The following is a 131848-nucleotide window of genomic DNA, read 5'->3' as shown; positions in this document are numbered from 1 at the left end:
CTTCTGTCTTGAGACCCTGCAACCACATGGGATCAATGTGGATTTCACCAGTTTCCTCATTTCACCTCCCTCCCCCCATCCCAGTCCCAAACCTCCAACTTGGCATCGCCCTCATGACCTGTCCATCTTCCTTCCCACCTATCCACTCCACCCTCCCCTCTGACCTATCACCTTTCCTCCCCTCCTTAACATTCCCTGGTACAATTCCCCCCAGCTCCAACCCCATCTTGTTTATCTCATAGCACCCTGGGCCCCCAATCCTCATTTCTGAAATGTCAATTCTCCTGCTCCTCAGATGCTGCTTGACCTGATGTGCTTTTCCACCACTACACTCCCCTATTCATGTCCACAAGTGATTCACATTGACATTTGCACGTCTCACGCAACTCCTATCTGACTGGGTCAGACTTATCATATTCAGGCATCCTGCCATTGATTCACAAGCATTAGACTCCCTGCAATGTGCAAACAGTCCATTTGGCCCAACAAGTTCACACCTACCCTCTGAAGACCAACCCACACAGACCTATTCCCCTACACGTATCCTGACTAATGCACCTAGCCTACACATCCCTGAACACAATAGGCAATTTAGATTAGATTCCCTACAGTGTGGGAACAGGCCCTTCAACTCTCTGAAGAGTAACCCACCCAGACCCATTTCTGGCTGATTAATGCACCTAACACTATGGGCAATTTAGCATGGCCAATTCATCTAACCCGCACATCTTTGGACTGTGGGAGGAAACCAGAGCACCTGGAGCAAACTCCACAGACAGTCACCCCCAGGCTGGGATTGAACTTGGGACCCTGGTGCTGTGAGGCAGCAGTGCTAACAACTGAGCCACTATGCCGCTCCTATTTAGCACAGCCAATCCACCTAACCTACACATCTTTGGATTGTGGGAGGAAAATAATGGATGCAGACATGGGGCGATATGCAAACTCCACATAGACATTGTCTTGGGCTGGAATTGAACCTGGGTTGCTGGCCCTGAGGCAGCAGTGCTAACCACTGAATCACCACACCACCCATTTAAGTAGAATCCCTTCAGTGCAGATTGAGGCCATTTCCCCACGGAGTCTGCACTGTCCCTCTGAAGAGCATCCCGTGCACACCCACACCAACCCTTTCCACATAACCCTTCATTTCCCAATTTAATCCACCTAGCCTGCACAATTTGGACAATTTAGCACAGCCAATCCACTTAACCTGCACATCTGCAGAAAACTGAAGCTTTGGAGGAAACCCACTCGGCACAGGGAGAACGTGCAAACTTCACACAGTCACCTAGGCTGAGACTGAACCTAGGGCTGTGAGGCAGCAATGTTAACTACTCATGTCACCAATGAGGAAGACCACCCTCGCATTCATGTACTGACGCAGCTTAACTCATTTGTGAGTTTCTTCTGAAACAGTTGAAAATCACACAACACCAGGTTTAATTGGAAGCACACTAGCTTTCGGAGCGTCGCTCCTTCATCAGCTGGTATTGGAGGGCTCAATCCTAACCTGTTGGAGTATAACCTGTGTTGTGTGATTTTTAACTTTGTACACCCCAGTCCAACACCGGCATCTCCAAACCACATCTTATACGTATCTGTTTCACTGACCTGTAGGTGAAATGTCTGTGATCCACCTTCGTGGGAATCACTGGGGAATCGATATTTTCGCTGAGATCTTCCCTCCTGTAACAACTTCACTTCTTCCAACACAACAAAAACTGGCTCAGACTCTCGTGTTTGTTGGGAGTTGAAATTATTCTCCGATTGTTTCCGTGACTAAAAGTCTTGTGTCAGTAGGTATTTGGATCTGGATGCAGAAAGCGGTTGTTATCTCTGTGCCCCGATGTTGTGCAAGAAATGCGATTGGTGTCTTGGAGATTCGCACTGTCTTCAGTTTTGATTTCCTCACAATGAAAGAGCTTACAAGAACTGCTGAAGTTTAGTATCACACCCATTACAATTCAACAGTGAAAGTCTCAAAAACTATCACTTTCGATTTATTTGTGAATCAGCTGCTGCATTTCCCCACAATGAGCTATTTACAAGAAATGCTAAAGTTCGAGTTTTGATTCGGATAGGCTTCGCAGCATAACATGAGACTCTTCAGCCCATCATATCCATGCCAGTCACCCAGCATCCATCTGGTCTAATCCCATTTTTCAGCAATACACTTAGGGCCTCCTTTGTTGGAGAGTTTCAACTACTCATCTGAGTACTTCTTTAATGTCTTCATTATTTCAGCCGTGCCACCCTTTCAGGCAGTGTGTTCACTGTACCCACAGCCCTCTGAGTGAAAGAAATCCTCTGAATCCCCCTCTAAACCTTCTGCAAAACTGTGTCCTTTGGTTATTGATCACTCTGTTGAGGGGAATAAATTAGATTAGCTTCTCTACATTATGGAAACAGACCCTTCAGCCCAATGAGTCCACACCGACCCTCTGAAGAGTAATCCACCAAGACCCATTCCCCTACCCTATATTTACCCCTGACTAATGCACCTAACACTTTTTTGCAATTTAGCATTGTGTATTCACCTAACCTGCAAATCTTTGGATTGTGGGAGGAAACCAGAGCACCGAGAGGAAATCCACACAGAATGTGCAAACTCCACACAGTCGCCTGAAGCGGGAATCAAACCCAGGTCCCTGGCGCTGTGAGGCAGCAGTGCTAACCACTGAGTCACCATGCCATCCGAGATTCTCCCTCTGTGCTTTGTCTGTGATTCTCAGAACTTTGTATACCTCAATCATTCCCATCCCCCTCCCCCCCCCCCCCCCCACCCAACCAACCTTCTGTACTCCAAGGAATATTTCCCCAGCCAATCTAATCAAGTTTTATAACCTAATTAATCACTTCAAACCATGAAGCATCCTGATGAATCTCATTGGCACCCACTCTCATACAATCATTTGCTTCTTACAGTGTGACGACCAGAACTGCACACAGGGTTCCAGCTGTGGAATTTCTAATGATCTCCTTACTTCTTGTATTCAATGCCTTGACTAATAAAGCCAAGTATCCCATATGCTGCCTTCACCAACTATATTGGCCTGTCCTGCTGCCTACAAAAATCTATAGAAATGCACAGCAATGCCCCTCATGAAAGGGAAAATTCTAAGAGTGGCAGGCTAACAAACTGCTGATGACTATAGAAATCCCCATGAGCGCAAGGGATGAAGAAAAGCTTTGATAACCATGAGGAGGCAACAAGTCACTGTTTAAGATAATGGTCAAAGATAATCATATAAATGGGCTTCAGTAGAAATTGAATATTGTCATGTTTGAACTTCATAAATTGACACTTAAAAAGGAAGTTAAAAATCACACAACACCAGGTTATAGTCCAATCGGTTTATTTGGAAGCACTAGATTTAGGAGCGCTGCTCCTTCATCAGGTGGTTGACAACCATCTGATGAAGGAGCAGCACTCTGAAAGCTAGTGCTTCCAATTAAACCTGTTGGAGTATAACCTGGTGTTGTGTGATTTTTAACTTTGCTCCCCCCCCCCGTCCAACACCGACACCCACAAATCTTAAAAAAAGAAAGTCAGCTTAAAAGGCTGGAGATAAAGGCTGTAGGCAGGGCTACTGGTGTATTTGCATCACTATCAGAGGAGGCATCTGGGAGAATGAGAAGGTGAAAAAAGCCATTTTACGTGCATATGAGCTTATACCAGAAGCCTACAGATAACATTTCAAGAATCTAAGGAGGGACCCTGGTCAAACAGAGTAATTTCGATGGATATAAGAGCTTTAAAAATTGAACGAACTTACGATGCCTTTAAATAGGTAATTATTTTGGAGGAATTCAAAAATTCACTGCCTGAAGCAGCACAGACTCATGTGGAAGAGCAATGAGTTAAAACAGCAAGGTGAGCAGCTGAAGTGGCTGATGGTTATGAGCTGGCCCATAAAACATGGTTTGGCTTCCAGAATTAATTTCAGTCCATGAGGGATAGAAACTGGGGCAAGAAGAAATCTTCACGTGGAAAGTGAGAGGTAGATCTCAGTGAAGATCATAGGGATAACTTATTACAGGGTAAAACAGAAAGCCTTGATGGGGACAAAGAAGTTAAAAGGCTGCAGTGTCTTCATTATCATAAAGTGGGTTACACAAAATCATTGTGTTGATAGGCTAGGAGAAAGACAGATATAGGAAAACCAGACAAGCTTGGGAGTTTTGTTGCACTAGTAACATAAAGCACAAGGGAAGTTAGACAACTGTCTCAGAGTGTACAAGATGATCAGAGGTTGGTTAAGAACGAAGCGCCAGATCTGCTTAAAACATATACATGCAAGGGTAAAGTTTATTCACATAGGCCGGGAGTAGCAGGTAAAGAGATTACAATATTAAGAGACACAGGATCCTCTCAGTCTGTGATGCTGAAGGATGAGGGAATATGTACTTCTGAAGGATTATTGCCAGAAAAGGTACTAGTAACAGGAATCCATCGTGAGACAAAAAGTGCCCAGTTATGTAAAGTGAGGCTAGGGTGTCCAGAGATGAGGGGAGAATTTGTGGTAGGAGTACTGGACAAACTCTGAGCTCCAGGAATACAATTTGTCCTTGCAAATGTAGGCGTGTTGCCTACTTTAGTTGAAAAATCAGTGGAGATTCAAGCAACTGAGGAAATGCAGGGTGTTTATCCAGGGATCTTCCCAGATTGTGTGGTCAGGAGCTAAAGCAGGAGAGATCAAAAGGCACAGATAAGGAAGTGAAATAGTTCTTTCAGAGACTATTTTGATCACATAAATGGGACAGAGCAGGAGCAAATAGGTAAACATGCAAGTATCTTTAGCTCTGCTCAGCTTATTGAGTTTCAGCAGAAAGATGAGAACTTAAAATAGTTGTAATCAAAAAGCAAATACAGAGAAAGAATGTGAATGCTTCCTTGTGTGTTATTACTTAATGAGTAAATGGAGACCATCACACAAGCAAATGAGAGATGGGCAGAGATTCATCAAATTGTTTTGCCAGTAGGGTATAGAAAGGATGTGCTGTGAATGGCGCATGAGCTATCACTTGGAGATCATTTCAAAGTGAGGGAAAACACAGGCTAAAACACAAAGACATTTTTATTGGCCTGGACTACACAAGGATGTTGTTGAATTTTGACAGATGTGTCATACATGTCAGCTAATCAGAAAACCACAGGCTGTAATAAAACCTGCACCTTTAATACCTATTCCAGTATTTGAGGAACCTTTCACAAGAGTCTTGATTGGTTGCACAGGTCCCCTACCTCAAACAAAAAGTGGGAATAAGTATTTATTAACAGTAATGGATGTAATATCTAGATTTCCAGAGGCATTCCTATTATGCAATATCATAGCTAAAAGGGTTGTAGAAAAATTACTCAACTTTTTTTTGTGAGATATGGACTCAGTCAGATCAAGGATCAAACTTCACATCCAAGCTATTCAAGAAGTTTATGGATAACTTGGGAATAAAGTAATTCAAATGCAGATCATCCAGAATTGGATGGAGCCCAAGAGTGATGACATGCCTGGAGGAAGAATGCCTCATCTTCTGCCTTGGGACCCTGCAACCACATGAGATAAATGTGGATTTCAACAGTTTCCTCATTTCCCCTTCCCCTACTTTATCCCAGTGCCAAGCCTCCAACTCAACACCGCCCTCCTAACCTGTCCATCATCTTTTCCATCCATCCGCTCTTCCTCCTACCTATCACCTTCTCCCTCACCTTCATCCACCTCTCGTTTTCTCAGCTAACGTCTCCCCAATCCCGCTCCCCTCCCATTTATCTCTCAGCCTAGTGGTCCAAAAGCCTCACTCCTAATGAAGGGCTTATGCCCGAAACGTCGATTCTCTTGCTCCTCAAATGCTGCCTGACTGGCTGTGCTTTTCTAGCATCACACTCTCAACTATATCAGTTCAAAGTCATGCCATTTGGTATGAGAAATGCTCCGGCCAGATTTCAGAGACTGACTAATAAGGTCATTGCTAGATTACCCACTGTGTGGTGTATATTGATGACCTCGTGATTTTGAGTCACTCATGGAAGGAAGATTTACAGCATTTCTTGGACTTGATCAATCGACTTTGGAAGGCAGGCTTGGTGGTAAACCTATCTAAAAGTGAATTTGCCAAAGCCCAAGTCATCTTCCTGGGCCATGTTATTGGATGTGGACAAATGGCCCCAAGGGAGGCAAAAACGAAAGTAATTGGAGAATTTCCCATACCGTTCACAAAAAGAGCAGTACTACGGTTCCGGGGATTGAGTGGATTTTACCGAACATTTGTGTCAAACTTTAGCAGTGTGGCTGCACCACTCACCGAATTGCTAAAAAAGGGCAAGAAGTTTCAGTGGACAGCAGACTGTCAAAAAGTGTTTGACAGCCTGAACACCGTGTTAACCACTACCCCAATATTAGCCACATCGGATCACTCAAGGCCTTTCAAGGTGGCTATCGATGCCAGTGATGTGGATGTCAGTGTGGTGTTCCTGCAGGAGGATGATAAGGGAATAGAAAGACCCATCAGGTATTTTTCCAGTAAGTTGAACATTCATCAACAGAAATATTCAATGGTGGAGAAAAAGACTTTGAGCTTGGTGTTGGCGTTACAATGTTTCAGTGTCTATGTTACCAGCAAAACATCTAAAACGCTTATTTACACTGATCATAACCCATTGACCTTTATGGAAAAATCTAAGGCCAAAAATGGCAGACTGTTTAGATGGAGCTTGTTGTTGCAGCCATTCAATTTGACAACTGTGCATATGGCAGGCTGCGGAAATATGAAAGCCAATGCGTTATCGAGACTTGAGTGAGATACAGGGGGTGTTCGGTGACTGGTGTGCCATGGCCTGAATTTGCATGTGGTTGTGCATGTTTGCATGTTTATAGTTGGTATAGTGTATATGTATGTTTAGACTGTGTGTGTTTTTGAAGGATTTAAAAAATGAAGCCATCTTTTCATATTGATAGTTCTTTTTTTTATGTGGGGGGCGAGGGTGTCACCAAGCTTGTCCTTTTTTCTAAAAGCTGTTCCTTTTCACAAGAATACTGTGTCTTTGGTTTTTCTTCGAGGGATTGTAATCAGTCCGGGCTCCAAAATGGCTGGGCTTGGTACAGAGATGAAAAGCCATTTTGCTTATACATAAACAGATCAGTCTTTCGGCCAAAGCTTTTATGTTTTTAAAAGTAACTGGTATAAGTCAAGGAGATATGGCCAGCTCTCCATTTGAGCAGTTCAGTCCAAAACTAGTCAGGGCGTTCAGCAGTGGGCTGTGTGAGGAAAGGCCACTAAACTCACTCTTCTTCTGCCCTTCTAACTTCCACCTGTAAACCTTTGTTTCATTTTTACTGTGTTTAAGGGGGTTTGTTTATTGGACTGCTGTGCATATTCGTAACAGCATAATTAAGTCTAGTTTGGAGAGACTGAGTTCTGTATGTTTTGAGTGGTCTGGCCTAGTCCAAAACACTGAGCAATGAAGGCAAGTGTGTTAAACACCTTCTTAACCATCCTGTCTACCTGTGATACAAATTTCAAAGAATTATATACCAGAACCCCTCAGTCCCTTATTCTACAACACAAATGAAGGCCCTACCACAGGAAAACTTGACAAACACAGGATGGTGAGAGAGAGAGAAAAGGTGTTAGATAGATCTTCTGATTAGGTAGGGATTGGCATGAAGTATTAGCTTGGACCAGAGGGACCACATGGTCTGCTCCTCTGCTGTAAATTCGATCTAAATTCGATCTTACTGGGTCAATTATAAAGTGTTATATTTAGGGAGTGCGAGAGAAGTTAAGATATTTTCATTGCATAAGATATGTGCCTGGCTTTAAAATAGTTCAGTACCCACCAAATTTACAGATGCATGGAAGTTGCTGAGAGCTTCTGTCAATAACAGAGGTGTTCAGCCACCTGCCCCTTCCCCCTTCCCATCAGGTATAGGAAGCTGGCAACATCCACCTGAGTGTCACAACGTGGCAATTCATATCATTAGGCTGAACAGTAAAACAATCTAGATGTTTACTTGATGTTTGAAGTGCACCTTTGATCAGAAATGTTGAAATCTTACATAAGGAAATAAAATGTTCTTGATGTTCCCAGGTTTCTTTTTCATAATCTGGTGTCAACTTGTTTACATTTCACATCAAGGGGTAATCTGACTGAGATGTATATAATAATGAGAGTTAGATAGAGTTGATCCTGAGAGTCTTTTCCCCATTGGTAGACATGTCTAAGACTAGAGGGCATAAATTTAAGGTGAGGAGGAAGTGGTTTAAAGGAGCTTTGACAAATTTATTTCACCGAGAGAGAGGTAGAAATATGGGACGTGCTGCTCAAGAGGGTGATGGAGGCAGGCACTTTCACAAAATGTAAGAAGCATCTGAATGAGCACTTAAAATGCTGGGGATTAGTAGGCTACAGACTAACCAGACAAATGGGATTAGTGTAGCCTGATGTTTGTTGGTTGGCAAAGATACGGTGGGCCAAAGAGCCTGATCTTATGCTTTGTTATTCAATATCTGTATCACAGATAATGGGATAAGAGCCCCTAAAATGTGATATTTACGGACAGATTCTATACAAGTTTAGTGTTGCCATTTCATAAAAACATTGACAGATTTTGGTCAGTCACTGTGAGTTATTCCAGAACTACAAACCTGCGTATACAAAAAACCGACAAACACTGTCCAAATACTTAACTACAGCAGCAGCCATCCCAACACATACAAACGAAGCTCTATCAGAACACTATTCTAACGAGACACCACACACTGCAGCACAGACGAACTTCGGAAAACGGAGCAGAACCACCTATACAACATATTCAAGAAGAATGGATACTCAAAAAATACAGTCCGCAGATTCCTCAGGAACAAACCACGACAAGCAGACCTAACACAGCCAGAAACCCTAACCACCTTACCATACATCAAAGAAGTCTCAGAAATGACAGCCAGACTACTAAGACCCCTCGGAATCCTAGTAGCACACAAACCCACCAACACTCTCAAACAAAAACTAACAAACTTAAAAGACCCAGTACAACCCATGGACAAAACCAACGTCATCTACAAAATTCCATGCAAGGCCTGTCACAAACACTACGTAGGACAAACAGGAAGAAAATTAGCCACCAGAATACACGAACACCAGTTAGCCACAAAAAGACACAACCCTTTCTCCCTCGTAGCCCTACACACGGATGAAAAACACATCTATCCTGGGACAGGCTAAGCAAAGACATGCCAGAGAATTCCTAGAAGCCTGGAACTCCAACCACAATATCATAAACAAACACATAGATCTAGATGCCATCTATCAACCCCTCAGAAAACGAACAGGAAATGACATCACCACAAAACCCCCAGGAACCCCATCCAGGACAAACATATAAATAGAAAGCAGGAGACAACAGCTTCGCTTCACTTGGAGGTTGCCACTGATGATGTTACCTAGCCAGGTAATGAAACGTCTGGATATCAAACCTACAGCTCAGCGAGCAAACCTACACCCTGAGTTATTCCTGTGAATTTATATTTCCTGCAAATAAATCTGGATGTTAGTTTTAGCCTGAAAGATATGCCTGGGATGGCAGCTTCTGGGAAACATGATGTACAGCACTGCAATTTCAGGCAGCTCAAAATACCAAACCAGTAACTGCTCATCATCTGGCACGCAGCACACTGCAGAATGGTTAAAGATGGAATGCAACTGTGGATACAATTACACTTTGGAGTCAACTTTCTGAATTCACAAAACTTGCAGGTTAATCTTGCGGCAGATCACGATCTAATTTCCAACAGGTCCTGTTCAAAAGCCACACATGATATGGATCAGAGCCTGAAACCTAAGTGTAATCCAAGGAAATTCTTGGCCAGGTCAATAAGGTGCAGTACCACCAAAATGTACAAAAGGATGTCGCATGTTCACGTGTTTACTACAAAGTAATACATCTGTGCCGATAGTTACAGGTACTTGCTCATCTCCATGACATTTGCGCGTCAGTATACGTTGGTAACAGACAAATTCTATATTAGTCACACCAATAGGGTAGCAATATGAAACTGGGAGTAACACTAACAATTGGGAATTTTATATGTCACATGGACTGTATCTTAAATCTTGGTATAATTCTGAAGGGAACCTGGACATCGGAAGGGTGTATGTCCCCAGCACAGACTTGGGTATTGGGTATGTGAAGTCAATGTAAAGTACACAACTAAAACTAATAACGTCATGGCATTGGTACAACTTGTAGCAGAGTGGAACTTGGTTACCTGTTTTTGAGTAGTAGTCCAGCCTTATGGTCAGTATTGTCAAGAAATCTGGAAATATGTTATCAACAGACTTCATTATAGAGATGTTAGATGCTATAACCTGAACATCTGTGAATATCAAAGACATACTCTGTCCAAAAACAGTGGACCCTTGCCACCTCAGGATGGGTTCATTAGAATAGGAAAAGACCCAATGCCACTCGACCTGAGCTCCATCAGATAGGCCAGCATTTTATTGAAGAGAATTGATTATATTCATTGGCTTAGCCCAAAGTCTTAGATACAAAAGAAAAGAGTATTCTGGGAGACATGGGGTGTGAAGGCAAGGAGGGAGGCTATTATTTGAGAGTGCTCCCTCAGTGTTTAACTTGGCACAGGCCTATGAGTTGAATAATTATGTATCCAGGTTAGGCCAGGAAATTGGGAAAAGAGCATGTGTGACTGAATATACCCTGACCACTATAGATTTACAGGAAGAAAGGCTACTATCGATCCTTTAACTGCTAAAAGTATTCTGATAACAGACAAGTCAAGGAAAGCATTTTGACATTCTTGTTATCAGTGTGAATTTGCTGGTGCTTTCAGAGATTGAGGGGAGGTTTTATTACCAACCTCCCACTTATACGTTCTCTTCCCATTATGGTTTCTCTGAAGTACCAGGTCTTTTGATGATCTACTGTCAATGTGCAGAAGACCAATAATCTCGCAAATGATTTTATACACATTTTACATGTGAATAGTTTCTCCTCTGTATGAAGGTGTACGAGAAGTCATTGGGAATTACTTGTCACATACATCTCAGGTGCATGGTTTCTTCTCTGCTTCAATCCCCTGATAGAACAGGAATCTTGATGAGCTGGAGAATGATTTGATACACAACTTGCGCGTGAATGATTGGTGCAAAAGGAATTGTGATGATTGTGAGAATGATTTCTCACACATCATTCACATATATAGTTTCACCCCTGTGTGAATGGGCTAGTGATATACCAGGTCTGATAACTATGCAAAGGCCCTTTTATATGTTTCACATTTGAATGGCTTCACCTTCACATTATTGTATAATTGATTCATGAGTGACAATAACATTGTAAAACATTGTTCACCCACCTCAAGCGAATGGTTTCTCTTCCATGAAGCTGCTCTCGTGTTAATAGTTGTACAACAGATGCTACTTGTGTGTTAGACATTAGCAACCTGGGAACTGTCCTCACACAAGTCTCTCCTGTAGGAATGAGTCAGTGGTTCATGAGGCTCAATGACTGATTGAAGCTTTCAACACACACTTGGAGCTCATCATTTCTTCACAGCCTCATGGTACCTGGGAAGATGGGGGTCTGGGCAGAAGAAAGAAAGTTGCCATACCGCCTGCTCCTGGTCACTATCTAATGTCCTTGTTGGAAACAAGAATGAATAACAGTCAAATGAGAGAAAATAAAGGACTTGTGTGTGATGCCCTCACAGAGGGGAAAAACAGACTGGCACTCAGTGTGGAACAGTCTGTCACTGAAGAGTCAGCCCCTTTGGTAAAGGAGCAGGGAGAGTTGGAGAAAGTCCTGTTTCACAGACAGGTTGCACCACACTGCTCACGAGAGTACAAAGTGGATAGACAATGCAGATAGATCCTGACCATTATCCAAAGAACAACTGCACAACTGTGGGAGGACATCCAGTCCCTTTACGGTATTGCTCAACACAGAGAGGGTTGGGCAGCGAAACTATAATCTGGAAATCAATCGGGTCAGGGATGTTTTGACAGATCATGAGATCTGAAACTTGACCAGTGGTGTTTAAACTTTCTGGAAGTTGGGCTGTGGGTGAGGCTGGGAAGAAGTGTGAGTGGCTCCAAGCATGGTGAGAGCTTCAATCATTCATCAAGCCTCATGAACCACTGACTTATTCCTACAATAAATTATGTATCTTATGGTCCTGCTCCACAGCTACCTGAAGAAGGAGCAGCACTTTTAAAGCTAGTGCTTCCAAATAAACCTGTTAGACTATAATCTGGTGTTGTCTGATTATTAAGTCATTCCTACAGGTGACAGACTGCTCAAGTTTGTGGTGTGTGAGGAGTGCTCCACAGGCTGTTATGATTTCCGAACACACACACACACACACACACACACACACACACACACACATTGTATGTATAGAACAGGAGACTTGATGAGCTGGAGAATGATTTGATACACAACTTACACATTAACGGTTTCTCTCCAGTGTGACTGTGTTGGTGCCAAAAGAATTGTGATGATTGTGAGAATGATTTTGTGGAAGAGAAATTATTTAAAAATGTAAGGTGTGTGATCAAGATTTCATGCAGTCATTGAAGCTTGTGAAACATTAAGGTATTCACAGCAGGAAGAGCCATTCATGTGCGAGGTGTGCAACAAGTCATTCTTGCAGTCATCACATCTCCCTACACCCTGATACCTTCATACAGGAGAGAAATCGTTCAACTATGAACATTGTGAAAAACTTTAACCTAAATCCCCGAAGCACCAGAGGAATCCAGCCCAATTGAGTGAGGTATGTACAGGCTTTCACAGTCAGTGTCCCTCCTAATTGATTACTTGATGCCATGATTTGTGTTTGGCTTCATTGAGATTGATACGAAGCAATTTGTCAGAACTTAAGATCCAAGGAATTAGGGAGAATGAGGAATTGAAGAAATACTGTATTTATATAAGTTTGGTCAGCAAAACTGAAGGAAAGGTGATATATTTCCAAGTCAAGGTTCACCAACTTTCAAAGCGCTGCTCCTTTTTCAGGTAGCTGTGGAGCAGGACCATAAGACACAGAATTTATTGTATAAATGAGTCAGTGGTTTATGAGACTCGATGAATGATTGAAGCTCTCACCACACTTGGAGCCACTCACACTTCTTCCTAGCCTCACCCTGACCGATCACCCACAGCCCAACCTCCAGAAAGTCTAAACATCACTGGCCAAGTTTCAGATCTGATGGTCTGTCAAAATATCCCTGATCCGACTGATTTCCAGATTATAGGTGGAATTTGCAGAGGATAGTGCTCCCATATATCTGCTACTCTCGTCCTTCTAGATGGAAGTGGTTGTGGACTTGCAAGGTGCACGTGGACTGCAGCAGTTCAAGAAGGCAGCTCATCACGACAGTCTCACGGGTAATTCGTGAAGGAAAATAAATGCTGGTCCAGTCAGTGAGTCTCACATCCCATGACCAAATAAAAGAAAATCATTTTCCACATCTGGACGTTGTACCACAGACAACTGATGGCTCAGTGGTTAGCACTGCTGCTTTACAGCACTGGGACCCGGGTTTGATTCCTACCTCAGGCGACTGTCTGTGTGGAGTTTGCAAGTTCTTCCCGTGTCTGAGTGGGCTTCCTCCAGGTACTCTGGTTTTCTCCCACAATCCAAAGATGTGTAGGTCAGCTGAATTGGCCATCCTAAATTGCTCATAGTGATAGCTGCGTTAGTCAGGGGTAAATATAGGGTAGGGGAATGGGTCTGAATGGGTTACTCTTTGGAGGGTCAGTGTGGACTTGTTGGGCCAAAGGACCTGTTTCCAAAATGTAGGGGATCTAATCTAAATCACTGATGGTACATTTTTCCATCTATTAACCACCGCCAGTAAGTCCCCATGAATAATTTTTAAGCTCATTCAGAGCAATACAAACCATAAAATGTGAGGGAGAAATAGGGAGAGGGGGAAGAGGGCTATATCAAAATGTACTTGCAGGCAGAGATAAAGCACTGTATCCCCTGTGGTACCTATCTCTCTCAAAAGCATTGAATGCATTGGTGTTCACTGCCTATACCCTCTCCAAGGACCATTGAACCTGAATGTAACCATGGAAGAGGGCAGTCAGCAGAGTTGACCCTCTCCAAGCCAGTTTGGCCAGACCCAGGAGCAGACTAATGAGGAGCTCCTCCAGTCTGCCCACATTCCCGCTGCACCAGGTGCCCAAAGATCAGGAGCAGGGGGCTAAAATGCAACCAAAAACATAATGAAAGGTTTTTAAATAGCTTAAAAGAGTATCCAAATGCCCATAACCAACATCAACATGGTCCACAGATTCCACAGCACTGCAGATTAAACAGCTGGGCTAAGAGTCTATGAGCCGCAGCAATCTGTGGTTATTACACCAGAGTGCTCATGCAACATCCCCACTCCAGATTCCTGAGGGAAAATGGGAGGACTCACATGTAGAGAACCCTCCACTGGGGATTCCTGCTGCCCGGTGGCAAATAACTGCTCTGAGGCATGTCTGGGCTGCAGATGTAGGGATCAAGGTGGACAGTGAGCATCAGGAGGACAAGCCAGTACCATAGCATGGAGACCACCAGCTGCCACAGACTGACCATTTGACCCAGTTGATCCAGGGCAGCCAGGTTGGTGAATGTGAGGAGCACATCATAAGGCTAGACCGAAAAGACCAGCTCCACATTCCTGAATTTAAATAGCACCAGCTGCTCTGGTGGGATTTGGACCCATGTCCCAGAGAATTAGCCTGCACCTCAGTGCTACTAATCTCCTGATGTAACCACAATAACAGTCTCATTTTCTTTAAAGTTAAAACTTTATTTATTATTATAATAATAGAAAATACAAGATAACTGTACAACTGCCTTTCCAAAAAGCACAACCAAAGTCTCCTCCCTGACCCTACCCCTTCCCCCACCACCTCACAGAAAGAAAGAAAATTAAGTTGAACTTCGTCCTCCATCCCTGAACAATACACCCACCCCATGCCCCAGGACCATCCATCAGACTATTTATAAACCCCACTATCACTGATAGTCTCAGCAATCAGGAATTTGGGTGCCACAGTGCCTCAGTGGTTAGCACTGCTGCCTCACAGCACCAGGGACTGGGTTCAATTCCAGCCAGGGGCAACTGTGTGGAGTTTGCACATTCTCCCTGGGTTTGCTCCGGTTTCCTCCCACAATCTAAAGAGGTACAGGCCAGATGGATTGGCCATGCTAAATTGCCCTGTTTTCAGGGATGTGTAGGAAAACCATGGTAAATTTTGGGTTACAGGGATAGGGTTGGGGTCTAGGTGGGATCCTCTTCGGAGAGCCGGTGTAAACTTGATGGACCAAAAGGCCTCTTTCTACACTGTGGGGATCCTGTGAGTTTATGAAACAGGCCTCAGCATCTCCCAACCTGGAGAGAGGGGAGAAAGCCCAGTGGGGAGTCTGTTGGGCTGGCTGGAGGTGAACTTCTGCACTCAGAGAATGCATTTGGTGAAGCTCAGGGTTATTCTCCCACTGAGTGCCTTCCTTTCCCTGTGACAATAAGGAAGTGTTTTACCTGTTGAAATGCAACAATGAAAATAAGCCCTAAATAAAGTGAGTGTATGGAGCTGCATCCCAGAGTCAGTATAGCGATCAGTGCAATCAAAGCTTTAAATCAGCAGGTTTGCTAATAACAAAGTATACAACCCCCACCTTGCTTCAGGTAGATCGAGAAACATCGATATCGAACTATCACCTCAATAGAAACCCACACTCCCCTTCCCAATTCTTCATTAATTCCTCTGGCTGACTTGTTCATTCAACTTCCAGGAATATCCACTGGACATGAGAAGCCACTGCAGAGGAGAAATAGAGGAGGTGGTTACAGAGTGAGTCCACCGGTGACAAAGAGAGAGAGAGAGAAAGAGACCAAGAGAAAACCCAGCAGAGATTCCCAGAGATAATGGACTCCATCAAACATCATTCCCTGACCAAAAATCTAACCGAGCCCTTCAAATATCAGGCACACTCAAGCAGACCCCACCCTCAAACACCAGGCGAACTCTGGGTGTTCAACCCCCATACCCAACTCCGGGTAAACCCCAGCAATTCTACCCAACTCGCACTCCAGGCACCCTAGCACCCCCCAACCCCACCCCCACATTGCCTGCTATTTTGTTCGAAGGTGAGACAGACACTGCAGTAAACATAGTCTTCGCTGGGTTGTAGCCAGTCTCCTAGGTTGCTGTAAAATAAGGAAAGTTCAGTTAGTGACCACATCCCCATAATCAGGGGGAGATGGGGTAGATAGTGGCTATTTGCTTCCAGTGAGTCACCTCTTGCATCCCCCAGGAGCCGGCCTCACAGGAAGTGAAGTAGTCCAGTTAGGAGAGACCAGTTAGACCCCAAGAGTCTGTTAAGCATTCGATAAAGTTATGGCTGATTAATGTTCCATTGACACAGAGCAGAGCCTCCCAACTGGGATCTTGAAGTGTGAGGCAACAATGCAGCTCTGATCGAATCATATCAGCTGCCAAAGGCCTGTGTTCCCAGCCTGCTCTCACCCATCCATCATTGCACTTGGTGAAATGCAGCTCCCCCAACTTCCACACACCTTGCTCCCTCCAACATCCTCAAGCACCTCCCACCCTCCCCCACACAGCACCCCAATCCCCCATCCACCACTCCTCCCCCTCCCCAAACACATTGCGCCCTCCCCTACATATGACCCCTACACCCTCCCCACACACTACTCCTCCCCCAAACACCACCCCCATCCCACACACACCACACCCTCACTCCCCCTACACATCGTCCCCTTTCTCCCCCCTCTTAACGCCTCCCTCCACACACCCCACAACACACCCTCCCAACACACCACACTCTCACTCCCCCAAGACATCACCCTCTCCCTCTGCCTCTCACACCGACACCCTTCACCGCCCCAACACACCCATCCGACAAACCACATCCTCACTCCCCCTACACAACGCACCTGCCCTCCCCCTCACACACCTCCTACACCCCTCCACAACACACCCACACCCCTCCCTCACACACTGCTCCTTCACTTCCCCGACAGACCAACCCTGCACCCTGCTCCCTCCCTCAGACCATCCCTCCCCTCCCCTTTCCTCTCCCCCACTCACTGTTCCCCCTCCCTCACACTGATCCACTCCCACTCTCCCAATAACCACTCCTCACCCCCCCACAGTCACCACACCCTCCCCCTTCCCCGACACCCCCATATATCCCTCCCCCATACACACCTCATCCCTCTTCCGAAACACTCATCCCCTCTCCCCAGCATACCCACCACCCCCTTCCCCCACACACCCCTCCCCTATCCCCCCACACATCCCATTCCCCTCCGCCTCGCCTCCCACACACCCATTCCCCTCCCCTCGGGTTGAGGGGATGTGGGGGAGCGGTGTAGAACAGAGTTGGGGAGTGGGTAGGAGTTCAGTGTCGGATGGGGTTGGGACGGGTGGGGGCGGTGTTTGATTGGGTTGTGGGGCTGCCAGGGCTTTGTGTTGGACGGGGTTGGAGTGGACTAGTGGGGGCAGTATTGGATGGGGTTGGGGGCGCGGGCGGGGCAGAGTTGGACAGGGTTTGGAACTGGGCGGAGGCGGTGTCTGACAGGGTGAGGGGGGATGGAGTTGGATAGGGTTGGCAGGCGGGCAGTGTTGGATGGGGTTGGGGCGGGCGGGAGCGGTGTTGGATGGGGTTGGGGGTGGGAGGGGGGTAGTGTCAGATGGGGTGGGAGGTTGGCAGGGTTGCGGTGTTGGATTTGGTTGGTGGGCGTGCAACGAGTTGGTGTTGGATGGGTTTGGGGCGAGTGGGGGCTCGCGTGCAGCGTGCTGCTGCTTAGTCTCCTGAACGGGGAGTAGGCTTAACACAAAAGTCTGAGCCCGAGAAGAAAGGCATTGAATCGATTAACCAAATAATTGATTATCCGAACGAAATAGTGCCTGACATCTCATTCGGATAATCAAGGATCCTCTGTTTCTGCAGAGGCTGAACAGGCTGGGGCTGTTTTCTTTGGAGCGTCAGAGGCTGAGGCGTGACCTTAGCCTCAGTTTATGAAATCATGAGGGGCATGGATAGGATAAACAGACAAAGTCTTTTCCCTGGCATAGGGGAGTCCAGAACTAAAGGGCATAGGTTCAGGGTGAGAGGGGAAAGATATAAAAGTGACCTCAGGGGCAACCTTTTCACGCAGAGGGTGGTGCGTGTATGGAATGAGCTGCAAGAGGAAGTGGTGGAGGCTGGTACAATTGCAGCATTTAAAAGGCGTCTGGATGGGTATATGAATAGAAAGGATTTCGAGGGATATGGACCAAGCGCAAGCAGATTGAACTAGATTAGGTTAGGATTTCTGGGCAGTATGCTCGAGTTGGACTGAAGGGTCTGTTTCCATGCTGTACATGTCTATGACTCTATGACAGATATGAGGGGAGTTATCCTCACTCATAGGGTGTGCAATGTTTGAACTCTGACTTGAGGGGGGTGCCATGAAATATTTTTAAGTCGAGATAGATTCTTGGTAGGCAGGGATACTGAGGTTAGTAGGAATCGGTGGGGAGGTTGAATTCGAAACACTTATGGATTTATTTAATGGTTTAGCAGGCTCATAGAGCCAATGCCTCACCTTTGCTCTTAATTCATTCTTGGCATGAGGCAATGCCTACTACTGTTATTTTTGGATTGCTTTGAAAAGAAAATAACCCACCTTCCTGGATTGCAGTGTGCAATGTGGACCCTCTCCATATGATGGTGCTGCTCCCTCACCTCTCAGGCTGACTGTTCACTCATTGACAAAGCAAAGAATGGTGCAAAATGGCAACCTGGTTTAAGATTGTTTTTCGTGTAGAGACAAAAACTCAGTCCAAAAGACCATAAGTCATATGAGCAGAAATTAGGTCATTCGGTCCATCGAGTCTGCTCCGCCATTCAATCATGGCTGATGAGTTTTTCATCCCCATTCTCCTGCTTTCTCCCTGTAACCCTTAATCCCCTTGATATGCAAGAACCTATCTGTCTCAGTCCTAAATATACTCAATGACTTGGCCTCCACAGCCTTCTGTCGCAATGAATTCCATAGACTCACAACTCTCTGGCTGAAAATGTTTCTCCTTATCTCTGTTCAGACAGCAACTCTGCTTCAACTACAGAGGGAGCAGGCAGAACTGGTTTGAACCATATGCTTGTAAAAATCGCAACCCTTAATCACATTGTCAGGGGTAACACTGGGGAAGGCTGAAACTTTTGAAAATAGAGCAAATTTTCAGTGAGGCTGTGAAATAACTCCATGAAGGCTGGTCTCTTATCACCAAGTCACCTTTTGTTTACTTGTGCACAGTATGTGGCACTGAGCCAGCTGCTTGAGTGAGTAGAACCCCTGACATTCCTGTTTTTTTTATTTTTCTTTTTTTTCTTTTCCCCAGTTTGTATTTTTTTCTTTTTTTTTAAATTAACCCCCACACTCCCGCCTAACTGCGGTAGTGCTTATTTTTTCCCCAGCACCCATGGTGTGTGTGTGTGCAGGTGTGAGACATAGTGAGAGACACAAGGTGCATGAATCTTTATTCAATTTCCACCACCAGGAAGATAGGAAAACACCGAGTGGCCAGTGATAAGCAGTGCCCTTCACAAAAGGGCAATGCTGTGTGATCAAACAGTGAAGGGGAGGGCAGGGACTAAATCAAAATAGAGTTGGAGGGGGAAATGATGCACTCCACTCCCTGCGGTGCCCACCTCTCCCTGAACAACTCCAGGGTGTTGGTGGACACCGCGTGCTCCTTCTCCAAGGACACCCAGGCTCTAACGTAACCCCGGAAGGGGGGCAGGCAGTCGGCCCTAACGACCCCCTCCACGGCCCGCTGCCTGGACCTGTTGATGGCCAGTTTGGCCAGGCCCAGGAGCAGACCCACGAGGAGGTCTTCAGACCTGCCCTCCCTCCTCCGTACCACATTCCTGTTTATCCTTTTTTTTTAGGAAAACACCCGAGTGGCCAGTGACAAGCAGTGCCCTTAATCTCCCGTTTATTTTTCACTTTCCTGTTTATAACTGTCAGAAGGCGCTCCTTGATTGGACTAGACCCATCTGGCTAACCTAATTCCAATTTCTCTGTCCCTCTCCCTCTAAATCCTGGGACGTGGGCATATACCTTTCCCTGTAGCTTCACTTGGAGAGTTGTCACATTAGATCTGGTTCCTCCAACTTTGCCTCGTTAGTGATGGTGTATAATGCACCATAGTCAGCCTCTGGTGCCCAGAGTGTCTCAGGCTGAAATTCATCTTCAGGCGGCAATGGCATCAAGGCTGTGACGTCTGCCGTGCCCATCTCATTCTCAGATGTTTTTTTTAATGCTAGATAGAGGGGGAGAAACCCATGGGTTCTGACAGCCTTGCTGGATGGAGTGAGAGGCTGGGTATGTTTCACTCCTACCCAAACTTTATACTTCACAGGACCATACCTCGCATCGACCATGAGTTGTACCCATGCAGAGCCATTCCCATAATTTCAACACCAAAGTAAATGGTCTCTCTCTCGCTTACAGTAGTTTTGTATTCGAGATTCGTGTTCCTGATAACATTTTACACTTTCTGCTGGTCTAGGAGATCAGATTGAACCCAGTGTGGAATACGTTCCCCATTTGCAACCCTGTTGGAGCTGTCCCTGTAATTGTGTGAGGATGGTCCTATAATCAAACAGGAGCTGGGACAGTTTGGTATTGAGTGAGGCTGTAGGCTGTTTCTTTAAGTCTACCTTCAAAGTTTGGACTGCTTTTTTCACCAGACCATTGGACAAAGAATGGTATGAAGCTGTCCTTACATAGCAAATGCCATTCGATTTTAAGACATACTTGAATTCTCTATTGGTAAACGATGGCCCATTGTCTGTGACCAAAACCTCCAGGAGTTTGTGCATTTCAAAAGATCATTCCCGTGTTTGACGAATGAACTCTGTTCATCTCTAACCTTGAATGGGCAACCACGAAAGAAATGGCATAAACAACATGTAACCGAATCCAAGGTTTATTTCATTAATCCCACGAACGTGGAGGAGCTGCAAACGGTAATCTTTGTCCTTGTCAGCACTCTGGGCACTGCCACACCACTGTCGGCATGCAATCCTGTCCATCAGGTATAACTTCTTGCCAACATCTTCATTTTGGAAACCCTTGGATGACCCTGGTGGCATTCAGCCAGTATCTGGTGGTTACCTTCGCTTGGGAAATGACTCTTGCTCCCCATAATAATATGCTGTCCTTGACAGTGATCTGGTTCCACCAGGTCTGGAAATGTTTCAATTCTGGTTCTGATGGCCCTTTTGTATCCTGCATCACCATGAGCTGCTTTGGTTTTGCTAGGACGAGATCTTTTTTGTGTCTACAGCCCAATATTGTTGGTGGTAAGTGGAAGGGTGTCCAGAAAGTTTAAATTCAGAATGGATTCTTCCAGGTGGTGGCACTGATGGTTAAGTTTCTGTCGGTAGGAGGTGACTCAAGGCATTCAACTTGGTCTCCCAGATGTTGTTCGAGCTTGTAATTTTATGCACAAGAATAAGAGCCCACCACTGAATTTGACCTGAAACAATGGGCAGAACTGTCTCAAACTCTTTAATAGTTCTAGGAGGGTTTGTGGTCTGTTACTATTCCACATTTATGTCTGTAACAGCATTAGTGGAACATTCCCACACCAAAGATGACTGCCAAACCTTCCTTTGGTATCTGGGCATATCCTCATTCAGTAGCAGTCAAAGTCTGGGAAGCATATGCTATCGGGTGTTCCTCCCCACTGGGCCAGCGGTGAGCCAACACTACCTTAATACCACTGCAGGAGGCATTGCAAGTCTGCACCACATTTCAGATAGGATTGTAGTGTGCCAACACTTCAGGCAACAACAGCTACTCCTTCACTTCCCGAAAGGCTATATTTTGGCTATGAGAGCATTTCCAAGGCTGTATAGCAACTGTAAGGCTGCCAGGATCGTGGCCAGGTTAGGTGTGATTTTTTCAAAATAATTCATTAACCAAAGAATGAGTTAAGCTCCAATATAGAAGTGAGAACCAGGGCAACTTTGACTGCCCTCACTTTAACTTCCAACGGGTGTAATCTGGTCTTGTTGACTCTGTATGGTAGGCTGATGGAGAAAGTGAAGTCACATAGGATCCAGGGTGTTCTAGCTGGATGGATAGAGAACTGGCTGGGCAGCAGAAGACAGAGAGTAGTAGTGGAAGGGCATTTCTCAAAATGGAGACCTGTGACCAGTGGTGCCCCACAGGGTTCCATGTGGGACCACTGTTGTTTGTGATAGACATAAATGATTTGGAGGAAGGTGCAGGTTGCCTCATTCGCAAGATTGCAGATGACACTAAGATTGGTGGAGTAGCAGATAGTGAAGGGGACTGTCAGAGAATACAGGGTAGATTGGAGAATTGGATGGAGAAATGGAAGATGGAGTTCAATCCGGGCAAATGCAAGGTGATGCATTTTGGAAGATCTAATTCAAGAGCGAACTATACAGTGAACAGAAAAGCTCTGGGGAAAACTGATGTCAGAGAGATCTGGTTCAGGCCTACTGTACCCTGAAGGTGGCATCGTATGTGGAAAGCATAATCAAGAAAGCACATGGCATGCTTTCCTTCATTGGATGGGGTTTTTAGTAAGAGAGTTGGCAGGTCACGTTACAGCTGTATCGGACTTTGGTTCAGCCACATTTGGAATACTGTATACAGTTCTTGTCACCACATTACCAAAAGAATGTAGGTGCTTTGGAGAGGGTGCAGAAGAGGTTCACCAGGATGTTGCCCGGTATGGAGGGTGCTAGCTATGAAGAGAAGTTGAATAGATTAGCATTACTTTAATTCGAAAGATGGAGGTTGAGGGGGCATCTGATTGAGGTCTACAAAATCATGAGAGGTATAGACAGGGTGGATAGCAAGAAACGTTTTCCCAGAGTGGGGTCTCAATTACTGGAGGTCACGAGTTCAAAGTGAGAGGGGAAAAGCTTAAGGGAGATATGCGTGGAATGTTCTTTACACAGAGGATGGTGGGTGGCTGGAACGCATTATCAGTGGAGGTGATACAGGCAGACACAACAGACAGATGCATGAATCATATCAAAGAATGGAGTAAGTGAGGACTGCAGATGCTGGAGATCAGAACTGAAAGATGTGTTGCTGAAAAAGCGCAGCAGGTCAGGCAGCATCCAAGGAACAGGAGAATCGATGTTTCGGACATAAGCCCTTCTTCAGAAATGAGGAAGGTGTGCCAAGCAGGCTAAGATAAAAGATAGGGAGGAGGGACTTGGGGGAGGGGTGTTGGGAATGCGATAGGTGGAAGGAGGTTAAGGTGAGGGTGATAGGCCAGACAGGGGGGTAGGGGCGGAGAGGTCGGGAAGAAGATTGCAGGTCAAGAAAATGGTGCTGTGTCCAAGGGTTGGGACTGAGATAAGGTGGGGGGAGGGGAAATGAGGAAGCTGGAGAAATCTGAATTCATCCCTTGTGGTTGGAGGGTTCCCAGGCGGAAGATGAGGCGCTTTTCCTCCAGGCGTTGTGCAGCCAGGGTCTGGCGATGGAGGAGGCCAAGGACCTGCATGTCCTTGGCGGAGCGGGAGGGGGATTTGAAGTGTTCAGCCACAGGGCGGTTGGGTTGGTTGGTCCGGGTGTCCCAGAGGTGTTCTCTGAAACATTCCGCAAGTGGGCGGCCTGTCTCCCCAATGTAGAGGAGGCCACATCAGGTGCAGCAGATGCAGTAAATGATATGTGTGGAGGTGCAGGTAAATTTGTGATGGATATGGAAGGATCCCTTGGGGCCTTGGAGGTAAGTGAGGGGGGAGGTGTGGGCACCAGTTTTGCATTTCTTGCGGTTGCAGGGGAAGGTGCCAGGAGTGGAGGTTGGATTGGTGGGGGGTGTGGACCTGACGAGGGAGTTGCGGAGGGAGTGGTCTTTCTGGAATGCTGATAGGGGAGGGGAGGGAAATATATCCCTGGTGGTGGGGTCCGTTTGGAGGTGGCGGAAATGACGAAGGATGATACGATATATCTGGAGGTTGGTGGGGTGGTAGGTGAGGACCAGTGGGGTTCTGTCCTGGTGGCGATTGGAGGGGCGGGGTTTCAAGGGTGGAGGTGCAGGAAGTGGAGGAGATGCGGTGGAGAGTATTGTCAACCACGTCTGAGGGGAAATTGCGGTCTTTGAAGAAGTGGTCATCTGGGTTGTTCGATAGTGGAATTGGTCCTCCTCGGAGCAGATGCGGCAGAGGCGAAGGAATTGGGAATATGGGAATATGGCATTTTTACAGGGGGCAGGGTGGGAGGAGGTGTAGTCTAGGTAGCTGTGGGAGTCGGTCGGTTTATAGGAAATGTCCGTGTTGAGTCAGTCGCCCGAGATAGAAACGGAGAGGTCTAGGAAGGGGAGGGAGGAGTCTGAGATGGTCCAGGTAAATTTGAGGTCAGGGTGAAAGGTGTTAGTAAAGTGGATGAACTGTTCAACCTTCTCGTGGGAGCACGAGGTAGCGCCGATACAGTCATCGACGTAGCGGAGGAAAAGGTAGCGGGTGATGCCAGTGTAGCTGCGGAAGATGGACTGTTCCACATATCCGACGAAGAGGCAGGCATGGCTGGGGCCCATGCGGGTGCCCTTGGCTACTCCTTTGGCTTGGAGGAAGTGGGAGGGTTGGAAGGAGAAGTTGTTCAGGGTGAGGACCAGTTCAGTCAGTCGAAGGAGGGTGTCAGTGGAAGGATACTGGTTGGGTTGGCGGGAAAGCAAGAGGCGGAGGGCTTTGAGGCTTTCATGATGGGGGATGGAGATGTATAGGGACTGGGTGTCCATGGTGAAGATAAGGCACTGGGGGCCAGGGCCGGGGCCGGAGGAGGTGGAGGGTGTGGATGGTGTCCCGAACGTAGGTGGGGAGTTCTTGGACTAAGGGGGACAGGACCGTGTCGAGGTATGCAGAGATGAGTTCGGTGGGGCAGGAGCAGGCTGAGACAATGGGGCAGTCAGGTTTATGGATTTTGGGCAGGAGGTAGAAACGGGCAGTGTGGGGTTGTGGGACTATAAGGTTGGCGGCGGTGGATGGGAGATCATATCAAAGAATCCCTACAATGTGGAAACAGACCCTTCAGCCCAACAAGTCCACACCGACCCTTTGAGATATTGTCAGCCTGTGTCATTTCTAGCAGACAATGGAAAATACTTTGCAATGCCTATCCCAGGTTGCCATTTGTCTGGATGCGTGCTGATAACTGGGAAGATCAAAAAAGTGCATTTAGAGAACTTGGGCTCAATGCTAAAGAATATAAGAACAAAAGAATGAGGAGCAGAAGTAGGCCATCTGGCCCTTTGAGCTCACACACCATTCAATATGATCATGACTGATCTTTTGGTGGCCTCAGCTCCACTTACCCTCCATCTCACCATAACCCTTAATTCCCTTACTGTTCAAACAAGTATCTATTTTAGCTTTAAAAAGATTTACAAGGATGTCTCGACTACTTCACTGGGCAGGGAATTCCATAGATTCACAACCCTTTGGGTGAAGGCGTTCCTTCTCAATTCAGTCCTAAATCTACTCACCTTAATTTTGAGGCTATGCTCTCTTATCTTAGTCAGGGGTAAATGTAGTGAAACTAATGCACCTAACCTACATATCCCTGAATATTATGAGCGATTTCCCATGGCCAATTCACCTAACCTGCACATCTTTGGATTGTGGGAAGAAAGCAGAGCACCCAGAAGAAATTATCCAGCTGTGAAAAGCTTTCGCAGTTTGTTTGAAATCCCCACAAAGTCAAATCGACCTGCTGGGCTTCACAATCGGAGCTGGGCATTCCTCTAACTGTTCCGTGGTTTGGTGATTCATTCTCTTTCCTGTCTCCTGATTTCTGCCTCTACTTTCCCACATAAGGCAAAGGCACTGGCTGGGCCTTGCAGATTCATGGAATACTTCCTGGTTAACACGTAAAGTGGCCTTGGCTCCTTTGACAATCCCTCGACCTTCCAGAAAAAAACTTCCAGATATTTTAGTTAGGATTTCACTCAGACAGCCATTTTCTAATTGAAAAGTGTTTAGCCAATCAAGGAGAACCTTTCTCAACCAATTTTGCCCCATCAGGGCCTGAGCCTTTCACTACAATCAGTGGGAACTGAACCAGCTGCTTCTCATAAGAGATGGGAATCAATGTTATATCCTTAATCTGTAAAGGTTCTCTGGTATAGATTCTCAGTCTAGCACAGGTCTTGTTCAAACTTAAAGGTTGAAGTTCAGAGTGAATTTTGGGAAAGAATGATTCTTCAATCACAGATGCCATTGCGCTGGTATTGACCTTCATTAGAGCTGTGTAACGATTTAACCAGATATTTATTTTGATGGGTTCTAATTTGGACGTTGCTAAGTAATTTAACAGTCCCAAACGAGCTGTAGGTGGGATTTCCAGGGTGTGCACACTTCTGGATATTAGCCTATGAGTTCTCTTTCTTAATTCAGGCCTCTTGAGACTCTTTTGAAATCGAGAGTGTGCATATCAGCAGCAACTACAATGGCCTACTGCCCTGGATCCTCATGACAATTTTAACTGTTTGGCTGAGGCTTGGCTTTGTTTTGGAGTTTTCCTGTGGGCTGACCGAGATTCCCGAGTTCAGGATGTGTCCTGACTGAGGCTATGCAATTGCCTTCATTTAATGAGTGTTGCCTAAGCTCAGTCAGCCTGGTGAATGTATCTACTCACATTGGAATACCTCGTAACTTATATGCTCCACTTGCTGCAGTTTCTAATGACAAAGCTAGTTGTCGTGTCCATTGGAAGTCCAGTTGGGCTTCAGCTACTGGGTGCTTTGCATGGTCACATCATTAATCCAACATACCAAACTGTTTTTCAGCATTTCATACAGGGTTGAACCAAAATCACATACCTCTGCCAGCAGTCCTAACCTTGTTAAAAATCCTGGTATGGGTTCCTTTGGTTCTTGAACTGTTGAGGAAAACAAATAGCATTTCAAAATTAGAGAAGGCTTGGGGTCATAATATTCCTTAGCTAAGTCTGTAACTTTTGAAAGGTTTTAGTATCTGGTGCCTGAGAGTCCACACACTGCCAGGAGAATTATTCATTATTTTTGGTCTGCCTCAATATCATTTGCATGGGAAAAAAATCTTATTCTTCCAACATATGGACCCACTCTTCCATGGCATGATCGAATGAGTCAAGCTGTCCAAATAGAAGATAATGCCAGAAATGCTTACCTCCAACTCAAAGGTGACTGTTGCGAGTGAATCTCTTCAGGGGTGTGTTATTCTCTCGGCACTATTTAAATAACACCACGATGACCAGTATCCCATGACTATGTCAGCCTTTATTTACACGTGTACAGTACACAACAGGCTGTATTCTCTGGGGTTTAGAAGGGTGACTGGGGATTTGATCGAAGTTTTCATGCTATCAGCCGCAACAGCTCGCCTTTTCTCTCTATCTGAAAGAGTAGGTGGACAGAACGTTGGAGCTAAGACCTGACTCCAGTGTTTGGTCATTCAACACTGGGGGCCTATTTGATATTGACAGAGACACTGATAAATACAGGAGGGGCTGACCTGTCACAGAGTTGTCATGCTCTGGAAGAAACATTTGCAATGTTTTGTGAGAATGAGGTCGCTCCAGGCTCTTCATTGAAAATCTGACGTTTTATTGAGAGAATATTGCTGGTTCCTACTGTGAGTATGGTCAGAGGCAGACATGGAGCTTTGTACAGGTCTTTGTAACCAGAAGCTTTTACTGAACAGTATTGCAATATACACAGAACAAGGAAGTTTCCTGCACCACTATCAGATGGTGAAACCTACCTTATGCTGGTGTCTCAGTTGACCTTACATCACTGCTGATGTATATCAGTAATCCATAGACACAGGCAATGGACGGCAGACATCTCAAATCACTCAAGAAATATCACCAGCAGTGTTCCTGTCAAATCCTGTGAATTTCAAAAAAGAATAGGTGCTCCAATATCAGTGTCCTCTCCCAGACCAATACCCTCGGCAACAAGACACTGGTTACTGTCAAGCAACTCCATTAGATAGGCCACTTCATTCACGTACCTGACAAGCTTCCTAAACACAGTTTACTCCTGCCCAAAATTCAGTCAAAACCAGTTCACTCTTTGTTTTCTCAATTCAACATTCTCTGCAATAGGCTAGTTAGCACCAGTCCCCCTTTGATTATGCGCTATCATTCTGTCCTGCTACCTTCAGTGATTTAACACAGATACACTGAGGTCGTTCTGCTCCTGCACTCTTTTAGAATTGTATCTTTATTTTAGATTGTGTGTCTTTCGCTAAGTTCTTCCAACAAGGTAAATCACTTCAAACTCACTGCATGAAATTCCACCCTCTGGGTGAAATAATTTCTCCTTAACTGCCCTTCAATCAATATTTGTAAATCTCTGCTCCGTGGCTATTGATGTCTCTATCCAGGGAAATAAGACTGAAACAATCCCATCAGCTGCCTCTTCCCTCCTTTCCACTATCCCCGCCTGAATAAACGTCCATGAATGTTGCCTTGCCCTAGCCCGGAACTCTTATCTTTCTCTCTCTTCTATTTCCCCTCATGCCCACTCGGAGCTCATCTTGTGCAGAAGACCCATCTGTTCCCTTGACACTATTCTCACAAAACAGCTGTCACCCATTTCCCTTCCTTGCCCCCTTGTTAGTCAAGATTGTTTGCAGTTCCCTCCTCTAAGATATTGTCCAATTTTTTAACATTCTGGAGGTATATTTGGGACATGAGTCAGGTGAGGCATGAGGGGCAAAGCATGGAAGTTGTACAAAGTGTGTGGCATGAGGCGAGGTAAGAGACCTGGCAGAGAGATCTGCTGAGCACAAAGTTTTCATTCCCCAAACCATTCACTCGGTAACAGACACAATCTTACTGTTGCAGAGGGTCCTCAAGAATAAGTTCACCTTGAGCACAGAATTGCTCCTTCTCCCTTGTCCTTATCTCTGTCTCCCTTTCCTGACCCTCTGTGCTGATCTCAACACAGCATATAATTCCTGCCATGAATACGGTGGATGTTCCTCTTCTGATCTGCTGTCAAACATCCGAGGATACAGAATTTAAACTAATGTTGTCAGTTTGAAAGTCTCCCAGCATGAAGAATACTATTCCCACACTAGAAATCTCTGTCAAACATTTACCAGGGGAACTGAGATAGCAGCTGCAATAAGTGAGGTTTTATTCAGATGCTACAATGACAAGTTTTAATCCCCACCTGATCTGCTGCTCAAAGTCACCTCCATTTCCCCGGTCAGTTTCCCAAGTTTCAGGAAACTCATGTTGCTCCAGAAATATTTGGATTGACTGTGAGAGACGTCAATCAGAGAGTCCACCCACTCTGCCCATTGTCTCCTCTTCCTCTTCCAGAGCTGGTTCACTTCCTATAGGGACTGAAAACCAAGTGAGGAGATGGTGAGTGAAGGAGGAGCTTGTGTTTTTCTTTTAAATTTAACCTATATTTTTCTAATTATCCTGTTCAGAGATATTATTTACACACCACTGGAGTAAGTGGGACTCCAGAGGTTGAGACATTATCATGACATCACAAGAGGGTCTCTGTCAGGCCTAGCTTTGTTCCAAAATTCATTTTTTTCAGTCGTGGGGAAAATTCCACATTTTATATTTTACAGTGAGACGAAAAGTGAACACTTTATGAATACAATTTATTTTTTCCCACTACCAGGACACACCCTAGTTTTGGCTAATTGGATTTTTGCAAGCGAAGCGAAGCGAAGCAAGCGAAGGTCAATGCTAACATTAAAAAGTGGGTTGGGGGTGGGAATAAATCAGAATAGAGTTCGGGAAGAGGGGGGCGGGGGAATAAACATTTTATACCCTGCGGAAGGAACAGTTTTTATACAAAGTGCCAGGGATCCGGGCTCGATTTAAATTTAACCTCGGGCGACTGTATGGAGTTTGCACATTCTCCCTGTCTGTGCGTGGGTTTCCTTCCACAGTCCTAAATTGTGCAGATGAGGTGGTTTGGCCATGTCAAATTGCCCAGAGTGTTCAGGGATCTGAAGGCTTGGTGGATTAGCCATACGAAATGCAGGGTTACAGGGATAGGTTATGGTGGACGGTCGGTGGGATTGGATGGGTCGAATGGCCTGCTTCCACACTGAAGGGATTATATGATTCTTTTCATTTCTGTCGTCAAAATTTTATCTGAAGGCCTGGGCCTTTCCCACATTCGTGGGCTTGGATTTGATAGTATCCGCAATTCTTTGGGGTTTTTGTTTTGGATGTGACCGTTTTGCTCAGTGCTGTAGCTGATGGCTGAATTTGGGAAATACGACCTGAGCGGCATATCGAATTTCCCAGGATTAAACGGAATCCTTCAGTCACCTTCACTGGAGCCAAGGTGACTCAGTGGGTAGCACTGCTGCCTCACAGTGCTCGGGTCCCGGGTTTCATTATATCCTTGGGCGATTATCTGAGTGGAGTTTGCACATTTTCCCTGTGTCTGCATGGGTTTGCACCCCCAGTCCAGAGATGTGCATGTAAGGTGGATTGGCCACGCTAAATTGCCCATAGTGTTAAGGGTGTGTTAGTGTGGGGAATGCAGGGTTACACAGTAGAGGGGCGGTGGGTGGGAGGGATGTTCTTGGAAGGGCAGTGTAAACTCGATGGGCCGAATAGCCTGCTTCTGCACCACCGGGATTCTATGATTTTCCTCTGCTTCAAGCAGGATCTGGGAGAGGGCGGTGCATACATTGTTGAGACCAGGTCTGATGGGTAGAGGCACCTGTCCCTTTGGATAGTTATCGTCGCATGTGGCCAATCCAACACGTCCTGATTGACAGAAAACCCAGCCAGTGGTGGTCCCATGTTTTATCACTGTGCTGTTCCTCCTATCCGGTGAGAGGCTGCAGGATCGTGGGATCAAGACAGAGCTCTGTTTGTTTTAACCCTCAGCTTCCTGATCTCTCCTCCAGCTCTAACTTGGTGGTGTTTCTGGGCCTAAACCTTTTCCTTCATAACCTCTCTTTCATTCATTAGGATGGCACAGTCCTGCATTCCACTGTGAGTGGGAGAAAGAGAGGACTGCAGATGCTGGAGATTACAGTTGAAGACTGCGGTGCTGGAAAAGCAACAGCAGGTCAGGCAACATCGAGAAGCAGGATATAAGCATAAGTTTCGAGCATAAGCCCTTCATCCAGAATGAGGCTGGTGGCCCAAAGGGACTGAGAGATAAATGGAAAGGGGTGGGGCTGGGGGGTGAAGGTAGCTCGGAATGCGATAGGTAGATGAAGGTGGGGGTGAAGGTGATAGGTCAGAGAGGAGAGTGGAGTAGATAGGTGGGAAGGAAGATAGACCGTTCAAGAGGGTGGTGCCAGGTTGGAAGGTTCAATTTGAAAGGTTCAATCTGGGATAAGGTGAGGGGAGGGGAAATGAGAAAACTGGTGAGATCCACATTGATCCCGTGTGGTTGGAGGGTTCCGAAACGGAAGATGAGGTTTTCATCTTTCAGCTGCCTCTGCCTCCAGGCTTACTTTTCCCATTAGGACTCCCGCCCACCCTCTGTTCACACCCCTCACCCTTGCAACGCTCACCCTCCACTCCAACCCCAACATCACCCTCAAACCAGCAGATATGCGGGGGGGGGGGGGGGGGGGTGGTGGCGCTGTGGTAATTTGGCGCACCAACCTCTACACTGCTGAAGCCAGGTGCCAACTCATGGACACCTCCTCCTACTGCCCCCTTGATTACGACCTCACCTTCCATCACCAAACCATCATCTCCTAGACCATCCACAACCTCATCACTTCAGGCGATCTCCCATCCACAACCTCCAACCTCATAGTCCAGGATTCCCACACTGCTTGATCCTACCTCTTAGCCACAATTCACAAACCTGACTGCCCCGGTTGACCCATTATCTGCCCCACTGAACTTATCTCTGCATACCTTCACACCATCCCGTTCCCCCTTAGTCCAGTAACTCTCCACCTACATTCAGGACACCACCTACACCCTCCACCTCCTACATGACTTCCATTTACCTGGCCCCTGGTGCTCATCTTCAGCATGGACATCCAGTCCTTGTACACATCTATCTGCCATGATGAGAGTCTCCAACTCCTCCATTTATTCCTGTCACGGCTGACCCAGTACCCTTTCACTGACACTTTCATTCGACTGGCTGAACTGGTCCTCGCCCTCAACAATTTCTCCTTCCAATTGTCCCACATCCTCCAGACCAAAGGGTTAGTCATGGACACCCACATAGGCTGCAGCTATGTCTGCCTTTTCGTCAGGTACATGGAATAGTCTGTCTTCCGCAACTACACTGGCACCATTCCCCACCTTTGCCTTCGCTACATTGATGACTGTATCGACGCAACCATAAGGAGGTTGAACAGTTCATCAACTTTACAAGCACCTTCCACTCCGATCTCAAGTTCTCTATCTTAATTTCTGGCAAATGACTCAACACGGACAACTACTACAAACCCACCGACTCCCACAGCTATCTGGACTATACCTCCTCCCACACTGCCTCCTGTATAAGTGCCATCCCTTATTCCCAATTCCTCCACCCCATCTGCTCCCAGGAGGACCACTTCCACCACAGAACACACCAGATGGCCTCCTCCTTCAAAGACCGCAATTTTCCCCCCACATAGTTGACGATGCCCTCCAGAGTATCTCCTCCACTTTCCACATCTCTGCCCTTGAATCCTACACCTCCCGACACAACAAGGACAGAACCCCCACCTCACTCTGGTCCTCACCTTCCACCCCACCAACCTCTGAATACATTGCATCATCTTCCACCATTTCTGCCATCTACAAACAAACCCCACCAGCAGAGAGAGATTTCCCTCCCACCCCTATCTGCATTCCAGAGAGACCATTCCCTCTGCGACTCCCTTGTTAGGTCCACTCCCCCCATCAATCCACCCTCCATTCCCGGCACCTTCCCTGCTACTGCAAGAAGTGCAGAACCTGCACCCACATCTCCCCTCTCACCTCCATCCAAGGCCCCAAAGGTTCCTTCCACATCCGATAGAGATTTACCTACACTTCTACACAAGTCATCTACTGTGTCCATTGCTCCCGATGTGGTCTCCACTACATTGGAGAGACAGGATGCCAATTTGCAGTTCATTTCAGACAACATCTCTGGGACACCCACACTAAATAACCCCACTGCCCTGTGGCTGAACACTTTAACTCACCCCCCCATTCCGCCAAGGACATGCAGGTCGTGGGCCTCCTCCATCGCCAAAACCCTAACCATCTGATGCCTGGAGGAAGAATGTCTCATCTTCCACCTTGGGACCCTTGAACCGCATGGGATCAATGTGGATTTCAGCCGTTTTCCCAATTTCCCCTGCTTCCACCTAATCCCGGATGCAACCTTCCAAATTGGCACTGCTCTCTTGAACTGTCCCACCTGTCCATTTTCTTTCCCACCTATCTGCTCCACCCTCCACTCAGACCTTTATCTGCCGATCGCATTCTCTAGCCCCCAGCCCAACCCGCTTCCATTTATTGTTGAGCACCCTTGGGCCACCAACTTTATCCCTGATGAAGGGCTTATGTTCGAAACGTTGATTCGCCTGTCCTCGGATGCTACCTGACTGGCTGTGCTTTTCCAGTACCACACTCTTCGACTTCCACTATGAGTGAATAAGCACATGTGAGTGACGGAAGTGTTTGTGTACAAGTTTACGGGCGAGTAGGACGGTGAGTGACTGTGCAAGTGAATGTGTGAGAGAGCGAACGAGGGTGAGCAAGTGTGTGTGTGCAAGTGAGAGAGAAAGGAGAGAGAGAAAGATAATGGCTGAGAGATCATGTGTTTGTGAGTGAAAGTGTAAAATTGTGTGCTTGTGTAAAATCCTGTGTGCATGCAAGGCAGAAACCTGAGACTGGATGTGAACTGGACCTGTGCACGAGGCTCCTCTACGCACAAAGCCAAAAGGTTTTGCATTACCTGGATATAACAAATTGATAGCCCTGCGACTATGGCTCCCAGTTCTGGATACCTCAATGGGACTGGTTTAAAAAAAACCAAGAACTACGGATATTATAAATTAGAAACAGAAACAGAAGTTGCTGGTAAAGCTCAGCAGGTCTGGCAGCACCTGTGAAGAGAAAACAGAGTGAACATTTGAGGTCGTGAGATCTTTCCCAAGGAAGGATCCTCGGACCTGAAACGTTAAGTCTGACTTCCCTTCACAGGTACTCCAGACCTGCTGAGCTTTTCCAGAAACTTCAATTTTTATGTCAACTGGACTGTTAATGGGGTCATAGCATCATAGAGATGTACAGCACGGAAACAGACCCTTTGGTTCAACTTGTCCATGCTGACCAGATATCCCAACCCAATCTAGTCCCACCTGCCAGCACCCGGCCCATATCCCTCCAAACTCTTCCTATTCATATACCCATCCAAATGCCTTTTAAATGATGCAATTGTACCAGCCTCCACCATTTTCTCTGGCCGCCCATTCCACACACGCACCACCCTCTGCATGAAAAAGTTACCCCTTGGGTCGCTTTTATATCTTTTCCATCTCACCCTAAACCTATGCCATCTAGTTCTGGACTCCCCCACCCCCAGGGAAAAGCCTTTGTATATTTACCCTATTCATGCCCCTCATGATTTTATTAACCTCGATGAGGTCACCCCTCAGCCTCCAACGCTCCAGGGAAAATAGCGCTAGCCTATTCAACCTCTCCTTGTAGCTCAAATCCTCCAACTCTGGTAACATCCTTGCAAATCTTTTCTGAACCCTTCAAGTTTCCCAACATCATTGCGATAGGAAGGAGAACAGAAATGCATGCAATATTCCAAAAGTGGCCGAAACAATGTCCTGTACAGTTGCAACATGATCTCCTAACTCCTGTACTCAATACCAAGGGAAGCATACCAAATGACTTTTTCACTATCCTATCTACCTGCAACTTTACTTTCAAGGAGCTATGAACCTGCATTCCAAGGTTTCTTTGTTCAATATCACTCCTTCAAATCTTACCATTAAGTGTATAAGTCCTGCTAAGATTTGCTTTCCCAAAATGCAACGCCTCGCATTTATCTAAACCAAATTCCATCTGCCACTCCTCAGCCCATTTGCCCATCTGATCAAGGTCCTGTTGTAATCTGAGGTAACCTTCTTTGCTGTACACTACACCTAAAATTTTGGTGTCATCTGCAAACTTACTAAGTATATCTCTTACGCTCAAATCCAAATCATTTATCTAAATGCTGACTATTCCTAATTCGTCCTTGCTTTTTCAAATATGTGTAAATCCTGTCCCTCAGGATTTCCTCAAACAACTTGCCCACCACTGATGTCAGGCTCACCGGTCTATAGTTCCCTGGCTTGTCCTTACCACCTCTCTTAAATAGTGGCAGCACGTTAACCAACCTCCAGTCTTCCGGCACCTCACCTGTGACTATCGATGATACAAATATCTCAGTAATGGCCCAGAAATCACCCCCCTAACTTCCCTCAAAGTACTAGGGTGCACCTTATCAGGTCCTGTATATTTATCCATTTTAATGCATTTCAAGAAATCGAGCACTACCTCCTCTGTATTATGGACATTTTTCAAGATGTCACCATCTATTTCCGTGGTGAGTGTCAGGGATATAATTGACCTGGGAATAGGAGTAATACCAGACTCCCTTATTCTGCTTTTTGCAGCTCTTCTTCTTCCTCAAATACTGTGGGAAATAAGGAGAGAAATTTCAAAATCTCCATTGAAATTACATTTCCTCTGAGTGCCTTTTTATAAACACAATATACAGGTAAAACTGATCTTCATCAACTTGACCTGAGCTCACAGGAGTTGATTTCCCGTATGATTCTCCACCCGACTGTATTTTCCATTGTTTTCATGGTGCATAGGAAGGTAGGGTCTGGGCAAACGAAAGAAAGTAGCCACATTGTCTCCTCCTGTTCACTGGCCAGTATTCATTCTGGAAACAGTGTGTATGTGAGACAGTCAAGTAAGGAAAAAGAAAGGATGTGTATCTGATCTCCTCACACAGGGCATGAGTAAACTGGCACTCACTGTGGGACAGTCTCTAACTGAGGAGCCAGTCTCTTCAGCAAAGGAGGAGAAAGAGTTGAAGGAACTCATGTTTCCTTTTCCCGTTTTGCAGAAGGATGATGCTGTATGACACGAGAATACACCACCAACAGATCCCGACCATCACTCAAGGAACAACTGCGGGAAGACATCCAGTCCCTTCCCAGCGTTGCTCAACACGGAAAGGTTCGGCCATGAAGCCATCATCTGGAAGTTGGTCAGGTCAGGGAAGCTTTGACGTATCATCTGATTGAAACTGGTCAGTGGTGTGGAGCGTTCCATCAGAACCAACCTTTCTGAAGTTTCGGCTGTGGGTGATCGGTCAGGGTGAGGCTGGGAAGAAGTGTGAGTGGCTCCAACTGTGGTGAGAGCTTCAATCATTCATCGAGCTTCATGAACGACTGACTTATTCCTACAAGCGTTTGAGTGTGAGAAGGGTTCCACAAGCATTTATGATCCTCAAACGCACAAGGTACATCTGTTATCCATCTTGTAACACAAGGGCAGCTTCATGGAAAAGGAGCCATTCAAATGTGAGGTGTGTGACCGAGGCTTCACAAACTCATCAATGCTTGTGAAACACCGACGCATTCACTCTGGGGAGAAGCCATTCAAGTGTGATGTTTGCAAGAAATCCTTCACACAGTCATCTAATCTCCACACACATCAACGTGTTCACACTCGGGAGAAACCATTCACGTGCGAAGTGTGTGACAAATCATTCCCACATTCGTCAACCCTCCGCCTACACCAACGTAGCCATACAGGAGAAAAACCGTTCACTTGCAAAGTGTGCAACAAATCATTCCTTAAATCTTCGACCCTTCGTGTACACCAACGCATTCATACCGGAGAGAAACCATTCACGTGTGAGGTGTGTAACAAATCATTCTCCCAGTCATCGGCCCTCAGCATACACAGACGCATTCACACTGGGGAGAAACCATTCATGTGTGATGTGTGTGACAAATCTTTTTCAGATTCTTCAACTCTGACCGTACACCAACGTGTTCACACTGGGGAGAAACCATTCACATGTGAAGTATGCGACACATCGTTTTCGCAGTCATCGACCCTCCGCTCACACCGACGCACTCACACTGGGGAGAAACCATTCACATGCGAGGTGTGCAAGAAATCATTCCCCCTGCTGGTGTCACTCCGTGCACATAAACGTGTGCACACTGGGGAGAAACCATTCAAATGCACTGAGTGTGACAAAGCATTCACACGTTCCTCAGGCCTCCTGGTCCATCAGAGGACCCACACGGGAAACAAACCCTTTAAGTGTGAGGTGTGTGATAAAGCTTTTGCAATATCTACAAGTTTGCTGATCCACGGAAGGATCCACACAGGGGAAAAACCCTTCAGGTGTGAGGTTTGTCAAGTGGTTTTCAGCCAACCCACTGATCTCCTAAGGCACCAGAGGATTCACACAGGGGAGAAACCCTTCAAGTGCGAGGTCTGTGACCAAACCTTTAGGCAGTCTTCAGCACTTGTACAACACCGACGCATTCACACAGGGGAGAAGCCTTTCACATGTGAAGTGTGTGACAAATCTTTCTCAAGGTCATCAGATCTCCTTCGACACAAGAAGATCCACACAGTGAAGTAATCCTTGTGGTATAAAGTTTCTGCTAAAGCTATCGTGATGTCTGTGACCCATCTGGGACACTGGTGGATTCTCATAGTGGAGAGGTTTCATGTTTGTGTCAAGGATCTCGTCTGTTTGTTACAATTCTAGCTCATCTTAATTCTGGACAGGTCTTATCCTAGAGTAAATCAGATCCTGCTTTTGTTGGTGATGTGAATTGTTGTCCGATTCTCTTCAGGTAATGGGTGTGTGATGAATACCATGGGAAACGTTTGTACTCTGCTGTCTAGGAGAACAACTATCCTGAATATGGGGAGGGAGTGGAGGTGAGTCTCTACAGACCTGAGCTCCCTCAGCCTATCATTCCTCAAATTAATACTTGTGATATGTTTACTTTACAGTCTTCCAAGATTCATTTCATGTTGTGAGAAGGATCTTAGATCATTTTCAAGTGCTTTTTCAGTTTGTTTGATTTGAAGTTTGATGTTAGCTGAATATTCTGTTGTGTCTGTTTTAACAATCTTCTGTACAGATGCATAACTCTCAATAAATTCACTGTTTAGTTTAAACCAAGCTTCCTGTCTTGTCAGCATGGTGTGTTCCCATTCACTGGTATCTCAGGATACCACAGGAAGAGTCCTTTAAATTATAAATTGGCCAAAATCACAATGGGATGGTCTACTTTTTCCATCTGCTTCAGTTCCTTTCCCACATTTAGTGATATATGAGGCAGGCAGAGCATGTACTAGTGTCTGTTTCCATGGCTGTGATTCATGGAACAGGTTCCCAGCTTGGATACAGCTTGAGGACCCTACATGCATCAAGCACTGCTGACAAGGAAATTCTCCCACTCTTACCACGTACAATCGGAATATGAGAAAGATTTAGAAGTTGATAACTTGTTTGACCACTGTAACAGACATTGCCATCAATTCTTGGAGTGAGGCTCAAACCCGGAGATTCTGCCTTTTGAGGCTGTTTTGCCACTTCAGCTCCTTTCTCCACTGATGAATTTATAATTTCTAGTTCACAGGAAGAATGTTTCCCTAACAAAAAAAAAATGCAGTTACATATCAACTTCAACAAGGCTTTTTCAAGTGTGGTCACTATTGTAGGAACAGGCCTACCAAAGCAAGATCCTACAAGCTGCAATCATGACCAGATGACACTCTTTTCTGAAGTGAGTAATGGGATCTATACTCACTCCTGGATCCACATGGTGGACAGCAAATCAGAAGCAGTTTTTGTTTCCTTGATTTCTAAACTCCAACAGAGAGCTTTGTCCATTTTAGAAAAAGGTCTAAAGTTTCTTGATTTAATTTCTGGAGAGATCAGGTATCGTTCCGCAAACTCATCTTAACCCTACTGCTCATGTCTGAGCACACAGCAAATCCCATTTCCTAATGCCCCCATATTCACTAATACCAGTCAAGGCTGGTGTGGATTTGAACTACTGCTCTTTGCTTTCCCACCCTTCTCCCTGCCCTCCACCATTCCCCTCTCGATCTCTTTCCCTCCTCATCTGGGGCCCTCCTCCAACCCCAAGAATCCTCTTGTAATAGATACAATAAATGTTGGTCTATTCAGTGACATCCACAACCCTTGAAATAACATTTTAAAAATTCAGGATTTGGTGAGGAAACTGGTTGTGCCTGCAGTTAGAATCCAGATGATATGTTACCCTTCTGTTGTCAGTAGCAAGAATACTTCTAAAATATAAAAAAGAACTGCAAGTGCTGGAGATCTGAAACAAAACAGAAATTACTGGAAAAACTCAGCAAGTCTAACAACATCTGTGGAGAGTAGGCAGAGTTAATGTTTTGGATTCACTGACTTTTTTAGAACTAGGGAAATGGGTGAGGTGGGCAAAAAGATTGAGGCAATGTCACATCAATAGTCCACCATGAACCGGGTAAAAACAATGACTGCAGATGCTGGAAATCAGATTCTGGATTAGTGGTGCTGGAAGAGCACAGCAGTTCAAGCAGCATCCAAGTAGCTTCGGTCGAGAGCAGACAAGAGGCCAGAGGGAGGGATAAAGGCGGAGAATGAGTGTTGGACGCAGGCAAATCTCAGAATGCAGCGACAGCGGTTTTCACATGAGTGTTGTACATGGAGATTCTTGGGTGGATTCAAACAATGAAGGATGAAACTTCACTTGCAATCCGCAGGAGGGGAGTCTGAACCGAAAGCAGTCAGTGAGGAATGCGATGCGTCTGTGGAAACGGGTCTTAGCAAAGACCTTGTCCAACACCAGGAGCGGCAACGAAAGAAATGACAGTCAACAAGGAAAAATATAACAAAACTCCTGTCGCAAAGAGGAGCAGAACTTCTTTAAGATGGGCATATCTGGAAGTGCGTTAAACACAAAAAAAATCTGTGCATGCTGGAAATCAGAAACAACATCAGAAAATGCCGGGGAAACTCAGCAATTCTGACAGCAGATTAATGAAATGTTTCAGAACCAGGAAGAGAAAACCCGCCCCCCTGATTCTGACGTCACAGCCGGGATCTTTCTTGTGGGCAGGACTGGAATCTCCTGGTCTGGAAGCGTGATTGTGACGCAGGCCCTCCACCTCCAACACTCCAATCGGGAAGGGGTGTGACGAAGGTGCAATCCTGGTTGCCGCCGTGAGTGGCTACCAGTTGCAGGGGCGTTCCTCCAATTCTCGCCGTTCGAGCTGGAGCGCTTTCAGATTTGAATGCTCGAATATTGGGCGGCAACCGACGCTGCATTGATCAGAACTACACTGTTCGTCAGGCACCACGGCTCGCTGCATTCATGTAGAACTCTGAGCTCAAAAACTGCATGAATTTATGTAAAACTCTGTTATCTCACTTTTTAGATTAGAATCAAACTAAACATCAGCTCATAGACAGAGAACACAGGGGCTAACACCTTCAACATATGGTCTAGCTATCACCATTGTTTACAGCTAACCCGAGAATGCAACTTTTAAAAAAAAGGTTTTGTGATTTACACATGAAAGAAGTGAAACTATCACTGTATTCTAACAGATGAAAGGCTTAACAGTCAATTTTTCAATGTATAATTTCAGTTACATCACACTGTAAATTTTTGCTATAAATTCTGTTAAGACTGAGCCCTCCACTATCACCTGATGAAGGAGCGTTGCTCCAAAGGCAAGTGTGCTTCCAGTTAAACCTGTTGGACTATAACCTGGTGTTGTGTGATTTTTAACTTTGTAATCCTGTCCATGACCTTGTCTTGAAGAAAGGTCATTGATGAAGCAGCTGAGGATATTTGGGTCTCAGACAGGATCCTGAGGAAATCCTGCTGGTACGTCCTGGAGCTGATACGATTGACTTCCAACAGCTTCAACCATTTTCTTCCATGCCAAATATGAGTCAAGCAAGCAGAGAATTGTCCGTTTGATTCCCACTGACTAGTTTTGCACTGGTCCCCTTGATATCATGCTCTGTTAAATGCAGCCTTGATGTCAAGGGCAGTTACTCTCAATTCACATTTGGAATTCAGTTCTTTTGTTGACGTTTGAACCAAAAAACAAGACTGTATCCTGGATTAGGATACAAACAGATTGTTAGTTAGGGTGCACATCAAACAGAGAAGATACTATGTTTATTGCTCACCACAATTCATGCTGTAAGAAATGGGGAAGTGTGTTGTTTTCGCAAAAAGGTAGTGATAATAAGCTTAAGTATAGTGCTGATAAATCGAGTGTAAAGAGCAGCTGCAGACAATGATTAAATCAGCAAGCACTAGGGAAATGTATAATTGGGTACTATAGTGCATAATTATTCTAGTAAATAATTTCTTTCATCATAGTTTAAATAATTTAGTCTCAGCAAAACAGCTGAGATAGCTGAAACACATAAACTAGGCAAGAAAAGACACATTGTTAAAACGTATGTTCAAGAATGGAATGTACCTATGAACAATGGAAGATGCTACAAGTAAAACAGATAAAGTGAAAGGAACATCAAGATCCAAGTTTAGCAAAATCTTCCTTATGTCAGCACTTACAGAGGGAAGGGTTGCCAACTTGGAGAAGGTGGGGGGACATAATAAGAGTGGATCGCAAGTTAGTCAGAGAATAAAGTTGATTGGGTAATGTAGGAGTCAGAAGAGGTGACCTCACGCAACTCAAAAGTATAACTGTGTACTAGTTTGAATGTTCATTGTTCAATTGCTTCTGCATTTGATGCCCTTTCTTGCAAGATCGTAGAATAAATTGTCTTGTTTCCAGTTTTGGTGGACTCGTCTAATTTTATTAAACTTGTTTCTAACAGCTTTGGGGGCTCATCCCAGGATCCCAAGCTCTGGTCACTTCGCTCGGCATTTTTGGGAAAACTGAGAAGGTGCACCTCGCTGATTTTGGCGGTCTCTAGTTTCCCTCCTTGCCGCGGCGGCTTGGGCGAGCGTGATCCGGGCTGAGAGACCCTGGAAACAAGATGGGCAGACGCGGCGGGTTTGGTTGGTTAACTCTTGTGTGCACAAGACCCGGGTAAGGAAGGTCTTAAAAGATTTATCTGGGTGACCGGGGTAGGCAGTGGTATTTGCTGCCAGTTGGATATATCCGGGGTTCCGGGCGACCGGGTTAGGCAGCGGTAGTTGCTGCCAGGTGGATACATCCGGGAGACTGGCAGCGGTATTTGCTGCCAGGTGGATATATCCGGGTATTGCCGTGGGACGGGGCGCACCGAAACAGCCAGGTAACTCTGTGCACAGGTAAAGAAAATGGACCTTTAAGTATTGCCTTGGGGACGTACGAGAAGTACGAGGAATTGCAACATATAAAATAAAGTATTTAATTGGCTAGATTAATCTGACGAGTAAGATTTCTACCTGATTCGACCACCCAGCTTTAGACCGGTTGTTAAGAGGGGAAATCCCCCACGCGAAGGTCAGGACCCTGAAGTGGGTGTGGAAGAAGGTGACACCAGACCTCAGTAAGGTTAATTAAATTACATAAAGAAACGGCTGAGTATTAAAATGGGAAATTAGAATAGTTGTTTAAGTGTCGAAGGAGACATGACAGGGATGTCCGAGGACCACATCCCAACGGACAGTCCTTTAGGAAAAATGTTAAGGGATTGGAAGTACAATCCTCGGACGTGAGGAAAGGATAAAAAAAATGATAAAATGTCAATGAAAAACAGCCTTACAGTCAGGAGGAATCAGATTATGTTTCGTGTCAGAAGGGCTAGTAGCTGAAGGGCTACTAAGGGTACACTTCGTAACTAACTTATAGCCAGACATCCAGAAAAATATTCAAAAGCTAGAGGAGTCATTGCAGGAAGCTCAAAGTGTCTATGAGATATGGTGTCTGTGTGTGTGTGTGTGTGTGTGTGTGTGTGTGTGAGAGAGAGAGAGAGAGAGAGAGAGAAAAGCTGTACAGCTAACAGAAAGTTTAACCCTTTGTGATTCGGTTTGAATGCACATTTGTTTGTCGGTGATTGAATGTTTGTACTTTGCTCCCTGGAGCTTGAGATCCGGGACTATTTTGAATCTGATTTCTATTATGGAAATTTTAACATGATTTCTTTTAAAGTTAAGGATTTTACAGATTATGAAATAAAATGTTAACTCCTGCTCTTTTTACAGGTCATGACTGCCTTACCATCAGTTTCTAACTAATCTCTTTTATCCTTACGTAAAAGCGATTTGTGGAGGACAGTTGAAGTCTCAGTTATTAGAAGTTTTTTTTTTAACTTGAATAGACAAATCCTTTTTAAGGCAGCTCTGGTTATTTTACGACCTATAGCATTGTAATTGAGCAATGACTGGTCAGAACTAGTTTTGGATTTGAATCGGGGGATTGGAACCGGGTGATTGTGGTGGAATTCAGCGTTGGGAACTGTATGCATTTTGAATATTAAACACTGAATGAATGAATTTGTAATATATAAGTGTGTATTTGCAGGTGGGATTCCAAAGTGTATAGTTGGGAACGGGCTTTAGGGTTGGACAGGCGAGTGGCCATGGGGTGGCCCTGGGGCTGTTCAGTTGGCTAAATTGGCTCAGCAATTGATCTGGCAACGCAACATGAGAAGCAGAAACAGAAGGCAAGAATAATGATAGCCATGGTTGATGAGGTAATAAAGAAAAGGACCAAACTAAAAGGAGAAGGAAACCGGAATGGTGGCGGGCAGCATATTGAAAATAAAGGGAGGAGAAGGGATCGGGGAGGAGATGTTCAGGGGTCTGGTAGACAGGAACGAGGATCAAACTGGAAATCCCCACAGGCGGGATGTTATTACTGTGGAAAGACAGGTCACTTTAAGAGAGTGTCCTGATCCAAAAAAGGAAGGAAAGGCAGTGCCGTTTATGAACCTTGATGGAAAATAGGGGTGTCAGGAATTCCTGCCCCCAGGGACCCACCAGGAACCCTTGATAAATTTAAAGGTGGGACCTTACAAAGAGGATGTAGTTTTCCTAGTCGATACAAGGGCAGCAAGGTCATCCTTAAATTTTAAGCCCAAGGGAGTGGGAACGAAAAGGTTAATTGGATTATGGCAACAGTTTTGTGATGAGAGGCACGAAGAATCAGTTTTATGCTCATGACGAGATATTGCCATATAATTGGGGATTGAATTAGCTGCAAATGGTGCTATGGAATCTGTTGAGGTTCTTAAAAATGAATGTGCTCGAGCAAAGCAATTACAGAAACAGAATGAGAAGTCACAAGTGACTGGTAAACAAACAGAACTGCGCAATTACAGTTGTTAAAATGTTTTAGTCACTTGTTGCGTTTTCACCCTGAATTATATTATAATTAATAATTAATATTTATAATAAATCAATTGTGTTAGCCTGAATCAATATTAATTGGCAGGTTTCCTTCACACGTTCTCAGTGACCTATCTTATTGATTCATGGTTAATTTAAAACATGACTGCATTAATTCATTGTTAATTTAAGAATGGAAAGCTACATTACTGGCCAGCGTGTGTGCAGGCAGTGGCAGCAACAGCCTTATTGGTAGAGGAGAGTCAGAAACTTACTTTTGGGGGAGCCTTAATAGTCAGCACCCCACATCAGGTACGGACCATACTAAATCAGAAAGCAGGACGATGGCTCACAGATTCTAGGATCTTGAAATATGGGACAATCTTAAGAGAACAGGATGACCTTGTGTTAGTTACAGTTGCTTGAATCCAGCTGCATTTCTGTGGCGGAGAGAGGGGGGTGGCCCTTGGCAATCCAGAACATGACTGCCTTGATATTACTGAATATCAGACTAAAGTGCGAATGGACTTAAGAGATATACTGTTGCATGCGGGAGCTCGGTTGTTTATCGACGGGTCCTCCCGGATGATTGAGGGTAAAAGGCATAATGGATAAGCTGTAGTAGATGGCACAGAGGGAAGCGTTATCGAGGCTGAAAGACTGCCTATTGGCTGGTTAGCCCGAACTTGCGAACTCTATGCCCTAGAAAGAGCTCTCAGAAAACAAAAATAAAGGAACGGTATGTACAGACTCCAAATATGCGTTTGGAGTGGTACATACCTTCAGAAAAATTTGGCAAGAAAGAGGACTGATAAATAGCAGAGGAAAAGAACTAGCTCATGAGGAATTGATAAACAAGTGCTGGAATCCCTGTTACTCCCGAGAGAAAGGGCGATAGTTCATATAAACGGACATCAGAAGGGGAATGAACTGGAAGCAAGAGGAAATAGACTGGCCGATGAGGTAGCTAAAGAAGCAACTCTGAATCCACAAGGAGCAGTGATATACTCCCTAATACCTACAATTCCAGATCTTCAGGGTGCCCCGTTGTTTACTGCAAAGGAGGAAAAGGGACTAAAAGATTTAGGAGCCACAGAAATGCAGCTGGATTCAAGCAACTGTGACTAACACAAGGTCATCCTGTTCTATTAAGATTGTCTCATATTTCAAGATCCTAGAGTCTGTGAGCCATCGTCCTGCTTTCTAAAAGATTCCTAACCCTCCTGACTACTGAGACAGCTATCCGGACTGCTGAGAAAGGGTGGAGTCATCACACTCACGTTAAAGGTCCTGTGAATGCCCCATCGGCAGAGTGGCACGCTCATCCTACAGACAACCCTCTGAAAGTTAAGCTGAGAAAGAAGGAATGAACTGAGACAAAAGATACTTTTAACGTTTGATGATATATATTGCTAGTAACTGTAAGGGCTGCATTGACTCACCTCTCCCTGACGCCTAAAAGATTAAGACAGATAGACAGGACGGTAGGCAGGTGTCAGAGATGGGCAGGTACTGGTATAGCATTGTAATGTTAGTAGTACTAACTGTTCAAGGAGGTGGGAAAAATCACTTCACTTCACTATGCCAAAATTATGCTGAACAAAAGGGACTTGCCAACTGTTGGGTCTGTGCAGAGGTCCCACACCATGGCGAATCTTGGATCCCCACCTCGGTAATACCGCTCACCAAAAGAGAAGTGTACGATGTACAACAATTTGACTCGGGCTCAAATAATACAAAGTGGAGTTCTGACAGGGGTGAATATAACTTTGCTGGATGGTTCCCTAGACCAGCCCCGAAAACCCAGGGTGCTATCGATGGCCTTAGGAGTTTCCCCACCGAAAGGAGCAGTGGATGCCACCTATTTCTGTGGTTGGAGTGGTGCCGCACCCCAATTGGAAGGGTGCGGCGCCACTCCAATCTTGTGTCTGCGCCAGCCAGGCCGCTGCCGCGACCATTCCCCAAATGTTGAGCGGAACGTGTTGGGTGTGCAGCCTGAGGGCCTGTCCATTTGTTCCCGGGGAAGAATGCATTCGCGTGACCGAATGTATAGGAATGCATGCATGTTATGATGTTGATGAAACACTGCCTCAAAGTCAGAAAGGCTGGAGTGGCTGCTGTTACCTCGTTTATATAGATCCTCACCTCCGATTAGAAAAACATCAGCACAACCTGAGAAAGGAGGGGAGAATAAGACGCAAGGCCCGAGAGGTCTCTGAAGGAGACTCTCTGTTGTGGACACTATTCCCTAACTACAGTGCTGCAAGGGCAGGGGCAGAAATACAGAAACTGGCGGCTGCCCTTGAGAAGTTAATTAATGATCCCGTCAACGCAATGGGAGAAACTTAGTCCCAAATATCGACCATAACCACCGAAATGATTGCTACAAGACTAACAGCTTTACAGAATCGAATGGCTTTAGACTATTTCTTGGCCAAAAAAGAGGGAACCTGTGCTCTGATTGGTAAGGAATGCTGCACCTTCATCCCAGACACCTTTTCCACAGTGGAAGATAAGGAAGAAATAGTAAAGAAAAAGATAAAGAATATAAGAGAAATTGGGGATGAACTTCAAAAAAATGTGGGATGGGGATGGGGCGACAGGGGACTGACCTGTTGGGGAAAGTGGCTAGTTCATTTAGGCATTTACGTATTACTGATAATAGTAGGTCTCATGATAGGATTTAACGTGTTAAAGTGGATAATGAGTAAGTTCGTAATGTCTTTAGGAGGACAACAATCAATGTTGGTTATGACAACAGCACACGCACAAGAAAGAGAGAGTAGCAGATTACTCCTAGATTTTGGAAAAAGGCAGACTTACGAGGGCAGAAATGGAAAGATTGTGAACCTCTGCACCTTAGGGTGAAAAGAGGGCAGAAAATAAAATAGCAAAAACAACAAATGATAAAAGAAAAGAAATGGGGGAGTTGTATGAAATGGGGGAAGTGTGTTGTTTTCGCAAAAAGGTAGTTTTAATGAGCTTAAGTATAGTGCCGATAAATTGAGTGTAAAGAGCAGCTGCAGACAATGATTAAATCAGTAAGTACTAGGGAAATGTATAATTGGGTACTAACTTTAGTGCATAGTTATTCTAGAAAATAATTTTTTTCATCATGATAGTTTAAATAATTTAGTCTCAGCAAAATAGCTGAGAGAGCTGAAACACAAACTAGGCAAGAAAAGACACATTGTTAAAATGTATATTCAGGAATGGAATGTACCTATGAACAATGGAAGATGCTACAAGCAAACAGATAAGGTGAAAGGAACATCAAGATCCAAGTTTAGCAAAATCTTCCTTATGTCAGCACTTACAGAGGGAAGGGTCGCCAACTTGGAGAAGTGGGGAGGAATAATAAGAGCGGATCGCAAGTTAGTAAGAGAATAAAGTTGATTGGATAATGTAGGAGTCAGAAGAGGTGACCTCATGCAGCTCAAAATTATAACTGTGTACTAGTTTGAATGTTCATTGCTCAATTGCTTCTGCATTTGATGCCCTTTCTTGCAAGATCGTAGAATAAATTGTCTTGTTTCCAGTTTTGGTGGACTCGTCTAATTTTATTAAACTTGTTTCTAACAATGCTCAGTTGGGATAATGTAAGGGAATTGTATTGTTTGAAGCCTCGTTTGAAGCTAGAGGAAGAAATCCATAGTGGTCTTCAGAGAACCTTGTGGCAGAATACCATCAGCAGAGTTAGCGTGGAAGTTGTGAGAAGGCAATCTGAAGAAATGAATGAACTCTGAAGATTCTTGTGATGTGTAGGTAACTGTTGGGGGGGGGGCGTGGGGAGTAAGAAATTATAGTGCAATAGTACTTGTTCTTTTTTTAATGAACAACAATGTTTGTCCTTGTTCAACAATGTGAAATGATATGTTGTGAAGCTGTCAATTAAACATGTTACATTATAATAGTTATTATACTTTGAAAAGCTTGTCATTCACTGTAGACAGCTGTAAGATTGCCTGTATTTGTGAAAGTTCACATACACATAAAGTTTTTTTAAAAGGGACACATCATACTTCATAAATTAGAAATCATAAAGACCAATAAAGAAAGAGCATTAGCGTACAGTGACATTGACCAACATAGTCTGTTTCAGTCACCTAAGTGGTTCAATGAATAGCAACAGATAATGGTGTCAAATCAAATTGTTTATATCAAACAATAATCAAATTTAAAACAATAATCAAATTTATTGTGAATCATGAATCTACACAGGAGATTGATACATTAGCAGACAGAGAAATAAAATTCGCTTCCCAAGATTTGAATGAACCAAAACAACAAAAAGATTTTTAAATGTCTGAAGGTCTTTCCCAGATCATAAAATGAATCTTGGCAGAGTGCAAGATGAACGTATCGCACTGTTATTACATCGAGGTATGATAGCTAAAGGAACTCAGATCTGTAGAGATGCACACCCACTCCCTCACTATACTCAAGTTAGTAGTCCTCCCAGACAGAACAACACAAACATTTCCCATGATATTTATCAAACACTGATCATCTGATGAGGATTAATCTAGAATTTACATCAACTTGAATCTGATTCTATCCCACACTTATTACAGAGAGCTTGCTCACTTTACAAATACAGAGGCCACAGCCTCAAAATTGAAGCCGGGCTAGTCAGCGGTTGGTTTTGGATGTGTATCAAGAAATCAAGTACAGTAGTGCCTCGACATACGAATGATCCCGTTCGCGAACAAATTGGTTTACGAACAGGATTGTACGTAAAAGTTTGCTTCAACGTATGTACGAAGTTCAAGGTACGAACGCAAAAACCCCGTGTGCGACCACGTAGTTTCATTGTTCTGCTTTGCTACGCACTTGTTGAACGCAAAAGTTCTTGGGCCCCGCGTGATCTCATTCAGTTCGTCTTTGGCATGTGCGCTGTGAACAGTGTTCGTTGCTACGTTCAAGCATTTTTACGCTATCCGAACAATGGGAAAAATTGATTCAGTTCATGAACTTTTCGGTTCGCGAACCGGGTCCCGGAATGGATTAAGTTCGTAAGTCGAGGCGCTACTGTACTGCAGAAACCTGAATGTATCTCACTCCCCAACCAGTATTGGGCTCTGAGTCCTAATGGAAGTGATGGTTTGTCTGGCTTGGCCTCAGCTAGAGTGCTGCTTCTTGTTCTAGGCACCACTCCTCAGGCAAGATGAAGATATTAAAGAAGGTGCAGTAAAGATTCACCAAAATGGTTCCAGGAACTTCAATTACAAGGCTAAATTGGTGATGAGAGTTCTGTTCTCATTGGAGATTTGATCGAGGTTTTCGAAACCATGAGGGGTCTGAACAGAGCAGACATTGAGGAAATGGTCCGACTCATGAAAGGCTGCAATTGAGACAATGCTGACATGAGTAAAAATATTTCATACGGTGAGTGGTTAGGATCATGACTGTTCTGCCCAATAGGCAGTTTCAAAACAGACATTGCTCTATAAATGTAGGCTGTTGTCTTTCATAAGGTACTGACCTGAAGGACAGAATGTGAACATTGATAGGCCTCTAGTGTTCTGTTCAAGTGACCATTCAGCATGTGGAGGGCCAGACAGTGAATGGCATGAGATTGTGGAGATTGCCACAGCCGGGACACATCCTGCCCTCCCTGATTTCACAGCAGAGCTCACTGATGAGATATGAGATTCCTGGCTGATTCTCCCCCTCCATCGACAGAGATATTGAAGCTAATTGAAATACCTTTATTATTACCCCAGGAGTGGCTACCCCTTCCCCCAGGTGCTTGTACTGGTCGATCAGAGGCTGAAGCCTTTCTAACCACTGAGGATCTGATTATCTTCTTGCTCAGAGTGGGGTATGACTTGTACCTGATGCTGTACTGAAAGGAAGTTGAGTTGCCTCATGCAACTGTCTCTGTGGAGTTTGCACATTCTCCTCACGTCTGCGTGGGTTTCCTCTGGGTGCTCTGGTTTCCTCCCACAGTCCAAAAATATGCAGGTTAGGTGAATTGGCCATGTGAAATTGCCCGTAGTGTTAGGTGAAGGGATAAATGTAGGGGAATGGGTCTGGGTGGGTTGCTGTTTGGAGGATCAGTGTGGACTTGTTGGGCCAAAGGGCCTGTTTCCACACTGTAAGTAATCTAATCTAATCTCATCATACAGGAGATTCAATATAATAGATGTCATCTTCTGGCGATGTTTGGTAATCTGGTCAAAGATTAAATTGACCTTCTTAAAATAATTAAACTGATGGTGGGAGATGTTTAAGACAATCCCTGCTGAGACTGACAGTGCTTTGGAATAATAGCTCCCCCTGCTTGAGCACTACTGGGTGAACAACACAAACAGACAGCATCCGAGGAGTAGGAGAATCGACATTTTAGGCATAAGCCCTTCATCAGGAACCTGAAATGTCCCAAAACATCAATTTTCCTGCTCCTTGGATGCGGCCTGACCTGTGCTTTTCCAGCACCACACTCTCGACTCTGATCTCCAGCATCTGCAGTCCTCACCTTTTCCTAAACACACAGCTCAGGGTTCTGAAGAAGGGTTACATCCAAAACGATGACTTCGCCCCCTGATATTGCCTGGCTTGCTGTGTTCTTCCAATCTTGTGTCTGTCTATTCAGTGCAACAGAAGCAGGTAACCTGACCTTAAGACCACGTGAAGAATGGACGAGGAGCTGAAATGATTGTGTTTGTGTTCAGGGACGTATTAATACACACTTTCTACATGAATGCTTTCTTCTCAGAGTGGATCCTTTTCAGCAGATTGGAAAAGTGGGTTAAGCTAAAGTTTTGTGACAGACGTGACACCTGAATGGTCATTCTCCTTTGTGAATCTTCTGATGCAGAAGGAGAGTTGATGACCTTGAGAACGATTTGTGACACACTTTACATGAAAATGGTTTCTCTCCCGTATGGATACGTAGGTGTTCAACAAGAGTTGACGACTGTGTGAAGGCTCGGTTACACACCTCACATTTGAAAGGTTTCTCCCCTGTGTGAATCCTCTGGTGCAGAAGGAGGGATGATGACCTTGAGAAGGATTTGTCACACACTTTACATGGAAATGGTTTTTCACCTGTGTGAATGCGTCGGTGTTCCACAAGCGTTGATGACTGTGTGAAGGCTCGGCCACATACCTCACACTTGAAGGGTTTCTCTCCCGTATGAATGCGTTGGTGGGCACGTAGGATTGATAACTGTGTGAAGGCACGATCACACATGTCACATTTGAACGGTTTTTCTCCTGTATGAATCCTCTGGTGCCTCAGGAGATCAGAGAATTGGATGAAAGCCATTTGACAAACTTCACATCGAAAGGGTTTCTCTCCAGTGTGAATCATCTGGTGTATTAGGAGGCTCGAAGATGTCACAAAAGCTTTATCACAAACCTCACACTTGAAGGGTTTCTCCCCTGTGTGGATCTTCTGATGGACCAGGAGGCCTCCTAATTGTGAAAAGGATTTATTGCACACCTCACACTTGATTGGTTTCTCTCCTGTGTGAGTGCGTTGGTGTGCATGGAGGGTTGATGACTGTGCGAATGATTTGTCACACACTTTACAAGTGAACGGTTTCTCCCCAGTGTGAACACGTTGGTGAACACGGATGGAAGATGACCTCGAGAATGACTTGTTGCACACCTTGCACTTGAATGGTTTCTCCCCTGTGTGAGTGCGTTGGTGATCACGGAGGGTCCATGAATGGGAGAATGATTTGTTGCACACCACACACGTGAACGGCTTTAGCCCTGTGTGAATGCTATGATGTAGGCGGAGAGTTGATAACTCAGAGAATGATTTATCACACACCTCGCATGTAAATGGTTTCTCTCCGGTGTGAACACGTTGGTGTGCATGAAGGATTGATGAGTGTGTAAATGATTTGTCACACATCTTGCATGTGAATGGTTTCTCCCTTGTGTCAACACATTGATATCTGGTAAGGGATGATGACTTTGAGAACGACTCGTTGCACACCTTGCAGTTAAATGGTTTGTCTCCTGTGTGAGGGCATTGGTGTGTGTGGAGGTACCGTGATGTTGAGAATGACTTTTCACATCTGAACAAATGTCGGTGAATGTGTTGGTCATTCAAGAGCATCAATGACTCTGTGCAAACCTGGTTTGACACCTCGCAAGTAAGGCCTTCCATGTCACCATTTAGTTGTTCCTTGGGTGAAGATCAAGATCCATGTTTGGTGTCTATCCTCTCTGTATTGTAGTCCAGTGCAATCCTTCTGTAAAACAGGAAAAAGAAACATGATTTCCTCCACCTCCTTTTCTATCCCTGTTAAAGGACCAACACCTGAGTTAGATATTGTTCCATCTTGTGTGCCACACTGCTGTTCCTTTTTTGTGGGGAAATCAGATGCAAGTCCTATCTTTTTCCTCACTCTCTGTTTCTAGCAGGAACACTAGAAAATGACCAGCAGCAGACAATGTGGCTACTCTCTTCCCTTTGCCCAGACTGCATCATCTCAGGCACATGACGACAATGGAAAACACTGTTTGGCTAAGTATAAAACAGACTGTCAGTTAGCTGTGAGCTCATGGCAAGCTAGTGAAGATCAGATTTATCTTTCGAGTATTTGTTTAATACAAAGAGGATCAGAAGAAATATTAATTCATCTGAGATTTTGCAATTTCTCCCTTTATTTTCCAAAATGATTTGAAGAAAACATCCTGGACAGGAATTTATGAAGCTACAGAAAATATTGCTCAGTACAGCTGAAGTATTCGGGTTTATCCTGGGAAATTAAACACACTGCATTCACTCAGATATACCAAATTCAGCACTCAACTTCGGCATTCAGCAAAGCTACCAAATCCAGGTGAAAGCATTTTGGGAAAGACTGACACTTTCAGGTAAAATCCTAAAGAATGCTTTAGAAAGACATTTCAATTAGTGTATCTCCAGGTATGGCAAATAGGTTGCTATGAAAATTACAACAATGGAGAGGTGCAAAGTCATTGTTTGGGCTGCCTATGACTGAGCAGCATAAAATGGCCGACGGCTGCCCCTGGCTAATGCAGCAGAACATGGCTGACAGTAGTTACGAAAATATTTGCTTAATGTTGTCTTCACAAGTAGAAGAGCAACTCTGTAGACTCAAGGTCAGCTGCAATTATTCACACACGAGACACAGCTAAAAACATTTCACACAAATCACTCCCTGAATTATTTAATCAATCCATTCACAACTTGTTAGCTACAGAATTCTAACATTAGGTGTGGCCACATAACTTTGTTGGAACTTATAACAATTAGCAAAAATCAATTTTTTGTGTATTTCCCGTAATGAGGTTAATAAGGAATTTAAAAGGTCCTTAAGTGATCGGCAAGTATCCAATTAATTGGCAGTTAACATGATGTATCTGGCAAATGCTTGGGAAGGAATTTACTTGAATACAGTACAGTCACTTCCCCATACCTGTGGGGGTTACGTTTCAGGACCTACTGTGGAAGCCCAAAACCGCGGATAGGAGCAAACCCATTCGTTTAAATGGGAAATTTACCTTCCCGGCAGCCTGGTGCTGGAACATTCCCTATAATATGTTCTGGCTGTGGAAAAATATGGGTAAGTGAAAACATGGAAAATGATTCCTGGTTATGGGGGTTGTCCTGTATGTATATATTGAAATTGCTGAGTGTGGCAGTACTTCGGCTTAAGGCTAGTTACAAAGCGCTGCTGACCAATATAAACAAAGGTGTGGGAGGACATGCACTCTTTAAGCTTAAACCGTATAAAATAAGCTACTTAGGAACTTTTTGCACAACTTTTTGATATGCTGTAACTTATATGTAGATCATAATAAAGGTTGCCTGAACCGAACCCCAGCTTCATATTGTCATTAAAAACTATGAGATATAACTGTCACGGAGGGGTTCAGACAAAGAGGAGCCTTGGGAAAAGTTGATGGGCAGAGAGATCTGGGAGTGCAGTTCCATTGTACCCTGAAGGTTGCTGCACAGGTGGATAGTTTGGTCAAGAAGGCATATAGTATGCCTGCCTTCATTGGACGAGGTATTGATTATAAGAGCTGGCAAGTCATGTTAAAATTGTACAAGACATTGGTTTGACCACATTTACAATACTGTGTACAGTTCTGGTCACCACATTACCAAAAGGATGTGGACGCTTTGGAGAGGGTGCAGAAAAGGTTAATGAGGATGTTGCCTGTTATGGAAGGTGCTAGCTATGAAGAGAGGTTGAGGAGGTTAGGTTTATTTTCATTAGAAAAAAGGAGATTGAGGGGGGACCTGATTGACGTTTACAAAATCATGAAGGGTATAGACAGGGTGGATAGAGACAAGCTTTTTCCCAAGGTGAAGGATTCAATAACGAGAGGTCACGCTTTCAATGTGAGAGGTGGCAAGTTTAAGGGGGATACACACGGCAAGCACTTCATGCAGAGGGTGGTGGGCGTTTGGAATGCATTACCAGCAGAGATGGTAGAGGCAGGTACGGTAGATTCATTTAAGGTGCACGTGGACAGATGAATGAATAGGTGGGGAGCAGAAGGATACAGATGCTTAGGAATTCGGTGATAGGTTTAGACAGTAGATTTGGATCAGCTCAGGCTTGAGGGCCGAAGGGCCTGTTCCTGGGCTGAACATTTTATTTGTTCTTTGTAATTCTAAAGTTAAGGTGCTGCTTGACCTGGAGCCAATGCAGATCAGCAAACACAGGGGTGGTTGGGAATGGGTCTTGGTGGGGCTTTGAGCCTGTGGAGCAGAGTTTTGGAGGAGCTCAGGTGCATGGAGCAAGATATAATTGCTGCTAGGAGAGGATTGGAATAGTTGAGTCCAGAGCCTACAAAGGTAGGGATGAGAGCAGTAGATGTACTAAGATAGGGTGTCAGCCTTTTCTTCTGTGAATGGACCTTGCACCTCTTCCTGTGCGGAGTGTCTCTGTTCATGAACAACATCAGGAAATGACAGAAAAGAGTCAGAGATAGTGACAGAGAATCAGAGACAATCATAGATTAGTCTGGCACAAAAGGGATTAAACACAGCCACAACTTCACAGGAACCATCTTTCAGAAGAGGTCTCAAATAAGGCCACTTCTGCACTCTCTGTGGAGTGGTGATGGGGATTGGAGGAAGTGTGAGGTGAAATCCCACTTTTGAATATGCCTGGTGTCCCGACCAAAGGCAATCTCTCAATCAACACCAAAATTCAACAGATTATCTGGTTATTATCACATTACCACTATTTCCAAGAGATTGCTGTGCACGCATTGCCATCTTTCCTGCACACAACAGTGAACACATATCAAAAGTACTTCACTGGCGTATGAACTTTGAGACAACTGGTTGTTGTAAAAACCACTTGTGTAAATGCATGTCTTTGTTCGGAAAGAGAGAAAATATCTATCTCTCAACACTAAGAAAACTGATCATTCCCAGTCCACAAGATAATAACCAGCACCCTATATATACTATGCACAGACACACACCACATTCCCCCCGTTCCCCACCCCCAACCCAATTCAACAATAGAAAATCAGTAAGAATCCTCATATATTCTGCACCTCCCAGATAATTATACATCACCTTCTCACATTCAGGAATGAGCCACTCGGGTTGGACGTCAGAACGGAAATGCTTCTAACAAACACACTCAGTATCTAACACACAACTTCAAACAGTTCAGTAAAAAAACAGCTCTCTCAGCTGGATCTTCTCACACAGCATAAGGGACATTTCCACCCCTGATTACCCACAGGATAGTCAGACTGCCTGAAGATTGGTGTGGATATTATGGGATACAATTTGTATAAAAGCTGCTCCTTCACTCACCATCTCCTCACTTGGTTTTCAGTCCCTATAGGAAGTGAACCAGCTCTGGAAGAGGAAGAGGAGACAATGTGCAGAGTGGGTGGACTCTCTGATTGACGTCTCTCACAGTCGATCCAAATATTTCTGGAGCAACATGAGTTTCCTGAAACTTGGGAAACTGACCGGGGAAATGGAGGTGATTTTGAGCAGCAGATCAGGTGGGGATTTAAACTTGTCATTGTCCCATCTGAATAAAACCTCACTTATTGCAGCTACTGTCTCAGTCCCCGTGGTTAAGTGTTTGGCAGATTTCTCGTGCGGAAAACAGTCTTCTTCATCCCGACAGGATTTCAAACTGACCACATCAGCGTGGGATGTGCAGTCTCGGATGAAGGAGTTCCGAAGGAGATCCATACTGGGGCCCCATGAAATGAATGGAACTGCAGGACGAACATTTTATAATCCAGTCGCAGGTTGATACAGCATGGTAACAGACCTTTCGGTCCAACCGTGGGAGTCAGGACCTTTAAGAAATTGCTCATCTTGCCTCCAATTTTCACCCTCTGTAACTTTCACTTTGTCCATTTCTGACACGTTCATTCCTTTCCTTGACCTGTCTGTCTCCATTTCGGGAATAAACTGTCCACTGCCATCCACTGCAAAGCCACTGACTATCGCTACAATTCTTCACAGCCCACATCCTGCAAAGATTCCATCACATTCTCCCAGTCCCTTTGCCTATGTCGCATCTGTTTTGACGATGACACCTTCCAGAATAGCACTGCTGACTGGCTTGCTTCCTCCATAACCTTGGTTTTCCCACCCACTGTGGTTGACAGAGCCCTCAACTTCATTGGACCTGTCGCCCATTCTTCCAGCCTTGCCTATTCCCATCACTCACAACAGCCTGATTGGGCTCCCCTTTGTCCTCACTTTTCATCCCACCAGCCTCCACATTCAAAGGATCATTCTCCGCCATTTCAGACAACTCCAGCAGAACACCACCACCACCAAACACATCTTCCCCTCACTTGCCCTGTCTGCGTTTTGCAGGGATCATTTGCTCTGGGACACCATAATCCATTCATTCACCACGAACACCCTACCCTCTGCCCATGGCAACTTGCATGTAATCGCAGAGGGTGCAACACTTGCCCTTTCACATTCTCCCTGCTCACTATCCAAGGGCCTAAACAGCCTTTCCAGGTGAAGCAGCATTTCACCTGTACCTCTTCCAATATTGTGTATCGCTGCACCCAGTGTGGCCAACTCTATATTGGAGAAACCAAATGCAGACTGGGTGACCAGTTTGCAGAACACCTCTGGTCTGTGTGTAAGCTTGACTCTGACATTCATTTTAACACAGCACCCTGCTCACATTCCCACTTGTCCGTCCTCAGCTTGCTTCAATGCACCAGCAAATCACAGCGCAAACTGGAGGAACAACATCTCATCTTGCCAGACTAGGCACTTTACAATCTTCTGGACTTAATGATTGAGTTGGAAAGAATGTTGGCCTGTTCAGTCTTTCCTTATAATTACAATCTCTCAGTTCTCAATTGCATCCTTATTAGTGATGTTGGAATCGTCTCCATTTCCTGGAAGTACTTATTTAAATTGAGAACTATGTCCAGTGCTTTGTGTTTTATCTAACCAAGTTTAACATTGTGTTTTAAATGTTATTTCTCAAAGAATAGATCTCAGTGCTGACGTTTGATTTGCTTTATTGCTTCCTCTGATTGATGAATCTGTATTTCTGCCTGTGTATAACATATTCTTTGGCCCTTTCTAACCTATGCAAGTGAAAAAAGTTGCAGAATGAGACACTGACTTTGGAAGTCATGTCTCACTTAACTGAATTGAGTTTTTTTGAGAAGGCATTCCTTCACAATAATGTTCCTATTTTGTCCAATGGTGTCAGGCATTTCTTTATAATTAAGCTAGAAATGAGAGAGGTTGGAAGAGAACCTCTCTAAATCAGATATCCTGTCAGCTGCATCATTTTTTATCTTGATGTAATTTTCTCAGAGCTTTATGAAGGAGAGAAATAATTGAGGACTGTGCCACGGAGTGGTAAGTCTTAGATCACCAATTAAATGAACGATAGGAGCTTCATCACCAGTGAGGTAGATTGTTAGATCTCATAGTTTTCAATGAGAGTTCGAGTCTGGTGGTAGATTCGGGCAACCTTTATTGCGATACACAAATCAGTTGCAGCACAGCAAACATGCACACATTCCTAAGTAGCTTCTTTTATACAACTTAAGTTTAAAGTGTAGGCCCTGGCCCCGTCCTCCCCACCCACCCCACCTTGTCCACCACCCCCAACCCCACTCCACGCATTTACTATTGGTAAGCAGTGCTGAGTTGTTTCTTTGCAACTGGACTCATTTGTCCTTAACCCAAAGAAAATACTGCCACATACAGCAATTTTAATGTATGCACTGTATTCAAGTAAATTCCCTCCCAAGCATTTGCCAGTTACAGCATGTTAACTGCCAATTAATTGCATGCTTGCCTATCACTTAAGGACCTTTTAAATTCCTTATTAACCTCATTGCAGGAAATACAAATGAACATTGATTTTAGCTAACTGTTACAATATCAGTTCCAACAAAGTTATGTGGTTACACCCAATATTCGAATTCGTTAGCTAACAAGTTGTGAACAGGTTGATTAAATTATTCAAGAGAGATTAGTGTGAAATGCTCTTATCTATATCTTATGCATCAACAACTGCAGCTGACCTTAAGTCTCCAGAGCTACTACTGTTCTATTTGTGCTAACTACTGTCAGCCATATTCTATTGCATTAGCCATGGGCAACCACCAGCCATTTTGTGGCGCTAAGTCATAGGTAGTCCGAATAGAGATGTATTTGAAACTTCTCCAAAATCTTGAGAAAATAGGCTGTATGGCAGTCTGACCGACTGAATCACAGAACACAAATGTAGAAAGTAATCACAGGTCTTCATTGAGCCAATTTGATGGGGGCTGAGTTCAGGCAATAGACATTTTGGTGGCAGTTAGTATAAACCCCTAAATACAATGACAGTGCACTGCTGAAGCTCAAAGACACTGGTCAAACCGCCGCCAGCAGATTGTCACTCACTGCGGAACAGTCTCTAGATGAGCAGTCAGCACCTTCAGTAAAAGAGGAGAGGGAGTTGGAGGAAAATATATTTCCTTTTTCTGTTTTACAGAAGGATTGCACCGTACTGCACCACAGAATACAGAGAGGATAGACACTGCAGATAGATCCTGACCATCACCCAAGGAAAAACTATACAACTGTTGGAAACCATCCAGTCCCTTCACAGCGTTGCTCAACACAGAGGAGTTTGGGCACTGAAACCATCAGCTGGAAATCAGTCAGGTCAGTGGAACTCTGACATGTCAACAGATCTGAATCTGGTCAGTGGTGTGGAACCTTCCCTAAATACCAACTTTCCAAAGATTTTGCTGTGCGTCATCTGTCAGGTAATCTGAAGGATGAGTGGGCTCCAGGTCTAGTTTCAAGAAACCGATGAGAAATTGGTTAATTATGAGGTGTGTTTGAGAGAGACCCCTAAGGCTTCTAACACACAAGCTGCACATTTTTAACAGACTGTTGATGCAAGGGCACCTTCGCAGAAGACAAAACTTCTAATTGTGAAGTGCCACCAGCCCTTCACAGATTTGAAACGGCCCAGGGAATCCCTTGTGGACTCAGACCTGTAAGCCTCTCTCGATTCGTCCAGGAGATCATACTCTTTGGAAGTCTGGAATATAAGCCTCTTACAGACAGTTTAGTTTAATTTTAGTCATCCCCTTTATTCACTCATAGCATCACCATTACAACATAACACAGATACCTATAAGCTAAACTAATTAGGTTCTCATCACCTGGGAGAGTAGGTTACCAGCTCTTCAAGTGCCCCAGCAGGCTACTCTGATGTACTGATACAAAGTGGCTTCCTTCATGCAAAAGTTTACAAAAACATTGCATGTTGTTAATTAGACAGATAACAATGAAAGACAATAATTTGTAAGAAAAGTTAATTGACAGATTTGTGTGCACTTGACTGATAAATCCTACAGGCCTTAAGCTATCCACCAGGTGGGAAAAACAAATCCAGGTGTCTGCTGGCAAGATAAGTTTCTATCAAGAAGTACCAGTCTAAATTAAGTGGGAGATGTCATAAAGTAACCTTTCACCGCTCGCATGTCTGATATAATTTTTTAATTTCAAAAATATACTTTATTCGTAAAATATTTTGATGATCTGTACAATTGGTCATGCCATACGTATGTGAACATTCCATTTATTTGCATACAGAGATACAGTAATCATTCGTATATACAAGTCTGTACGTTTACTATCCATATATTTAGCTGAGGCGTCAGCGGAGCTCAAATGACTGCGTGGGCCCCCTGTTCTTCTTAGGCGTTACACGGTGGTCTTTCCCCACCGCGCCTTGGCGGCAGCTGCCCCAAGCTTCAGCATGTCCCTCAACACGGAGTCCTGGACCTTGGAATGTGCCAGTCTGCAACACTCAGTCGGGGTCAACTCCTTCAGCTGGAAGATCAGCAGGTTTCGGACAGACCAAAGAGCGTCTTTGACTGAGTTGATGATCCTCCTGGCGCAGTTGATGGTCGTCTCGGTGTGAGTCCCGGGGAACAGACCGTAGAGCACGGAGTCCTGTGTCACGGAGCTGCTCGGGACAAACCTCAACAAGCACCACTGCTTTCCTCTCCAGACTTCCTTTGCATAGGCACATTCCAGAAGGAGGTGTGTGATAGTTTCATCCCCTTCACAGCCGCTTCGAGGGCAGCGTGCGGTGCAGCAGAGAGTCTGGACGTGCATAAAGGATCTCACAGGCAGAGCCCTTCTCACCACCAGCCAAGCCATGTCTTGGTGCTTGTTGGAAAGTTCTGGTGATGAGGCATTCTGCCAAATGGTTTTGACAGTCTGCTCAGGGAACTGCTCAATAGGATCCGCCCTCTCCTTTTCCCGAAGGGTCTCAAGGATACCTTTGACCACTTCCTGATGGACTTGTGGTCAAAGGTGTTTTTCCTCATAAATCTCTCTACGAAGGACAGGTGATACAGAACGGTCCAACTACTCGGAGCATTCCGTGGCAGCGAGGCCAGGCCCATCCTTCGCAACACCGGGGACAGGTAGAACCTCAGTACGTAGTAACACTTTGTGTTTGCGTACCGGGGATCCACGCACAGCTTGATACAGCCATACACAAAGGTGGCCATCAGGGTGAGGGTGGCATTTGGTATGTTTTCTCCTCCGTTGCGTAGAGCTTTGTACATCGAGTCCCTTTGGACCCTGGCCATCTTTTATCTCCATACAAAATGGAAGATGGCCTGGGTGGCTGCGACGGTACAGGTTCTGGGAATAGGCCAGACCTCTGCCACGTATAACAACACTGACAATGCCTCACACCTGATGACCAGACATTTCCCCGCGATGGAGAGCGTCTGCAGCTTCCATCTGCCCAGTTTCTGCCTCACTTTGCTGATACGCTCCTCCCAAGATTTGGCGCACGCTCCAGCCCCCCCGAACCAAATACCCAGCACGTTCAGGTGGTCAGTCCTGACGGTGAACGGGATGGAGGATTTTCGGCCCAGTTCTCGAAGAGCATGGCCTCACTCTTGCGTCAGTTTACCTTGGCCCCCGAGGCCCGTTTGAACTGGTGCACAAGAGTCTGTACACGGACAGCGGATCCAAGCAGAAAACGGCGATATCAGGGGTCTTAACCTGTAGGCCCCCGCTGCCAGCAATAGTCACCCCCCTCAGACTCGCATCCTTCCTGATGGACTCAGCAAATGGCTCTATGCAGCACACAAACAAGCAGAAGAGAGAGTGCAGCCCTGCCTGAGTCCAGATTTGACTGGGAAGCTATCTGATTCCCACCCATTGATTGAGGCTGCACTGACAATGTTGGTGTAGAGCAGTCTGATCCAATTGCAGATTCCCTCCCCAAAGCCCATTTTGGAGAGAACATCTCTCATATACCTGTGTGATATCCTGTCAAAGGCTTTCTCCTGGTCCAGGCTGATGACTCAGGTGTCCAGCCCCCTGTCCTGCGCAAAGGCGATCGTACCCTGAGGAGTGCGAGACTCTCAGCGATTTTTCTGCCCTGTACAGCACAGGTTTGGTCAGGGTGGATCACCGATCCCAGAGCAGACCTGACCTGTTTGGCGATGACCTTTGCCAAGGTTTTGTAATCTGAATTTAATAGTGAGATTGATCTCCAATTTCTGATTTCCTCCCTCTCCGCCTTCCACTTGTAGATGAGGGTGATGATGCCTTTCCTCATGGATTCACTCATAGTACCTGCCAGAAGCATACTGACATACACCTCCAGCAGGTCCTGGCCAATCAAGTCCCACAGAGCGGAATAGAGCTCGACTGGTAAGCCATCACTTCCGGGCGTTTCATTCTTTTCGAAGGACTCAAGGGCTTTGGTCACCTCGTTCAGAGATAGCGGCTGGTTCAGTCTCTCTCATGTTCTGTATTCTAAGACCTCCATGATTGAGGACAAGAATGACTGGGATGCCGCGCTGTTGGTTGGCTTCGAGTCATACAGACTGGCATAGAAGGATTTGCTGATCCTCGTGATGTCAGCCTGAGATGACGTTACCAAGCCATCTTCTTCCTTCAGGCTGCTGAGCACGGAGCTCTCTTTGTGCACCTTCTGGAAGAAGAAACGTGAGCACGTCTCGTCCTGCTCCACTGAACGGACCCTGGACTAGAAGATTATTTTGGAAACCTCTAAGGCAAAGAGCGAGGCTTGCTGGCCCTTCACCTCCTTGAGGTCCTCCGTGACATCGACCGCCATCATCTGCAGCAGCAGCAGGTTCTGCATACTTTGCTGGAGTTGGGACAGTTTTCCCCGCCTCTCTCTCTCGCCTCCTGAACACCTTTGAGAATGGAGAACCTCTTGATGTTCCCTTTTACTGTTTCCCACCAGTCCTCTGGAGACTCAAACAGGGCTTCACGGTTCTCCAACCTGCGTAGTCCCTCTTGAGCTCCTCAATGTTTCCCTGGGTCAACAGCTTTGTGTTCAGCTTCCACGTTCCCTTACCAGCCCGCTGCTCGTCCTGTAGGTGACAGTCAGCCAGCAGGAGGCAGTGGTCAGAAAAGAACACTGGCTTGATGTCAGTGGATCTGACCGAGAATGTTCGGGACACAAACAGGTCATCTATCCTTGAGCATATAGACCCGTCTACCCGTGCAGGGGTGCTGAAGACATCATGCAGCTTGGCATCTTTGACTGTTTCCATCAGGACTCTGGACGTGGCGTCCAGTTTACTACCCCTCCCGCCGGATTGTCCATCTGCATCAATGATACAGTTGAAGTCTCCGGCCAGAATGACCGGCCTGGACATAGCCAGCAACAGTGGAAGCTGCTGCAGGATGGCCAAATGTTCACTCTTACCCACTGGGGCGTACACATTAATCAGTCTCGGGGAGCATTCTTGTACATGACGTCGGTGACGAGGAGGCGCCCGCCCACCACCTCCTTAACCTCGGAGATGGTGAAGTTGCCTCCTCGCAACAGGATACTCAGGCCGGAGGCGCAGCTATCATTGCCCCCCGACCAAACTGACAGCCCATGGGCCCACGTGCTTGACCATCTCTTCTAGCTGCTGAGGTGCGGTATCCCACACTCCTGCAGAAACAGGACATCGGCATTAACGTAGCAGATTTAATGCCACGCACATTAATACTAGCAATTTTTGTCCCCATTTTAACAGTTTATGAGCTTACCAGTGTCCATTTGCTGCTGGTCCTGCCTCTCTGGGGTAGCTATCTGCATTCCTGTGGTGAACACAAATTACTGGACACTCGCAGGATTGAGGTAGCTGTCTGGTTCCATGTTGCAGACATTTCCCTGGTCTGGTGTCTTTGGGTCAGGACCAGGGTTCGCACAGACCTGTTCTCTGTCTGACAGAAGGGCTGTCAGAGGATTGCTGCTCCCAGTTACCTGTCAAGGTGGTGCGTTGGGTACCTTCTGGTTCTCACCAGGTTGGGGGGGGGTGGTCTTTACCAGCCCCCTCAGAAGGTTTGTCATTTCCTGTTTGGGGGGTGCTGCCCTCCTTTCTCCCCACAGCGCTCTGTCTCTTACTTTGGTGATGACCCTCCTTATGCCCGTCCTCACCATCTGAAGAGCTGGCTGTATCCAACTCGTGCAGGTGTCGTTTCCCCCTTTGCTGGGTGGCTTTGGGGCCTGACGAGGTTTCCTCTTCCTGGTTTTTACAGGAATCCACTCCTCTGCCTCTTTGGTTTGCTCCTCCTCCGTTTCCTCTGTCTTTCCTGTGGGAGCTTGGATTGGCTGCTGCACCTCCCCTCTGGCTGCCATCTGCTCTGCTCCATCCTTCTGGGTGCCCCCAGACACCGTTCAGCTGCTGCTTTGTGGAACCATGCTGGCCTTTTGCGCTCCACGGCTCCAGCCAGTAAAAGATAATATTGACGAGCCTTAACTTACTTGCTGTCCTTACAGACCACTCTACAGACCTTATAGACTGTCCCACTGTCAGTTCTAATTAGTCAGGTCTTATGTCTTATTTTGTTACGAAATGGCTTCTTCGCAAGGAGGGCAAACTTTTGACCATAAAATGGCTTCCCAACAGATTGTGTCAGAATCTCTTCAATGTTAGGTTTAAAATAATTTTAAGCTGGGAGCATATTCCTGCTTTTTATCTTAAGCACAGAATCATTCTATACCTGAGGCTGAAATGTTACTGCAAAGTTGTATTTAAAACGATTAATTAGTATTGAATTAAACATGCCTTCTTTTCATGTTTACGATTCAAATTTAAATAAGACATAAGATCTGACTAATTAGAACTGAGAATGGGACAGTCTGTAAGGTCTGTAAAGTGGTCGGTAAGAACAGCAAGTAAGTTAAGGCTCATCAGCATTACCTTTTACAGAGTTTGTATTTAATAACTGGCAATGGCTACTCAACATCATCATAATGTCCCAAAATGCAATTAAATTCAATCCATAGCAGATAAGCATGAAGAGTTAATTTTCTACTGGCTCTAACAGCTTCAGCACTAAAATGATTTCTCTCTCTCTCTCTCGTGTCCTTTTGAACTCTCAAGTCAGGGTTTTGTAACAGCAAAGATTTTTTTTTTCTTTCTGTGTCTGCCCTGCTTGCAAGGGGTAATAAGAATCCATTATAATAAACAACATCTGACCTTTAATTACAAAGCTTTTGATAAAACTCAAAACTCGGTACTATTTCAAGGTGAGAATCAAACACTACCATTAATTTCACAAGGGAATAGCTGTGAGTGTTATCACTTGGTGTCCTGTTTACACAGATTCACTGATGCTAAGGCAAATGTTCTTAATTTCCTTGCAGCATTCTGTTATCATTTGGTGAGCCTAGGTGTCCCTATCTTCTGCATTCCTTAAGTTCCCCCCTTTTTATGAGCCTTGCTACCTGTCTATTTTCTAACGCAGTAAATGTGTTCTATAATTCAGCATTGCATTTTAGGAGGTGTGCAATAAGCATTTAAACATTCATTGGGCCTGATGAATGAGTCAATTCTTCACAGAGGGAAGAATCCATTTATATGCAAGATGTGTGACAAATCACTCTCTCAGTCATCGACACTTGTAGTACACCAAAATGTTCACAGTGGGGAGAAACCAATGCATTTAAATGTGAGGCATGTAACAAGGGATTTGCGCATATGTCAGGACTGCTGAATCACCAATGCATTCACACCGGGGAAAAACCATTCATGTGTGAGATGTGCAGTAAGTCCAAATCACAGTCATCAACTCTGTTTATACACCAACAAGTCCATAGTGGGGAGAAACCATTCCAATGTGACAATATGCAATAAACTATGTTCACAGCCAGAAAACCAACTGACACCAACGTATCCACACGGGGAGGAACTGTTCAAATGTGAGGTCTATGTAAAATCATTCGAATGGTCAAAAAACCTCTGCATACACCAACGGATCCTCATAGTGGAGAAGCCCTTCAGTTATGACAGAAAGTGTGAAGCAAATGTACATCACTGAGGCCTCATACTGACTTCAACACTCAAGCCACGCTGACACATCCACGTGTGAGATGTGCTAGAAATCCTTCTCAAAGCCTTTGTATCTCTGGAGGGTTCTTAGAGAGGAGTAACCTTTCAGGTGCAATGTTTGTGAAAGGTTTACACATACTTCCCAGTCTCCTAAAATGCGATCCATACAGGTGAGAAACTATTCATGTGTGACAAGGCCTTCACAAAGCACTGATGTAGGAGCAGAATGTTCTGAGTCTGAATTCCATAATTAAGCCTTCACACAGCTGTTGGACCTTCTGGAACCCAATGTGTGTCACATGCTTGACAGGACCCTCAGCCATGTCTATTTACCATACTTCTGCCCCCACCCCTTCCTGTTGCTCCCAGGATAACAATAAGGGACTCCCTTTGTACTTACTTTCCACCTCACTGGTCTCTAAATTCACAAGATCATCCTCTATCATTTCCAACTCGTGCAGCATGCCACCATCAAATATATTTTACCCTCCTGTCCACTGTCAACATTCTGCAGGGGACCACTCTCTCCATAAACAAACAGAAAGGACCTTTGCAGTTTAAAAAACAGTCAGACTTGGTAGAGGTCTGAGTGCAACGAGCAATTGTTATTATCTTTGACCAACTGCAAAAATATTTGGACTGTGAATACACAGGAGCACTAGAGAAATTCCATCAACAATATTTCAAACACAGCTTCCAGATTCAATGTGAGAATCATCAAATAATCATCGGCATCCTCCTTGAAACCAGGTCAAGAAGCATTTAGGTAACATTTCTTAAAAATTGCCCTCAATGGCCACTCTGATTCCATCAAGTCCTGTTCTCTTAAATAGCTGAAGATCCTTGAAGGACAAAGAAAGCACTTCAAGTACACTCGGAAGCTAAGGGAGTCAGTGAACACGGATGTAGAGGGAATCGAGAGGGATCCAAGAATGTAAGAACTGAAGTAATGATCCATATCTTAACTCTATCTGCCTGTCTTGACCAACCATTAACCTTTTGCCAAACAATAAATCTATGGATCGCAGATCTTAAATTTGCAATAGACTCCTAGCCTCCAGGGATATTGTGGGGAAAGAACTCCACGTTTCCAGGGCCCTCTTTGTGAGGAAGTGTTTGCTGACGTAATCCCTGACCAGCCTTGCTCTAATTCTCATGGCCTCCCTGTTGTTCAGGACTCTCCTACCAGAGGGATACTTTTTCTCCAACAACACCATGAATTTGCTTTATCATCATCAACACCTTCATTAGATTATTCCTTAAATTTCAACCTTCAAAGGAATACAGGTTTGGTCTGTGCAACCTGGACTTGTCATTTAACCTTTATAGCCACAGGAATTTGCATGCTATTCCCACAAGGCCAGTATATTCTTCCTGAGCTGAGGAGTCTGGATCTAAACTTACTCCTCTGGCTAGGGTCTAAATCGAGGTCTGAATAGCTGGAACTAAATTTCCACAAGGACACAGTTGATTCTGGGGTGGAGGAGATGTGGTTTACCTTTTCTCTTCACGGTGGGCTTGGTGTAATGAGCAATTTTGACAGATAAAAGCAGGACCATTGGCGCTTGATTTCAGATCAGGAGTGGTTGGATAAACCAGTTTTGTAAGGTTCGATTCCCAGCCAATGCATGGCACTCCTTTCTTCCTCTGTTCCTCAGATCCTGTACCTTGGTACCTTTGCATCTAAGACGGTTCTGTAAATGATGACTTAGAGTCATAGAGTCCTATGGCACAGAAACTGGCCCTTTGGCCCAAACTGGTCCATACCGACCAAAATGACCATCCACGCTAACTTCATTTCCATGTACTTCGCCAATATCCCTCGAAACCTTTCCTATTCATGTATTCGTCCAAATGGCTTTTAAATGTTGTTAATGTACCCATTTCAACCACTTCCGTTGGCAGGTTAATCCATATGTGTACCTCCCTCTGTGTAAAAAAAGGTTGCCCCTCAAATTCCCTTTTATTCTTTCCCCTGTAACCTCAAACTGATGCCCTCTAGTCCTCAATTCCCCCACCCTGGTTAAAAAAAACTAAGTACATTCATGCTATCCATGCCTCTCATGATCTTATACACTTCTATAACAACACCCCCCCTCCAGTCTCCAAAGAAAACGTTCCAGCTTGGACAATCTCTCCCTATCACTAAGACCATTGACTCCTGGCAACATCCTGTGGTCACAATAGCAAGGTGACCAAAACTGAACACAATACTCCACGTATGGCCTCACCAACATCCTGTACAACTGCAACATAATGTCGCAATTTCTAGACATAATGACTGATGAAGACCAGCGTGCCAAAAGCCTTTTTCACTGCTCTGTCTACCTGTGATTCCACTTTCAGAGAACTGTGCACATGAACCTCAAAGTCCCTCTGTTCCAAGACACTTGTTAAGGCCATACCATTCACCATGAAACTCCCACCTTGATTTCACTTTCCAAAATGCAAGGCCTCACATTTATCTGCAGTAAATTCCATTTGCCATTTCTTGGCCCACTTCCCTAGCTGATCAAGGTCCTGATGCAAATTCCTATCACCTTCCTCACTGTCCACGATACTGCCTATTTTCGTGTCATCGGCAAACTTACTAATCATGCCATGTGCATTCTCATCCAATTAATTAATTAGATAACAAACAGTAATGGGCTCAGTGCTGACCCCTGAGGTACTCCACTAGTCACAGGCCTCCAGTCTGACAAGCATCCTTCCATTATTACCCTCGGCTTCCTACCATACAAGCCAATTTGTATCTAATTTGCCAGCTTACCCTGGATACCATGCGATCTAACCTTCCAGAGCAGCCTGCCATGTGGAACCTTATCAAAGGCCTTACTGAAATCCATATAGGCTATGTTTACCATCCTGCCCTTTTCAACCTTCCTGGTCAATTCATCAAAGAACTTTAACAAACTTGTGAGGCATGATCTCCCACTCATAAAGCCATACTGACTAATTCTAATCAAACCCTGACTTTCGAAATGCGTTTATATCTTCTCAAGTCCCCCATCACAGATGTCTTACTGTCTGTAGTTCCCAGGTGTTGCTTTGCAGCCCTTCTTGAATAATGACACAACATTCGCTACCCTCCAACTTTCCGGGACCACACCCGTGGCTAATGATGACGCAAAACTATCAGCCAAGGCCTCCACAATTTCCTCTCTCACCTCTTGCAGTGTTCTCGGATATATCTGGTCAGGACTAGGAGATTTGTCCACCTTCATCCATTCTAATAAATCCAACACCTCCTCCACTGTGATATTAACTATCCCTAAGATATCACCACTAACTTCCTCAAGTTTCCAAGTCTTCATGTTTTTCTTCACAGTAAACACAGAGGAGAAATATTCATTAAGAACCTCATCCATCTCCTGCAGTTCATGTCCACTTTGGTCCTTGACAGGTCCTATTCCCTTGCTATTTATTTATTTTTCTTTATTATACTTAAGGAACCCCTTTGCATTCACCCTAATCTTCTTAGCCAAGGATATCTCATGTCCCCTTTTTGCCCTCCTGATTTCCTTCTTCAGTAAAGTCCTGTATCCCCAAAATACCTCCAGGATTCCCCTGGTCCCAGCTGCCTCTACCTGAGCCATACCTCCTCCCTTTTTCTGGTCAAAGCCTCAATATCTCTTGTCATCTAGGGTTCCCTATTCCTGCGAACCTTGCCTTACACCCTCACAGGAACATGTAGACCTTGAATTCCAGCTAACTCACCCACTTGCTGGAGGTCCCTTTGTCTGCAAACAAACTACTGCAATCAACCCCTGCAAGCTGCTGTCTAATTCCATCAAAGTTCACCTTGTCCCAGTTTAGAACTTGAACCTGTGGACCAGTTTTGTCCCACTTTGTAACTATTTTAAAATTAATACAGCTATGGTCACTGGTCCTAAAGTGCTCCCCCACTGTCACCCCTGTCACTTGTCCTGCTCTATTTCCCAAGAGTAGGTTGTGTTTTGCTCCGTCCTGAGTAGGACCCTCTATATACTGCTTGAGGAAACTTCCCTGAATGCACTTAAGAAATTCCACCCCATTTAAACTCTTGATGCTCTGCAGTCCCAGTATATGTTAGGAAAATTAAAATCCCCTGCTATGATAATCCTATTGATCCTAAAGCCTCCTCAATCTCCCTGCATATTCCTTTACCTAACTCCTGTTGACTATTTGAGGGCCTATAGTACAACCCCGATGATGTCACCATCCCCTTCTTATTTTTTCGCTCCACCCACAAAGCCTCACTGAATGATTCTTCAGTTATTTCATCTCTGATAACTGCTGTGACACTCATCTTCATCAAAAATGCAACTCCCTCTCCCTTCTTTACACCACCTCTGTCCGCTGAAATCATCTGTACCCTGGTACATTAAGCTGCCAGTTCTGTCCCTTCCTTAGCTACGTTTCTGTAGTGTCTGCAATATCCCAGTCCCATGAACGTATCCACACCCTGAGTTCATCAGACTTACATGTCAGCCCTCTTGCATTGAAATAGATGTTGTAATTTAATCCAACAGGCATTGCTTGCTTCCTGTCGTGTTCCAGCTTGATCTGTCTCTTCACTTTACTATTTCTGATTACTGTATTTCCATCCAGCCTCACACTTGCCTCCCTGCTTTTGAAGATCACACCTCCCTGCCAATCTAGTTTAAACCCTCCCTTGTAGCAATAGCAAACTTGGCCGTCAAGATATTGGTTCCCCCTCCAGTTCAGATGCAACTCATCCTTTATAAGCTTTATAAACCTTTCACTGCAATCATGTGAGTACGCTCATGTACATTCCTTTGCCTCACAAATTACTGCGAGAAACTGCTCCACCAACTTCCTTGATGGGTTCCCCTTCCAATCAACTAGGAGAAAATGGACACTGTAGATGCTAGAATTCATAGTCAAGAGTGTGGTGCCAGAAATGCACAGCAGGTGAGGCAGCATCCAAAGAGCAGGAGAATCGACATTTCATCAGGAAGGGCTTATGCTCCTCAGATGCTGCCTGACCTGCTGTGCTTTTCTGGCACCACACTCTCAACTTGCCTTCCAATCAATTCTGGCAGCTCCTCCCTCATGTCTTTGTAGTTAACTTTACTCAACTGCAATGCCATTACATCTGATTTCAGCTTCTTCCGCTCAAACAGCAGAATGAGTTCTATTATATTATGGTCATTACCCCCAAGAGGTTCCTTTACCTTCAGCTCTGTAATCAAGTTTGTCTCATTATGCATCACCAAATCCAGAACTGTGTTGTTGCCTCGTGGATTCTACTACAAACTGCTCCAAAAATGCATCATATCAACATTCCATGAATTTGTTTTCATGAGATCCACTATCGTTCTGACTTTCCCAGTGCACCTGCATATTGAATTCCCCATGACATTGTCTCTGTGCCTTTTTTACATGCCTTTTCTATTTTCTGCTCCACATCCTGACTACACAATGACAACCTGCACAAAACTCCCATCAGGTTTTTTTTTTTGCTTTAGTCATTCCTCAACTCTACCCATGTTATTTCTACACGTTGTGATTCTATATCACTTCCCCTTTCTACCTACATTGTTGGTACCTATGAGGACCACGACAAATGGATCTTTCCCCTCCCACTCCAAGTTCCTCTGCGGCCCAAATGAGTTATCCTGAACTCCCAGCATTGGGCAGGCAACATTGCCTTCAGAGCTCTTAATCCTGAACGCAGAGAACAGCGCCTATTCTCCTGTCCATCATCTCCACGATTACATTTCCATTTTTCTTTCCCCTTGAGTAGCTTCCTGTGTTATGGTGTTATGGTCAGTTTGCTCATTCTCTCTACAGCCCCTGCTGTCATCTACACAAGGACCAAGAATCTCACATTTGTTAGACACGCTCAAGGGCTGAAGTTCCTTTAGCACTCTCTCCAGGATCCCTTTACCTGTCTCATTTGTAGTCATACCTTTCTCCTCTGACCATTGACTGAATTTGAGGTAGTTAATGTACGAGGTGTGATGTCCTCTTGAAACATAGCATTTAGTAACTCTCTCCCTCCCTGATATGTTCGAAGCTCAGCCTCCAGGTCATCGGTTCTGAACGGAGTTCCTCAAGCAAAGAATGCCTAAAACAGAGATAGTCATTATGAGCTACAATGTGGACCACCAGTTCCTACATCATATTGATTCAATTCAGTGCTGGCCCCTACATCTCCATTTTATTTACTTAGTTCTTAATTTGCTTTTCAAAACTTTCCTACTGGTCTTGTAGTTTGTAAACTATAACCTCAAATATGACCCCCATAGTGACTTAATGATTAGCACTACTGCCTCACAGCGACAGGGACCTGGGTTCAATTCCAGCCTCAGGCACCTGTCTGTATGGAGTTTGTACATTCTCCCCGTGTCTGCATGGGTTTCTTCTGGGTGCTCCAGTTTCCTCCCACAGTCCAAAAATGTGCAGGTTAGATAGATTGGTTATACTAAATTGCACATACTGTTCAGGGATATGTGGGTTAGCCATGGGAATAGGTTAGGAGTGGTTTGAGTCTGGGTTTGATGCTCTTAAGGGAGTCAGTGTAGACTTGTTGGCCTGTTTCCACACTGCAGGGATTCTCAGCATTTGCCTTTAATCTGAAAGTAACCTATTGCACATAGTCAAATTAGTAACTATTACCATCTAATGAACTTACAGTTTTCCTGTGATGTAACTCTTTCTTTTTGTGCTGGGCCACTGAACCTGGGCTTCAATTTATCCTGTAAAAAGACCTTACAAACTCTGAGAAAAAAAAAAGCATCTCTTTCCCCTCTGCATTAATTTCCCAAGCTGCCTCCAAATTCTCTGAACCAGGGGATGTGATGGCCTAATGGTATTATCACTGAACTGATAATGCAGACACCCAGATAATGTTCTCGGGACCTGGGTTTGAACCTGCCATGGCAGTTAGTGGAATCTGAATTCAATAAAAAAAAACTCTGGAATTAGGGATGACCACGAATCCATTGTCGATTGTCGGAAAAACCCAACTGGTTCTCTCATCTCCATTAGGGAAGGAAGCTGCCATCCTTACTTGGTCTGGGCTGCATGTGAATCCAGACCCACAACAATATGGTTGACTCTTAAAGCCCTCTGGGCAATTAGGGATGGACAACAAATGCTGCCTAGCCAGTGACCATCCTCATCCTGTGAATGAATTTTAAAAAATACTCACTCAGGTTGTGTCTCTCTGAATGTGATCCCTCCTTCCTGACAGTGTGAAGCTATTGGCCCTCACCGTATCTACTCAGTCCATTTTATGTCAGTGTAATAATGATGTGATATGTACTTCTTACACTGTTTCAAATTTCATTTCATACTCTGGGATGGTTCTTGAATTATTTTCAAATGTTTTGTTAGTTTGGGTTTAGTTTGTTGTGTGCTCAACATTGATGTTTGTCTCATGGTTCTATCAAACTTCTGATAAGTTTTTTCACTCACAATAAATATATTTTTTAAGCTTGATTAAACTTCCTGATCTGTCAAACATTGTGTGTTTCTATTCACTGAAATTCAGGATCTAACCATAAGAGTCCTGGACACAAAATATGGGTCAATGTCACTATATTCTGGGATACTTTCTCCATCACTGTTCATTGGGTAATAGTTCCATGAGAGAGAATTGCAGTTACATATCACTGACACAAAGTGAGTCATCAAACAGTGATCCACAACCACACTGACGTGTTTCTGAAGTGTTGTAATGTGCAAAACAGGGCAACCAGTTCATGCATGTCAAGCTCCCATATATCTGGCCATTGTCATAATGTCGTAACATTGATTGTAGCATCCATTTTCACCAGGACATCAAGGATATCTCTTTTGGTTTTCCACAAAATATGCAGGTTATGCTCTCTTTTACATTCACCATGAAAGGCTGTGGCTCAACTCATCTGAGTGACAGTTACACTCCTTGTAACTCCCTGAGGAAGTTAGCCCCAGCTCTCTAGCCTTTGGGGTGGGACGAACCCATAACCTGATTCAGAGACAAGAGTGAGATCTAAAAGAGGGCTGACCCCCATAAGACAAATTAGCAGAATTAGACCATTCAGCCCAAGGAGTCTGCTCCATCAACCAATATGTTAGAATATTTATCTTGTATTAGAATTAGTTTCCAAGTGGTTCAGTGCAAAGTCTGTGTACTGAATGCTTTCTCCCCATAAACTAGCAGCCTGAAAGTTTGATTTGATTTAAAGTGTTAATTAGTCGGAGCTGCAGATGTCAGTGTGATCTTTGAGTTTGGGTTTCTAAGGCCGGGAAAGGGAGTAAAATCTCTGCTGTCAGCTGGAGTGGACATTTTAAAGGATTGCTGATGGACCATTCTGCTTTCATTCAGGAGCATTCTATAATTTCGACAAAGTTCTTTCTGTGTGTCATGATTAAAACTCTTGGGATAATCCACTATTCTGAGGAAAGCTGAGTTAGTTTCACTGAAGTTTTTGAGTATGTTTTAAAAACTATTTATGCCTTTCCCTTCCAGTAATCTCTTCTACCTTAAATCCTGCACTGGAATGTCAGCCTGAAGTTTTTGTGCATCAGTCCTGGAGTGGGACTTGTACCCACAACTTCTGAGTCAGAGAACAATGTGTGGGTTCAAGTCCAAGTCCAACTCCAACTCCCAATGGATTATTCCATGGATACAGATTAAAGTTATTGTGAAGCCCATATGAATAACTACCCAGGCTTGGTGCTCCCTGTGGACAAATCACCCCTTGCCCATGACCTCTGTTTGCTGAAACACAGCTAAGTTGTACATTGAGTGAAGAATTGTGGGCACCTCCTCTTTTATGTGGACTGTCCACTTCTAGGTTATGGTCTTCCTTTGGATATAAAATGGCCCAGATTGTAGCATAATCAAGCTTCTTTACTGACTATATATACATACATGGTACAAGTAAACTCACAAAACTGACAACTGGCCTTCCCATGTGATAAGTGTCCGTTTTCAGGTGGTCAAATGGTTGTACAAGGCCTTTATGCAACTTCAGTGATTAACCAGACCACTTCCTGCTGATGGTCATGCTTTCCCTCGAACTCCTCTTAGTTAACGTATGAAATATGTGAAATTTGATGCTCACACCCCCTTCAGGGTGTCAGAAAACAGTGGTATAGATATTTATCCAACCTTGGGATTGTTGCCAAACACTTGTATTCACCATTTTTCCTGTCAATCTTGTGACTTTCTCTCAACTTAAGTCAGATTTTTAAGGTTCACTAGAGTTTGACCTTGGAATAGGGAAAAAAAAACAACTTCAGCATTATTGGCCAAGGCCTTCTTAAAGTTAAATATTCTCCGCTCTCATCTTGTCAGGCCCAGTTGGCAAGTAACAAGTTCTTGTAGATGATTGAAGCAGAGGAACATAACTTTTTTGACCCTTGACCATTAAGGAGTGACCACAAAACATTGTTGCCTTCCTCTCTTCAATAACCCTTTTGTCATTTCCCACATACACAATTGTGAATAGCCATGTACAATTGAGTAACTACAAAATTGGCTACACAACACACGTAAACATTAACACACAAATTACTTGATATGGTCATTCGAAACACAATATCTACAAAGACGAAGTGGTTTAAAATATATCTAAAGTCTTCCAAAATTATCCTGCAAATGTTTACAAACTGAAATGATCCTGACGCCTCTCAGGTCACAACATACTACCTGCTAAATACAGTTTATGTTGCTTACACACACATTTTTTCAGTATTTGCTTTTGGAAACCTGTCAAATATGCAACTGCAAGGGCACAGCTTCTGCCTGAGAGTTTGCACTAGTTTGTGTTTGTTGAATCATTGCAAGCTGATTAAAATTGACTGTAATTGGAATTTAAAATATTAGTTACATTAAGTGTAAATTGAACATTTGTGATCTTTGACACTGACATATTAAACATCAGCCAGGAAGTTTGTACCAACTGCAGAAATGACCATGTTGGAAATGATGAGAGTTGTAAGTTTCTGCTGATAGTACGCATTTGAGGCAGCTTTTCACAATACAGTCAGGATGTTTACACACCAATGGTTAGTGATATTCATGATTCCAGTCTACATGCTGGGCAAGCAATTATTTTAGCAAACTTCAGGCCAGGACAGGATGGAGGGTAAAGCAGAATCATTGACTCATACGGTTGGAAACAGATCCTTTGGTTCAACCAGTCCATGTCAACCAAATTGCTGGTGGCATGGTGGCACAGTGGTTAGTACTGCTGCCTCACAGCACCAGAGACCCGGGTTCAATTCCTGCCTCAGGTGACTGTGTGGCATTTTCACATTCTCCCTGTGTCTGTGTGGATTTCTTCCGGGTGCTCCGGTTTCCTCCCACAGTCCAAAGATGTGCAGGTTTGGTGAATTGGCTATGCTAAGTTGCCTGTAGTGTTAGGTAAATGTAGGGGAGCAGGTCTGGGTGAGTTGCTCTTCAGAGGGTTGGTGTGGACTTGCTGGGCCTGTAAGTAATCTAAAAAAAAATCTAATCTAAACTTGCCTGTGTTTGGCCTATATCCTCTAATCCTTTCCTGTTCATATAACTGTACAAATGTCTTTTACATTTTATAACTGTACCTGCATCTACAACTTCCTCTGGCAGCTCATTCCACATATGAATCACGCTCTGTCTGAAAGGTGCCCCTCAGGTCCCCTTCAAATCGTTCTCCTCTCACCCAAAATGTATGCCCCCAAGTTTTTTACACCCTAGGGAAAAGATTCACCTTATCTATGCAACTAATGGCTTTATAAAAATCTATAAAGTCACCCCTCAACCTTCTAGGCCAGTGGAAAAACAGCCTATCCAGCCTCTCCTTATAACTCAAACCCTCTAGTCCCAGAAGCATGCTGGTAAATCTTTTCTGAATCCTCTCCAATTTAACAATATCCTTCCTAGAGCAGGGCAACCAGAATTGTATACAGTACAGCAAAAGTGGCCTCACCAATGTCCTGTACAATCTCAACATGATGTCCCAACTCTCACATTCAATTGTCTGGGCAATAAAAGTTAGTGTGCTAATCACCTTCTTGACCACACTATGTACCTGTGACTCAAACTTCAAAAATTGCCAACCCCAACTAATCAATTTCCTTTTATAATCTTAGACAATTCACTGTTGACAATTTTTCACTCATCCTCAAACTTCGTAACCATTACTTCTAAATTCTCATCCAAATCATTTGTATAAATGACAAATTACAGTGGACCCTGCACCGGTCTCTGCAGAACACTGCTGGTAACAGGTGCCCAGTCTGAAAAGCAACTCACCATCACCACTCTCTGTCTCCTACTGTAAAGCCAACTTTGTATCCAATTGACAAGCAGTTTCTGGATCCCTTGTAATCAATCTTTATTAATCAGTCTACCATGTAAAACCTTGTCAAAGACTTCACTAAAGTCATGTAGACAAGGTATACAGTCTGCTATCATCAATCTTTCTGGTTATGTCCTCAAAAAACTCGATCAAGTATGTGAGACACGATTCAGGTGAAGTGGAAAGAAGAGTAGCAGAGATAGGTTGGAGAGGAAAGAGAGATGGAATATGGGGAATCAGTGGAACACAGAAGAATAAATTGCTCCCATCTTTATCATACATCGACCATCAGAACTTCAAGTTGGTCCAGAAATATCTGGAGAAATTTGAACAATGTTCCATGAAGTGTGTGAATTGGATACTGCCATCTACTTACATTTAAGACATTAGAGGTCACAACAATGTGGCAAGCCATCATGTATTAAAATATTTACCCAATATCTTCATGTTATTTTTCAAATTTTTATAGAAAATAAAAGTTGTGCTGCAAGTTACTTCATCTACAAAGTATGTAAAGAAAATTGCCCCAGATAAACAATGAAACTGCATGTGCTTCAGACTTCGATCCAATTCTGTCTTTCCCAAATACCAATTGCACACATGATCTTTAACACATTCAGGACTTCTTGTACGTGCAAGAGAATGGTTGGGTGGTTGAATGGTCTTGATAGGTTGGGAAATGGATGACCTGGGTGAGCAGTTGTCAGGTTTGATGAAGTAAGCCGAGTGTTTCGGGTGGGAGATGGGTGTGTGGTTGAATAGATCCGAGAGTTAGGTCAGCTTGGGGAGCTAGTCCAATTAAATTGTGCACTGTTAGAGTGCTGGGGGGGGGCAAGGGGGGAAGTCCACACAGGTTGAGTCGTGCAGTCGTGCTGGGCTTCAGGAGATTCAGAGATGGTCAGGATCATTGAGGCTTCAGTGTGAATGGTGGAAGAATCAGCTGCTTTTTGGAGCTGGACTCAGTTTTAAAATAACATCTCCTGAGTAACTAACCAGGTAAGCACATCAGAAGTTATAATGAATCTAACTGCTGCTACTGTGTGCCAATTGTGAAGGGAGAGAGTACTGAAACACTGAAGACGATCAGTGCAGAAATCCACACAGAGTCATGAAGGGAATCAGTGCAATTACCAATAAATTAATAAGTTGCTTTGTTCTAGCTGGTGTTGAGTTTCTTGAGTTTTGTTAGCATCTGTACTCATCCAGGTAAGTGGAGAGTACGCCATCACACTCCTGACTTGTGGATGGTAGATAAGCCTTAGGAGATGGATGATAAGTTACTCACTACAGAAGTGGAAACAGAAAATAAGGGAAGCAACAGGTGACTTAGGGGAGGTGATGGCCGAGTGGTGTCATCAATAGACTGTTAATCCAGAGACCCAGGTAATGTTCTGTTCTGAGCATCCAGGTTTGATTTCCATTCCAATTTGAATTCAGTGTGAATCTGGAGCTAAGAGTCTGATGACCATCGTTGATTGTCAAGAAAAGGCCACTTGGTTCACTAGCGTCTTTCAGTCAGGAAATTGCCATCCTTATCTGGTCCAGCCTAGTCCAGACCTACAGCAATGTGGTTGCCTCTTAACTGTTCCTTTGGACAATTAGGGATGGATATTAATTTTGGCCTAGCCAGTGACACCCACATCATGTGAGTGAATAAAAAAAACCTTAGAATTGAATACTTTATGAGATGATTCCAGGGAATATTCCCTCAGAATTTCAAATTTATTGTGAAATACTATTGACTGACTGTGCTGGACTTGCAAGGAATCCAAACACACATTTTCGGGTTATGACTAGTTTCTGGAAGATTTGGCCCAATATCTTTGCTGGGTTGAAGAATTCCAGAGCATGTTGTTCTGTTGTTTCTTGTGTTTTTGTTAAAAATTGGAATGCAGCCCAGGTGTGTTCATATTTCAGTGAAATACTGCCTTATTACAGATAGTCATTCTCATCAAGATGTATAGCACAGAAACAGACTCTTCAGCCCAACCTATCCATACTGAACTGATGTTCAAAATTAATCTAGTTCTATTTGCCAGCATTTGGCTCATATCTCTCTAAACCCTTCCTGTTCACGTACCCATCCAGATAGATTAGATTAGATTACTTACAGCGTGGTAACAGGCCTTTCAGCCCAACAAGTCCACACCGACCCTCTGAAGAGCAACCCACCCAGACCCAGTTACCCCTTCACCTAACACTACGGGCAGTTTAGCATGGCCAATTCACCTAATCTGCACATTGTTGGACAGTGGGAGGAAACTGGAGCACCCGGAGGAAACAGACGCAGACACAGGGAGAATGTGCAATCTCCACACAGACAGTTGCCTGATAGCTTTTAAATGTTATAATTGTATCAGCCTGCACCACTCCTCTGGCAACTCATTTCATGCATACATCACCTTTTGTATGAAAAAGTTACCTTTTAGATCCCTTTTGAATCTTTCCCTTCTCATCTTAAACCTATGCTGAGTAGTTTTGGACTCTCTTATCTTGGGGAAAAGACCTTGGTTATTCACCCTATCTGTGCCCCTCATGATTTTATGAACTTCTACAAGGTCACCCCTCAGCCTCATCAAGAAAAATGACAAAAATGAAAAAGTATTATCTCCACAGCCAGATTTCATTCTAGGATATGACTTATCCAGTAATAACATCATTTGGAATAATAATACATTGATCAGTAAGTGTTAATACTCTGTGTACAAACAAAATGGGTTGTCTTCACTGCATGGGGGTTACTCCAAGTCCTGTTTCACTGACATCACACTGCAGGGTGACTCCATTGTTGACATCATAATCCCTCAGCGCTGGTGATGTCATCACTAATTGCTTGATGGGAGTGAAAGCTGCTTTTTTCTATATCTCATTCCCACTGAACATCCTGCAGTGAGCTTGATTCACGCATTCATCTGCAGATTCACACAGTAAAGACAGGTTGTCAAGAACATGGCTGGGTTCCTGATTATCTGGAAGGTACAACAACTATGTGGATGATTTATTACAGAACTCACACACTGTTAGCATTTCTTCTGTGTGTCAATGGACCAGGAGCTGTGCTTACTGCGTGGAAGCCTCATCATAAACAGGAGTAGGGACAGAATCACAGAACCTGGTGCAGAATCTGGCCCAATCTCTCTCTGTCTCCCAGATCTGCTCCTTGCTGCTGACCTGAACACAGCTGTTCCTCTCCAGCTGCTGGCCAGGACATAGTGGAGGCCCAGATGTGTCCCCCTGATCCAGGATAAGTGTCAAATGTTGCATCTTGAACAGCTTCTATCCTGTATGCATCCTGTGGTGTGCTGGACGTTAAAGTCATCATGCAAGCTTCATCATAACCCTCAGATGTGAAAAGTTACTCCATGACATGGATCCTCTGATGGAGCAGGAGGTTCCAAGATCTTGAGAATGATTTTTCACACACATTGCCAGTGAATGGTCCTTCCCCTGTGTGAATACATTGGTGTGTGTAGATGTTCCATGACCGGGAGAATGATCTGTCACAAACCTTGCATGAAAATGGTTTCCCCCCTGTGTGAACACACTTGTGAACAAGGAGGATCGATAATTGTGAGAAGGATTGTCACACACCATGCAAGGGAATGGTCTCTCCCTTGTGTGAATACGTTGGTGTGTGTGGAGGTTCCCTGACCGTGAGAATGATTTGTCACACCTATATGGTTTCTCTCCTGTGTCTGTCACACACCTTACACCTATATGTTTTTTCCCCTGTTGATGAACAAGGATTTATGACATTGAGAATGATTTGTCACACAGCTCGCCTGCGAAGGGCCTTTCCCCTGTGTGAATGGGCTGGTGATTCACCAGACCTGATAACTGCATGAAACTCTGGTGATACATGTCGCATGTGAATGGTCTCTCCCTTGTGTGAATGTATTGGTGGTTGCGGAAATTTTCTGACCACAAGAATGATTTATGACGCACTTCACAGGTGAATGGTCTCTCCCCTGTGTGAATGCATCAGTGTGTGCGGAGGTTCTCTGACTATGAGAAAGATTTGTCACAGATCACGCATGTGAATGGCTTTTCTCCTGTGTGACTACATAGATGTTTACAAAGTTCTGCTAATGTCAAGAATGATTTCTCACATACCTCGCACCTGGATATTTTAACCCTTGTGTGAATGTGTTGGTGATGAGGAGAGTCCATAATTGTGAGAAAGACACACCTTGCATCTGAATGGTTCTTCCCCTGTGTGAATAGGCCAATGTTTCACATGTACAAATGCCTTGTTGCAGACCTCATATTTGAATGGCTTCTCCCCTGTGTGAACATGTTGGTGACTTGTCAGTGTCAATGATCTTGAAAATGTTCACTCACGCACCTCACACTTGAATGGTTTTTTCCTCCATGTTGCTGAACTTATGTCAATAGTTGTATAATGGATGTCCCTTATGTGTTAGGAGATCTTACAAATTTTGGTAGCCTTCCTCGCACACACATCACACTTAAACAACCCCTCACCTGTCAGAATGAATCAGTAGTTCATGAGTCTCGATGAATGATTGAAACTCTCAGTGTACTTGGAGCCACACGTGTTCCCAGCCTCACCCTGACTGAGCACTCAAACCGAAACCTTCAGAAAAGTTGGTTCTGTTGGAAGACTCCACACCTCTGACCAAATTCAGATCTGATGATATGTCAAAGCTCTCCTGATGGTTTGATTTCCAGGTGATGGTTTCACTGCCCAACCTTCCCTATGTTGAACAATGCTGTGAAAGGACTGAAGTCTTCCCACAAATGTGCAGCTCTTCCTTGATTGATGTTTGGCTTACATCCGCAGTGTCTATCCACTCTCTACTCTCTGGTACAGTATGCTGCAATACTTCTACAAAACAAGAAAAGGAAGCATGATTTCCTCTCACCCCCCTCTCTCCCTTGTGAAAGGGCTGACTCCTCAGTTCCTCTTATTCATGAAGCCAACGGTGATGGCTCTGATCTAACTGCCCTTGGTGCTGAAACACTATCATGAAGTTTAGGAAGGGATTTCCAGCATTTTGACACAGGGACATGATGAAATGCTGATATGTCTTCAAGTGTGTGCAATTTGGAGGGTAACTCCTGTGTTTCTGCTGTTCTCGTTTGTTTCAAGGTTGAGGAGACCGGATTGCAATGTGTTGACTTGAGGAGTTGCTCTCGTGCATGTTTGAAATGTATGCTTTGCAGCCCCTGTCTGTGATGAAGGGAGTGAATGTTAAAGGTGGTGGATAGGCTGCTGCACAAGTGGGCTGTTTAGTTCTGGGTGGTGTTAAGATTGTGCAGTGTCATCCAGGCAAGCAGGGAGTAGCTATTAAATAACGAATGTTCAAAGAGACTTGGGCTCCCAGACATTATTAAAAGATCATGAGCAAGTGCAGAAAATAGTCAAAAACATTATTCTTATTGTTCCAGCTATGTTTCGATTGGCTGTGAGAGCTTTCAAACTGCCAGCCCACCCATTCTGGCCATTCTTTGTACCAATAGTATAGTCCATATTATAATAACCAAAATTGCTGGGAAAACTCAGCAAGTGTAGCAGCATGTGTAGACTGGAAATAGAGGTAATGTTTGAGTCCTTTGACCCTTCTTCAGTACTGATTTAGCTGGAATAGGTTGGTATACATGCTTAAGGTGGAGTGAGAGAGGGATAGAGTAAAAAGTAGGTGGAGACTGAGCTCAAAAAGAGAGATCAGCAATTGGGCTGACAAAAGAGTGGGGAAAGGTCAGCCTGGGAGAATGAAGAGCTGCTGTATGGGGACTATTAGAAGCTAACCATGGGTTGCTTGTGGTTGGAGCCCATGTGATGACAAGACCTGATGTGTGGTGTTCAGGTATGGATATGCGAGAAGATGCCTGGAACTAAAATTATTGAACGCAATATTGAGTCCTGAAGGCTGTAGGATCTCCAAATGGAAAATGAGATGCGTCTTTTCCAGCTTGCACTGAGCTTCTCTGGAGCACTGCAGCAAGCCTGAGACGGTGATATTGGCCAGGGAACTCAGCCTTTTTTCTTGTTCATCATCATTACTTTCACCGTTGCTCCTGGTGTTTGAGAAGGTATTTCCAAAAACTGGTTTCCGCAGCCACGTCCTATTTCTCAGTGACTGCCTCTGGCTCAGAATAATTCAATTTGGATTCTGACTGAAGGTTCATCTTTTATGTTTCTAATCCATCCAGGATCACAGGTATCTTTGAGATGTACAGATAGCTGTTCAGGCCACATGCTAGGGATTCACACTCAGTGTTGTGCATCGCCATATATACACTTTTGGCCTCTCTCTCTTCATCAACATGCTCTCACGTTAGATCAGAGCTGACCTGCCCACAATTCTCTGTCTCATTTGACATTTTAGCAAGACACTTTTCTCTTTTCCTTTCAGGCATTAAGGACCACAAGATCAAAAACTTACAGATACATCCTTCCAGAACCATTCTCTCCTCCCTTCTCGACTCCATCCCCTCTCTGAACCCCACCTCTTGTTGATTATCTACTATCCCTTCTGACTTTCTACTGTTTAATGCTGAATATTCTGTATTCAGAAAAAGGTCTCAGCTTTATCCCTGTGCACACCCACCTCAATAAATTTTTGACGCAACACGATGTTGAATTCTTCTGCATCTTCATGCCCACTTATTTGGACTAGAATCATCTCCTGTCCCACAGATCCCTTTACCCACCTTCAACACTCTCCTTCCACATGGTCCCCTCCCTTTGGCCTTACTTGAACAATCTGTTCATCCAGAACTGTCAATGCAACATGGGTTGCCGAAATTCCCCATCCCCTTGGCCTCACCCATTCGTACCTAACTCCTTCTGAACCAACTAAGCCCCTGCTTTTAGATCCAACTCTGACTTTGTAGTGAAGTCTACTGATATGGTGGTGGTGTTGTTGTCTGGGGAACTGACCTCTACATTGTGAGGCTGAGCGTCAGCTCTCAGACATCTCCTCTTATCTCCTCCTGGACAATCACCCCACCACCATTGAACACCAGGCTACTGTAATGTGTTTGGTCACTAATCTCATTTCATCTGGTGATCTCCCTCACACTGCCTCCAAGTTCACAGTCCCCCAACCACAATAACCCACTCTATCTCTTTCCAAAGACAATACTGTCCAGGCAGTTTCTGTCTGCTCCTTCCCCACATAATTCATCTCTTCTGACCTCCACTCGATTTTTCTCTCCCCTCCTCCAGTCCCTTCCCACTTACATCCATGATTCTTCTAATGCTTGATGTCAGTTTCAGAATTTACTTCTTCACAATGGATGTGCAATCTCTTTACACACCCATCCCCCATCAAGATGCTCTCAGGGTCCACTGATCCTTCCTGGAAAAAAGGTCTGAACCATTTCAATTCACTATTATCTCCTCCACCTGGCCAAACTCATCCACACTTTGAAAAATTTCTTCTTTAACACCTCTCACTGTCTTCAGATCAAAAATGTGGCCATGGAAATGCATGTGGGTTCCAGTTATGCCCACCTCTTAGTGGAATTCTTGGAACATTTCTGCTTCCAATCCTACTAGGATCCCTACTTCCAAATCATTCTCTGGTACATTGATGATATCATCAGTGCTGCTTCCCTGTCTAGTCTGGAATTGGAAAAAAAAATCAATTCTCTTTGAATTTTCACCATTCTCTCACCTTCACCTGGTTCATCTTTGAGTCCTCCAACTCACATTCCTCAACATCTGTTTCCGTTTCTGAGGAAAGGCCAGCCATCAATATCCACCAGAAACGCACCAACTCTGACAATTAACTGAACAATATGTCCTCATGCCCCACTTCCTGTAAAGACTCCATTCCATTCGCCCAGTTTCGTCATCTCGGTTCTGCCTGTTCTGATGATGCCAGCTTCTTTTTAAATTCATTCATGGGATATAAGCATTGCTGGCTGACCAGCCTTTATTGCTCATCCCTAGTTGCCCCTGACAAGGTGGTGGTGAGCTGCCTACTTGCAGTCCACATTGAGTAGGTTTACTCACATTGCCATTGGGAGGGATTTCAAGGACCCAATTGGCAGCCTCCAAAATGTCAAAAATCATACAACACCAGGTTATAGTCCAACAGGTTTAACTGGAAGCACACTAGCTTTCGGAGCATCACTCCTTCATCAGGTGGTACTGGAGGGCTCAATCCTAACACACAGAATTTATAGCAAAAATTTGCAGTGTGATGTAACTGAAATTATACATTGAAAAATTGATTGTTAAGCCTTTCGTCTGTTAGAATACCATGATAGTTTCACTTCTTTCACGTGTAAATAACAAAACCTGTTTTTAAAAAGTTGCATTCTCAGGTTAGCTGTTAACAATTCTCAAAAACTGCATGCATTCATGTAAAACTCCGTTATCTCACTTTTAAAATTGAAATCAATCTAAACATCATGACATAGACAAAGAACACAGAGGGCTAACACCTTTAACATATTGTCTAGCTATCACCATTGATAACAGCTAACCTGAGAAGGCAACTTTAAAAAAAAAGGTTTTGCGATTTACACATGAAAGAAGTGAAACTATCATGGTATTCTAACAGACAAAAGGCTTAGCAATCAATTTTTCAATGTATAATTTCAGTTACATAATACTGTAAATTTTTGGTATAAATTCTGTGTGTTAGGATCGAGCCCTCCAGTATCACCTGATGAATGAGGGACACTCTGAAAACTCGTGTGCTTTCCAATTAAACCTGTTGGACTATAACCTGGTGTTGTGTGATTTTTAATTTTGTACACCCCAGTCCAACACCAGCATCTCCAAACCCAACATGTCCACTTTTTTTTCTCGCTTTTGTATTATTACTATCGTATATGAATTAATCATGTTTTGTTTGAAAACTCATAGATTGTCCAATCAAATTGCATCAAGAACGCGGCACCTCACACTTACCTTGAATGCAAGGACAAGTTGGGGTTTAGACTTCCTGATGAATGGCTTTTGCCCAAAACGTCGATTTCGAAGCTCCTCAGATGCTGCCTGAACTGCTGTGCTCTTCCAGCACCACTAATCCAGAACCTGTCTTCTTAACATGTTTTGAGGGGGTCTGGTCCATAATGAATTGGGGCCCTTGTTGGGATTAAAATTTCTAATTCCTGATTGGGTTTAGGATTATTGGATTCAAAGGCATCAACTGGCAAATATTAATGTATTTTATTTTGGGTGTTGAATTAGGTTGGTTTAAACGGGCTGTACCTTGTGTAACAACAGCTCCTCCTGTTCAGGGTTCCTTGCGGGTGGAAGAAGTCACTGTGTGGATGTAAAAGGAAGTGAGCAAGGCTAAGCTTTGCGAAGTTGCAAATAAGTTGGAGTTGGGGTCGCTCATGTCTGTGAGGAAAGTTGAGAAAGTTGTAGCGATCATGCAGCATTTACAAGTTCCATGATTACCATCAGAATATTTGGAAATGGCGAAAATTCAATTGAAAATGAAGCGGCTTGAACTCGAACAAGATATGAGACAGTTTGAGTTACGATTTAAAGCAGGAGAGAAATAAAGGGAGAGGAAATCCATAACAGAAGAGAGAAAAATAGACAAGAACGAGAGAAAAAGCAAATTTTTCAACTTCAGAGATTAAAACTGAGAACTCGCATTTGACTGGCATTGTTGGAGGTAGCGATGAAAATAGGACTAGTGATGAGGATGGTGATGGAAAGCAATCCCATAGCAGCCAAAGGCTAAATGGCTAAATGTGTCCAAGCTTTGCCTGAGTTCAAAGAGAAAGATGTAGAAGCGTTTCTCATTTCATTTGAGAAAGTGGCTAAACTAATGACATTGCTGGTGACCGTGTGTGCATTGTTGATCAAAACAAAATTGGTAGGCCTAGTGATGTATTTGCATTGCTGTCAGAGGCACTATCTAGGGAATGTAATGAGGTGCAAAATGCCGCCTTAAGTGCATATGACCTAGTACCAGAATTCCACGACATTTCAGGAATCTAAGGGGGGAACCTGGTCAAACATACACTGAGTTTGAAATGATCAAACAAAATAATTTTGACAGGTGGATAGAATGTTGGAAATAGATCAAATATATGATGGTCGTAGAGAGGTGATTATTTTAGAGAGACAAAAATTATCTTCCTAAAGTAGTGAGAACTTGTTTGGAAGAGTAGAGAGTTAAATCTGCAAGATGAGCAGTGAAAATTACAGATGATTGTGATTTGGTTCATAAGTCAAAGCTTCTGACTTCAATTTCAAGCTAGATAGAAATAGGAGAAAAGATAAATACACCGATGGTAATGGAAAAGGAGATCTCTTTGAATATATTAAAGATAGTTAACCAAAGGCTAAAAGGAAACCCGTCAGGGGGAAAGAGAAGTAAAAATGGTCAGATGTTTTCACTGTAACAAAGTGGACCACATGAACTCACAGTGTTGGTGGTTTAGAATATAAAAAAAAACACTCGAAGGACAGATGTAGAGAAGCAGAATATGCCAGTATGTTTATTTGAAATGGTAAAGCACATCACGATGGAATCTCAAAAACTGCAACAGAATATATAACCTGATTAGTAGTTGGTTTAGAATAAATTTTCAAATATTTTCAAAGAATTTTCCTGCGAGGGTAAGGTTTACTCATGCATGCCAGGAGGAACAAGGAAAGTAATTAAAATTTGAAGAGATACGGGAGCAAGTCAATATTAATTGCGGGAAATGAGGTGGCATGTAATTGAGAGGAGGTGGTCGAAAAGGTGGTAATATGTGGAATTGGTAAGCAGTGTCCCATTTTATAGATTTTTAAAAATTTTATTAACCAGTACACATTACAAACAAACAGTCAGCATAAACCGATGTATACATGAAACAGCAATTTACAGAGGAAAGGGGTGGCAAAGCCAGACCCCAAACCTAACGTACAACCAGTTTGCAGGAAAATGAGGACAAAATTCGAATCTCATCTTAACATATCAAAGAGAAAACAATGAACACAATCACCTACAGACAATTCGATAACCTGAGCAATAAAACAGTGCATATAACACAGACACCACCAGTGCCTCCACCTTCCGGCCACTCAAAGGCAGCCATCCCTAGACCCTTCTGGCTAGTGTCCCATTATATATGTTTCATGTCATATGTGTCAGGTAATTGGATAATCTCAGGCAGTGATGAAACACACACTATTAATACTCATTCCCTTATTTCAGGAACCTTTTACATAGGTCCTAATTGATTGTGTATGACCTCTGTCTATAACAAAAAGTAGTTTGTTTGTTGACGATAATGGATGTGTCAACTACATAATGGAGGTCACACCATCATTCAGTTTTATGGATAAAGGATTGTGGAAGGGTTATTCATTTCTTTTTGCCAGATGCACACTACCACACAGATACAATCAGATCAAGGGTCAAACTTTACATCAAACAGCTTCAAGAAAGTAATGAATAGCTGAGGAATAAAGCAATTGAAATCCACTGTGTACCAGCCAGAATCAGCAAGAGCATGAGAACTTGAAAGGCATCAAACTTTAAAGACCAGGTTGAGGGTTTCTGGGCAAGACCTGGGCAAAAGAATTCAAAGAATTGGGTTAAAGGAATTCCATTTGTACATTTTTTGCAATTAGAGATGCACCAAATGAATCTCTCAAACTTAATTCATTTGAATTAATTGTTGGTCAAGGGGTGAGAGGGCCACCAAAATTAGTTAGGAGAAATTTATCAGTTCAGAGACCACAAGTCTCTGTGTCAAATTTGAGGGAAAGATTAAACAGATACTGCCAGTTGGCTAGACAGTGTTTTAAAGTCGCAAAGTCAGGCTACCTTCATCAAATATATTGAGGGGCCTAGCCTGGTCAATTACTGTGAGTTCTGTATATTGCAAAAATAAATCTGTACAAATTTCTTCACTACTGCCATGTGATAGTCCTCAAGGGAATAGCCTCTGGCAATCATGTGTCCATGACTGTCATGATTTATTGATTATTAGACCTGTCTCCAATAAAGGAGTTGCAAATCAGTTAACATTAAGCTAAACGGTTCTTTGAAAACCAGATTTGTGGTTAGGGGTGCTGGTTTGATCTTATGCTTTCCCCTAGGCCAGACAAGATATGCCACAGACTCCTTTCGGAAGCAAGGGAAGAGATTGCTGCATCTTTGGCAAAGGTTTTTGCATCCTCAGTGCCCACTGGAGTAGTGCCAGGTGATTGGACGGTGGTAAATGTTAATTCTCTTGTTCAAGAAAGGGAATATGGATAATCTTGGGAATTATAGACCAGTCATTCTTACATCAGTGCTGGACAAAGATTTCGAGAGAATTCTGAAAGACAGGATTTGTGATTACATGGAAAACCATAGTTTGATTAGACAAAGTCAGCATGCATTTGTCAGGGGCAGTTCGTGCCTCACAAACCTTACTTAATTATTTGAAGATATGACACAACACATTGATGAAGGGAGAGCACTGGATGTAGTGTACATGGATTTTAGCAAGGCATTTGATAAGGTTCTCCATGGGAGACTCATTGAGAAAATAATGAGGCATAAGATGCATGGAAACCTGTCTGTCTGGATACAGAAGTGGCTGACCCATCGAAGACAGAGGGTGGTGGTAGATGGAAAGTATTCAGCCTGGAGTTCGGTGACCAGTGGTGTTCCTCAGGGATTGGTTGTGCGATCTCTGGTCTTTGTGATTTTTTATGAATGACTTGGATGAGGAAGTGGAAGGGTGGGTTAGTAAGTTTCCTATTGACCCACAGGTTGGTGGAATGGTGGATAATGTAGAGGGCTGTTGTAGGTTACAATGAGACATTGACAGGATGCAGAGCTGGGCTGATAAGTGGCAGATGGAGTTCAACCTGCAAAAGTGTGAAGTGATTCATTTTGGAAATTTGAATGCAGAATGAAGAATGCAAGGTTAAAGGCAAGATTCTTGGCAGTGTGGAGGGAAAGTAGGATCTTGGGGTCCATATCCATAGGTTCCTCAATGTTGCCACTGAGGTTGATATAGCTGTTAAAAAGGTTTTCATTCGCAGAGGGATTGATTTTATGAGCCGTTATTCTGCAGCTATATAGTGTCCTGGTTAGACTATACTTGAAAATTGTGTTCACCTTACTATAGGAAAGATGTGGAAGCTTTATAGAGGTTACAGAGGAGTTTTACCACAATGCTGCCTGGACTGGAGGGCGTGTCTTATGAAGAAAGGGAGCTAGAACTTTTCTGATTGGAGCGAAGAAGGATGAGAGCAGACTTGAAAGAGGTGTACAAGATGTTGAGAGGCATAGAAAGTGTGGCAAGCCTGAGACTTTTTCCCATTGCGGAAATATCTATCATGAGGGCGCATAATTTTAAGGTAATTGGAGGAAGGTTTAGGGGAGATGTCAGAAGTAACGTCTTTATTCAGAGAGCAGTTGGTAGTAGAGTCAGATACATTAGGGACATTTAAGCAATTCTTGGATAGGCACATGGAAATTAGTACAATGAAGGATATGTAAGTTCGTCTGATTGTAAAATAGGATAGAAGGCAGGCATAACATCGAGGGCCGAAGGGCCTGTGCCATGCTCTACTGTTCTGTGTTCTCTGTTCACACTCTAATCACTCTCTGTTGCCCCTCATGTCCTTTTAAATCTTTGTCCTCTCTCCTTAAGAATTTGCCCTCTAGTTTTGAACTGACACACCTGAGGGGAATTTTCTCTTAGTATCTCATCATTTTATAAACCTGTATAAGGTCTAAACTCAACTTCCTATGCTCCAAAGCAAAACGTCCCAGCCTATCCAGTTTATTTTTATAGCTAAAATCCGCCATTCCTGGCAACATTTTGGTAAAACTTTTTTTTGGAACCTTCCCAGTTTAATAATATCTGTCCTATAATGCTCAGAAGAGGCCTCGCCAGATCCTCTGAAACATGAGAAAAACACACCGGCTGCTGTACTCAAAGGTATGAGCAATGAAGGAAAGCGTACTACACGCCTCTTTAAATACTGTGTTTACCTGTGGCACAAATTTCAATGAATTATTGAAAAGGTTTCACTGTTCTACAACACTGCACAGTGAACTACCTTTAATTGTGTAAGTTCAGCATTTATTTGTTTTACCAAAATGCAATACCACCCGTTTGTCAAAATTAAACTCCGCCTGCCACACCTCAGCCCATTGTCTCAATTGATCAAGATCTATTTGCAATCTTAGATAATCTTCTTCACTGTCAACTATACCACCAATATTAATGTCACCCGCAAACTTACTAACCATGTCTCCAATATTCTCATCCAAACAATTTATCTGCATGATGAACAAAAGTGAATCCGGTGCCAATTCCAGTGATCAACGCAGGTCACAGGCATTCAGCCCGATTAACAAGCCACTGCCAACCAAGACCCTCAGTCTCCAACTGTAAAGTCTGATCACCGCTGTTAGTTTCATTGTGCCATCATTGGAGCTGACCATCCGCTTTCTCTTCATATAATCATAATTTTTTCACATTGATTTTGAGGGAATTATTTTCATAATCCCTCGTTGAACTGTTATAAGTTGCTTTGTGGCATTTGCTGGCCTTTGTATTTTTCGCAGTCAGCAGGATGTGTGCTATTACTTCTATTTATGTAAGGCTTTTCTCTTAGATTAAGCAGTTCCTTAGCTCTCTAACTGTCAGTGTCCTTTGTTTTATAGGATCAGAGATTCTGTGACAGCAATGGCTGTTATTTCGTATGTGAAGTCAAGGCTTTCTTCTCAGGTGTATGAACTGGTTTTGTGTTGTCTTAAACATCCTCCACTGGTGTTGAGTTATTTCACCCTTGAACAGATTTTCCCAGTTTACTGTGGAAAGTGTACTGTATATCTCATCTTGTTACGCTCATCCTTTCCCAAATCTAAATCTCCAGCAGCTGATTCATGTTTGTTGCTTTGAAACGTTACTTTGTACTCGTCATGACATGATTACGATTTGATAAACGTTCACTCATATTTTGGTTACCCAGTATATGCTTGTGTAAAAGTCGAATTTTGTAGACGACATTTTAATGTTAAATTTTGGGGTCCACTGTTACAAGGATATTTCTTTTAAGGGACTGAAATTCGTACTACAGTCCAAAATGCCGTGTCATCAGCAGAGGCCCAAATAATCTCTAAATAATTTTAAAAAACCCTAAGGGAAGTTGTCACGTCACTCTGACCTGATGCGTCCAAAACATTTGCACCAAATTCTTCCATTTTCCTCCGTTTTCTCTCGTCTACTGTTGCTTCAGTTTTTTTTCTTCAAACTAGCAAACTAACTGGAAAAAATAATTTCATCATGGTAACATTTATGTAGGGGATAATACCTTGACTCACAAATTTGGATCAGTTATCTGTGAAGAACGGAGGTTGACTTTTATATGAGATACACGAAAATTTCCAGACTTTTTGGCTAAAACTTAGGGGTCGACTTTCACATGAATATATACAGTACTGATGAAATCCGATTCATTACCCATCACTAAATCCAATATTGCCTATCCACTTGTTGCATCCAGGATATATTGCTGGAGGAAACTATTCCGGGTACACTTCAGAAATTCTCAATCTGCCACACCCAATCCATGTTTAAGGTGAAGAGCTCCAATAATGGTTTTGCTAAAATTACTGAATATCTGTATTTAAGTAACAACACTTCAGAACTGCTACAAAGAGGTCTATACACAACACCTTTGAGAGTTTTAGATCCTTTTTGATTCCTCAGTCCCAACCAATGATCACCATTGAATGTTCATCCCTCATATATCCTTCCTCACCGTTAAAGTAATATTATTTCAAATGACCTCCGCGATTCTCCTTGCCAGTTCTATATATCCTGCAAACTGACGTATTTCTGCCCCAACCCAGACCATCCTACGTCCACGTCTGTATCATAATTACCAATTTGAATTTGTGCCATCAGTTCGCTTAATTTATTATGCACCCTGCATTCGAATACAAAACTCTTATTTTGGCCAAACACTATGATCTGTCCCTAACCACTGATACTTTATTCACTTATTGATTAATTCCAGTTTAATCAGTAAATCAGTAATGTTTTATATTACCTGCCATACTTGAAGTGAGATTCCTGAGTGTTTCTGAGCTTTCAGTCATGTTACTTTATTTTGATAATGTAAGGACTCCGCCTTTTCCCCTCCTCCGCCACCACCCCGCCTCCAGCCAAATTTGGTCATGCTGACGGAATGGAATCCCTATTTCCCATTCTATTCGTCCATGGACGCAACGCTTCCATAGTTTTATTTCGAGTGGATGTTTAATCCAAATTTTCAGTTCCTCTCTGAATTTTGTTTGGATCACTGCATAAATAAAAGTGTTTGTGCAGGTGCCCAAATGAAGGAGCATAAAGCTGGTAACATCCGCGATCAGCATTGGGTCATTCCAACTATTTGCATAATAATAATTTGTCGCTTGATACAGGACGAAAACTATGATATACGTTATCCATAAGAGTAGGAAATTTCCGGAAACAGCAAAGAGTAAGATCATGGATTTTCTTCGCTTCTCCAACTCTGGATCATTCTGATCCACATCATACTTACTCCCCCTCAGCCTCTTGCGGATTCTACTGACTGTTAAAATGTATCCCACAGTCAGCACATTGAGCAGCAAGATCAAGAATGTTGGAAGCAGTGGAGTTAAAGTGCGGTCAATCCAGGTATATGCGACCCATGCAGCTTCAGTGTAAAATTCCAATTTAAAATTGCAACCCATACCGATGTTGTTGACTGTAAAATTTGGTGCAAATGCAAAGCAGAAGGGAATGTTTTTAGAACAGAACAATAGACAGACAGTTCCTGTAACCACTGCTGCCGTTTTCTTGGTGCAATACCTGAGCCTCAACTTCTGGCAGGAAGTGCCAATGAAACGATCAAAAGTGAAAGCGATTGTTAACCAGACAGAAAGGTCGGTGGCTGTACGAGCTAACATGTAGATAAAAGAACAAACAGGAGTGTTAAACAGGAAGGTAGTTGGGAAGTAGCAATCACTGATCCGAACAAATACGACGTCAGCGATAAGAACCAGTAAATCCGAAGATGCCATTGTTATCAGGTAGTGAGAGATACATCTGGAGAGACCACATTTTCCCTGCGACAGGATCACAATAGTTATCACGTTGGCTGTTAAACGATAGCAAACAAAAAACAGAAATTACCCATTAAATTATAACGAACCAGTGACTTTTGCACTTGTTTTGGTGAACTGTAATTCAGTTCTGTTTCTGACCATTGTATCTGGCTTTGTATGCCACTAGAAAACAGTGCAATTGAAAGCAAATCAAAATAACATTTTGATGTAGCAGTTTGAAATAAAGAAATAAAGAAAGGGTGGAGAACAGCAGAGCAATAGTTATTGGGGACTCGATAGTTCGGGGCACAGATAGGCGGTTTTGTTTGGCGAGAGAGACTCACGTTTGGTATGTTGCCTCCCAGATGCAAGGGTACGTGATGTATCTGATTGTGTTTTCCGGGTCCTTAAATGGGAGGGGGAGCAGCCCGAAGTCGTGGTCCACATTGGCACCAACGACATAGGTAGGAAGAGGGATGAGGATGTTAGGCAGGCTTTCAGGGAGCTAGGTTGGAAGCTCAGAGTTAGAACAAACAGAGTTGTTGTCTCTGGTTTGTTACCTGTGCCACGTGATAGAGTGTCGAGGAATAGGGAGAGAGAGCAGTTAAATGTGTGGCTACAGGGATTGTGCAGGAGGGAGGGATTCTGGTATCTGAATAACTGTTCTTTCTGGGGAAGGTGGGACCTCCATAAACAGGATGGTCTACACCTGAACCTGAGGGGGAGGTTTGCTAGTGCTCTTTGGGGGGGTTTAAACTAACTCTGCAGGGGCATGGGAACCTAGACTGTAGCTTTAGGGTGCAGGACCTGGAGTGTAGGGAGGTTAGGAACATGGCATCAATCTCGAAGGAGGGTGCTTGTAAACAGGAAGGTGGCTTGAAGTGTGTATACTTCAATGCGAGAAGTATACGAAATAAGGTAGGTGAACTTGCAGCATGGGTTGGTACCTGGGATTTCGATGTTGTAGCTATTACAGAGACATGGGTAGAACAGGGACAGGCTTGGCTGTTGCAGGTCCCAGGGTTTAAATGTTTTAGTAGGGTCAGAGGTGGGGGTAAAAGAGGGGGAGGTGTGGCATTGCTTGTCCAAGATAGTATTACAGCGGTGGAAAGGATGATGGATGAAGACTCGCCATCTGAGGTAGTTTGGGCTGAGGTTAGACATAGGAAACGTGAGGACACCTTGTAAGAAGTTTTCTACAGGCCTCCTAATAGTCCTAGAGATGTAGAAGAAAGGATTGCGAGGATTATTCAGGAGAAGAGTGAAAGTAATAGGGTGGTTGTTATGGAGGACTTTAACTTTCCAGATATTGACTGGGAAAGCTATAGCTCGAGTACGTTAGATGGGTCGGTGTATGTCCAATGTGTGCAGGAGGATTTCCTGACACAATATGTAGACAGGCAAACAAGAGGTGAGGCCATACTGGATTTGGTTCTGGGAGGTGGGTGAGCACTTTGGGGATAGTGACCACAATTCGGTGACTTTTAGTCTAGTTATGGAGAGGGATAAGTGTGCACTGCAGGGCAAGACTTATAGCTGGGGGCAGGGAAATTTTGATGCGGTGAGGCATGACTTAGGATGCGTGGCTTGGAAAAGTAGGCTTCAAGGGAAGGGCGCAATCGATATGTGGAGCTTGTTCAAGGAGCAGCTATTGGGTGTCCTTGATAAGTACGTACCAGTCAGGCAGGGAGGAAAGGGTCTTGTGAGGGAGACATGGTTTAATAAGGAATTGGATTCCCTTGTTAAAGGGAAGACGGCGGCATGTAAAGATGAGGCGTGAAGGTTCAATTGGGGCGATTGAGAGTTATAAGGTAGCCGGGAAGGATCTAAAGAGAGAGCTAAGAGCATCAAGGAGGGGACATGAAAAGTCGTTGGTTGGTAGGATTACGGAAAACCCAAAGGCTTTTTATAGGTATGTCAGGAATAAAAGAATGACTAAGGTAGGAATAGGTCCAGTCAAGGATAGTAGTGGGAAGTTGCGTGTGGAGGCTGAAGAGATTGGGGAGACACTGAATGAATACTTTTCATCAGAATTCACTCCGGAACAGGACATTGTTGCCGATGTGAATATTGAGTCACAATTAATTAGAATGGATGGCTTTGAAGTATGTAGGGAAGAGGTGTTGGAAATTCTGGAAAGGATGAAAATAGATAAGTCCCCTGGGCCTGATGGCATTTATCCTAGGATTCTCTGGGAAGCATGGGAGGAGATTGCAGAGCCATTGGCCTTGATTTTTATGTCCTCGTTGTCTACAGGAATAGTGCCAGAAGACTGGAGGATAGCAAATGTGGTTCCCTTGTTCAAGAAGGGGAGTAGGGATAACCCTAGAAACTATAGGCCGGTGAGTCTCACTTCTGTTGTGGGCAAAGTCTTAGAGAGAATTGTAAGGGATAGGATTTATGTAAATCTGGATAGGAATAATGTGATCAAGGATAGTCAGCATGGTTTTGTGAAGGGCAGGTCGTGCCTCACAAACTTTATTGAATTCTTTGAGAAGGGGTCTAAGGAGGTGGACGAGGGTAAAGCGGTAGATGTGGTGCATATGGATTTTAGTAAGGTGTTTGATAAGGTTCCCCATGGTAGGCTACTGCAAAAAATACGGAGGTATGGCATTGAGGGTGAGTTGGAGGTTTGGATTAGGAATTGGCTGGCTGGAAGAAGACAGAGGGTAGTAGTTGATGGTGAAGGTTCATCTTGGAGTGCAGTTACTAGCAGTGTTCCGCAAGGATCTGTTTTGGGACCATTGCTGTTTGTCATTTTATAAATGACCTGGAGGAGGGGCTAGAAGGTTGGGTGAGCAAGTTTGCGAATGATACAAAAGTCGGAGGAGTTGTTGACAGTGAGGAAGGATGTGGCAAGTTACAGCGGGACATAGATAGGCTGCAGAGCTGGGCAGAAAGGTGGCAAATGGAGTTCAATGTGAGTAAGTGTGAAGTGATTCACTTTGGTAAGAGTAACAAGAAGATGGGGTACTGGGCTAATGGTCGGATACTTGGTAGTGTGGATGAGCAGAGGGATCTTGGTGTCCATGTACACAGATCTCTGAAAGTTGCCACCCAGGTAAATAGTGCTGTGAAGAAGGCATATGGCGTAATGGCTTTTATTGGTAGAGGAATTGAGTTCCGGAGTCCTGACGTCATGGTGCAGTTGTATAAGACTCTGATGCAGCCGCATCTGGCGTATCGTATGCAGTTTTAGTCGCCATACTATAGGAAGGATGTGGAGGTACTGGAATGGGTGCAGAGGAGTTTTACCAGGATGTTGCCTGGTATGGTAGGAAGATCGTATGAGGAAAGGCTGAGGCACTTGGGGCTGTTTTCATTGGAGAAAAGAAGGTTTAGGGGTGACTTGATAGAGGTGTACAAGATGATTAGGGATTTAGATAGGGTTGACCATGAGAACCTTTTTCCACGTATGGAGTCAGTTATTACGAGGGGGCACAGCTTTAAATTAAGGGGTGGTAGGTATAGGACAGATGTTAGGGGTAGATTCTTTACTCAGCGAGTCGTGAATTCATGGAATGCCCTGCCAGTAGCAGTGGTGGACTCTCCCTCTTTATGGGCGTTTAAAAGGGCATTGGATAGACATATGGAGGATAGTGGGCTAGTGTAGGTTAGGTGGGCTTGGATTGGCACAACATTGAGGGCCAAAGGGCCTGTACTGTGCTGTATTTTTCTATGTTCTATTTTCTATGTTCGATGTTCTAAATCAAAACACAAACCTTTACTGAGGAGCACGGTATTATCCCAGTGGGATTCTTACTGAAAAACCAACTGTCGGAGCTGCTGCTGTTCTTCTGCAAACGAAATGTGTGATGTAGACTCTCTGGCGCTGCCAGGCAATTGGTAGCCAGTTAGCTTAATCAGAAAATGAACTGCAGGATAATGAGCTTAATAATTATAAGGAAGCAAGCAAGGAACCTTAAGGAAAAAAAGAGAATTATTCAATGTACTGATGTTATTGAGAAAGAAAGCAACTGTGAAGCATTTTTCTGAGAAATGACAAAGAAGTACATGGCAAAATGGCTGTGTTTGTAACAGGACCACAGTTTGCGACTAAGTTACCTGTCAGGGAAAATGTTTCGAGTTTTCAGTTCATACTCACAGTCAAGTGATTATTACTCGAGGCTGGAGAAGAGCAACAGTAACACGATAGAATGCAGTCGTATACACCCTGTACTTTCCTCAGATCTGGTAAGTGAACCATGAAATATAGCGTATTGTGCAAAATTCCTTGTTGCTCAGGAAAGAATCGAGATGTTACTACCTTTCAAGTTATGATTCTTAATTTGAAACTGAGCTCTTCATGTTGACTGTGCAGATTCCCTTTCCTCAAAATCACTATGTTGTTGGTCCTGACCTGGTTAATTTCCACCCACAGCACTCCTACATGATTGATCCTTCCCAGCTCTGAGCAGGTGCTTGAACTTTTGCAATGGGCAAACAGTGGAGTCACAATCTGCTGCATAGAACAATGTCAATCCCCTTACTATACTGTCCCCTCCAACTGCTGTATTTGTTTTCCTTACCCTTCACCCCATCCCATATCACAACTTGGTTGACTAATTGTACTGTGCTACAATGTTTTTGTCATTGGGTGTGTCCAATCAGTAGCCGTCAATCTTATTCAGGCCAGCTTTAAGAATACTAAAGTGGTTGTACAGTTGCAAAGTCTGAGGCTTCTGTGTTGCTGCCTCCAAATTGCATCACTCAACGTCAACCCATCAATTTATTGCCAGTTATTCAATTTGAAGGGTTTATCTTCACGGGCATTTCTCTATGAGAACTTCTTTCCTATTCTCACAGTTAAGTTGCAGAGCTCTTGGCGAAGATTTCCGGCAAGAATCTTGGCACCATCCAAGTAAATGCAGCCAATTTGGTTGACCTCAAATCCTCAGTCTTCCACCACCAAGATTCAGGAGTTACATTGTGTGCCATGTACAAGATGAATTGCAGAAAATCACCAAGGCTCCTCAGACTGGACAAACATTACCATCTAGAAACAGAAGACCTGCTGGTACATGGGAATACCACAACTTGCAAGTTTCCGTACCCTGCATCATCTCACCCCACCTCGCACCGCCCTCTCCCCCACCAGAACCCAGCTACTTACTGTTCCCGAGTTGGAAATATGTCAGCGTTCGTTCAGTGTCACTGTGACAAAATACAACTTGCACACAAACAAATTAGTGCATCAAACTTCAAAGATGGACTGCAGCGGTTCGAGATAGCAGCTAAACACCACCTTCATTCTGACAACAGCAGTTGGTTATTAAATGCTAGCCCAGCCAATAAAGCCCACATCCCATTCACGAATAAAATGACGCGGTATTGGGAAAATATTAATTGAAGAATTACCAGACTCCAAATGTTCACTCTGCTTTCCTCCACAGATGCTGCCAGATGTGATAAGTTTCTGCTTTTGTTTCAAATCTCAGGCGCCCGTAATTCTTTGTTTTGTATAAAGAGTGTGCATCCTCCTGATGGCAATATCATGTATTGCTCAGAATAAGACCGGGAATCATTCCGAGCCAAAATCTACCCTTAACACTGTGTCTCTCCGCCCTCTCCAAACCCGCTGTCCAGATAAGTCAACGCAGCCTGTGACAACCTAACAGCTGTAATCTGTCCTCCTTTACCTCTGTAGCAATCTCTCTGTGAATACTATCACAAAAGTAGGCAGATAACCACTGCAATATAAGTTGACAGAATCTCACTACATTGTCAACGGAAAATAATTAAAATAAATTTACACCGGATCACAGCGCACTGTACCAAATGATCAATTCCAGGTTCTCGTGTGATGTATTGAAATGGAAGGTATAACAACAGAAACTCCAAAGGACTCGAAGAGTGCATCATTTTAGCAGGTTGAACAACGTAAGGGTCGGTTGGGAGGGGCGATGGTGATGTTGTCAGTTGGTGCAACGGCAACAAATGTTTGTGGATTAAATTTACAGTTCTGATGTTGAGGGAGAATCGGGAACGAGAATGGTTCAGAAATAATAAAGACATTTACGGAAACAAGACAAGAGCAGTGACAGAGGAAACCCGAAATCACAGAGTAAATTTGGTTTCGAATCCGTTACCGAGAACAGGAAGAACCGCTTGGATATCTGGATATGGCAAACCGATAGACGGTAAATTAATCCCCATTTTTCTCTGAGAAATGATAGGCACTTGGTGCAGGATACTGTAATAAGCAGACCATTAACCTTATTTACTCAGGGAAACCCGAACTAAAACATTAGAATTTTCAAATGGGATCGTTGGGCTGAGGTTAGTGAGAGCGAGTGGGACATGAAGACCTCACAACTGACCCTGTTATAACGTTACACAAACTTTAAACGGATTTCACAGAATGTTGGGCACAAACGCCAATTTTTTTGGAGTTTTGTACTTTAACCATATATCCAAATACAATCTGACAGACTTAAATATCTGGCGAGAAAGACAATTTCCATTTAATCTGAGACTTCAGTTTGCAAACGGAGATGAGATTTTGGGAGTTCGAGACAGTCCGAGTGAAAATCCATTGGTTTCGTAAACTTGACTCTCACATTCCTTTGTCAATTTGAAAGGAAAAAAGGAGTCACTCAGAAACAAGTTACAGGTTGGTGTGATGGAAATGTTTACTATTCATTAAGAGCGGAAGGTAATGTCAGGAACAGATGAAAGAGTGAGGAATGAGACGGGGACAAATGGAAGGTTAGATATAAAACAGTTGGAACAGAAAACACACGTACACAGGGAACTTCGAAACAGCAGAGTTCAGATCCAGGGTCAGTGATTGGGCAGAACCTGCGGGTCAGATACAAAATCGATTAATTGTGGATGGGATAGGGGTGGAATATACTGAAAAATACACTCCAGTTAAAAAGGCGATGAGGGTAAGTTAGGTTGATGTTATTGGGAGCAAAATAACACCGAGCGGTCAGAACATGTTTCTGTTATCACAATACAACCAGGATATCCAACAAAAACTGTGACCGCCGAATGGAAAGGAATGAGAATTCGGCATTGCATTGATCAATGAAATGACATTCTGCGTAAAATCCGGATAATGGAAGCAGAACCTGGAGTCCCACCTGGAGACAAAGCCTGGAGTGCTTTTGCAGACCGATGCAGCATTGTTGAAAAGGATATCTCAGTGTCTGGAACTACGACTCTTTCCAGTCCGGCTGAAGGAAGGCAGGGAGGGAACTGAGATCAATTGTCTCCCAACACCTGAACAGAACAGAGTTCCCACTGGATGGGAGAAAAGGTAACTGATAATAGACGATGGCCTCATGATGTTGTTGGTAAACCGCTAATCCAGGAAAATCTCCTAATGTTCCAGCGAAGGCTGGTTAGAAAACCGCCACTGGTCAATGGAAATTGAATCTACTAACGACCATGAAATCAATATCGCGGTAAAACCTCACTAATGTTGTTCACAGAAGGAAATCTGCCGACATGTAACTCCATAACCACAACAATGTGCTTGGCTCTCAACTGCACTGATGATGAAGACACCGGAATAAAAGACAGATTGAGACATTGTGCAAACTCGAAAAGACATAAAGACTCTGCAGTCTTTGCTGGAGAGCTGCAGAAATGCATTCAAAAGGCAACACATAAACTGGCAGTGACCAGGAGAGAAGGTGAGAAACAGGTTGAATTTCTGCTTTTGGATTCGTCTAAGGTAAACACGAAAGGGAGAGGGTCTGAGATTCGAGCAAAAATAACGATATCCCTCATTTATGCACTTACTGGCTGAATATAATCACTTACCGGGAATTCCGACAATCGCGATAATCGGATAGTACACCATTATCGCCTTAAAAACTGGCGGTAGTATAGAAAATGGATAAGAGACCAGAGGAACTCTCATTCTGTCTGAGAAGTGACGGTGTCTCTTGTCGCTGCTCACTGAACGTGAAATGAGAGATGAAGAGAAACCGGTTATTTATAATTGAGAGGCATCTCCCTTGGGGTCAGCCAACTGCTACAACATTGAAATTACTTCCAGCATTCGGACAAAGAGTCAACTCCGTTTATTCTCTTGTTTGGGATTCATTACATTTAAATAGAGGGTGCGAGTATTTTCACTGTAATAGACCAAAGATTGGAATAACATTTGAGTATGTTTCTTTCACACAAAGCCGGTCGCTGACTGCACCTTGTCTGTTCCACATTAAATTGAAGCGGCTTCTGCTGTCCTTGAAGAGAAGGGCAGCGAAATGAAAAGCAGCCAAGTTGTACGTGGTGAAAAAGATGACTAGAATTCCTTGTTTTCTTTGTTCTGTGACACGGTTCATTGTTTGCCCACTATCAACCGCATTCCACAAATTCTCCAACTAATTTCAAGGATTTTGCACAACTCCCTGCGATGGAGATTCGTCAGCATTCATGAGGGAATTTCGACGTGTTTCCCTATCATTGAGTGGAAACGCCATGAAATTTGTCATGGCATTTACACCACCGCCTGGAATTAAACAGTCAAAAAGCAAATTGAAATGTGTGATCATTGACACATTGGAGAAGCCACACTCCCAGAGAAATTGTCATCCATTGAAAGCAGCAAATGTCCCACTCAGATCTAAAAGGGTAAACTAAAACCAAGGATTTAGAACTGTAGAATATTAAATAGTTTCTGACAAATTTGACAACGAATCTAAATTCTCCCGATTCTCTCTGCAACAGTGGAGATTCTAGGCTCCTCTGAGTTTGTTATTTTTCTATTATTATCCATTATTTTCAATTTGATTGCTCCAGTAAAACGACAGAATTTCATGATCACGAACACAAATACAGCAGACTTAATTGGTCATTGATACTGTCCTCCACCAAATACTCAGCTCTCCCTGATGTATATCTGAACTCTATTTCACCAAATCCTGTGTTTATTCTTTGATGTCTTCAGCTTATATAACGCCTTCTTCATAGTGATGAAAACTTCAAAATGCCCCAAGCATTTGAGACTTTATTATCAGAGTTTTCTATTCGCATGAAAAATCCTTCCTGATATCCCTCACAGATTCGGAGAGATATTACAAACCAGGATGAGATCATTCGGCGAATGACCTCTCAGAATGAGGAACCACGTTGATGCAATTCTTCACTTTCTGCTGAGAAACTACCCCAAATAGAGCGTATTGCTTCCAAAGCCACTGTGAGTTGTTTCACGCCCTCGCGACTGGCAAACCGAAGAACGTACCTATGCGAGAGATGGTCTAGCTGTCTGGGGACAGGGTGCGAAATGCATAGGGATCTCTTTGAGCAGTTGTGGTGTTGGTTTCGAGTCCGAGTGCTGCACAAAATATTTGGCATATGTTTGGTTCTGGGTGAGAAATAGTGAAGAGCTGTCCTCAGTGAATGGGTGTAATTCATGAAAACCTCCAGATTAAAGTTAGAATCGTGAATTTACAATTAGGGTGATAGAAAACAATATCCTTTGACCCATTGAATCTAAGCCAGTGAAAAGGGGCCACCTAAGAGAAACTCAGTGTAGGGACATTGTTAATCACCAAGAGGAAATTGCAGATATGCTGACCAATTACTTTGCTTTAAGGTTCAGAACAGAAAAGGAGAAGCGCTTGGCAGATCTCCCAAAGACTTTTACAGAGGGTCGAAAACCTGGATTCAGGAATTGGTCTCTGGGTTGAAAATTTGCTTATGTCACTCTGATCTGTCAGAAAGTGACTGAGGCAAACCGGTGATTAAAAATCAGTTACCTAGCATATGTGCTGGGGAAACGTTTGGAGTCTATCACCAGTGTAATTGATCACCACAAAGAAAAAAAAATTAAGTCATCAGGGATTGGAACATGAATTCACGAAAGGATTTGTCATACCTGACAAACGTCATGGAGTTCTTGGAAGAGGCGTTTGGGAAGATGCAACAGATTGTTAGCTGAGTTGGAAGCCGATAGACTGGGTCTAAAACTGAACTTTCGAAGGAAATTGGTTTTGTGGCAGGAAAGATGGATTTGGAACAATACGTGAATACGCGAATTGGCGGCACCTGACTCATGGTGTCTGTCAGGATCTGATTTGGGGCCTCTAAAATGCACATTATTGATTAACGACTTGGATAATTGCACAATAAATCAAACACTCAAATTTGCTGACAACATAAAATTTGGCAGCAGGGTTGACAACCGTCTGTAGTTTCAACAGAATATTCGTAGATTCGACGTGTGTGCAAAACGGTATCAGATGGATTTTAATATAAACAAGTGTCTGATTATCCATTTAAAATCAAAACATGATACCTGTTAGAAGGCACAAAATTAAATACAGCCGATATGCCACGAGTTTTGAAGGTTCCGGTGCACAGTTCTTCAAAATGCTATGAACAAGTCGAAAAATTGATCGAAAAGACGAATGAAATGCTAACCCTTATATCTAACGTGCTGGAGGATAAGCATGGAGACAAGATACAAAACACTAGTTAGACTCAGATTAAAGCACGACGAGCAGATCTGCGCAGCATACCTGAAAAAGGATGTTTTGATCCTGATGGGAATTCAACATAGGTTTGCAGGAATGATACCTACAATTCAGAGGTGAAAGAATGAGGAGAGTTTAAAGAATTAGGGCTTCATTGTGTAGACTTCAGAAAGTGAAGTGGTGATCTAATCAAGGTCTTCAGGACTTTAACAGGAAAAATCAAAGTCGATAAACTAATTCCAATCGTTCAAGATTCTTGAACTAAGTGCTATAGTAGAAGAGTTAAGACCCCACGTCAATCATAAGAGATCTCAGCAAGTTTTTCTACATGCAAAGATTTTAGGAGGTTTGGAATTGTGTTCCACAAATGGAACAGGCAATTTTTATTCAATCGGTAACTTTAATTTTGAGATTCATAATTGTATTGAGCTAGGGTATCAAGAGGTATGGTCTTAAGACAGGCATGTGTAGTTCGGCCAAAGATGAAAAATGATCCAGTTGAATGGCGGTGCTGGTTTGAGAGACTGCATGGGCAACACCTGTTCTGTGTTCCGATGTTCTTCAGGAGCAGCTTTTTTTCCTATAGGGACTGAAAACCAAGTGAGGAGATGGTGAGTGAAGGAGCAGCTTTTATACAAATTGTATCCCATAATATCTACGCCGACATTCAGAAAGTCAGTCGATTCTGTGCAAAAACATGGGTGGAAATGTTATTTAGGCAGTGTGAGGAGATCTACTGAGAGACTTGTTTACTTGATGTTACATACTGAACTTAGCTTGAGCCGTGTTTTGGATATTGAGTGCGTTTATTGGAAGCAGATTCCTTCTGACTTACAAGCTGACTTTTCTTGATGGCTCATTGCTAAATGAGAGTGTATAACTTCTCACTATCTGGGAGGTGCAGAGCGTTTCCTGGCGCAGCAGATTCTTATTCATTTCCTTTTTTGAGTTTTGTGTGCGTTGGGAGCTGGTTATTACCCTGTGGACTGTGAAGGGTTACTTCGCTGTGTGTGATGGAATCTGGATGTCACCTGCCTTTACAAATCCCTCCAAGATATCACACCACCCTACAGACGTTCACTTCGAGTTAGCCCCAATAAAGCGTGGTCATTATTTCAATATAGGTCACATGGTAACGAACGCAACAAGATCGCCTCGGCAGCAATGTGTTAATGATGATGTAAACTGTTTTTATTGATGTTGATTGAGGAATTAATTTTAGCTTGGACTCCATTATAATTCATGCTTAAAATAATGCCGAGGATCTTTCTCAGAGCGGGCAGAAGGAACACATAACATCAACTAAATTGTTTTCTCTCAAGAGATCTTCTCATGCTGCATCAGGAACATTTCCACCCATGTTTTTGCACAGAATGGTCTGTGTCTAAACGTTGGTGTGTATATTATGGAACTTCACTCACTATCTTTAGTGCACTCTGCACAATGTTTTGTTCTGGCCTAATCTATGATTGTGTCCGATTCTGTGAAGTATTCTCCTTGACCTAACCTAGCTTTCACTGTTATTTCCCGATGATGATCATGGGTAGGGAGACTGTGCACAGGAACATTTCTGAGATATGCGCAGAAGAGACGAGGGAAGCCCTGCATCAGCACATCAACCCTTATCCATACCTTGGTCAAGGCGTATGGAAAATTCAGTGGAATTATCGTAATAGCTCCTTCCAATTGACCGATCTCTCAATTTAGTGCTCTTGTGAAATATTTATTACAAACATTATTGACACTATTTATTTCATGTAAAATATGAATAACAATGTCTTGGTGACTGTTGATGGACTGTATTATAATCCTTTCAGATTGATGTCACACGTCTTATTTTTGAGCTGTACCCATATTACCTCAGTGGATAGGCCTTCTAGTACGTCCTCTCTGAGTGCAGATGTGAAGTTCTCTCTGATTAGTAATTATACGCGTCCACCACTTTTACCTTCCTCTCTCACGTCTAAAACAACAAAACCCTGGAAAGTAGAGCAGCCAGCCCTGTCCCCTCCTCAAATCTTTGTAATGGCCGAAACATTATAATCCCATGTAGTGATCAAGGCTCTAAGTTGATCTGCCGAGTCTATATTACGCATTGCTTTGAAATAAACCCATTTGTATCATCTTGTTCATTTACCTGTCTCTGCCTGTCTTTTCTTTCCGATTTACTGGTCTTAACTCTATCTTCTCCCCAATCCCTTCATTGCTGACCTGTTGCTCTGCTGGCCAGCCATTTGCCTCTCTAGTGTAAACACTTCCAAATAGCACTAGCGAACCTTCCTGTGAAGATGTTGGATCCCCTCCAAACTGGGTGCAACCACGTCTTTCTTGTAGAGGTCAACCCTGCACCAGAAGAGGTCCCAATAATCCAAGAAGCTGAAACCCTGCCTCCTGCACCAGCTCCTTAGCCCCACACTCATCTGTCCTATCTTTCTCTTCCTTGCCCCACTAGCACGTGGCAATGATAGTAACACAGCGAGTACAAGCCTCGAGATCCTGCTTTCTTAATTCCTTGGACTCACTCCACAGGAATCTCACCCCTCTTTCTTTATGTCGGTGGTACCATTGTGTGCAATTACATCTGACTGGTCACTCTCCCTCCTGAGAATTTCATGCAGCTGATGCAAGATGTCCTTGACCCTGGGACCAAAGAAGTAACAATCAATCCTAGAGTCTTAAACACGGCCATAGAAGCGTCTGAGTGTGACCCAAACGAGTGATCCTCCTTCAACTATAGTTCGCTCGGATTTTGCCTGATCCTACTCTGCGGCAAAGCCAGTTGTGACCACCACAGGTCTGGCTGCTGCTGTTAAACTTGCCAGAGAGGATATTTCCCAACAATGTCCAAAACGGTAGACCTATTAGAGAGGAGAATAGCCACAGGAGACTACTGCATTACTTGGCTGCGTCTCCTGGCGATCACCCATCTATCTGACTCAACCTGTCTGTGTGACCACCTTCCCCAAACTACCGTCTATCACATTCTTTGCCCCCTGTATGATCCTCATGGCGCCCAACCGCCACTCCAAATGAATATATTTCGAAAGGCCCTTGTGCCTATCAATGACAAGCTGTCCTTTTTTTATCCCCAAGCTGCCAAAATATCCTGATCAGGCTTTGGAACAAGACCTGGGCCTTAGTCCGACTGAGTCTCGGAAAAACAAACTGTGCGGTTTCCCTCACTATTGCAAAAATCATGATAACCCTCAAAGAAATAAACTATGGGAATTTATTTTTAGATTAGATTCCCTACAATATGGAAACAGGGCCTTTGGCCCAACAAGTCCACACTGATCCTCCGAACAGTAATCCACCTAGACCCACATCCCTACCCCACACTTACCCCTGACTAATGCACCTATCACTATCGGCAATTTAGTATGGCCAATTCACCTAAACTGCACATCTTTGGATTGTGGGAGGAAACCGCTGCACCCGGAGGAAACCCACGCAGACACAGGGAGAATGTGCAAACTCCACACAGACAGTCACCTGAGGTGGGAACCCAGGTCCCTAGTGCTGTGAGGCAACAGTGCTCACCACTGAGGCACCGTGCCGCCCCGGAATCTCCAGCTCACGTCCATGACTGTCAATGTACATTGTTTCCAGCCCTGGTCTTCTGTGAATATTGGACACAATTGCTTAACATTCAGTTAAAAGGTTCTTTATAAACTGGGATGGGGATGAAGAGTGCAAGATTGATCTTTTGCTGAAGTTTAACCACAGCCTGACACGGAGGGCAAATTCTGCAGAATGGCATCACATCTACATTTAGCTTTGGCCACGTGGAATATCGATTCAAGGTGAATTGAATCTTTTGCATTCTACAATATCCTGACATAGGGATCTCCTATGCTATATGTAACATCCCTGAACGATACTTGGATTGTACCGCAATCTGATGGGCATTCAGGCGTGTCCTTTTTAACATGAGCACATTTCTTTTATGTCATGAGATTCTGAACTCTCTGTGCTCAGAGTGGGCCACACTTTGATAATTTAGTTCGTTTTGGCTCAGACATTTGTGACTTGACTAATACTGTTGGCTCGAACACTGCTGTCCCCACAATAGTTTCAGCCATCCCCCCACCTGTTTGTGGCGGCTACATCTTCAATTGGTTCTTCCTTTTGAGCCATTGCTCGGATCATTGTGCAGGCTGGGAATATACCCAGAATGGTTCCGTGTCATAACTATCCCTGGCTTCCATGATAGTAGAGGTCAGCTGACCACTTCCAGTTTTTCAAGCTCTTCCAGATCGCAGTGGCAGAAATGCTCCTTCGATTAGCAATTTGGAATCTATCACGACAGTGTTACATCCCCTAAGACCGTGTTGCAGTGCAAACTCACGTTAGATTTCAGGACAGAACATGCACTCTTCCCAGCTGCTTGCTGATACCTTGGTCTTCTCTAGACTCTCAGGTGGAATGATTGAATCTTTCTTCAATAGTAAAGGTTGGCGTGGCCTTGTATCCATCAAAAGTGTTCTGGGCTCTGCCCTTCGATTTTAAGCCAAAGATCTCACTGTGCCCTTTGACAACATTTCTTGGCACCATTTACTTAATTTGTTTCCTCCTGCCCTCCTCATCTAATTCACCTCAGTAATGTTACTATAGTCAGAGCTACCGAATACCTCGGGATGATTTATTCTTCAATACCTTTTTCTGCTTCTCCTCACAGATTTCCTATGGCCCGACTTAGTTTCCCTCCAGTATTACGCGTGAACGTGCCCTATCTTCACGCAATGAAAACACTTCAGTTTCCTGGTTTGTCCTCCGCTCTTGATCGCTAACTTTCTGTTTTGTGGTGGTGATTTATGATCAATCCCAGCGTTTCCTTCCTTAACCTGGCTAACTACCTTCCTTGTACTCTCCTATTTTCTGTTTTGTTCTCAATAATCTGGCGGTGATGAAATGAGGGCTTATAGAAAAGTGCATATTCGTCGCCACCGGTGCTGCCTACCTAGCAGCTTCCAGCACTACCAGCTTTCTTCCCCTCTATGTGCATCCATATTGCAGTTAGTACGGAGGTTGCAAATACCTCCAGCAAAACAACCTTCTCAACTTTTGTTCTCCTCCGGAAAACTTGATCCCTTGTCAAAACTGGTCTGTTTCTGCCTCTTGATCTTTCACTATGTCCATCCTGGCTGTTTTCTTCGACTCCTACACCTCTATCGCTTGGCCTCCTGGAACCAGTTCACAAGCATTTAAAGTTGTCACTTGCACAGTTTCACAAACCACTGAGCCCTCCTGTGACAGGGCTCGAATGTGAATGTGCTTTTCACGAAACTTTGCTGTGCCGAGGCAACGTTCAGAGGTGCCGTGGGTACCTTATCCGGGGACCTACTTTCTTAAATAATGGAAAGTAATCTTCCATATCTTTTTCCTCGAACCTTGTCAGTGCCTGTTCTACTTTGAACCTTTCCTGGATCAACCTCGAATTTCTCCTATGACTCTCTACATTTTTGCTTCCAAGAACCTCTGGGGGAATCAGTCCCATTTCTCCTCGCTTTAACTTCAATGGCCTATGTTTGTTTTCCTCTCTGGCTTCGGCAGGCAGCTCCATTTCTCTTCGTGCTCCGTCTTGCCGTTTCTTATCCTGAGCTTCTATTTCGAGCTTCTGTACTTCCTTACCGTAGCTTCTCTAATCGACGGGTTGCCTCACACTACTCACTTCATTTCAATCGCTGTCGTTTGCCTGTAACTCGCTCTGCTACTCGAGAAGGCTTAACCCCGTCACCAGTAAGTGAGCTTTCCATGTATTTGGTGGGACGACTAATCCTAGAGCTCTGCACCTCTACACACGCCCCGTTTTCTCGCTTCAGTATTTACGGAGCTTACTGTTTGCAAAATTTCCATTTCTGCTGTCACGTTTACCTCACAAAACTCGTTGCCAGAAGTCTTTACTTTTCGTTCAGTCATTGCTGCACCAGCGAACGGTTCCCCACATCATGGACATGCGTCCCCAGTTGTGTCACACACAGAGCACACGGAGAAACCAAATATCTGTAATATGAAATGAAACTTTTGTGATGTTAACTCATTGCTTCTTTCCAATTGCACTGTCAGTCATAATGCTGATGTTGGTCTATCATTATTACGAAGGCTACTCACACTATTTGTTTTATGTAAAGCAGGAATAACTAGTTATGAGCAACAAACAGTACGTTACAAAATTCTAGTAATGGTAATGATACAACCTCTTAAAATCATGAACCAACTACATGATCTGACCACAACATCACCCCCGACCCCCACCCACCCACCCACCCTTACCCCAAACTGGGCGTATGCCTGATATGCAAGACAAACGGTTAGTAGTGGAATCGATAAAGAATGGAGCTGGAAAGAAATAACAGGTCAGACAACAGCGAACGAACAGGAAAGTTAACGTTTCGAATTGTGGGCCTAGATCAGGACTGGAGAAAGGAAGGAAGCTCAGAAAGGAAAGGATGGAGGATATGGGGCTGGGGGGAATGTAGGTGAGATGGTGATAGGTGGATGCTGGTCGGGTGTTATTGTGATTTGTGAGAGGGAAGCAGATAGGTAAGAAGGAAGGTGAACAGGTCAGATCAGGCGGGGGAAGGCTGGGAAGCCGATGTGGTTGAGAATGAAGGGTTGCGGACTTTGAAGCTGGTGAACTCGATGTTGAGGCCATTGGGCTGTGAGCTCTCGGAGCAGAATATAAGGTGTTGTTCCCCCAGTTTGCCTCATTTTGACAGAGGAGGAGACCCAGGATGGACATGGTGGCAAAGGACTAGCAAGGAGAGTTTAAATAGCTGGCAATGACTGAAGTACACACATTGCAGATGCTCCGTGAAGTGGAGACTTGACATTAGGTTCAAGATCGAAAGAGTGAATTTTATAATCCCGATGAGGGGCGGGGGGGGGGGGGGGGGGGGGAATGAAACCACAGTTAGGTTGTTCTGACTCGAAATATGCTGAACCCCTCTGAGCAGACATTTGCAAGAGGTGGACTGGTGCCTTATTTTGTGCAGTCTTCTCGACTTACCTTGCCAATCGGGCACTCAGGACAGATCTTTTCGTTGGAAACAGTCATCTCGTCGATTTTCACCGCTCCAGTCGCAGCTTATTTGGTTTTGCTTCAAGCAGTGTCCTTATGGTTCTTTATAAGCGGTCACTCAGGGTTTGTCTCGCTCAGGGAATGCTCTTTCTCGGTCCTGAGTGTTTAAGATCTAGCAATGGACTCCTCAAACGTGTCTTCCGATTTTTTTTCGTTTCAAATTTGGCTCCTCATTTCCCCTCTAGATTGCAATGTTTCTTTCCAACTTTTTTTGTGTACTGCTGCGAGGTGAGAGCTGAATGCTTTCTTCACTATGGTTTTCTGCAGCATTGTGGTGATCGAACACCAGTCAACCTCAAACCTGCTGTATTCAAATTGATTTCTTGGGAGCTGGAGATGAGTTGGGGTCGGTTGGCAGAAGCGTGGAGAAATGGATGAGGGTCAAATCTGGAAGAACGGTTAGGATTATAACAATGCTGAAGTGTAAGTACTGATGGAGTCGCATAGAGACAAGACCAGGGAATTTTAGCAGTTCCTCTCAATGAAGGACCATAAGTCTTTTTCTGGCATCCTCAAATCTTCTATGGTCTTGTCTGAAGAACAAATTCCAAACCTTATTAAGTTGACAGCAACAGCATGAAAAGTTTGTGGTGATGACAGTGATGGTTAGAAATGGAAACTAGATAAGCACAGGGCAGAAAGGATCAGAACGAGCAACTGACATGAAGAAGTGTGAGAGGAAACAGATGTCAAGAATGAACATCAACATGGATAAATAGTATTTCTCACTAATTCTTTGCTTGCAACTTTCTGTTGTTGGCTTTGAACCTACAAGCTCACGACAAATTCCAGCACCAGGATCAATTATGTTCCATTATTGGAAACACAGTTATCTGATCTCATGGAACATCAACGAACCCGCATGGGACCCATACAATTCGTGTGTCATGTTTGGTAGAAATGTGTCATCTTCTTCTTTCTCAGCCGACATCGACATTTCAACATGGATTTTAAACCTACTTCTTTGCATTGAGAGTTATCTGTGGTGTTCCCTCTCCTGTGCCCACGCAACGTCTCGTGTTTCTGTCCTCTCTGTATCTACTGTCTTTCAGAAAAACGATAGGTTCCCCTTTACCGCAACTTTTCCCTCCTTTGGCCGGCCTTTTCCACCCTCGTTGTGATATCATTACCACGCGCATCTCCCTCAGTCAGATTGCAAAAAAGGATCATTCCACTGCGTGAAAGCCTGACTCACTTTTTTTTTTGTTTTGCAATGATCAAATTAAATGCTTCCAAATGGCAATTTAATGTTTCGAGAAATATGTGTAATTTCATCCGAATCCAATGACATTTAGTACGTTGAGTCTTGAGTCATAGAGATGTACAGCACGGAAACAGATCATTCAGTCCATTCCAATCGATGCTGACCAGTTGTAGAACATAGAACATAGAATAATACGCACAGAACAGGCCCTTCGACCCACGATGTCGTGCCGAACATTTGTCCTAGCTTAAGCACCCATCCATGTACCTATCTAGTTGCTGCTTAAATGATTCTGACTCTGCCACTCCCATAGGCAGCGCATTCCTTGCCCCCACCACTCTCTGGGTAAAGAACCTACCCCTGACATCCCCCCATACCTTCCACCCTTCACCTTAAATTTATGTCCCCTTGTAACACTCTGTTGTACCCGGGGAAAAAGTCTCTGACTGTCTACTCTAACTTTTCCCCTGATCATTTTATAAACCTCTATCTAGTCACCCCTCATCCTTCGCTGTTCCAATGAGAAAAGGCCGAGCACTCTCAACCTATCCTCGTATGACCTATTCTCCATTCCAGGCAACATCCTGGTAAATCTCCTCTGCACTCTCTCCAAAGTTTCCACATCTTTCCTAAAGTGAGGCGACCAGAATTGCACACAGTACTCCAAATGTGGCCTTACCAAGGTCCTGCACAGCTGCAACTCTTGAATTCAATCCCTCTGCTAATGAACGCTAATACACCATAGGCCTTCTTACAAACTCTACCTGAATGGCAACTTTCAAAGATCTATGAACATAGACCCTAAGATCCCCCTGCTCCTCCACCTTACTAAGAACCCTACCGTTAACCCTTATTTGCCCTTCCAAAATGCACAGCCTCACACTTGACAGGATTGAACTCCATCTGCCACTCCTCAGCCCAGCTCTGCATCATATCTAAGTCCCTTTGCAGCTGAAAACAGCCCTCCTCACTATCCATAACTCCACCAATCTTCGTATCGTCTGCAAATTTACTGACCCACCCTTTGACTCCGTCTTCGAAGTCATTAATAAAAATTACAAACAGGCAGAGGCCCCAGAACTGATCCCTGTGGAACTCCACTTGTAACTGGGCTCCAGGCTGAATATTTACCATCTACCACCACTCTCTGACTTAGACCGGTTAGCCAGTTCTCTATCCAACTGGCCAAATTTCCCACTTTCCCAAGCCTCCTGACTTTCCACATAAGCCTACCATGTGGAACCTTATCAAATGCCTTACTAAAATCCATGTACACTACATCCACTGCTCTACCCTCATCCACATGCTTGGTCACCTCCTCAAAGAATTCAATAAGACTTGTAAGGCAAGACCTACCCCTCACATATCTGTGCCGAGTGTCCCTAATCAAGCAGTGTCTTTCCAGATACCCATAAATCCCATCCCTCAGTACCCTTTCCATTACTTTGCCTACCACTGAAGTAAGACTAACTGGCCTGTAATTCTCGGGGTTATCCCTATTCCCTTTTTTGAACTGGGGCACAACATTTACCACTCTCCAGTCCCCTGGTACCACCCCCGTTGACAGTGCAGATGAAAAGATCATTGCCAACGGCTCTGCAATTTCCTCTCTTGCTTCCCACATAATCCTTGGGTATATCCAGTCAGGCCCAGGGGACTTGTCTATCCTCAAGTTTTTCAAACTGCCCAACATATCTTCCTTCCTAACAAGTATTTCATCTAGCTTACAAGTCTATTTCATACTCTCCTCTTCAACAATACAGTCCCTCTCATTTGTAAATACTGAAGAAAAGTACTCATTCAAGACCTCCCCTGTGTCTTCTGACTCAATACACAGTCTCCCACTACTGTCCTTGATCGGACCCCTCGTTCTCGTCATTCTCATGTTTCTCACATACGCATAAAAGGCCTTGGTGTTATCCTTGATCCTACCAGCCAAAGATTTTTCATGCCCTCTCTTAGCTCTCCTAATCCCTTTCTTCAGCTCCCTCCTGGCTATCCTGTATCCCTCCAATGCTCTGTCTGAACCTTGTTTCCTCAACCTTATGTAAGCCTCCTTCTTCCTCCTTACAAGACATTCAACCTCCCTCGTCAACCAAGGTTCCCTCACATGACCATCTCTTTCCTGCCTGACAGGTACATACATATCAAGGACATGTCGTATCTGTTCCTTGAAAAAGTTCCACATTTCAACGACATCCTTCCCTGATAGCCTATGCTCCCAATTTATTCTGCTCAGATCCTGTCTTGCAGCATCGTATTTACCCTTCCCCCAATTGTAAAACCTACCCTGTTGCACGCACCTATCTCCCTCCATAACCAAGGTGAAAGTCACAGAATTGTGGTCACCATCACCAAAATGGTCACCCACTAACAAGCCCATAACTTGTCCCAGTTCGTTACCAAGTACCAAATCCAATATGGCCTCCTCTCTGGTCGGACAATCTACATACTGAGTTAGAAAAGCTTCCTGGACACACTGCACAAACACCGCCCCGTCCAATCTACTTGATCTAAAGAGCTTCCAATCAATATCCGAGTCTAATTCCCTCCCACTTCCTGGCACTTGGACTACATCCCTCTCAATCGTTCCTATTCATGTGCCCATCCAAATGTCTTTTAAATGCTGCAATTGTAAGAGTCTCCACTACTTCCTCTGGCAGCTCATTCCATAAACGCACAATCCTCTGCTTGAAAAAGTTTCTTCTTAGTCCTATTTATATATTTCCCCTCTTACCCTAAACCTACGGCCCCTAGTTCTTGACTCAGCCAGCCCAGTGAAAAGGCTTTGTTTATTTATCTTATCTATGTCCCTCATGATTTTATAAGACTCTGTAGTCTCCAAAACTCCAGGTAAAACAACCCAAGTTTCTCCAGATTCTCACCATGACTCAAATTCTCCAACTCTAGCAACATAATTGTAAACCTTTTCAAGTTTTACAACATCATTCCAATAGGAAGGATATCAGAATTGCACACAATATTCCAAAAGATGCCTAACCAATGTCCTGAATAGCTGCAATATGGCCTCTCAATACCTTTACTCAATTCTCTGACCAAGAAAGGAAAGCATACCAAACGCCTCCTTCACTAACTTATCTACCAGCGACTCCACTTTCAAGGAGCTGTGAACCTGCACTACAGGTGTCTTTGTTCAACAACACTCCCTCGGAACTTACCGTTAAGTGTATAAGTCCTGCTCTGATTTGCTCTTCCAAATGCAGCACCTCGCTTATAACTAAATTACATTCCATCTGCCACTCTTCAGCCTATTGGTCCATCTGATCAAGGTCCTGTTGTACTCTGTGATAACATTCTTCACTGCCCACTGAACCTCCTATTTTGTTGTCATTTGTAAATTTGCTAACAATGCCTCCTATGTTCACACCCAAATCATTTATATAAATGACGAAAAGTAGTGGACCCAGAACCGATAATTATGGCATTCCACTGGTTACAGCCCTCCTGTCTGAAAAGTAACCCTCCACCACCACCCTCTGTCTTCTACCTTCGAGCAAGTTCAATATCCAAATGGCTAGTTCTCCCTGTATTCCATGACATCTAACCTTGCTAACCAGTCACCCATAGGCAACCTTGTCGAACGCCTTACTGAAATCCATATACATCACGCCCACCACTCTGCACTCAATCACAATCCTCTTTGGTGCTCTTTCAAAAGAAAACTCAGTCATTTTCGTGAGACATGATTTTCCACGCACAAAGCCATGTTGACTATCCCGAATACGTCCTTGCATTTCCAAATATATGTCAATCCTTTACCTTAGGATTCCCTCTAACAACTTGCCCACCACCGACATCAGGCTCAATGGTCTATAGTTCCCTGGATTTTCCTTACCACCTTACTCACGTTGGTACCATGTTAGCCAACCTCCAGTTTTCTGGCACTTCCGCTGTGTTTATCACTGAGACAAATATCTCAGCAATGAGCCCAGCAATCACTTTGCTAGCTTCCCACAGAATACTAGGTACAACTCTTTCGGTCCAGGGGATTTATCCACTTTTATGCATTTCATCACACTCAGCACCTCCTCCTCTGTAATGTGGACATTTTTCAAGATGTCACCGTGTGTTTCTCTACACGCTATATCTTCCATGTCCTCCTCCACAGGAAACACTGATGCAAAAAATTCGTTTAGTATCCCCGCTGTCTCCTGTGACTCCACACATAGGCTACCTTGCTGATCTTTGAGGGACCCTATTCTCTTCCTATTTACTCTTTCGTCCTTAACGTATTTATAAAGACCCTTTGGATTCTCTTTTACATTATTTGCCAAAGCTATCTTATGTCCCCTTTTTGCCACCCTCTTATTTCTCTCTTAAGTATACTCCTACTGCCTTTATACTCTTCTAATGCTTGCCTGATTCTCTTCTGTCTATACCAGACATGTGCTTCCTTCATTTTCTGAACCGAAACTTCAAGTTATCTAGTCATCTAACATTCCCTGCATCTACCTGCCTTTTCTCTTATCACCTCCTTTCTAACTCTTCCCATTTTCTTGCTGTCCCTTTACCTGTGATCATCTGCCTCCAAACAACTTTTGAAAGTTCTTCCCCAATATAGTCAAAATTAGCTTTCCCCCAATTTAGAACTTCAACTTTTAGATTCGGTCTACCTTTTCCATCACTACTTTAAAATTAATAGAATTATGGTCGCTGGCCCCAAAGTGCACGCCCACTGACATCTCAGTCACTTGCCCTGCCTTATTTCCCAAGAGTACGTCATGTTTTGCACCTTCCCTGGTCGGAACAACCACAGACTGAATCAGAAATCTTTTTTGTGCACACTTAAAAGATTTTTCTCCACCTAAACCCTTAACCACAAGGCAGTCCCAGTCTATGTTTGGAAAGTTAAAATCCCCTATCATGACCACACTATTATTCTTACCAAGAAATATAATCTCCTGCCAAATTTGTTTCTCAATTTCACTCTAGTTGGGAGTCTATAACATAATCCCAATAAGGCGGTCACCCTTTGCTTATTTCCCGGTTCCACCCAAATACCTTCCCTGGATATTTTCCCAAAGTACAGAGGTAATGCTATTCCTAACGAAAAACGCAAATCCCCCTCCTCTTTGTACTCCTTTCTAACCCCCCTTTCTATCCTTCCTATAGCATTTATATTCGGGGACATTAACCTGTCAATCTTGTCCACCCCTGAGCCACTTCTCTGTAATTGCTTTGATATCCCAGTCGCATGTTTCTAACCATGCCCTGAGTTCTCTGCCTTCCTTGTTAGTACTCTTGTGTTGAAGTAAATGCATTTTAACTTTTGTTCAGGCAAGATTAGCTCAAACCACCTTTGCACATAGGAATTTCACTAACACAATTAGAACAAATTAAAAGATTCGCTGCTTTTATCTTTTCAAATAATGAAACCAACCCTGACAGAGAAAAGTTCAGTCTTTCTCTGATGCTGTCAATATTATAGCTGGAGCAGTGTAAGGCTGAGACTCAGGTCCGGCATACGCAGAATACACAGAAAATGTAAATTGGAAATTAAAGCAGATTCAATGCTTGGCAGTAGCTCATTTGATTTATGTGCTTCAGTCATACAGGAACAAAGAAACATGAGTTGGACTCAGCTCCTCCAGTTTGTCTCACCATTTACGAAGATTATGGTTGAGCGGTGGCCTAACCTCATATGCCTGCCTTTGTCCCAAATAACTTAATGCCTTTGCTTAACAATAACAGCAACAACAAATCTCAGATTTAGAACCAGCCTCAAACGCCATTTGTGGAAGAAAGTTCCAAATATCTACTAGCCTTTTCTCGACAAGTGATTCGTCTTGCCGAATTTTGTTCCCATGCCCCTTATTTCTACAAATACTGGTTACATGGGCATTAGTTTTCTTGATTATTTTCTGCACATAATCATGACTTTTTAAGATGTATATACCTGGGAAATGTTTATCCTGGAGTTCAGTTATTCATGGTGTACCGCAAGGATCTGTTTTGTGTCCACTGTTCTTTGTCATTTTCATAAATGATCTAGATGAGGGCGTAGCAGAATTGGTCAACAAATTTACAGAAGAAACTCAGATAGGTGGATTTGTGGACAGTGCCGAAGGATGTTGCAAGTTACAGATGGACATAGATAAGCTGCAGATTTGGGCAGAGAGGTGGCAAATGGATTTCAATGTGGAAAAATGTGACGTGATTCGCTTTGGAGGGAATAACAGGAAAACAGAGGACTAGACTAATGGCAAGATTCTTGACAGTGTGGATGAGCAGTGTGGATAATCTTGGTGTCCATGTGCATAGATCCCTGAAGGTTGCCACCCCAGGTTGACAGGTTGATAGGATTGTTAAGAAGGCATGCGATGTGTTAGCTTTTATTGATAGAGGGGCGAAGTTTCGGAGTCATGAGATCATGTTGTAGCTGCACAAAACTCTGTATCAGCCGCACTTGGAGTGTTGTGTACAGTTCTGGTCGTCACATTATAAGAAGGATGTAGAAGCATTGGAAAGAGTGGAGTGGAGATTTACCAGGATGTTGTCTGGTTTGGATGGAAGGCTTTATGAGGGTTTTGAGGCTGTGAGGCGAGAGGTGACTTAATAGAAACATATAAGATGATCAGAGGATGAGATAAGGCGGACAGTCAAAGCCTTTTTCCTTTAATGGAAATGGCTAGCACGAGGGGACATTGCTTTAAATTGAGAGGTGATAGATATTTGATAGAGGTCAGAGGTAGTTTCTTCACTCAGAGAAGTAAAGGTGTGGAATGCCCTGCCTGCAACAGTAGTAGAATCGTTAACATCAAAGGGATTTAAATGGTTATTGGATAAACATATGGATGAAAATGGAATAGTGAAGTTTGGATGGAATTCAGGTTGGTTTCACAGGTCTGCATAACATCGAGGGCCGAAGGGCCTGTACTGCGCTGTAATGTTCTGTGTTCTATGTTTTAGAGTTGGGAAGCGAGGACGAGAGGACATCAGTTTAAGGGTAGAAGGAAAAGAATAAAAGTGAAGCTGAAGGGTAACGTTTCCACACAGAGGGTAGTGTGCAGTGTGCTGCCTGCAGAAGTAATTGAAGCGGGCACATTAACACAAATTAAAAGGTATTTTAACAAATACATGGATAAGAAAGATTTAGAAGGATATGGACGAAGTGCACAGAAATGTGGTTATCGTGGATGGACATTTTGATTGGCATGGACCAACTTGGGCCAAAGAACTTGTCTCCGTGCTGTAGGACTTCAAGAACCTATGACATATTCTTGGTGGAAACTATCTCGGATAGGCTTCACAAATTCATTGAACTTCCTCACGCTTTTTTGTCTCTCCCAAATTATGTCTAAGTCAAAATTCTGCAATAATGTTACAGCTGTGATACAAAATTGCCCAATTTCTGTTTTTATGTCGGTTAACACTTCAGTACTGCTACCATTATGTCTGTACACAACATCCAGGAGAGTTTCACATCTTTAATGATCCCTCAGTTTTAACCATACGATCTCTACTGAATGCTCAATCCTCATGATATCCTTCTTCACCATTACTGTAATATTAGAACATAGAACATAGAACATTACAGCACAGTACAGGCCTTTCTACTCATGATGTTGTGCGAAGCACTTATTTAAATCTGAGATCAATGTAACCTACACATCCCTCAATTTCCTGCCGTCCATGTGCTTGCCCAGCAGTTGCTTAAAAGTCCCTAATATCTATGATTCTACTATCACCACTGGTAGTGCATTCCACGCATCCACCACTCTACTAAACAACCTATCTCTGACATCTTCCCTATACTTGCCTCCTCAGCTTAAAATTATGATATCTCGTCACTGCCGTTTCTGCCCTGGGGAAAAGTCCCTGGCTATTTACTATATCCATGGTTCTCATTACCTTGTACACCTCTATCAAGTCCCTTCTCTTCCTACTTCTCTCCAGTGTGAAAAGCCCAAGCTCACTCAACCTCTCTTCATAAGACAAACCTTCCAATTCAGGCAACGTCCTGGAAAATCTCCTCTGCACCCACTCTAAAGCATTTACATTCTTCCTGTAATGACACAAGTGGACACAATATTCCAAGTGTGGCCCAACCAAGGTTTTATAGAACTGCAGCAAAACTATGGCGGTCCAAAACTCAATAAAAGCCAAAATACCATATGCCTTTTTAATAACCCTTTCAACTTGGGTGGCAACTTTGAAGGATCTATGTACGTGAACCCCTGGGTCCCCTGTTCCTCCACACTGCCAAGGATTCCGTCCTTAACTCTATATTCAGCATTCAAATTCGACCTTCCAAAATGAATCATTTCGCATTTATCTAGTTTGAATTCCACCTGCCACTTCTCAGCCCAGCGCGGCATCCTGTCAATACTTTGCTGTAGCCTGCAACAGCCCTCGACACGATCGACAACACCACCGACCTTTGTGCCATCAGCAAACGTACTAACTATCCTTCCATTTCTTCACCGAAGTCATTTGCAAAACATAAACAGAGCAGAGGCGCAAGAATCCCTGCGGGACATCACTGCTCACCGACCTCCAGGCGGAATACTTTTCGTCCACGACGACTTGCTGTCTTCTTTCAGTCAGTCAATTGTTTCTAATGAGCAAGGCTTTACCACGTCGTTTGCTATTTTCCTTGGCCATCCTGTAAAACAGATAACCTGCTATATTTAGTTCTCAATCTCGACTACCTTGCCGCCATTATATCATAATCATCAACTTTAATTTGTACCTGTAGCTCACTTTATTTATTCATTTCGTTGATAATTTATTCAGCTCTTATTCCGTCATCCACTTTAATGAACAGATGATGTTTTGGTAGATTTGTCATTACTTGACATACATGCAACATGATTCCTGACGGTTTCTCACTTTTTGATCACATTACTTGATTTTTATAGATTCTCCCCAACCCCATCCCGATGTTCTCCTGCCAGTAGCTTACGAACTGCAACCCTTTTATCCCCTGTACCATTTCTCTAGCCACTTGATTACTTCCATAACTTTAGATTAGATTAGATTACTTACAGTGTGGAAACAGGCCCTTCGGCCCAACAAGTCCACACCGCCCCGCCGAAGCGTAACCCACCCATACCCCTACATTTACCCCATACCTAAGACTACGGGCAATTTAGCATGGCCAATTCACCTGACCTGCACATCTTTGGACTGGCATACAAATAGTCTTGTCTGGTAGCTTCACCAGTTTGATTACTTACCTTCTTGTTTGCCTGGTGCTGCCCGTTGCATGTCCTTCTGCACTGTCCATTGAATGAGGGTTGATCTCCTGGCTTGAGGGTAATGATTGAATAGGGGATATACCAGACCATATGGTTACAGATTGCGCTGGAGTGCAATTCTGTTGATGGCCCAGAACACCTCACGATGCCCAGCTTCGAATTGCTAGATCTGTTTAATGTGTGTCTCATTTTGCACGATGATAGTGCTGCATAATGAAGGTTATTCCCAATGTGAAGCCAGGAATTCATTTCCACAATCAATGTGCATTGGTCACATTTACCGATACTGTCATGGACAGTTGCATCTTAAGCTGGAATATTGGTAAAGGTGAAGTCAAGTATGAGTTAATTTTCCCCTCTGATTGATTCCCTCACCATTTGCCGCAGACTCAATCTAGTAGCCTGTCGGACCCGACCAGCTCGATTTGTATTACTGCTGATAAGACACTTTTTGTGATGGACATTGAAATCTCCTATCTACATTACAGTTGTGCCCTTGCTATCCTCAGTGCTTCCTCTAAATGTTATTCAACATGAAGGAGTACCAACTCATTATCTGAGGGAGGATAGTGCATCATAATCCGCAGGAGGTTTCCTTGACAATGTTTCACCTGAAGCCCCAAAACGACATGAGCTCGAGAGACAATGTTGAGGATTCTCAGAGCAATTCCCTCCAGAGTGCATTCTGCTGTGCAGCTACCTCTGCCAGACATATCCTGACAGTGTGACAGGACATATCCAGGGATGGTGATGTTGGTATCTGTGTGTAAGATATGATTCCATCAGAATGATTATGTCATCATGTTGCTTGGCTAATCTGTGAGACCCCTCTCGCAATTTTGACACTAGCTTCCAGATGTTAGTTAGGAGGACCTTGTTGGGTCGACAGGGGGCTGTTTCCACCATTGTTTTTACCAATGCCTGGTTCGATGCCAGCTGATCTGTCTGGTTTAATTTCTTTGAAACTCTGTAACGATTATTACAGCTGAATGGTTTGTTCGGCCCTTTCAGAAGGCAGTTAAGAATCAGCCGCATTGCTGAGGGTCTAGATCACATGTCGGACAGACTGATAAGGGTGACAGATTTCCTCCTATGAAGGGTATTAGTGAAATGAGTGGTTTTGTTTTTCCTGACAATTTTCAGTGATTTCATTACCATAAGTAGATTCTTTATATCGTTTATTTTTATTTAATTAAATTCAAATTCCATTATCTGTTATGGCAGGATTTCAACACGAGTCACCAGATTATTAGTTGAGTTTCTGGATTATTAGTCTAGTGATAATGCCACACTTACTCTTGTTGCTAACCCACCTAAACTGTACAACCCCGAAGACAATGGGTAATTTAACATGGACAATCATAGGGAAGGAAAGCAGACAGAGAATGTGTTAGTGGTTACAACACAAGTGAAAAGTGAGGTTCGGTGGATTCTAAATTGAACATGCCCAAATTACACAGTGAGGACGTTTTGAAATTTTGTAATAAAATAACTTCTAGAGGAAAATCAAGATGACTTGAAGTAGTTATTACAACCACACGAACAGATATTGGGCAGTATGATGATTCAGTGGTTAGCACTGCTGCATCGTAGGGGAGGGACCTGGGTTCACTTCCACCCTCGGACGACTGTCTGTGTGGATATTCACAAGATGCTCCGGTTTCTGACCATGTATGGTGGGATAGTCTCGGAAGACGAATCTAGATCTAATGGGTTGAATGACCTGTTTCCACATTGTAGGGTTTCTGTACGTGGGAATATGCTGGGGGGTAGTAATTTAATTATGTATCATGCAGATGTTGTAAATATTTTTTCAATTAAGGAACATTCTTATCGATTTAACCATCGAAATGTGACACAGGTTCTAAAGGAGATGCGCTGAACCACAGTGTAATCGAAGTGCTTTGCAATTAGTGGAGCTCACCCATAGTAATGTTGCCAAAACCATATCGTACCCAATGATCATCTATGAACTACCACAAAGTCAATGCAATTACAGCATCTGATTCATATTCTGTTTCACATTTGGAAGACTATATTGAGAAGGTGGGACAAGCAACTTATATTTCCAAGTTGCACTTACTGAAACGTACTTGCAAGTAACATTATCAGAACGAGCAAAGGATATTTCAGGTTTTGTGGCATCAAATGGTCTAAACCAGTTTAAAATCCTGCCATTTGCTATGGAAAAAATGCGCCAACCATATTTCAAAGACCAATCAGTAAAGTAATTTCGTGTTTATCTATTTGTGTAGAATACATTGATGATCTGTTGATTTTTCGTTACACATGGAAAGAACAATCTGTCAAAATGGTTTGATCGACTCTGGGAGGCAGGCTTGGTCATATACCTGACTAAGAATGTGTTCGCAACAAAATCACGCTCCTTGGCCATGTAATTGGACATGGAAAGTGGCCCCGTGGGCTGTAATTGTTCATTGGGGAATTTCCCATGATATCAACGAAGAGAGAACTACCACAACTCCTAGGATTGACTAGTTTTCCGGACGTTTCACAAACTCTAGCAGTGTGGCTTCTCCAGCAACTGAATTATTGAAGAAGTGCAGTAAATTTCAGTGAATGTGGGAGTGTCAGAAGGTATTTGACAGCCTGAAAGCAGCGTTATCTATTGCCTCAGTGTTAGTCACACCTAATTATGCAAAGCCATTAAAGATGATGATCAATGCAAGTACTATAGGGTCGGCGTTGTGCCCTTTCAAGAATTCGAAAAGTATTTAGAAGGACCTAATGGGTACTTTTCCACAAAACTGATCAACCATCAACAGAAAGATTCCACATTGAGAAAGAGACCTTGAGATTGGTGTTGGAATATTTTAGCTTGGCGGCTCAGTAGTTTGCACTGTTGCCTCACAGTGTTAGGGACCCAGTATCGATTACAGCCTCGGGTGACTGTCTATGTGGCTTTTACAAATCTCGTATCTGAGTGGGTTTCATCCGGGTTCTCTGGTTCCCTCCCACAGTCCAAAAATGCGCAGGTTGGTGAATTGGCCATACAAAGTTGCCCATAGTGTTCAGGGAGGTGGAAGTTAGATGCATCAGTCAGGGGGAAACATAAGGGAATGGGTCTGGGTGGTTTACTCTTCTGAGGGTTGGTGTTAGCATGCTGGGCCAATGGCCTGTTTCCACACTGTAGAGATTAAAATTCTAAACAAAACCATATTCCTATTAATGAACTTAGATTCATAGAATCATTACAGTGTGGAGAGTAGAATCGAGCAGCCATGCTGTTGACCGAATCCACATTAACCTCAAAAAAGCATGCAATCCACACCCACCCCATTCCTGAATCCCTGCATTTCCTATATTTCGTCCAACGCTGTACATCATGGGCATTTTCGCATGGCCAGTGCACCTAACCTACACAGTCTTTGGAATTTGAAAGGAAACCGAGACTCGTGGCAGAAACCCACACAGTCACTGCAAGAACAGACAGTTGTGTCAGCGTGAAATCGAACTTTGATTTCTCGCCCTGTAAGGCAGCAGGAGGCGCTGTGCTTTCCCATTGAATCTCTGCGCTTGAGAGAATTGCATATACTGGTCAATATACTGATTAATAAATGCAACCTGAATAAGTGGGAGTAAGCTCTCACAGAACCAGTATCTTAGTTTCATAGTTATTTTCAGTACCAGTTGCTGCATGTTCTGCTCTTAGAGTACATCTCTCCCTGCTGCACTCAGTTCTCTCAATGATCTTCCTGCTGGTCTGCTGGTGTTGTATGTGAGGCAATCTATTTTTGTGAATTTGCCTTTTGCCAGGCGTGTGTTTCTGTGATGTTCCTATATCGGAAAAGTTCGTTGTAATAGTTACTGTATCTATTATCTTTAAGCATTTCGATAACAGTGCAACTAAACCAATTATTGTCTTTGTTTTATTTTGCTGTATTTCAATGACAGTGTACGGATAAAGCTGGCATGGACCAGTTTAGGCATAATGGCCTGTCTCGGTGCTGTAGGTCTCTATGACTCCAAAGTGTGTTTTGCTTCAAACATGGTGGTTTGACAAATCGAATTGTATCTGGATCACGGCATCTTACTTTTACCTTTAAAATAGAAAAAACGTTAGGGTCTAGTTTATCTTATTAGTATACGTTAAGGGGGCCTGGTCTGTTATTGGTGACAGTAGGATTTTCCCAAATGGCAAAGAGTAAGATGACGGATTTTCTTTGCTTCTTCATCTATGGACAATTCTGATTCAAATCATTCTTACTCCAACAAAACCTCCTGCGGATTTTATTGGTTGTTAAAATGTGCCCAACAGTCAGCACATTAATTAGCAAAATCAGAAATGTTGGAAACAGTACAGTTGAAGAGCGGTCAATCCAGGGATATGCGATCCATGGAGCTTCAGCGTAAAATTCCAATTCAAAATTGCAGCCCCAACGTGTGCTGTTGATAATAACACACGATATAGCTGCACAGTGGAAGGGAATGTTTTTGGAACAAATCAGCATACAGACAGTTCCTACAACCGCTGCTGTCTTTTTATTGGTTCAATATCCTACTCTCAGCTTCTGGCAGCAAATAATAATAAAACGATCAAAAGTGAAAGCGATTGTTAACCAGATAGAAATGCCAGTGGCTAGCAGTTGAAAGAGAAAACATGACTATGTAATAAGAAGGCATTAGGGAAATAATAATCATTGATTCGAGCAAATATCACATCAGTGATAACAATCAGCCAATCTGCAGATGCCATTGTTACTCGGTAGTGAGAGATACATCTGGGGAGACCACATTTCACCTGGGAAGAATCACAATAGTTATTACGTTAGCTGTAAAATGATAGCAAACAGAAAACAGGAATCACCCATTAAATTCTAACATTATCATGAGTGTTGCAGCATTTTGTAAAGAAAGAGAATTCAGTTCTGCATCTGAAAGTGGAATCTGACCTTCTGCCACTAGAAATGCGTGTAATTGAAAGGATATTAACATAAACAACCAGCATAACACTGAGCAATAAAAAAGCCAAAATAAGCACCTTGATGAAAGAGCATGGAATTATTGCAAAGAAATTCTTGAAGGAAAAATATGTTGGAGCTGCTCCTGTTCTCCTGCCACTGAATTCTGTGATGTAAACCCATTGGAGTTGCCAGGAAATTACTGGCCAGTTACCTCTACGAGAAAATGAATTGCAAGATAAGGTGCTGTAAATAAATATACGAAAGCAAGCAAAGAACTTTCAGAAAAAGAAAACAACTTGATGTAATGAAAATAGTTAAAAGGCATTATTATACGTACTCCAAATTACGAGCGATTCAAACAGTTGTGTTTGGATCAGGAACAGAAAAGGGGTATCGATACCTAACGAGGAAAGTGCTTCAAAGTTGTCAGTTTTGTTTTTTTATATCAGACTAACCCCTCTCAAACTCCAGCGTGTTCTTATTTGAAAAGTCAATATAAAGTGTTGAGTTCCAGGTGCTATTCAATTAGTCAAAGTCTTCGATGTTAAACAAAGCACAATTTATTTTACTCTATGGTTAAAATACATCAATAGAAAAAAAAATGGACTTATCTGTAACACAATTGGAAATGCTCAACAAGATAGTAGACACAATAACTGTTACAAATGAACTTTTCCAGTATATAGTAACATACCTTTAACACATCCTTAGCAAAGTCAAATTCGATAAATTCAACAAAATAGATTCTTACTTGCTATTCTGGGAAGCCATGAGGGGAAACATCAAGAAAGCTCAGACAAAGTGTAACAGGAGGACATTTACTGTAGCAACTGACCCAGCATCAACTGCTCCTGAAAAAAAACTAACAAACTAAAAGTCTTAGTTCTGTTGAAGCTTGACCACACCCAGCCAGGCTGCCTTTCTTGTTTCAACTTACAAAAATAAACAAAGGTTCCACAACTGTTTTATTCATTGGTGCTCCAAATAGAGAGCTCAGAATCGCTGTCTTTGAAGCTTTCTGTAAAAGGTCAACATAACTTCTAAAAGTGATAGGATCATCACAGTTTATGTTCACAGACCAGAGGTTACTGGTCGGAGCTAGGGAAGACCAACTGGAACACGACATGGGCAGACCCTGTGTGGCCTCCCTTTCCTCAACTTCAGTGTGCATTTCTCCTTACCATGTGTAGGTGAGGTGCATTTGTCAGGGGTAAATGTCGAATAACGTGGTACAGGAATGGGTTACTCTTCAGAGGATGGGTGTCGACTTGTTGGGCCTAATGGCCTGTTTCCACGCTACAGGGATTCTATGAAGCTGGTATTTATACTTAAGAGATACCTACCGTGGGATCAACCAACAGCTGAAGCATTGACATTATTTCCAGTCATTTGGACAACCAGCCAACACCCTTCACTGTAATGTTTGCACTCGCTACATCGAAAGAAAAGATGCAAGTGAATAGTCAAAAGATTAGAATAACATTAAATTATGTCTCATTCTTACATCGCATTGAAACTGGACTGTAATTGTACCTCCAGTGTTTCTCATTAAATGGGAACAATTTCTGCTTACCTTCTTCTGTGACACGGTTCACGGATGTCAATCCATCAACTGCATTCCACAAATTCTTCAACTGCTCTCAAGGATGTACACCACTCTCTAGATTGAGAGTAATCACTGTCCATCAGGGTGTTTAGACACATTCCACTCTCACTGCATTGAAGCATCGTGAAATCTGGCTTGGTTACTTGCATGACCACCAGTTACAAAGCAAACTGCTAAACGTGACCATTGGAACATTTAAAATCCTACTTCCAGTGAAATTGACATTCATTGAAAGCTTAAAAGTGTCATTCACAGAAATCTCAAACTGAAATAAATTCTGACAGATTTGAAGCCAAATCTCTGGAGGTCTACATTACAGCTGATGCTCTGCTCAGTGGTGGAGATTCCAGTTTCTGGAATTTTCTGTTATTTTCTGTTATTTTCAATTGCTATTGATCATTTTCTTTCCAATCAGTGAAATGGCAGCAAATCAGGTTCAGGACAATTCACTTAGACTAACTTAATACGCTTCTCAGCTCCATTCCATCCAATACTGTTCTTGTTCTTTGATGTCTTCAATTTCTAAAATGCCTTATTTACGCTCCTGCATACTCCCAAATAAGCCTGAACATTTTCGACTTTGTTATCAGAGTTTATTAATTAACTTGTCATTCATATGAAAAAAATGCTTCCTGGTTTCCTTCACAAACTCAATCAAATGTTAAAGAAGCAGGGTGCGATCATTCAGCCTATCGCCTTTCAGAATAATTAACTATCTTGATGTGATTCTCCAACTTCTCCAAAAACCAGTGCAATGTTCGAGTCTCTGGTCGGCATGGGTTGTGTCATGTCGCCTTGACTGGGCGCCAGGAGAGTGTGTCTATTCCAGAGGTGATATTGCTGTCTTGGGGTCTCACTGAGCAGGTGTGGCGGCGTTGTCTAGTCTGTTAGGAGAAAGTGAAGTGTTCAGCCATGGGGCGGTGGGATTGGTTGGTGCGGGTGTCCCAGAAATGCTCTTTGAAATGATCCACAAGTAGGTGTCCCGTCTCCCCGACGTAGAGGAGACCACACCAGACGCAACGAATGCAGTAGATGACACTGAGAGGTACAGGCAAATTTCTGACAGATGTGGAAGGATCCCTTACGGTTTTGGATGAAGGTGACGGGAGTGGTGTGAGTGCAGGTTTTGCACTTCCAATGGTGGCAGGGAAAATGCAGGAGTGGGTGTGGGCTTGGTGGGGTGTGTGTGTGGACGTGACGAGGGAGTCATGGAGGGAATATCTTTTCGGAGCACAGATAGGGGTGGGGAGGGAAATATATCTCTGGTAGTGGGGTCTGTTTGGAGCTGGCAGAAGTGGCGTAGGATGACGCATTGTATGTGGAGGTCGTTGAGATGAAAGGTGAGAATCAGGAAGGTTCTGTCCTTGTTGCGTTTGGAGGAGTGGGATTCAAGGACGTGAAGTGCAGGAGATACACTGGAGAGCACTGTCAACCATATGCAAAAGGAAGTTGCGATCTTGGAAGAAGGAGACCATCTGGGACTTTTTGAGTTGGAATTGGTCATCAGCGGAACAGATGTGGAAGAATTGGGAATAAGGGATGGCGTTTTTACAGGAGGTAGGGTGGAAAGAGGTATAGAGCTGAAAATGTGTTGCAGGAAAAGTGCAGCAGGTCAGGCAGCATCCAAGGAGCAGGAGAATCGACGTTTCGGGCATGAGACCTTCTTCAGGAAAGAGTCTAGGTAGCTGTGGGAGTCATTGGGCTTGTAGTATATGTCTGTGGTTAGTCGGTCACCAGAGACGGTGCTGGAGAGGTCCAGGAAGGGGAGGGAGGTTTCTGAGATGGTCCAGGTGAATTTGGGGTCGGGTGGAAGGTGATGGTAAACTTGTTGAACTGTTCAACCTCCTCGTGGGAGCACGAGGCTGCACTGATATAGTAATCGATGTAGCTGAGGAATAGGTAGAGGATGACAGTGTAACTGCAGAAGATGGACTGTTTCACATATCTGACAAACAGGCAGGCATAGCTAGTTCCCACGCAGGTGCCCATGGCAACCCTTTTCGTTTGGAGGAAGTGGTAGGATGAGAAGGACAATTTATTGAGTGTGAGGACTAGTTCGGCCAGATGAGGGCGTCGGTGGAAGGGAACTGATTGAGACAGCGTGACAGGAAGAAACGGAGTGCTTGGAGACCTTTGTTATGATGGATCAATGTATATAGGGACTGGCTGTCCATAGTGAAGATGAGGTGTTGGGGTCCAGCGAAACAAATATCTTGAAGGAGGTCAAGGGCATGGGTGGTGTCACAAGCATAGTTCCTCGACTTAGGGGGACAGGACGGTGTTGAGATAGGAAGAGATGAGTTCGGTGGGACAGGCGCAGGATGAGAGAATGGGTCAATTGGGGCAGTCAGGTTTGTGAATCTTAGGAAGGAAGTAGAATTGGGCATTGCGGGATTCACGGCCAATGAGGTTGGAGGCTGTGATGAGGATGTGGATGATCTGGGAGATGATGGTTCGGATCCAGGCCTGTTAGGCCAGTGGTTGTGTGGTGAGGCCACTTTGGAGTACTGTACAATTCTGATTGCCCTGCAATGGAGGAGATGTTACTAAACCGGAAAAGATGCAAAAATGTTTTGTCAGGAGACTGGAGGGGTTGTGTTTTTAAGGAGAAAAGGAATAGCCTGGGATTTCTCTTTTCCCTGAAGCGGAGGACACTAAGGGGGTGGTGTTATCGAGATTTACACCATCACAGGGACATAGAGAAGATGAAAAGTCAAGGTCTTTTTGCAACTGTGGAGGACTCTATAACTGGACGACATACTTGTTAAGTGAGAGAGTAAATATTTAAAAGAGACTTGAGGGGCAACGTTTCCATACAGAGGGTAATGCATATATGGATGGAACTTCCAAGGAAGGGGTAGAGACGAGTACAATGACACT

General features: G+C 43.8%; 3 protein-coding genes and 2 long non-coding RNA genes across 7 annotated transcripts; 2 read left to right on the top strand and 3 right to left on the bottom strand.

Annotated features, from left to right (window-relative positions):
* Positions 1 to 21030: 21030 nt before the first annotated feature.
* Positions 21031 to 27934, bottom strand: LOC140455504 (uncharacterized). The gene is made up of 3 exons (XR_011952890.1): positions 27826 to 27934; positions 26904 to 26962; positions 21031 to 21578 (listed from the first exon to the last, which is right to left on the bottom strand). It is a non-coding gene; the product is annotated as an uncharacterized lncRNA (long non-coding RNA).
* Positions 27935 to 29270: 1336 nt separating this feature from the next.
* Positions 29271 to 38243, top strand: LOC140455496 (uncharacterized). 2 transcript variants are annotated; one of them, XM_072550435.1, is made up of 3 exons: positions 29271 to 29443; positions 31031 to 31130; positions 36150 to 38243. In XM_072550435.1, the coding sequence occupies exon 3, from the start codon at positions 36588 to 36590 to the stop codon at positions 37689 to 37691; it is 1104 nt and encodes a 367-aa protein (XP_072406536.1). In that variant the 5' UTR covers positions 29271 to 29443; positions 31031 to 31130; positions 36150 to 36587; the 3' UTR covers positions 37692 to 38243. The 2 variants fall into 2 exon arrangements, with proteins under 2 accessions (XP_072406536.1, XP_072406537.1); XM_072550436.1 differs by lacking the exon at positions 31031 to 31130.
* Positions 38244 to 48553: 10310 nt separating this feature from the next.
* On the bottom strand, positions 48554 to 56249 carry LOC140455494 (uncharacterized). Its single transcript, XM_072550434.1, has 2 exons — positions 56162 to 56249; positions 48554 to 52595 (listed from the first exon to the last, which is right to left on the bottom strand). Exon 2 carries the CDS (start codon positions 52508 to 52510, stop codon positions 51176 to 51178), a length of 1335 nt encoding a protein of 444 aa, XP_072406535.1. The 5' UTR covers positions 52511 to 52595; positions 56162 to 56249; the 3' UTR covers positions 48554 to 51175.
* On the top strand, positions 56030 to 73611 carry LOC140455503 (uncharacterized). Of its 2 annotated transcripts, none has more exons than XR_011952888.1 (3): positions 56030 to 56358; positions 59343 to 59515; positions 66014 to 73611. It is a non-coding gene; the product is annotated as an uncharacterized lncRNA (long non-coding RNA). The 2 variants fall into 2 exon arrangements; XR_011952889.1 differs by lacking the exon at positions 56030 to 56358 and adding an exon at positions 56483 to 56627.
* Positions 73612 to 93532: 19921 nt separating this feature from the next.
* LOC140455600 (probable G-protein coupled receptor 139) lies at positions 93533 to 102311 on the bottom strand. The gene is made up of 2 exons (XM_072550514.1): positions 102272 to 102311; positions 93533 to 94551 (listed from the first exon to the last, which is right to left on the bottom strand). Exons 1-2 carry the CDS (start codon positions 102309 to 102311, stop codon positions 93533 to 93535), a joined length of 1059 nt encoding a protein of 352 aa, XP_072406615.1.
* Positions 102312 to 131848: the final 29537 nt, after the last annotated feature.

The sequence above is a fragment of the Chiloscyllium punctatum genome, chromosome 30, assembly GCF_047496795.1.
Source record: "Chiloscyllium punctatum isolate Juve2018m chromosome 30, sChiPun1.3, whole genome shotgun sequence".
NCBI lineage: Eukaryota > Metazoa > Chordata > Chondrichthyes > Orectolobiformes > Hemiscylliidae > Chiloscyllium > Chiloscyllium punctatum.
This window is presented reverse-complemented; position numbering and strand designations above follow the sequence as displayed.

What these genes read in the sequence shown, in the direction of transcription:
- LOC140455496 (XM_072550436.1), top strand. Translation starts at nt 36,588, where the DNA reads ATGGAAAAGGAGCCATTCAAATGTGAGGTGTGTGACCGAGGCTTCACA.
- LOC140455494 (XM_072550434.1), bottom strand. Translation starts at nt 52,510, where the DNA reads ATGGAAGGCCTTACTTGCGAGGTGTCAAACCAGGTTTGCACAGAGTCA.
- LOC140455600 (XM_072550514.1), bottom strand. Translation starts at nt 102,311, where the DNA reads ATGGTGTACTATCCGATTATCGCGATTGTCGGAATTCCCG. An exon ending in CGCGATTGTCGGAATTCCCG is followed by an intron (nt 94,552 to 102,271) that starts GTAAGTGATTAT and finishes ATCGTTTAACAG; the next exon opens with CCAACGTGATAACTATTGTG.